Consider the following 144,179-nt stretch of genomic DNA (forward strand, 5'->3'; position numbering starts at 1 on the left):
AATCATGTAAGATTGGGCCCTTACAAGAAAATATGGCCCCGAAGGGCCTTGGTCTACCAAACGACTGCTGCTCAGTCCGAAGGCCTGCAGATTACGAGGTGTCGTGTAGTCAGCACGACGAGTCCTCTCGGCCGTTATTCTTGCTTTCTAGACCGGGGCCGCCACCTCACCGTCGGATAACTCCTCAATTCTAATCACGTAGGCTGAGTGGACCTCGAACCAGCCCTCAGGTCCAGGTAAAAATCCCTGACCTGGCCGGGAATCGAACTCGGGGCCTCCCGGTAGGAGGCAGGGACGCTACCCGTACACCATGGGGCCGGCATATTCCCAATCTAGTTTATATAAAATAAGAGTTTTGTTTGTACATTGCTCAGAATTGAACAAGCACGGTATTTCTGTATCGGCCGTGTCCACAGCAACAAGGGAATGCACTTTATAATTTTACGTCATTTCTGTCGGTCTGTATACCGTCATGGCAATGTTCTAAAACAAAAAATATAGAATAGCATTAATCTAGCTTAAAAAAACTGCGTCAATTTGAAGCGAAGGGGCTCTGACATTTAATAACATAAGTACTGAAAAAGAATGAGAACTCTGACATTTCATGCATTGCTCGTGGAATCGATTGTCATTAAATATTTATTAGAATAGTTGTTCAACCAGCTCGATCGCGTTGGAGGAGTTTCAATGAAGTTTAAAAATCTTTAGTTGGTCGTAGAGCGAGTGATCGTGAATTAATTCGCACCATTGAAGGATATATTCATTATTAAATTATTATTAAATATTATCAGTTTACAAGAAAGACAAGGTTAAGTTCGGAATTTTACTTAAATTATGATTTATGTAATAGTAAATGTTGAAATAAGCCTAAATAATCACGCAATGAATGGCAATTATCTGTACTTTAATAGTAAACTTTCCTTTCTTGTTGCTGTAACAAGTTATTGCAAACTTATGAAGACGTGATCTTACGTTGTATTTTAAAATTACACATTTTTAGACCTGAAACTGAAAGTGAAGAGAAAGTTTTCCTGTCCGCCTTTTAAGGACATCACGTGTAAACACTTGGCGGAATTTCATTAGCTTTTACCCAAAATAATGTCCGACTCGTTGGCTGAATGGCCAGCGTCCTGGCCTTCGGATCAGGGGGATGCGGGTTCGATTCCCGGCCGGGTCGGGGATTTTAACCTTCATTGGTTAATTCCAATGGCCCGGGGGCTGGGTGTTCGTGCTGTCCCCAACACCCCTGCACCTCACACACCACATATAACACTATCCTCCACTACAATAACACGCAGTTACCTCCACATGGCAGATGCCGCCCACCCTCACCGAAGGGTCTGCCTTACAAGGGCTGCACTCGGCTAGAAATAGCCACACGAAATTATATTATTACCCAAAATAATGTCAAAGAAAATTATTAAAAAGTATTTTAAGATATTGACCTGAAAGGATATCAGTGCACAAACTGAGGCGGTCGACGTAAGAAGGGCACGTGGTTGAAACCTCATTTTGGAGAAGAAGGAAATGAAGTATTTGTCTTTGTTTTTCTATGGTTTTTTTTCGGACCCGTGGTGTAGGGGTAGCGTGCCTGCCTCTCGCCCGAAGGCCCCCAGTTCGATTTCCGGCCAGGGCAGGGATTTTTCTCTCGACCTGAGGGCTGCTTCGAGGTCCACTCAGCCAACGTGATTAGAATTGAGAAGCTATCTGACGGTGAGATGACGACCCCGGTCTTGAAAACCCAGTATAACGGCCGAGAGGATGAGTCGTGCTGACCACACGGCCCCTCTTAATCTGCAGGCCTTCGGGCTGAGCAGCGGTCGCTGGGCAGGCCAAAGCCCTTTCAAGGGCGTTGAGTGCCGTGGGGTTTGGTTTAGTTTTTTGGTTTATTTATTTTCCATACTGTAGTGTTTGTTATTATTTAGAATAATTAATTCAGATATGAAAATTTGTGTATGTATGACTTAAAGCTCTCCTGAATTAAATAATTAAGAACTTTTGAATCAATAAATTGAGCCTTTTTTACGCAGACAGCATGATCGGTGATAAAATTCAATAAACGAGACTTAAATGCAGTGCTTTAAATTAAATGTAATTCAATTTTAATACCAAAGATTGAGTTTGTGGAAAACTTAAGTGACTACAATAGATCAGTATTGTCAAAGAATAGAATTTTCTGTTCATTCTTGGTGCCAGCCCCGCAGTGTAGGCGTAGCGTGCCTAACTCTTACCCAGTAGCCCCGGGTTCGATTCCCGCCCAGGTCAGGGATTTTTACCCGGATCTGAGGGCTGATTCGAGGTCCACTCAGCCTGCGTGATTACAATTGAGGAGCCATCTGACGGTGAGATGGCGGCCCCGGTCTAGGAAGCCAAGAATAACAGCCGAGAGGATTCATTGTGCTGACCACACGACACCTCATAATCTGCAGGCCTTCGGGCTGAGCAACGGTCGCTTGGTAGGCCAAGGCCCAGGGGGGCTGTTGCGCGCGTGTCGTCTCAAAACTCACGAGTCTCAAAACTCACGAATTCCAGGAAGAGGATTAGTAAGAACAGGTTTCTCTACCTGGGCCAGTCTCAAAACTCACGAGCAAGGCGAGTTCTTCTTTGAATGGATAAATGTCCACCCTATTAGTGATTGGATAATGGAATACTTTTAATAATCGAAAAACGTCCATCCAATTATTTAAATAATCGAGTGAATAATCTATTTAAATAATCGAATGAGTTTCAAATATCATTCAGTTATTCCGCGCGGAATAATCGGATGCGTCGTGAATAATATTTTTCGGTTTAAGTGTGTCGGGTAGATGATCTATTGAAATAAGCGAATAGATGAACTCTTACGAAAAATAGAAATACATTTCTTTTCCGAGTGAATCTCTAAGTATTGAAACTAAATGAGTGAATTAACTGTCTTGATCTTAAATATCACTAAATGAAATTCCTTGTTCAAGTAATTGTCGCCTTCTGGCCGCATAATGGAACTAAGTCGCAGTACTATCAACTGGTCGTTTCTTTTAACTTGCAGCGGGTAATACTGTATACCTACTTTAATTTTGTGCCGTCCGGCTGCATGCATAAATGGTTAGCGTGCTGGCCTTTGGTCCATGGGGTCAAGGGGGTCCTGGGTTCGGTTTCTGGTCGGGTCAGAAATTTTAACTTTCATTAGTCAATTCCTATGGCTCGGAACTGGGTGTTCGTGCCGCCTTCAGCATTAGACTTTATTTTGGGTAGGGCCTCATCCTCACAGACGTGCAGGTCGCCTGTACTGCGTCAACTCTAAAGATCTGCACCAGACCTCCCGGTGAAAGGTAAAAAAAATATCAGCTTTAAGACACCAGCAAAATATTTTAATAATAATAATAATAATAATAATAATAATAATAATAATAATAATAATAATAATAATACACATAGGTCTCTAATTCACCAGCCATTATTCTTCCCCTGTGGATCGGGATGGCATAATAACTTCCACAGTATACCCTGCCTGTTGTAGGGGAAGTGTGAGTCACCGCGCACCTCATCCCTCCTGCGATCATCGCAAGCACCTGCTGTCCGGAGTCGTGAATTTTGAGACTCATTAGAATGTTTACTTTAGCAACCAGTTTGTAGTCGTGAGTTTTGATACTATTTGTAACTAATTTTAGCCCGTGAGTTTTGAAACTCGTGAGGTTTTGAGATATAACCGTTGCGCCATGGGGTTTGGTTTGGTTTGGTTCATTCTTGGTTTTTTAACATTGTCAGAGAATAATACCAAAGCCCTTACTTCATTTACTGTAGTACTGGTTTATCGTCCCCTCAACAAACGCAACATCGTCTTCAGCCAAAAATTTGTACAGGCTTCTTATATCCTTCACTTTCTTTTGGCTGATGTTGCGGAGGATCGGTCTTTTCAATGGTAAAGTTTTCTTGTCTGTAAGAACATTTCCAAATGCGAAAAAGTTTGAAATTTGCAGTGAAGATGCGAGAACGAAACATGATCGCCTCTTATTGTGTTTATGATTGAATACAGCATTATTGCGAATGGGACATTATTCCTGGATACTGGCTTGCCAAAAACGATTGGAGGTAAAACTTATACCAGTCTTCAAAAATGGAGAAGGGTTTCTGTGTCACAATACCATTGCAGCAAGGCACATCTTTCTAGTTAATGTACTCTCTTATAAGTCCAAAGTACCTATCTCACTGTAAGAAGTTGTGACCAGGAACTGGGACAAGTTGCACAGCTAACTTTAAGCAGCTGTAACAACATTAGTTTTCAACATATTCCGCTGAATCTCTCACCATTTTTAAGTAGAGAAAATGGTGGACAATCCTAGGTATTCTTTGTGAAACGGGCTCATAGGTCTATGTGCCCTTATTACGTCGACCGCCTAAATTGTTTTCGAAATGGTTTAATAGCTTAAATTTTATTTATCTGCATGTACTATGCAATAATTTTACTATTTGCAATTCACTCAAGCCGTGGAAGTCATTTTTACCGATTTTTGTTCGTTTTTGCGATAACCTACTCATTTCAGTGCTCTCCATCATTTGACACCAACAAGATATGTAATTTCATCATGAACAAATAGCTAAACTTTACTTCCGGAGTAATGAAAAATACTATACAGTCCGCCGTAAGAACAAGGTAAGTTATCTTGTTTATATTCTGAACGATGTTAACAAAATTGGCTTCAGCCTGATAAGTCTTGTGAGTAGTACAATTTTTCTGTGGTTATTGTGGACGTGGGCATTATTATCTTGTAAATCCATTGTTGGTAGTTAATTTAAAAACTGCCTTTGTTAATGAAAACTGCTACTGGCCTTCGGTTCAGAGGGTCCCGGGTTCGATTCCCGGCCGGGTCGGGGATTTTAACCTTAATTGGTTAATTTCAGTGGCACGGGGGCTGGGTGTATGTGCTGCCTTCATCATCATTTCATCCTCATCATGACGCGCAGGTCACCTACGGGTGTCGAATAGAAAGACCTGCACCTGGCGAGCCGAACTTGTCTTCGGACACTCCCGGCACTAAAAGCCATACGCCATTTCATTTTTTACACACTGACAGGTTCACACAAGAAAAAAAAGGATTGGTCTTTATAGTACAAGTCATTTTCACTGACGATACAAAGCAGATAAGTCATTAATTTTTGGAACTACACAAAATCAAACCCAAACCCTCATTTTAAAAACTGTTTCATTAACGCAGCGTGTTCATACAACATTTGTGACAGTCAGTGATTTCTTATTGTTTGAAAAAAAAAGTTGCTTCCCCTAAAACTTCATTTTCCTTACTTATCTTGTTATTACCGGGGATGAGCGAATTCAGATCACAAATTAACTGAACTGGCTCTGGGATGGCCGCAAGGAAATTTTCAGTGTCTCTTTGATAAAAATGTCGAGGACATTCTGTGAATATAAGACGGTCTGCCAAAAGTCTTCACTCTCGCACTCTGGAGATAATATATTGCCCCTTTAAACAAAAAATTAAGAAACATCTCACGTTAGAGTGTGACCCTGTTCATGATTTCTTCTGGCAAGTTTAAAACCAGGAGGTCTTTTGCTTATATCCAAGAAGCTACAAATGTGCAGCGTTTGTATGGATTATCCACTGTTCTTTCCGCTTTGATATAAAGTGGACTTTTTTCGTTTCTAATTGTTGAGCAGTTGTGATAGGTTATCTTCGAATTTTCAATCTTATTATACACGCAGCATCAGAAATATAGCAATGGGTATTGTTCTCATTCACGCCTGAGTCCCAGACTAGTACAGTATTTATCTCAGGGGTCTTCTGTTCATAAAAGTCTAAAATAAAAAGAATAAAAACATATTCTACTAAGGCGCTCAAGTATTACTACAGGGGTAAACAGGGCATGCAAAAATTATAAGGGTAAGGGCTCATCCATGTTAAATCAAAAGGGGCTGAGAACAAGAGATTCCACGATAGGACTGGGAAGATAGCATGATCGATCACCATGGGTAGGACCAACTATCTACAAGAAAATATGATGGAACTGTTGAATCCATTGATAGTTCAAGTTCAACTATCACTATAATTTGTCATTCGTTGAGATTTATTTATTTATTTATTTATTTATTTATTTATTTATTTATTTATTTATTTATTTACGGTTTGGTTTACGTCACGCCGGCACAGGTAGATATTATGGAGACGATAGGTGAAAATGAGAAACTACATATAAACATCTTCAGGCCTGCCTACAGTAGGGTTCGAACCCAATATCTCGTGGATGCAAGCTGATAGCGAAGTGACCCATACCGCGCAGCCACTACTTGGCTTTATTTATTTATTTATTTATTTATTTATTTATTTATTTATTTATTTATTTATTTAGCGTGTGGCTTTTAGTGCCGGGAATGTTCGAGGAGATTTTTAGCTCATCTGGGGCAGGTCATACTATTTGACACTACTACTCAACTTCAGCCAACGGCCGTAGCCGTGTTGAAACACCGGATCCCATGAGATCTCCGAACTTAAGCAACATTGGGCGTGGTCAAGATTTGGATGGGTTGCCACGCGCTGTTGGTGGGGATTAAGGGAATGGAGGAGCGGAAAGGAACTGGCCACCATACCGTACGTAAACTCCGGCTCAGGCATACCTCTGTGGTGGTTCGGACCTTCCTTCGGGCAGAATACACCCTTACCTTACCTTACTCAACTTCTTTGACATCATTTCAGAACAGACATGGTAATGAACTGAAGGAAATCTGCCTCCTGAGTGACAGCAATAAATTCAGATTAATGGTGATTGATTGATTGATTGATTGATTGTTTGATTTTATTCGACAGAAAATACGTGCGTTCGTTGACCACGAAACAATTCAGCTGAATATTCCCTCATTCAACATCCTGACGTTTCTGCATTGGAATCGTATTAAATAATTTTTTCAGGTCAGAAAGCTGTTTGTTCAACAGCTGTTAATGCCTCTGATTGACTACGGTGATGTCGTGTATGGCAGACTAAGTGGTGCCTTCTCTAACATAATTCAAAGAGCTCAGAATGTTTGCGTCTGCTTTATAATGAACATTCCAAAATATCATCATTTAACACCTGCATTCCATGAACCAAATTGGCTTAAACTAAGCTAGTGCCGTGGTTATCATTCGTTGCTTCTACTTTACAAAAGAATACACAAGCAGACAACCTCTTATCTAACAGAATGTTTCCAGTTGCTCTCAACCATTCGTAACGCTTTGCAGAGTTGCAGATAACGTAACCCTCAAAATACCAAATCACAGATCGACCCTCTTAAATAATTCTTTTGTTGTCAGTATAATTCGAATTTGGACACCCTATATGAACCGATATTTAAAAAGAAATATTGGCAGCGCTACTGGGACGGATCAAGTTGAGTGTAAATACATGAATTCTGTTTCCTGCTTTGATATTTCATTTCATGTGTCACTAATTGATAGTAAATTTGTTTTTTATTTATGCATTAGGACAATTTTATTTATTCTGAATTATTTTATGTACGTTTCTTTTCTTCTTTCCTTTAATGTGTTTTTATAACTATGTGTACAGTTTAGTATCACAGAGAGAGAGAGAGAGAAAGAGAGAGAGAGAGAGAGAGTGATACTGTTGAACTGTGTGTACATTATCAAATATAGTCTGGCAGAATAGCAGGCTTCATAGCCTGAATCACGCCATGTCAATAAAGGCGGAAGTAAATAAATAAATAAATAAATAAATAAATAAATAAATAAATAAATAAATAAAAAGCTTTAGTTGCTCTTAGATTTGAAAGTGGGTTGAGAACAATGAGCACTGGATTTGAGGAGTCACTAGTATTGTTATTTGGCTGATCAGAATCGCTTTAGTGCTTGTCATTTTTTACTGAATAATTATTCCACCAAGAATTATATATTTAGAACTCTATGAACGTTTGTCTCTTCAGAGAATAATTTCAGGCAATGGCTTTGTATTTTTGAGAGAAAGTACGCACCTAAGATTATCTCAACTGAAGCAGTTTTTTGACAGAAATTAGTACAGTCTCATTCAACATAACCCGCCAGTTACTGTCAGAAAATATTAAAGTAATTCGAATACTCTATTAATATTGAAACTCTTTAGGATTTTTTAATCTTGTTACCTGCTTTTCGTCCCAGTGTGACAGTGGGATGTCAGTATGATTTTCCACACCTCTCTAATACGCTGGCGGCTAGAAACTTCCATTTTGAAGGACAATGAGGTGACAGTCCATTATGTACCTCTAGTTGCAAAAAAAAAAATATATATTGCATTTGGCTTTCATATTCCTTTTGGAAAATTAATGTTGATGAGTTCTATTACCATGATTACAGTTGCAGAGATTAAGACTGTAATTGTCCAAACCATGTTTCCGAATTTTTCTCCATGCATCTCTTCTGTCTCTCATCGTCGGGTCTGCCAGGCTCTTTCTACATTCATTCCTTTCATCAACACGCTGTCTAGCTTGCTGTAGAGTCCTGTCTCCTAGGGTCGTATCATGTTTATTCGCTCATTTTTTCTAAATTTCATTATTTCACCCAACGTGATAATTATATTTGAAACATCCTCTATATGTCCGCCTCTGTGGTGTAGTGGTTAGCGTGATTAGCTGCCACCCCCGGAGGTCCGGGTTCGATTCCCGGCTCTGCCACGAAATTTGAAAAGTGGTACGAGTGCTGGAACGAGGTCCACTCAGCTTCGGAAGGTCAACTGAGTAGAGGTGGGTTCGATTCCCACCTCAGCCATCCTCGAAGTGGTTTTCCGTGTTTTCCCATTTCTCCTCCAGGCAAATGCCAGAATGGTACCTAGCTTAAGGCCACGGCCGCTTCCTTCCCTCTTCCTTGCCTGTCCCATCCAATCTTCCCATCCCTCCACAAGTCCCCTGTTCAGCATAGCAGGTGAGGCCGCCTGGGTGAGGTACTGGTCATTTTCCCCAGTTGTATCCCCGACCCAAAGTCTGAAGCTTCAGGACACTGCCCTTGAGGCGGTAGAGGTCGGATCCCTCGCTGAGTCCGAGGCAAAAACCGGCCCTGGAGGGAAAACAGATTAAGAAGAAGAAGAAGAAGAAGACATCCTCTATATAATAGGTATGAAAATATACCGTGCGAAATGGTACAGGTACAAGTCGTGTAGCTACAAGCTTGTGTTGGAGATGTGGTACTGTAGGATGGAAACCACGTCAGTGCACTCTTCCATGTCGCTACCTACAACACAACTGCATTCGCCTCCGCCAGCAGAAAGAAGAAGAAGAAAAAGAAGAAGAAATGACATCTTGGTCCCTATTACCAGAAAGAGACCTCACCAGCCCAGCACCCAGCCTCCCCCCCCCCCCCCTCCACCCTGGCAAAGCAGAGATTGCCACCAAAAGGACGCCGCCCTGGCACCAGGAATAGGAGAAGAAGAAGAAGAAGATGGGCGACGAGGAGAGGCTACGCAGGAGCAACATACGACACCAGCCAGGGAGGCAATCGAACGGGAGACCAACCAGGAGAGAACTCCAACAGCAAGTGGCAATCAGGTAAAATGTAAATGCCCTTTCAACGCTCATGTAGTGTCTCCGCTATATAAGGTTGGGCCACCATCAGTTTATGTGTGGGATCCCGGTAAGATGCAACCACTGTTCTGCTGACCACTCCCTCGCAGCCTGCTCAGCACCTAGAGAGGCGCCGGTGTCCGCCAATTGTGTAGGAGGCCACCCGGTCGGTCTCTCTTCGCAGTTACTGTGTTTACTAAACCATGGCTCAGGCAGAAAGCAAGAAGGCTCGAAGCAATGCGTTCGCCTCCACCAACAGGCCCCTCCTCGGTGGGTATGACAACATTCTTCGGGATCGAAGACTACGCATCAGAAATCCCATGGAGTAGAAGCTGTTTCGCAGGTCTTAGGATTCCTCACGACATGGCTTGGTAGCCGGCAAGGCTCGCACTAACACAGCAGTGCCTAGACGGTCGGATCCCCTGAATATTTGGACATACTAGGAAAATGTTTACGATTTTTGCACGATAGATATCCCTAACTAACACAACCTCTGTGGTCTGCAGCTCACATCCTTGCATGTGCTATGTAGAACTTGCCAGGTTTTAGCTGTAGGCATTTTTCTACCTCTACCTATGGGGTTTTCTCCTGTCCCATACCACCAACTTCCAGTGCCACACATCTTTAATCTTATACCATAGCTGTCTGGCAGCATGACTAGCTGGGGGACTCGTACGACACTTCCTTTAGTATTAATACTTCCCAACTTTCTCTGCCGTCTGTTTCTGTTCTTAGAAATAACATCATGTCGGAGGCAATTTAACTCGTGCTTATCACCTTGCGGGGGGAGTGAGCTTCAAGTATCCCATGAACTCATTTTTAAAGACTGTAGTACATAGAAAGCGAAATAAAGGAAAAGTCTTGGGATATATTTCACGTTTTATGAAACTCATTTGTGTATGTCTAAATAACTTGCAATACATTTGGTGAATATACTTGCTTTCTGAGGAAGACACAAAATTAAATTTCCAGAGTCACTGTTTAATATTTCCCTAAAATGTACTGACGAAGAGTTATCTAATTGCACCCGCTAGCTATCTACCTTAAAGGCTACACTTACAGTATATATCGATGCTATTTTATCGATATATGACTTGGTACTAATCATAACTCATGATCAAGTCTAGGGGTTTTTACAACGCGAATATTCAAGTGCACAACAACGGGAGTATAGACACCAAATCAAGAACACGCGCATTGGCCACAGACAGGACGTTACCTTTACAGGCAAGAAATGGAAACAGTGCATAGGGGAGGGAAGGGAGTGAGTGTAAGGAAATGTCAACACATTGATGACAGGCTAAGGATACTGTGTCATACGTCCCTCCTCCACCCCACGATAACAATTCCCTGAATGTCAGATAATCCACAGTTTTTGTTTTGGTGTATAAACCGCCAATCCTGCTCCTAATATTTGTTCTTCACTCAGTGAATGACGTGACCCCATCATTATTGTACACAACACATGATACTTATGATTATTCAAAGATACAACCACAGAGGTATGAAATATTGCTCAGTTTGTATCGATGAATATCATTAACTTGGGAGTCCGACTCGTTGGCTGAACGGTCAGCGTACTGGCCTTCGGTTCAGAGGGTCCCGGGTTCGATTCCCGCCCGGGTCGGGGATTTTAACCTTAATTGGTTAATTCCAATGGCACGGGGGCTGGGTGTATGTGTTGTATTCATCATCATTTCATCCTCATCAACGACGTGCAGGTCGCCTACGGGAGTCAAATAGAAAGACCTGCACCTGGCGAGCCGAACCCGTCCTGGGATATCCCGGCACTAAAAGCCATATGACATTTCATTTCATTATCTTGGGACATAATTCAAAAGCAGAAATGTCACCAGATGTCGTATTGCATAAGGGATCGTACGTGTATTCGCATAGTAACTGAGCAAAAATCTGCGAAATGTACCGGTATAGTATATTTATAGGTCATATGATACACGCACTAGCGAACGTAACGGTACATGCGTAGCAATTAAATCAACTGGAAGAAATAACATTTGTCTTCTGCTACAGAGTTTGCAACTTCCATGGAACAAAGATGCTGTACACCAAAGGTAAGGTATTCTGCCCGAAGGCAGGTTCAAACCTCCGCAGAGGTGTACCTGAGCCGGAGTTTACGTTCGGTGGGGTGGCCAGTTCCTTTCCGCTCCTCCATTCCCTTACCGCTACCAACAGCGCGTGGCAACCCATCCACTACTTGACCATGCCCAATATTGCTTAACTTCGGAGATCTCAAGGGATCCGGTGTGTCAACACGGCTACGGCCGTTGGCCTGTACAACAAAGAAAGGCTACTAACACGCAGTAAAGTGAAAAAAATACTTCTTTATAATGACTTATGGATCCGTAAGTAAACTCGTGTCCTCATCCCGAGGTGGTGCAGCTCTTTTTAGGCACACCCCCATTGGAGGTGAGCTGCATGTACCATTTCAGTCACATACCAGCCCTTCTGCCATTCTTAAATTTCTGGCAGTACCGGGAATCGAACCCGGGCCCCCGAGGACGGCAGCTAATCACACTAACCGTTACGCTACAGAGGCGGACTATGGATCCGTGATATGACCAGTTAGGAGAATGAGTGAATTCGGCTACAAGCACTATAAGTGAAATTTCTAAAAATTATGGTTCAGAAGACACAGATAGAAATAAGAATAGAAGAAAAATTGAAAAAGGGGATAAGCTGAAGTGGTTTGAAAACGTTACAATGTTTCGTTCTTTCTTTCTTAATCTATTTATCTCCAGGGTTGGCTTTTCCCTCGGACTTAGCGAGGGATCGATCCCACCTCTACCGCCTCAAGGGCAGTGTCCTGGAGCTTCAGACATCGGGTCGGGGGATAAAACTGGGGAGAATGACCAGTACCTTGGTGGGGGATGGGAAGATTGGAAGGGATAGACAAGGAAGAGGGAAGGAAGCGGCCGTGGTCTTAAGTTAGGTACCATCTCGGCATTTGCCTGGAGGAGAAGTGGGAAACCACGGAAAATCACGTCCAGGATGTCTGAGGTGGGAATCGAACCCACCTCTACTCAGTTGACCTCTCGAGGCTCAGTGGACCCCGTTCTAGCCCTCGTACCACTTTTCAAATTTCGTGGCAGAGGTGGGAATCGAACGCGGACCTCTTGGGGTGGCAGCTAATCCGACTAACCACTACACCACAGAGGCGTACAACGTTAAAATCATGAAGAGAAATTAGAGAAAAGAGGAGGAAAAAAAAGAAAGAAAGAAAGAAAGAAAGAAAGAAAGAAAGAAAGAAAGAAAGAAAGAAAGAAAGAAAGAAACAACAGTTACATTTAAGAAGCTCCCAATTAGCATGGATGGTCTTAGAACAATTTAAGACAGTGTTCCGTGCGAAGTGGCGGTTAAGGCGCTGTCTTTCTGAGTCCAATTTGGCGGGTGATATTTGAAGGTGCTCACTTATGTCAGCCCTGTGTCGGTAGATTTACCGGCATGTAAAAGAATTACCGAGGGAAAACGTTCTGACATATCAGCCTCTCCGAAAACCTTAAAATTTGTTAGTGGGCCTTAAAAACCAATATTATAATTGTTATTAAGATAGTGTGGCCTCGACTGAGATATTATGACAGAAGAGGAGTTGAGGAACATCAAGAGTATGTTTACAAGGGAAAGGAACCATGCTAGCTCTAACTTGGCTGTAAATGTACAAGAAGAAATGTTTGTGACATTGTTGGGGTGGTGATAGCGCCCTTTACGTTCAGGACGCCGGGATAATCTGCGTTAAATTTGTGACAAAATGCAGACTCTAACGAGGACCAAAAACTATCGAGCAAACCGCTATAACTTGTGAATGAAAGTCGTAATGATCCTACGGAGAATAATTACTGGAAGTTAAATTTCATTACTAACAATCTAAAATTCGCAGTAACACTTCAAGAATGTTATGTGTCTTGCAGCTGCATTTGTCCCAAACAAACGGAATAGCTTCGCCATTCAAACAATTGGCAGTGAGTTTGTACGATTCAGTGCTACTGTATAATGTTCTCTAATTATAACGGTAAAGCAGTTCTAGGAAACTCGTTCGCCGAGTTATAATGAAGCATATAACAGCATGGGAAAGTTACAGTGTAACAATTCTTCATTCATTGATACCATATAGACAGTTTTTAAAAGCGGAAGCACAGTCGTTAACTTCTTTAATCCTCACAGTTCTTATCAGCTCAGATGTTAAACATTCGGAACACAGATCATAATAATCACAATGGGATTCAGAGTGAGTGAAAGTTGAGATAATAAAGAGAACTGAGGAAGCGTGTGTGATAATGTGCTAATCATTGATTGACTGAGTAAATAAATAAATAAATAAATAAATAAATAAATAAATAAATAAATAAATAAATAAATAAATAAATAAATAAATAAATCGAAGAAATTTACGAATCAACTGAATAAACAAACGAATTAATTAATTAATTAATATGTGAATGCCCAAACAAGAACAAAGAATACCAAGTGAATAAACAAACTAATGAAGAGGCAATGAGCAGTCTTCCTGTAGGCAAGGGCGTTAGAATACATCCTACTACCGAGAGAGTTGGCCGTGCGGTTAAGGTTATGCAGCTATGAGCTGTCATTCGGGAAATAGTGGGTTCGAACCTCATTATCGGCAGCCCTGAAGATTGTTTCCCATTTTCACACCAGGCAAATGCTAGGGCTGTACCTTAATTAAGGCCACGGCCTCTTCCTTCCCATCCCTAGCCCTTACCTGCCCCATTGGGTTAGGCACTATGTCCCTGTTTCGGCATACTGTTCCGGTGCACAGTTGTGTTCCGCTGTTCCGGAACACCTAGTGTCAATTGTTCCGAAACATTCTCAAGCGAGACCGAGATAGTGACTCGCTATCCCATCGGCAGCGACACTATGCCCTGCCCTTCGTCTACTAGCAGATTGTTGATAACGGCTGTGTGCCGCCATTTGCTGAAGTGTTCCGTGTTTCATGTTTCGTGTTCCGTTTTCTGTCATATCATCTTTGTTCTGTGAGTTCCGTTGCACCGGTAACTGGCCTTCGGTATATGCTAATATCGTAATGTGCTTTGTTTTGTTTTCACTACTTTTGTAAGAGAGTTTTCATTGAAGCCTACTAATATAACCGTACGAAAGACGTTAAACTTTGCATAATGTCACACCGGAGGCCTGTTTAGGACTTTTTACTAGAATAAAACCGGACAGAGTGAAATGCATTTTATGTTATTCTATTTTGTCTGCAGAGGGATCTCAACCGGCACAATGAAAAGACATTTCGAACGTAAACAACCCACAATTTTTATTTCCGTGTTCTGTTTGTATAGTTTTATTTTTAATCTTCTGTTCCGCTTGTATATAGTGATTAATTTTTATCTTCGTGTTTTACTTGTATAGGTTAATTTTTGTTTTCGCGTTACGCATGAAAAATTTTGTACGTAAATAGAGTACTGACGAATGTTTCTTCAACTGTGTCAGTATATTTTAATTGGTGAAAATAACATTGTGACATTTCTAAACACATCTACTGCCAGTGTAATTGTGACAGGTGTATTTCAGAATGAATGAAGACATTCTTATCATAAAAACAACATTTAGACACAATTTTCTTGGGTACGTATTTCAGAGTTTCGATTCACGTGCCGCGAAGTTTTTATCCTGGCTCTAATTACTCACAATACAGAGCGATACATTGAACTGGTGAAAATATCCGTGAAATAAAAACTGAAATGTCGTTAGACTTTTAGTGCCGGGATATCCCAGGACGGGTTCGGCTCGCCAGGTGCAGGTCTTTCTATTTGACGCCCTCAGACGACCTGCGCGCCGTAATGAGGATGAAATATTGATAAAGACAACACATACACCCAGCCCCCTTGCCATTGTAATTAACCATTTTAGGTTAAAATCCCCGACCCGGCCGGGAATCGAACCCGGGACCCTCTGAACCGAAGGCCAGTACGCTGACCGTTCAGCCAACGAGTCGGACAGCTGGTCCGTGGATTAATTACTTTTAAACACGTGTACTGCCATTGTAACCGTGTTATATGTATTTCATATTGACCGAAAGATCTTAACCCGAAAGCAGCCTTTAAACGTGATTATTGGGCGCAAATCTCAGTGTTCCGACTGGTCCTTCACGTTTCGTGCAGCTTTATGCTGGCCGAAACTACACACAGCACGTCCGGTACAGCAGCAGTTTCCCACTGAGGCGGAGCATGTCATTTTGCCCCACGAAGTCCTCTCTACTGCGCAGTTACAGTTCCGTGTGCCGCGTGCCGGCACACTGTACCGAAACACTCCACCCTAAGTTCCTAATGTTCCGGAACATCAGACTGTTCCGATTTGCCCAACCCTACTATTATATCGTCGCCGGTGCGTCATAAAGCAAATTGTAAAACAGAACAAAAACCCTATTTGTATGGGGCGATTGAAAGAGGAACTCTGGAGCATGAGTTGGTACCATGGCTTCCCTAGCTGAGTCTGGCATTGTTTCCACCTAATTGTGTTAAGCTTTCAGCTTTCAGCTTTCATATCTGACCTTCTTCGTTTAAATCTTTTCCTATTTCCATTTCCGAGGCCTAGGCAGTATTCCATTTCCCGTCCTTGATGTTCTCATGCTTTTGCTGACTCTCATTCTTTCATCCCCCCTCTCCAATTACTGTTAAGTGACGATGGTTGCACAGTTGTCATTTCTCTTAATAATTACCCCTAAATGATGACCAAACAAAATTTGAATTTTTAAAAAGGATGGAATGGGACTGTGTTGGTGTCACGACCATACGTTTTGACGTAGAATAAGTTCCGCCTGATTGAGTGTGTCAAAATAAAGTATCTAGTTATTAGGAGTTTGAAATTCTTCCACCACGGAGGCAGTACAGTAGATTTGCTAGCCTGTTTTAACTTCGAGACCCTCCCAGTTCGTCTTTTGATGCTCAATATTGGTGATTTTGGACTCATTGGAGTTCTAACAAGCCACTCTCTACCCTGAAATGCATTTTCCATAATTTCGAACTCATTTACTGCCTATATATCGTGATATTTTGCGAAATCAAGAATTTATCACCTATTTACACACTACAATTTTTCTCTAATACTTCCTACTTGATTCTGTTTCCAACGTGTACTTGTAGTATATGCACTGTGACAAACTAATGACACCTCACACTTTGCGTTTCCACGCCGGAGTCCAGGGCTAAAATTGTTAACCACTCGGGACGGAGATTTTAGTACCTCAAGATGGAGCCACTATCACATCACTTGATGACGTAATACTGTTGCTAGACACATCGATCTTTCCTCTGTGAGATGCTGAACACTGTCGTCGCACGTGATGTCAAATTTAAATTTTCATGTTTTAAATAATAATGTTATTGTCTTTATGTCCCATTAACTACTTGTATGGTTTTGGAGACGCCGAGGTGCCGGAATTTAGTCCCTCAGGAGTTCTTTTACGTGATAGCAAATCTACCGACACGAGGCTGACGTATTTGACCACCTTCAAATACCACCGGACTGAGCCAGGATCGAACCTGCCAAGTTGGAGTCAGAGTGCCGTCTGAGCCACTCAGCCCGGTTTTCATGTTTTTGTACCACTACTACTCACTGGTCTCAGCACGATTTCGAAACTATAGATGTATTCTACGTCAAAAGGTAAGAAGCAGGGTTGTAGTTATTTGAAAAGCAATCCCACTTGTAATGGTACAGGTTTCGAACCGCCTTATTAGTGAGAAATTTCCAGCGTCCAGGTGTAAGGGAAGCGTGCTTGCCCCTTAACCTGATCCCGGAGGTTTGTTTACTGGCTCGTCTAAATTAGTTGTGGTGGTGGTGGTGGAGATGATTGTATTTTGGAAAAGTAAAACTTGGCAATTCTACTCTCTTAAGAGAGGACAGCTCCATGGCTAAATGGTTAGCACGCTGGTCCTTGAACGAAGAGATCCCGGGTTCGATTCCTGACGGGGTCGGGGATTTAAAATTAATTGTTTTATTAGTCTGGCTCGGGGGATGGGTATTTGTGATGTTCCCTGCAGGCCGACTTATAGAAGAAGACTTGCACCAAGCCATTAAAACTGAACAGGGGAAGAGATGGAAGAGTTTGAAGAGTGAAGTCATCAGCAAATAAATAAATAAAAAAAAAAATAAAAAAAAAATAATCGCACAAATCTAATACCGTCGGGGTCTGAAGTGTACAAAATTAAATTCAACAAGAAGGCTAGATATGAAAGAGAGGAGTCTAGTACAAGAAGTAGGAACAAGATCAGACTTATATAGGATCTCGTGATCGCCAGTCGATGCTACCAAGTTGTGAGACACTATGGGTCTCCCTTGCATTCGCCTCTTACTACAGGCAGAACATATCGAGGATGTATTCTGTGTTTCCACTCTCACGGGAAGTTCGTCTAATGGACTGAGAGCTGGAACGGGGTCACTCAGCCTCGTGCAAAATGATGAGAAGCTATCTGATGTGAGAAACGACAGAAACGTTCAGAAAAAGCATTCAATATGACTGAGGATAATGTTGCGCTGACCACGTCACTCTCCAATATCTGTAGGCCATCTGGCTGGGCAGTAGCATCCTGGTAAACTAAATGGGATGATGTGCAACAAGTTTGTGTGCATTCTTCCGTTATGATGAGTTGTCAATGACATAGCATTATCGAACTGCAAAGTGAAATTGTGTATGTGCTGGACATCTCAACTACAATGTACTTTCGACTTAAATATCCAATAAACCGAGCGAGTGGCTGAGCCTTACGGTCACGTATCTATCATCTTGAGTGGGAGTAGTGGGTCGGCAGCCCTGAAGATTGTTTTCCCGTGGTTTCCCATTTTCACACCAGGCATATGATAAGACTGTACCTTAATTATGGCCACGGCCGATTCCTTCACACTCCTGGCCCTTTCCCATTCCATCGTCGCCATGCCGGTGTGACGTAAAGCAAATTGTGAAAAATAAAAAATGTCCGTTAAGGACTTTTACAATGTGGGATTGACTGAAGAGAAAACAGATTTCGAAACATTTATGTTTTATATTTCACGTCTATTCTTTCTTTCTTTCCTTACTTTGTTATTTTATTGTATCATTGGTATTTAATAAACTTTGGTGGAAGTAAAGCAGTACACTGAATTAAGTGATTAAATTGCTAAGCTTTGAATTTTAAAATGCTATATACTACAACCTAAAACCAAAATCATCCGTTCAGACATGTTGGATTTCTAAAGTCGAAAACTAAAATAGTGTGATTCTGACTTCGCGTAAATCTGGAAGTCCTCTTCATTAATTCGTCTGTTGACTGAGCAAATGGGAGGTGCTTATTGTACCGACACAGATAAGTCTTATGACGACGATGGGACAGGAAAGGCTAGGAATGGGAAAGAAGCGGCCATGGCCTTAATTAAGGTACAGCCTTTAGCATGTGCCTGGTGTGAAAATGGGAAACCACGGAAAACCATCTTCAGGGCTGCCGACAGTGGGGTTCGAACACACTATCTCCCGAATACTGGCTACTGGCCGCACAAAAGCGACTGCAGCTATCGAGCTCGGTCACGCCACTTTCAATGCTCAATTGAAGAATATAGAATGGCACGAAATCAGAAGCTCAAAGATTAAAATGTTGGTGACTGTGCCGGGGACTCAGGTAGTAAATTAAGGGTGAGTATTCGTGCACAACCCTTGGCAGAATGGTCAGTATACTGTCCTTCAGTTCAGAGGGGCCTGAGTTCGATTCCTGGAGGGGCCTAGGATTTTAACTGCATATTGTTTATTGTCGTCGCTCGGGGACTAGGTACTTGTGTTCATATTAATAGAAATCCTCACATACATACAACACATCACACTACCAACCACCGCAGAAACACGCCATAGTGAATTCATCCCTTCACATTGGAATTATGTTAGGAAGGGCATCCGGCCGTGAAACTGGTGTCAAATAGACACAAGGTACCTACTCCAATAAACTGGAAAAAGTGCCAGAAATAGTAATATTGCTTCACCACCAATCAAATGCTACATAACACAGTGCACGACGCTGGTATCCTTCAACTTACCTACCAAGTTTCAAGAAATTATTATTTTTTAAGCCAACGTGCGATGCTGTCGGAGCAAACAAACAAACAAACAAACAAACAAACAACTAAACACAAAAATAAACAAACAGATAACCTGAACTGAACCTATCGGGAAACAAGCCTGCATGGCTCAGGCGGCTGCGGGCCTGCCTCTCACCACTGGATTCCGTAGTTCATAGCGGGCACTCCATGTAGATGTGTGCTGGACAAAGCGGAGGCGGGACAGGTTTTTCTCCGGGTATTCCGGATTTCCCTGGCATATTTCATGCCAGCAATACTCTCTAATATCATTTAATTTAATCTGTCAGTCATTAAGTATTGCTCCAGAGAAGTGCGATAGGCTGCGGAAGCCGACACGATTCCTATCATCGACGCTAAATGGGGGTTTCATTTATTCCATTCCTAACCCAGTTGAAACAGGCTTTGGATTTTCATATACATTATCGGATATATAATGGAGAATAAGGCAACTTTTGGAATGTAGGGAAGAATATATCATTTTATTTAAACAAACTAAACCCCATGGTGCAACAGCCCCGAAGGACCTTGGCCTACCAAGGGGTTGCTGCTCAGCCCGAAGGCCTGCAGATTACGAGGTGTCGTGTGGTCGACAGGACGAATCTCCTTTTTTATATTTTTTTTACAAGTTTCTTTACGTTGCACCAACACAGGCAGGATTTGGAAGGAAGCGGTCGTGGCCTTAATGAAGGTGCAGCCCCAGCATTTGCCTGGTATAAAAATTGTAAAAACATAATTTAAGAAAAGGCTAGGAAAGCAACAGATAGGTAATCTGCCACCTGGGCAACTGCCCTAAATGCAGATAAGTAGTGATTGGAAAATCATCTTCAGGGCTGCCGACAGTAGGGTTCGAACCCACTATCTTCCGAATAATGGATACTGGCCGCATTTAAAAGACTGCAGTTTGGAACAAATCCTCTCAGCCGTTATCCTTCGCTTGGCATATATTCTTAGAGCTTCATGTAAATTAGTATCAATCGCTTTCCCCAGAGTGGTCGACTGTCGGAGCCAAGGTCCTTGTACACTACTGAGCATCTCAATATTATAATGTATTGTAGCAATCGTCTTCCAGACGGAATGAGGTTTAAAACTGCCCGACATGGGTACGTCGGTTTTTTCTTGATATCTATGTTATTGTGTGCTGACTCAAAAACTCTTGCTTGGAATGTATGTGTGAGAGAATGCGGGGTTATTAGTTTCAGCATACCGGATGTAAGGTTCGGTATTCAAGAACCTGTCTCCTACAGCCGGTTAGAAATGAGACCTTGTGTTAGATGTCAGAGGTATTTTTGGCTGTGAAGAGGGGTAGTGGTATCAATATTCAGGAGCTGGTCCGTATGTAGAGCAGCGTGAGAGAGTGCTAGAGCCAAGTGTGGCTGTACCGCTGTGTCCCTGACCACCGTAACTACTTTCCTGGCACGCAGCCCTACTAACATGATGTCATCTTCAGCCATTCACTGGCAACAACACACTGCCACAAACCATTCAAAGCTTCACAAAGTAAGCTCAATTCCAAGTAGGAAGCTCTTTAAATGTGTCACTTCAAACAAATTCAGACGAGCACAAAGGAAAGAGGAATGTAATATCAAGTGCTGTGCTAATAGACATTACTTTAGAGGTCTTTGCCGTGTGAAAAAGGCAGATTCTTACGTTTCTCTAAGACTTTGCACCACGTCTCTGAAAAGAAAGACGACCACGACTGCACCTGTTTTAGCCAATGATCATGTAAGGAAGAGATATATTTGTTTAACTAAACTAACTGGAAAAGAAAGAATTATACCTGGAGAGAAACAAAAACCGAAACCAAACCACATGACGAAACAGCCCCGAAGGGCCAGGGCCTACGAAGCGAATGCTGCTCAGCCTGAAGGCCTGCAGCTTACAAAGCGTCGTGTGTTCGGCAAAACGAATCCTCTCGGCCGTTATTCTTGGCTTTCTATACAGGGGGCCGGTAAAGGTAGCGTGCCTGCCCCGGGTTCGATTCTCGGCCAGATCCGGGAATTTTATCCGGATCTGAGGGCTGGTTCAATGTTCACTCAACCTACGTGATTACAATTGAGGAGCTATCTGACGATAGGATGGCGGCCTCGGTCTAGAAAGGGAAGAATAACGGCCGAGAGGATTCTTCGTGCTGACCACACGACACCTCGTAATGCGCAGGCCTTCCGGCTGAGCAGCGGTCGCTTGGTAGGCCTTGGCCCTTCGGGGTCGTTGCGCCATGGTTTTTTCTAGACCGGGGCCGATATCTCACCGTTGGATAACTTCTCAGTTGTAATCACATAGGCTGAGTGGACCACGAACTAGCCCTCAGATCCAAGTAAAAATCCTTGACCTAGCCACGATTCGAGCCCACGGCATGCACGCAACTCTTACACCACTAGAATGACATTTTTCTTTCTTGAAAGAACATCATCATATTGTATAAAATCACACTCAAAAATATTAAGAAATGTATAAACATTTAAATTTAAATTCTAATTAAATCCTTAAAATATGGGACTGTAGCTTGAAGAGCATTTTTTTTTTCAGGTAGTTTATAAATGTATTTGCTCAAAGTTAGTTTCGACAGACTGAAGAATCTAACAGTTATGAATTAACTGAGTCAAAAAACGAATGCCTTCAGATATATAAAAAGGAAAGATACCCGTCACTCCTGTATTAAGAATGAGGATGTGTCGAACTCACGACCGCAAGTTTTATAGTAGGATATGTACCATACCGGTAGGATCTCGTTTAAATTTTCTTGCTGTCATTCTGATTCTGAAATCTAAACGAAATTGTATATATTCAAGACAAGGACAATCAGACCAACGTCCATGAGTTCCATACCATTTTCCACCCCTGGGTCAGTAGCTGTGCGCGGCTGAGGCTCCATAGCGTGGAATTCGCCTTCCAACACTCGGCCGTCTTACCTTCCAGACGCTCCCGGTAAACCTTCTGACACTCGAAAATGGTGACTTTGAACAATTTGGAATTATGACAATCCACTCTATCCTTTCGAATGCGTTTTAGAACATGTTTAAACCATATATTGTTCATAATAATAATAATAATAATAATGTTCTTTGCTTTACGCCCCACAATATAGAGTGGTCGGAAACAATGTGAACCTAGCATATGAATGTTCGAGTGTTGGTCACACTGATAAGGAATTTGAAAAAAATGACGTCGATATTTCGCGCCGTTCTCATTTTATCAGCAGCTGAAATTAGCCAATCAGATGGCTTCATAGGCGAATTAAAATGCGTTACACGAAGCGGTGTTGCTATATCTGCACGTGGCTTGGTCGGGCTTGAGAGCCTTGCCGAGAAATGAGCATCAAACACTAACACACCGTGGGTTTCAGCCAATGCCACCGTAGCGTGCTTGCTATGAGCATCAAACACTAACACACTGTGGGTGTCAGCCAATGCCACCGTAGCGTGCTTGCTATGAGCATCAAACACTAACACACCGTGGGTTTCAGCCAATGCCACCGTAGCGTGCTTGCTATGAGCATCAAACACTAACACACTGTGGGTGTCAGCCAAATGTTACCGTAGCGTGCTTGCTATGAGCATCAAACACTAACACACTGTGGGTTTCAGCCAATGCCACCGTAGCGTGCTTGCTATGAGCATCAAACACTAACACACTGTGGGTGTCAGCCAAATGTTACCGTAGCGTGCTTGCTATGAGCATCAAACACTAACACACCGTGGGTTTCAGCCAAATGTTACCGTAGCGTGCTTGCTATGAGCATCAAACACTAACACACCGTGGGTTTCAGCCAAATGTTACCGTAGCGTGCTTGCTATGAGCATCAAACACTAACACACCGTGGGTTTCAGCCAAATGTTACCGTAGCGTGCTTGCTATGAGCATCAAACACTAACACACCGTGGGTTTCAGCCAATGCCACCGTAGCGTGCTTGCTATGAGCATCAAACACTAACACACTGTGGGTGTCAGCCAATACCACCGTAGCGTGCTTTCTATTGGCCGAGCGTGTATATTGTCCATATGTCGTGACTGTTTTGCGAAAGTAGCAAATCTTCTTCGTTCTCTAACCACAATTCTCTCAAATGTTTACTCCTTGATTTATTTAGCTGTATACATGTAGAACTTACTAAGAAGAATCAAACATCACTATTGATATTTGGCCTTGTCCAACCATTTAATCTGAATTCACTGTGTGTGAACAACCTGATTGTGATGAATGAAAAATGAAATGGCGTATGGCTTTTAGTGCCGGGAGTGTCCGAGGACATGTTCGACTTGCCAAGTGCAGGTCTTTCTATTTGACTCCCGTAGGCGACCTGGGCGTCGTGATGAAGATGAAATGATGATGAAGACAACACATACACTCAGCCCCCGTGCCAGAGAAATTAACCAATGATGGTTCAAATTCGCGACCCTGCCAGGAATCGAACCCGGGACCCCTGTGACCAAAGGCCAGCACGCTAACCATGTAGCCATGGAGCCGGACACCGTGATGAATGCTTTCTATTGACACAGAGCTGCGGCCGCAATTACCAAATAAAATGGTAGATTCCTCCAAGCCTAATTTACAGCAGTTGCAAGTGACTATAACTTGATCTTATATGACACATGCAAAGTCTCCACTTTCTATCAAAAGGATTTATTATTATTATTATTATTATTATTATTATTATTATTATTATTATTATTATTATTAATTATTATTATTTCCGACTACGTGGCTAAAGGGTAAGCTTGCTGGACTTTAGTCCAGTGGGTTCTGGGTTCGATTCCGAACGGGTCGGGGATTTTAACCTTCATTGGTTAATTCCAATGGCTCGGGGTCCGGATGTGTGTGCCGTCTTCATCGTTAGAATTCATCATAGGAAGGGCTCCATTCTCACACACACGTAGGTCGCCTATACGGCGTCAACTCGAAAAAACCTGCACCAGGCCTCTTCGGAGGCCACACTCCATTTTTATTATTATTATTATTATTATTATTATTATTATTATTATTATTATTATTATTATTATTATTATTATTATTTCTGTAAAGATATGTATGTATGTATGCATGTATGTTGGGTTTTCAGCCCGAAGGCTGGTTTGATCCTCATAGCTCTGCCAACAGCTATAATGATAGCCTAGGCATCACTGAAGAGGCATATTAAGGAAATGTGAAGTGAGGTAGTTTCCCGTTGCTTTCCCAAAATGAAATGGTAGAATCCTCCAAGCGTAATTTACAGCAGTAGCGAATGAGTATAACCTGATCTTACATGGCACAAACAAAGTCTCCACTTTCTGTGGAAAGGATTTATTATTATTATTATTATTATTATTATTATTATTATTATTATTATCATTATTATGCTTTCTATTGACATGCTATGAAGACATTCTCATTCGGTTCTCTTCACATTTTTTATTTTAGGGAAAATGTTCAACAGTTCATTTTTGTCCTTAAAATCGGAGAACAGTCTCTTCTGAGATGCTGTATTTACCAAGGATATTAGACATGGAAGGTAGGTTTTCAATAATTATTGAGTAGTTACACCTGGTGGAATCTGTGAATGATAATTTGATAGATTTTGTGTGTTACACACACTTATGGACATGTTCCCTTGAAATTATAACGCTGTTCTCACTAACTATTCAGTTATTGGTGTTTAGTATTGAGCTCATAACATTGCACTGTATTACATTACTTTATGTCACGGGACTAGATCATTGTCGGCTCTTTCTGCATGATTAGTCATATGTATTCACTGGGTGTAGGTACTGTGGTAAAATGATTGCCTCATTTCGACTTTATGTGACCATAGTGATCATCCACTCCCAGTTGATGGAGTGCGATAATATGTGACGTGCCTACAGATATTCAGCCTACTTCTTGGTAAAGATACTTGTTGAACCGTGTAATCTGTGATCCCCCTCCCAGACTATCTTTCTCCAGTGTTTTTACAGTGTATGTGCTTGCAAGCTGTACTATGTATTGTGTAATTTGATGTATTTACATGTATTTTATTTCCTATCCTTGCCCCTCTTATGGAATAAATGTATTTTTGCCCGTTCCGCATGTCTTCAGGGAAATGTAGAAGTATTCTCGCCCTGAAGAGTCCTCCCTCCCTTCCGAGCTCTCTCTATCTCTCTTGCTTCGCGCCCCTCTGCAACTCCCTTCTCTTCTAGAGGGGAGTTTCGGTCCACGTGACCGCTGCTCGGCTCGCGGTCGTTCTCCTCGGCCGGCCGGGCGATTCGGCTGTTGGCACTCTGAGCAGTCTATTATCTCCTGGGCTTGCCTTCTAGCCCCTCGAACCCGGCACGCTAGCGCGGAGGTAAGAGAGAAAGAGGGATCTTGCTATTGTACTGTCCCCTTAAGATGTCGAAATTTAAGGTGCCTGAGGTAAAAACGAGGCTTGTCACTGTGTAATGATAGGAACTTTGTGCTTTGGATTCGATCTTTATTTAAGATTTCTAGTTGATGTGTTTGATTCAGTTTAAAGAAAGTATTTTCATGGCCGAAACATTCCATAGTGGGGTTAAGTAGGTGTTGTTTTTCTACGTTATTGTAATCCACTACAGATTTTCTATGTGCCTTCGGGCGTTGTTTGGGTTAAGATACTGGAAGGCCATGTTTCATTTATTCTCAATCTTATCGTAATATTTGAAGGTCTTTCATATTATGTTCGGGAAGTTGCAAAGCGAAACCCTCCACGTATGCATGTGGACTGGTACCTGATAGAGAGGGCTGGCTCCCTCGTTAGTATATTGTAATAATTTTGAATGTATATACGGGTATTATCTTCTTAATTGTAAATTATTGTTATTTGATGTTCTTAAAGGAGTTAAAGTTTTCGAACTTGTAATTAAAGAAGCTTGGCGAGATCTCGTTGTTAATTGAAGTTGGTATTTTTCGCTTAATGCGACCTTCATCCAGCCCCTACGGGCCGCCGCTTTTCCTAGCCCGTACCTGCCGTGCCAGCTGGTAGCAGAGCGTGGCACCGACAATTTAGGCAGGCTTGACTTGAGAGAGGTGGACTCTAAACACCCTCTCCGCCACGGGGTCCCTCAGGAGCAATGTGACAGGAGTCAAAAATTTAATGACAGTACAAGGCCCCCAAAAGCGGGGGGAGAGCTTACTCGAAGGTACAAAATTCTTCACAAAAACCTTATCACCGACGGCCAGGCTGACAGGTTTTCGCCCCTGATTGTAACGTTGCTGCTTCCTTAAATTAAAGACCTTAAGGTTAGCCATAGCACGTTTCCACGTAGCCCTAACATTAGGAGGATCGATATTCTCCGGCAACAGATCATTTATATTCCACAAATTTGACAAGGGTGAGTTAGGTATGAAACCAAACATGAGAGAAAACGGGGAGGACTTATGCGCCTCATGAACAGCAGTATTGAAAGCATAGGTTAACCAAGGAACAGTCGTATCCCACCTCCAAATATCTTCATGATGGAAGGCGATAAGCGCAGAGCGCAAATTACGGTTTACCCTCTCCGCGTACGACGGCTGAGGATAGTAAGCAGAGGTCGTAACGTGAGAGATAGAAAGGCCGAAACAGAATTTTTTAAAGCAATTGGACGTAAAAGCCCTCGCATTATCGGAAACTAAAACTTGACAAGGCCCAAACGAAGAAAAAATGTTTTTCAAACACCTTACCGTGGTGTCAGCAGTAGCAAGCTTGGTAGGAAACATCCAGGTAAAGCGAGTGAAAGCATCAACACAAACAAGAATGAACCTATTACCATCCCCTTTCGATTTGGGGAGGGGCCCAACGTAGTCTATAAACATACGCTGCATAGGGCGAGTAGCTTGAGAAGAAGATAGAAATCCGACCTTAGTATTCAGCGGTGGCTTGCTAATTTTACAAAGCTTGCAAGCTCTAACCAATTCGCGCACTTCACCATCCAATCCCTTCCAAATGAAATTCTCACGGATTTTCTCTCTTGTTTTAAAGACCCCGAGATGGCCCGCAAGGGGAGACTCATGAAAATATTTAAAAATCATGGGCACGAGAACGGCAGGTACCACCACCTTCATCCTTTTATCATGGCGAGCCGTACAACACAGAACTCCGTTCCGTAACTCGTAGGGAGCAACCGGTTTACCTAGCTCTAAATCTTGGATGATGGGTCCCAAGTAAGGGTCTTCTCTTTGAATTTTTCCAATGTCATGATACAATATGGGGGTATCTGACAGAAACGCCGCAGAAATCGGCAGGGCAAGGGACTCAACAGCAAAGGGTTGATCATCTTGAACCCCTTCGGGAGAGTACATACGGCTTAAAGAATCAGCCAAAATATTATCCGACCCCCGGATGTGGCGGACTTCGAACTGAAAGGCAGAGATCCTGATCGCCCACCGGGCCAAACGGCCAGTTCTACGAGGACGACCCAGAACCCAGCTCAACGCCTGGTTGTCCGTTTCAAGTTGGAATTTAACGTGCTCTAAATACATCCGGAACTTCTCGAGGGCAAACAACACGGCTAAACCTTCAAGCTCGTACACCGAGTATTTAGATTCCTGGGCGGACAAGGTCCTGGATGCATAGGCAATCGGGCGTCTGCCAAATTCTGACTCCTGCAACAACACCGCGGCGACAGCGGATGCAGAAGCATCGGTTTGGACTATAAACGGTTTAGAAAAATCGGGCATGGCAAGAATAGGCGCGTTGGAGATGGCCAACTTAAGATCTTCAAAGGCGGCCTGCTGAGAGGGTCCCCAATCAAATTTAACCCCTTTCCGACGCAAGGAGTTAAGCGGGCTGGCACGCTTAGCGAAGTCCGGAATGAACTTGCGAAAAAAATTTATCATGCCGATAAACCGTGCTACGCCTTTCACATCCTTAGGGGGGGGGGGGGAATTCACGAATGGACTGGGTACGAGAGAGGTCCACGGAAACACCGTCAGGCGAAACCACATGCCCAAGAAAAGACATCTGGGGCCTCGCAAAGGAGACCTTAGAAAGCTTGACGGTAAGGCCCGCCTCCCGAAGGCGCATCAACACTTCCTTAAGGTGCAACAGGTGCTCCTCGAAGGTTTCAGAATAGACCCCAGCTGGCACGGCAGGTACGGGCTAGGAAAAGCGGCGGCCCGTAGGGGCTGGATGAAGGTCGCATTAAGCGAAAAATACCAACTTCAATTAACAACGAGATCTCGCCAAGCTTCTTTAATTACAAGTTCGAAAACTTTAACTCCTTTAAGAACATCAAATAACAATAATTTACAATTAAGAAGATAATACCCGTATATACATTCAAAATTATTACAATATACTAACGAGGGAGCCAGCCCTCTCTATCAGGTACCAGTCCACATGCATACGTGGAGGGTTTCGCTTTGCAACTTCCCGAACATAATATGAAAGACCTTCAAATATTACGATAAGATTGAGAATAAATGAAACATGGCCTTCCAGTATCTTAACCCAAACAACGCCCGAAGGCACATAGAAAATCTGTAGTGGATTACAATAACGTAGAAAAACAACACCTACTTAACCCCACTATGGAATGTTTCGGCCATGAAAATACTTTCTTTAAACTGAATCAAACACATCAACTAGAAATCTTAAATAAAGATCGAATCCAAAGCACAAAGTTCCTATCATTACACAGTGACAAGCCTCGTTTTTACCTCAGGCACCTTAAATTTCGACATCTTAAGGGGACAGTACAATAGCAAGATCCCTCTTTCTCTCTTACCTCCGCGCTAGCGTGCCGGGTTCGAGGGGCTAGAAGGCAAGCCCAGGAGATAACAGACTGCTCAGAGTGCCAACAGCCGAATCGCCCGGCCGGCCGAGGAGAACGACCGCGAGCCGAGCAGCGGTCACGTGGACCGAAACTCCCCTCTAGAAGAGAAGGGAGTTGCAGAGGGGCGCGAAGCAAGAGAGATAGAGAGAGCTCGGAAGGGAGGGAGGACTCTTCAGGGCGAGAATACTTCTACATTTCCCTGAAGACATGCGGAACGGGCAAAAATACATTTATTCCATAAGAGGGGCAAGGATAGGAAATAAAATACATGTAAATACATCAAATTACACAATACATAGTACAGCTTGCAAGCACATACACTGTAAAAACACTGGAGAAAGATAGTCTGGGAGGGGGATCACAGATTACACGGTTCACTTGTTAAAAGGCCATGTCAATCAGAATAATATTCTCAAAAGGGAATGTATTGTTCCTAGAATCCAAAATCAAGCTCGAAACGAAGCTCGTCCGGGGTTTGCTCAGAAGACTTTCTCATTCGGTTCTCTCCACATTTTTTATTTATTGTAGCGAAAAGGTTCAACAGTTCATTTTTGTACTTAAAATCGGAGAACAGTCTGTTCTGAGATGCTGTACTCAGCACAGATATTAGACATAGAAGCACCGTTTTCAATTTTTTCTATTATTGCTAACTTTTCGTGATTAGAAAGACCCTTGCGTTTGTGGCTCTGTCCAGAAAAGGTTTACTAAATGACGTAATGGTAACATGTAAAATTCGGTAAAATGCAGAGCTGCACTGTACAAGAACCCCTAGGGGGACCCTGTCAAACACTAGAGGGCACGTCTCCAGGTGGCGGATAGGGGGCCGACAGAAATGTGGGCTGGTGAAGATGCCTCAGAAATGAACCCGTGGACCAACAGGCAGCCCTACTCCTGGGAGATTTATAATACTGGGATACCTTCTCTCCAGGGGTCTTAAATATGGAGGGTCCCATCTCCAGGTTATGAGTGAAGTACACAACGGTGGAGAAGCTGGAATTCGAAACAGTGCGGCTGGAGGAAGTGGCATCCTAGTACTCAAGATTAGTAAGAGTAATAGCATTTGCCCATAACTATGGGCATATATCAGACTTAGCATCTGCTCTCCATGTTAGGAGCGGCCTAAATTCCTGCTGGCAGTAGCTCTAAAATGCCCGACGCCAGGCTGTGGCGACAAGCCGAACGGTACTCCGTCGCAACACATGAATCAATCTACGTCAGTTTTGTCGGATAATGCTAGGACGTTCCCCAGAAGGGACGCACGTCGGCCTTGCCTGACCGCTGCGCAAATGGATAACGGCTACTGGTCCCAGGGCTGAACCAGATAAAGAAGCTATCTCAAAGCAAACAATATTTACGCATCGCCACACTCAACACTGGCACTCTGACTGGATGCAGTCGCGAACTAGCAGCGATGCTGAAAGAACGGAAAGTGGGCATTTCACGTGTGCAAGAAACACGTTGGAAGGGCCATAAATCTCGGGCCATCGGAGATGGCTATAAATTGATCTACAATAGTACATCCAACAGGAATGGTGTTGCCATCATCGTCTGCGCCAGCCTGTGAGATCGAGTTGCTGAGGTTCAGCGTTATTCGTACCGCCGTATGTCAATTACTATCGACACTCTGTCTTCTCGACTTCATCTGTTATCTGCATATGCGCCGCAATCTGGCTGTGGTGACCTAGAAAAGGAACAGTTTTGGCAGGAGCTCCAGGACAATGTTTCAGCGTGTCCTCAAGACGAGTTTCTACTTCTCTGTGGTGATTTTGATGGGCACGTTGATCACACCAAGGATGGTTATAGCTGCCATGGTGGTAATGGGTACGGTATCCGAAATGATGATGGTACTAAAATGTTGGATTTTGCCGAGGCAAATGACTTGTTTATTGGTAACACATTTTTCTAAAAGCGCATTATCTACACTAGTGGTGACTATAGCAGCCAAATTGACTTTATCCTTATTCGATGCTGTGATCTCAGACTAGTATTAGATGTGAGGGTCATGCCATCTGACTGTGTAGCCCCTCAACATAAGCTGATCACGGCAGACTTAAGGATCTGTAATCATCGTAGAAGTGGAGAGATAAATTCCCCCTAAAAGATAAATTGGTGGAAGCTTAAAGACTAAAAGGAAACCCTGTCACTGTCACTGCAACCACCACAGCAACTCTGGGTACAACAAAACCTAGTTCCCACCATATTGACAAGCAAACTTTGTTATGGACGGCCCATGTCCAAGAAATGGTGCATGAAAAGAAGAACGCACATAGAAACTGGGTTCCACAAAAGACGCCAGAGCACAGGGAAGGATGTGGCATAGCCAAATGTGAGGCTAAGAAATCTGTCGCTGAAGCTAGGTGCAGTCATTATAATGACCTGCATGCAACACTGGATTCAAAGGAAGGAGAGAATGCTATCTTCCGGCTGGCCAAAGCTAGAACAAAGTCTGTACAGGATATTGAGTACTATGTGTGCATAGAAGGCAAAGCTTGTCAGCGATTACAAGACAAACAGAACATCCTCAAACGTTGGCAGCAATACTCTGAAGATATTTTCAACATTGAGTTCCCATATCCTCCTATTCCAGAAAGTAATCCAACAGCAGGTCCTATCTCACACATCACACCAGAGTAAGTCACCAACGCCATCAGGAGTATGAAGAACCAAAAAGCGCCAGGACCCGATGACCTTCCGGCAGACTTCTGAAAATTGCAGGAATTGAAAGAACCCGTGATCACCTGGCTGACCAAACTTTTCAGTGCCATAGTTGATTCTGGCTCTGTTCCCAGTGATTGGGCTACAAGCATCATTATGCCTATCTTTAAGCAAAAAGGTGACCCGGTAGAATGTGTAAATTACCGTCCAATTAGCCTCCTGTCGCACACAATGAAGATTTTTGAGAGAATCTTCGATCGACCATTGGGTGATATTGTCAGCATTAGTACCAACCAGTGCGGGTGCGTCAAGGGTGCTGGAATACCCGACGCCATTTTTGCTGGCAGAATACTCATTGAAAAGCATCGAGAGAAACAACGGCCACTGGATATTGCCTTCCTTGATCTTGAAAGGCTTGCGACCGTGTTCCACATCGTGTGATCTGGTATGCATTTCGTGAGCATGGTGTACCAGAAATGCTTATTAATTGGATCAGGATACTTTACACGAACACCGCAAGTCGTCTACATTGCGCTGTCGGTATCTCGGAGAGCTCCCCAGTGAAAGTTCTAGGCTCCGCATTGTCCCCATTGCTCTTTGCTCTCATCACGGACACAACTACACGGGACCTGCAGAGGAGTGTCCCTTTGGACTTTCTTATAAGCAAATGATGTTGCACTTGCTGATACCACCAGAAGTGGATTGCAGAGTCAAGTTGAGGATTGGAACAGCCGTCTCTCACAATACAATCTTAAATTGATCAAAAATAAGACCGAATACCTGGAAACTTTTCCTACCAACGGCTCAATTCAAGTTGATAGAGAGACCTTAACGAAGGCCGTAAGCTTCAGGTATCTAGGATCTCGCCTGCTGACTATTGGTAGGATACGTGAAGAAGTGCGAAATAGGATAAAGACAGCATGGATGAGATTGAGGGAAGTCACAGGCGTACTATGCGACAGAAGAATGCCACTACATCTGAAGTCCAAAATATACCGCATGGTACCTACGTACTGTTTCTTTATACGGTGTTGAATGACGACCATCTAACAAAGGTGCAGAGCGCCAATTACACACCATGGAAATGCGCGTGCTCCGTCGGTCGATGGGCATCACACTCCTGCATCATGTCAAAAACGACGCAGTCCGCCAGGAAATGGTCATTGCACCCATCACTGAGAAAGCACGGGAAAAAACGTCTCTAATGGTGTGGTCACGTCCTGCGTGTTGCATCTGGAACAGTTGCCAATTTCACCCACTCCTTCGACATTAATGGGCAGCGACCACGCAGACGTCCAAAGCAGCGCTGGCATGACACAGTGAATGCTGATATGAGAATTCTGGACTTAAAGACCACATGATACCGAAGACCGTGCAAAATGGTGAGCCAAGATTAGAACAGCGGACCCTGCACCAGCGGGAAATGGCTACGAAGAAGAATAAGAAGACTGTACCAGAATGAGATGCGTTTAAGGGGAGTGCGAAAGCATTTTTTTTTTTAATGACTATTACCAAATGTTGTCTCATAAATTTATTTGGACACTTCTGAATGAAATGGAGTATAATTTATTATGATGCGCTACCCGTAAACATTTTAAGAGGTTATTTCAGAATATTAATACACAAGGGAGAAATTTTAAAACTTCGGGCATGTTTCTCTTTGAATTTACCTATTTCTGTAACCGTTTGATCGAAAAGGCTGAGGTCTTCACTAATCTGTTCCAGAATTATGAGTGAAGAAGTTGCAGGCAGTTTTATAACAAAAACTCAGATAATGCTGAGAATGAATCTGGCTGCTTTCAGGTGCCGACATGGGAAAATTAGTCTTACTTTGAACTCAGTTGAAAATTGACTTCTTTTATACATGTCTGACTCATTATCCCATGACATACACAAGCTAAGGAGATCATCTTTTTGCAGAGAGTTATTTCAAGTCTTAATGCAGCTACTGAACTAGAAGAAAGTATTTACCTTGACTGATTTCTAATTTAGAGCAATTTTAACGACTTTTTTCTTGTTAAATTATGGAACATTAAAAGAAATGTACAGCTGCTCACTCAGTCCACTTCATTCTAGTTCAGTACCTAGTGGAAGGTTGTAATTATCAGTGGTAAAAATGTCAAACTTTAACCTGTGATATTGGGGTATCTTTTGTGTCAAATTAACGTTTTCATTATAGGGCTTTGCCACTCTTAATAACTGATTGCCTTGTGTATCCACAACAACGGGCAAACAATTGGTACCACAGAACTGTGGGAGGAATGCGATTGTCGACTTCCAGATACTTTTAACATTCTTCTTCTTAAGCCGTCGTCTCCAAACGGAGGCAGACGATCCACACGGCCAGCTCCGATCTTGACGTTGCAGCCATGCCATGTGGATTTTTTGGAATATCTCTCAGGATATTTAATGCAGTGGTTTCTCGTTCCCTTCTGCATCCTAATGCCGTTGACCAAACTGGTTCCTCCGCCTTTGGGAACAATTTCTTGTCCCCAGGACAATAGAGTGCCCTTACCCATATCCGCTCATCCATTCTCAAAGAGACTGTTGGCACTCGGTATAGGGGATTTCCTTATACCGCGAGATAATCGGTCCCTTCATTCGTTAGCCGCCTGCATATAAAATATTTTTATATGCAGTCGTTGCCCCCTCTCTACCGCGGGGAGGTGAATGTCAGGATTTCACCGTCATTGAAACAAGGACAAAATGGCATTTCCTTGTTTCTCTGGTTCTATAGAGAGGACTTTTAACATTGCATTACGCATTTTATAAGTGAATTCATTTTTACCTGATTTTCCTTCCGCCCGGATTAAGCGAAGTCCGATTAAACAGGATACGTATTAACGAGGTTTTTACGTATTTCTTTACACGAAGGATGAGTTGATGAGCTGACTCGTATGAGTGGCATCGAATCTTAATCATGGGGAGAGACACAATATCAATTTATTTATTTATTTATTTATTTATTTATTTATTTATTTATTTATTTATTTATTTATTTATTATAAACCGGTCATGAACCCCAACTGCAATGTCCACGATAATTGCTACTTAGATGTCAAAAATACAAATAAAAACGCAATATACTGTTAGAATAATCTTCAAATTAATTTCAGTGACACACAAGTCTCATTACTAGAAAAACTCATTAAGGGTAACATAAATAATATGACATTACATTACTAATTAATTATAATTTAGTATACTACTTAAGACAATTCTTATAACAGGATATTCATTTAGAATCTATTCAATATAATAGTATGGTTCACAACATTGATACCAGTTTTCCTTTTTTAAATGTCTTCATAATCTATAAAATTATATTCAGAAGGACAGTGTTATATGACGAAGTGAATGTAGCTTCGATTATACTTAAATATCAACATAGGCATGAATATTATTGTAGGGTCTGATTGCACTGTTAATTGAGGAGTTCTTACGGATTTCAGTCTTAGCCTTTGACAGAAAGGCGGTATTCGTAGGACGACTTAGTTTCTGTTGCGCATAGAATGTTATTGACTGCAATATATATGAGTCATCAATTACATAATTAATTATTTTATACAGGAAAGTCAAATCTTTGCAACTTCGTCTGTGGCGCAAGCTATTCACAGTACGTTTCGTCAGTATACTTGAATAATTTATGAAGTTTGGGTAATTTGCTGTGATTTTATACGTCATGAAATTTAAGGACTTGTTTTGAGCACTCTTGATAAGATTGGTATTTGTTGTGGTCATTGGGTTGCAAATAATTGAGTCTTACTCAAGTCTGCACCTTACGCATGAGTTAAACAAAGTTAAGAGTGTTTTTGGACGAAATGATAATGAATTCCGTATAATAAAGCCTAACATTTTCAGGGAATTCGTGGTAATTTTTGTAAATATGTTCATTGAATTGTGTAGGACTCTGTAACTGCATGAAGATTTTGAGTGCCCTAATCCCTTAATTGAGTAGAGTACAGTATTTTAAATTTAAGAAATACAAAGGTTATATTGTATATCACAATACAGTATTAATCACTGCAATATATAGAATAAGTAGTGCAGTACAGAGTTATAACACGGCAGCCGCTGGGCTAAGTCTACGGCCGTTCAGGGACCCGGTATGGAGCTGAGAAGCTTAGTCCGTTTAGCATCTTCAGGGCAAATATTGTCACAGTTCTACCTAATCAGACAACAACACCAGCTTTACATTTTGCTACAACCACCAAGTTTAACAAGACGGCGTATTTTACTTTATAACATAAATAACAAAACACAACGAGTTTTATAGGCACAAGATTTTTAAAGTATTATACCTGTGGAATGAACACTTTAATACCATATATTTGAATTTAGATCTATACTGTTCAACTCTATTGTTGTATTTGACCTTGGAGTTCAACGCCAACGAACTAAATACAGAACGTAATAAGTATTAAGTATTACTAAACAGTGGAATCCAACTCATTATTTTGATATGAGTTTTTTCACTTATGTTTTAATGTTTTATCCACAAGTTGTTAACTTGTAGTAACCTGGGTTAATTTTTTACTTAAGATAAGATTTCTTTTTTGCTAGGGCTTTACGTCGCACCGACACAGATAGGTCTTATGGTGACGATGGGATAGGAAAGGCCTAGGAGTTGGAAGGAAGCGGCCGTGGCCTTAATTAAGGTACAGCCCCAGCATTTGCCTGGTGTGAAAATGGGAAACCACGGAAAACCATCTTCAAGGCTGCCGATAATGCGATTCGAACCTACTATCTCCCGGATGCAAGCTCACAGCCGCGCGTCTCTACGCGCACGGCCAACTCGCCCGGTAAGATAAGATATTAAGGAATAATTTGTATGAAAATGTTGTTGATAATTTTATGTGTATTGCCAAGTTTCTCTTTACTGTCACGCAGCTGAGAATGGCGAGGTAATTAGCGCCGAAACTAGTGCTGCAATTAAAGATATGTTGTGAAACATCTGACAACATTGTTTTTGGTATTGAAGAAAGGTGGAACCTGTAAGATTTTATAAGTATTGTGAGTGACTACAAAAAGGCCTCGGCAGCGTTGTGAAATGGCCGGGAAGAACAGTCAGAATTTATGTTTCTCCAAGAAGAAAAGTTCTTTCATTTTTATTGCTGTGTCGATGGGATGACAGTAGCTCTTGGGGATCACTGTACGCAGTTAGGCGTTAATACACTAGAAACTCATTTATCCAGACTAATTAGGGTTCTAGGTTGTCGAAGTTAATGAAAGTCCGGATTAAATAAAATAACTTATGAAATGAGCCATGGTCCATATTTACAGTAAACACTCTGTTCAGTAAAAAGAACGAGTGGAGTACAATATCTTACATTTAAGAAATACAAAGGTCATTTAGTATATTACATATAATGAAATACACTATTAGGCACTGCAAAATATATCATGAGTAGTGCAGTACAGAGTTATAACATGGCAATCAAGGCACACCTTCACTGACCACACTTGACAAACTTACTGGTTTGAAGAAACTGCTTATCTTTTGCTGTCTGCCCTTCACATTACTTTCTTTAATAATTAACTCCGTTTCAGAGCTTTCTGCAGCGATCACACTTCCAACGACCTCCTCCTCTGCGTAGTTTAAAATATTGCGTTCGTAACTCAGCTTTATTCTGTAATTGTATTTATGTATTGTCACTAAACGGCTGTCCGGATTAAGCGAAGTCCAGTCTAATGGTGTCCGGATTATTGAGGTCCAACTGTATAAAGAAATATCTTTATTGAGGTAATCACATCAGCGAGGTTGTAATTAAGGTTTTAGATTTCTTTATAAGGTTATGAGGTTACTTATTGGTGTAGTAAGGATGTATAGGAGAGGGTGTATACGTCTCTGGTAAGGTCCCAATTAGAGTATGGTTCCAGTGAACAGGACTCACACCAGGGTTACTCTTTACGAGAAAGGAAAAAGATCTAAAGGAAAGCAGTGCGATTTCTTGTTCTGGGTGATTTACGACAAAATAATTGTGTTACATAAATAATGCAAACTTTGGACTGGGAAGAGTTGGGAGTAAGGAGAAGAGCTGCTCGACTAAGTGGTGTGCTCTGAGCTGTCAGAGGATAGATGGGGTGGAATGACATTAGTAGACGAATACGATTGGGTGGAACTTTTAAAAGTAGGAAAGATCATAAAATAAAGTTGTAATACAAGTGGACAAATTGGGGGAAATATTAATTTATAGGAAGAGTAGTTAGAGATTGGAATAATTTATTACGGAAAATGTTCGATAAATGTCTACGTTCTTTACAATCATCTAAGAAAATACTAGGTAAACAACAGATAGGGTATCCGCCACCTGGGCCAAAAGCCTAAATGCAGACCAATGATGATTGATTGATTGATTGATTGATTGATTGATTGATTGATTGATTGATTGATTGATTGATTGATTGATTGATTGATTGATTGATTGATTGATTGAACGATCATGAATTTTCAGCGATCACCGACTGGCGTTTCAGTTTTATTTTGTCCTTTACCAGCACCGTATTAGAAGTTTAATTTATTCTCAGCATAAAACAATGATTTCCTTGGCTCCGCCACCTGGTGATAGTCTGCATATTTACACAGTAATAAGCCACATAAGTCACAGAGCTTGAAGCTCTGTTACACCGCAGTAACCTGAATATGTTAACATTGGAATCAAAAGAAGAGGACGTTCCAAGGAACCTGATCTGTCTCAGTTGCCCTTGAAATACAAGAACTCAGTTCTCTTTAACCAAAATTTGTTTCTGGTCATGTGACATCTGTAATGCAATTTATTTCCGCAGCCAATCAGCATTTCTTCCCCCACAAGCGAGTTAGCTAACCGGTTCGAGATATATAGCTGTTAGCTTGAATTCGGGAGTAGTGAGTTTGAATCCTACTGCCGGCAACGCAGAAGACAGTTTTCCTTGGTTTCGATTTTCCACACCAGGCAAATGTCAAGGCCATGGCTACTTAATTCCCAGTCATAGACTTATTCTACCTCATTATCGCCATAACACCCGTCTGGTTTGGTGCGAATAAAAACAAATAGCAAAACATTTCTTACACATGCTTACTGTGAACAAAGAAGACAATAGTGTGAAAGTCAGAGAACTTGGAAAAACTCAGAAAGGGTTATTTGTATTGTAAATCTGCTATTACTTGAAATGTTGTAAGTTGTACTGCACATGGATTAAAACAAACATTGTTAATTTGCTCACTGTAAAGAGGAAAATCATGGATGTTTTACAAGAAGAAAGTTGCGGGAATGAGCGATGCACTGGAGAAACTCGTCAAGTCACTCAACATCTCGGTTCAAAAGCTTGCTCTTTTTTTTTTTTTTTTTTTTTTGCTTTACGTCGCAACGACACAGATAGGTCTTATGGCGACGAACGGATAGGGGAGGCGTAGGAATGGGAAGGAAGCGGCCGTGGACTTAAGGTACAGCGAAAATGGGGAACCACGGAAAACCATCTTCAGGGCTGCCGACAGTGGGATTCGAACCCTTTATCTCCCGGATGTGAGCTCACAGTTGCGCGCTCCTAACCGCACAGTTAACTCGCCCGGTCGGCTGAAAAGCGACAAAGGAGAAGTCAAAGACTTAAGAGCATCTAGGAGGAGTGCAAAGAAAAGGGAATTAATTTGAAAGGCAGAATATCTGCTGGATTGTGTAAACGTTGTCTACAGATAACCGAAACGAATGAAATATAATAATAATAATAATAATAATAATAATAATAATAATAATAATAATAATAATAATAATTGTTACAATGTTTTGTGGATTTGCAGAGAAAGAAGGTGCTGGCTGGAATAGGTCTCAACTACAGAATTAAAGTTGATTTAAAACTTTGACAAAGGTTATATTTTCAGCAGACAACAAGGTTTAACAATTTTCATATAGACTTTCAAAACTCAACAAATAACAAGTCAGCAACAAGCCAAAATCAGGTACAAAGAAATTACAAGATTTCGGAGGTTATAATCAAAAACTGGGCTTCAAGCCCAATTATATTTCCTGAGCTCTCAGCTCACAACTAGCATTGCTGAAGGGCATAAAACCCCTAAGTACAAAGAGCACTTGCTCCTAATTACAATGTTAAGAAAAAGAGCAGACCCGCTCTCAATTTGACAAGCCTATCAAAGGCTACAACAAACTTCATTTCTATCTGCCCTTAAGGCGCACCAAGAAACAGGGGTATTTGATACCCAACCTACAGGGCTTTTACATGAGGAAAATAAAACATCAGGTTAAGTTACTGGCCCATAATACAAAATAGAATGGAGGCGAAGCTTGCACTCCTAATACACTTTTGAAACCTACTTGGCACTAGGCCGCTTACGCAAGGGCTAATCCCATACTAAGGAGGTGACACGATAAGAAAATGTTATTACATTGCGAAGAGAAGAAAAACGGTTATGAAAACGTAGTCACCTCAAAACAATATGAGTGGGAGCTCGAGAGGGTTAGGCACTCTCTATCCCAATTTATAGTTAAAGAGACGAAATTTTACCAAATGTCTATTACATTTTAAAGATAGGTTACATGAGAAACGTTTCGAACCTGCCCCGAGGGTTAAACTGCTGAGCTAGCAAGAAATAAAGTTATTAAACGGCCATTACCTTGTGGATGAACTGCTGCCCGAAGAAAGAGACGCTTCCCGCCCCCTGTTTCATAATCACACACTAAGCAAGATGTCGATGAAGTGGCCCCGAGACAAGAAAATCAGCAGTTTATATACCCTCGTGGAACATGCCAGACCTTTCAAGAATGAGTATTCACACCCCCTTCAACTTTATTGGATAGCTTAAAGCAACATGTCCATATCGGAGAAGACATACGTTATTGGTCAAAAATTAATTAGAGAAATTCGTGATTGGCTAAATTCAAAACAAGCGGGTAGAAATGATTAATGTTGCCAACCCACAAACCACAGAACAAAATTTAGTAAGGTCAAAAACTTATGAACACAAGACTTCTTCAATAAGGTTCATTCCTTTGCAACAGAGTGCGTAATCCTAGTTTTTTCTCTGTAGAGACATCTAGAAGAGAATGTCCACGTTTCTTGATACGGAATAAACAAACACAAATCAAAATAGACACAGTTCAGAACACTACAAGATTACCAAATTTACAGTAGTGACATATTTTAAGAAATAGTAGAATTAGTTCAGTTTTCAAGGTTCCAAACTTCTCCTGTAGAGGAGTTTAAATTGGCGCAATATTTAAATGAGCGGCATGGAGGTGTACCGCCCGGTACAATAATAATAATAATAATAATAATAATAATAATAATAATAATAATAATAATAATAATAATAATAATAATAATAACAATGTCCCACTAACTACTCTTTTACGGTTTTCGGAGAAGCCGACGTGCCAGAAATTAGTCCCGCATGAGTTCTTTTACGTGCCAGTAAATCTACCGACACGAGGTTGACGTATTAGAGCATCTTCAAATACCACCGGACTGAGTCAGAATCCAACCTACCAAGTTGGGGTCAGAAGGCCAGCGCCTGAACCGTTTGAGCCACTCAGCCCGGCTAAAATAGTATAAAGTTATGATGCTAATAATAATAATAATTATGAGTTGTCGTGTGGTCAGCACGACGAATTCTCTCGGCCGTTATTCATGACTCTAGGCCGGGGCCACCAGCTCACTGTCAGATAACTTCTCAACTGTAATCACGTAGGCTGAGTGGACCTCGAACCAGCCCTCAGATCCAGGTAAAAATCCCTGATCTGGCCGGGAATCGAACCCGAGGCCTCCAGGTAAGAGGCAGGCACGCTACCCTTATACTGCGGAGCCGGCAATAATAATAATAATAATAATAATAATAATAATAATAATAATAATAATAATAATAATAATAATAATAATAATAATAATAATAATAATAATAATAATAATGATGCAGTGTGGTTACCGGAGAGGCCTGGTGCAGATCTTTCGAGTCAGCACCGTACAGGCGACCTGCACGTCTGGAGGATAGGACCCTACCTAAGAGGAATTTTTATACCGAATATGGCACAACAACCATACCCCCGGGCTAGAAGAATTAACCAATGAAGATTATAATCCGCGACCCGGCTGATAATCGAAACCGGGACCAAAGGCCTGAACGCTGACTTTTCGTTCGGATATAGTCACAGGCTATTTTCATTACTTTCTCCAAAATATTTAATTTTAAATTACAGGAAGGTATGAAATTAATTTAAATTCAGTTAAGATACACTTAACGACACATTAAAAAGCAAATATATAAATCGACACATTTAAATAAAGCTGCTGATATATAAATGAATGCCAAACATTAATTTGACTGTATTTCAAAACTGGCTGAGTATGACTTGTCTCTGATCGACCCCTCCAAATATACAAAATATTCATACCTTTTACTAGAAGTACCTAACCTAAAAAAAATCATAATAGAAAGCTTGTAGAATACTACTGGGCCGACGACCTAGATATTAGACTCCTTTAAATAACAAGCATCATGAAAACAAACATCCGAATACTTCTTCGTCTTCTTAATCTGTTTACCCTCTAGGGTCGGTTTTTCCCTCGGACTCAGCGAGAAATCCCACCTCTACCGCCTCAAGGGCAGTGTCCTGGAGCTTCAGACTCTGGGTCGGGGGATACAACTGCGGAATGACAGTACCTCGCCCAGGCGGCCTCACCTTCTATGCTGAAACCCTCCAGGGTTGGCTTTTCTCTCAGGCCCACCTCTACCGCCTCAAGGGCAGTGTCCTGGAGCGTGAGACATTGGGTCGGGGGATTCAACTGGGGAGGATGACCAGTACCTCGCCCAGGTGTCCTCACCTGCTATGCTGAACAGGGGCCATGGTGGGGGATGGGATGATTGGAAGGGATAGACAAGGAAGAGGGAAGAAAGCGGCCGTGGCCTTAAGTTAGGTACCATCCCGGCATGTGCCTGGAGGAGAAGTGGGAAACCACGGAAACCACATCCAGAATGAGTGAGGTGGGAATCGAACCCACCTGTACTCAGTTGACCTCCCGAGGCTGAGTGGACCCCGTTCCAGCCCTCGTACCACTTTTCAAATTTCGTGGCAGAGCGGGAATCGAACCCGGGCCTCTGGGGGTGGCAGCTAATCACAACAGACTAATATTACCTCGAGAAACCTTCAAGGGAGAGGTTGTGTGGACTAAGCCCTAATTAGCGGTCCCCCTGCTGCATGGATGATGGAAACCCCTGCTAGGCTGCTGATAATTTTACAGTGGTCGCAAATGAGACACGAACCGGTCTTTCTTCACATTCTTGTTTTCCACTCTGATGGAAATGATCGCAAATGGGACAACTTTTGCTGTGATCGCAAATGGGACACAACCATTTCATCTCTTGTGATCTCTTAAAGACATTGCTTAACTCCTCTTTCTATTTTGATACTTCTCCTGGCAGCTCCTTTCTTATGGGATCTCTTTTGAGATCCAGACAAATATTTTCTCTCCATTTATTGTAATACACAGTCAAGTAACGAATGTGATACGGGCCCGGATGCTAAAATATAATTTCGGGCCCCCATCATATAAAATGTAAAAATCTATGCATAATTTTAATTACAGAACGTAGAAATAATGCAACATATTGTCAAAGTTATATGAACGAAGCCTGGGGCCTTGTGGAAGGATGCGAAGATTGGAAAGGACAGGCAAGGAAGAGGAAGGAAGCGACCGTGGCCTTAAGTTGGGTACCATCCCGGTATTTGCCTGGAGGAGAAGTGGGAAACTACGGAAAACCACTTCTAAGATGGCTGAGGTGGGAATCGAACGCGCCTCTACTCAGTTGACTTCCTGAGGGTCCTCGTACGACTTTTCAAATTTCGTGGCAAAGCCGGGAATCGAATCCAGAACTCCGGAGGTGGCAGCGAATCACACTAACCACTACACCACAGAGACGGATACATCGGAATAATACTGTCAGTTTTCACGAGAAAGACTTGGGTGGATTAAACTTTTGCAACAGTTTATCACTACTTACAAAAGATTTTCTCTCACAGCAAACGGTAGTGGTTCATATATTTACAATCCTATTTCTACGGTAGAAAGCTCCAATCATACTCATGTTTGTTTTATCTGCTCTTTGAAAATAGATCACAGGAAAAATATAACTTGTGCCCTATTACGGCTTAATATGAGAACTGTCAGATATCAGGTTTGAATATTCTGACTTTAACCTTGCAAAGCGTTGAAAAATTACGAGTACACATTAATTGGTCTGTAATCTGCTGCACGTTACGCAACGAAATAAAGTGATCCGGTTGGTTGTTTTCATTACCGTATGCATTACACCGTACGGCTCTAATTATGCTACGACCTACCGCAACCAATGAGCTGTCAACCATAGCGACGTTTCCAAGGTTGCACTGCCATCAAAAGTTACCGACTAGTTTGTTCCGACAATAAATATAGTACAGATTTGTTGTTCATCCAAGTTGACGATAATGATACAGTCATTATGAACTATAGGGAATACAGGCATTCTTTAAAATATGGTGACTTCCATATTGATGTTGCTGGTGTAGCTGATTCGTGTAAGGATTTCTTTGTGTTAGAGGCTTTTAACTGAGCATCGAAGGTTTTTCGGCGACGCTAAGGCAGGAAAGGGCTAGGTTTAAGAAGGTAGAGGCCACGGTCTTAATTAATATTCAGCCACAGTATTTGGCTGTTGTGAAAACAGGAAACTACGGAAAACTATTTTCAGACTGTAGACGGCGGCATTCGAATCTGTCATCTCCGGGATGCAACCTTCGTGAACATAACCGCGTAGCCAAACCGATTGGTGTGTAAGCACGGACTTTGGACATTAAAGTGAGCACCTCCGTTGAGATATTGTGTGCGAAATGTAATTGACAAGTTGAGTATCATCGATGGTAAATCTTAGATGGTGAATGGTTGGTGATTATTGTTTTACGAAGAAGTAAAATTGGACAACCATCCTATATTAACACTAATAAAAGGCTGCTGTGCTCTTGCTGCTTGGTGTGTAAGGGGCCTAACATCTAGACCATCGGCCCAGAGGGAAAAACGGAAGTGGTACGTCACTTCAGAATATGAAGATTTCGGTGAATGAAAGACAAAGGCCATGAAGAGCGTGAAAACGAAAACGAAAACACTCCCTAGGCCTCACAAAGCTAATACCTTCGGGATCAGAAAATAACAAGAGTTGACCAAGGGAGGTCAGATAGGATGTATGAAGGTGAACAGCCAGACACAAGTACAATAAGCGGAAGGAGTGCTGGACACTACCAGGGGACCTTGATTGCAGATCCGCACTCCCGAGATGAAAGTTTCTGGGTCCCATTTTAGTCGCCTTTTACGTCAGGCAGGGGATAGTCCCCACCTACAGGGGTTCGCCAGGAAGGGCATCAGGCAATAAAACATGATCAAGTCTACACCACGTGCTGACCCCATTAAGGTTGGAAAAAGCGAGGAGTAAGAAGGGACCTCCATTTCTACGTTGAATCTGAATTGATGAATCGAGCATGTAGAGCCTATTAGCCAGAGTTTTGAACCACAGCTGCCTTGGTGAAAACTCAGTGACTGTGCCACCCGGCTATCACGCTCCTAGGAGCGAGATAAAGTATACTAAATGCCAGATACTATAATGCCTACTTTCACTACGCAAAACAGGTTGTGTGGTTGTGAACTTGCAGTTTGGTAGACCTAAATCTGGGCCTCTGTTGTTGCTCACAATTACACCAGTCCGCTTTACTTAAATAAAGACCACAGCTTTTTGACTCCTAGCCATTTTTATCGTACCGTCACCGAAACCCTATCGGTGTCAGTGTGACATTAAAGTCCCGAAAAACTACAAAAACTCTTAATGAATGATGTTACTTTTACGGTTTTCGATGACGGCGACATGCCGGAATTTTGTCCAACAGATGTTATTTTATGTTACAGTAAATCCACGGATAAGAATCTAGCGTATTGGAGCACTTTCAAATACCACCGGACCGAGCTGCGGCCGAACCCGTGAACTTGAACTCAAAAAGTCAGTGCTCTACCATCCGAACTACACGGAGAGCAAATTCAACTAGGATGATGAAGAGTGAGATTATAACACATTTCACTACTTGTGGGAATGGATTTACGTTGCCTCTTCAGTGTTATCGGAAGTCCAGTGCACTATAGCCATTTCATCGGTGTCGTCCCATTTGCGATCAGTCTCATTTGCGATCAGTCCCATTTGCGATCACTCTTATCAGTGATATACCAACAGTCAGGTTGCTGTCAGGGAATTCCCTACTGAGGGACTGGTAAAGGAAGTAACTGTCGAAACTATATACTAGAATTCTTGCTAATCGTATGTTGAAACTCATTAAATTACTTATATCACACCAGGCAAATGCCGGGGCTGTACCTTAATTAAGGCCACGGCCGCTTCCTTCCACTGCCTAGGCCTTTCCTATCCCATCGTCGCCATAAGACCTGTCTGTGTCGGTGCGACGTAAAGCAAATAGCAAAAAGAAATTACTTATATTTACCGTTTGAGACTGGATTATACATACACTTTCCAATTTCAAAACAAAAGTTCTTGCTGTAGCACTTTGCTTCTTCGATTGTGCTACCCTTTTTGAAGCAATTTTAGATCATCTCAGACTTAACAGACTTAACACTTTATCATACAATAGGGGACACTATTAAATTACTATGCTCAAACTGTTCAAACATTCATAGTGACACTTAAGTAAACAGCTGCTCAAAATATAATTAGCCTACTTTCATCTATCTGTATGTCTGTCTGGCCCCAAGTCTCATTTCTTGATACTGGTTCGGGATGAGGTGAGATTAATTTATACGGGATGTTTCTACGCCCAGATGCCCTTCCCGGCACCTACCTCAGTGAAGGAGCTAATGAAGATGAAATGTGTTATGGTGAATGAAAATGGGTAACGGGTGGGAGGACTCACCTCTAGCCTATGAATAGGAACTGTACCGGCATTTGCCTGGAAGTGAAAATATTAAACCGCAGAAAACCCTTGTGAGAACTTCCGACGGTGGGGTTCGAATCCACGCGTTCCTCGAATGCTTCGCGCCATAACCAAAGCGCGTTAAAACGCGCGGCCACTCAGCCTACTTTCACCTATATAAATAAAATGATAATTTGTGTCTGTACGTTCGGATTACATGTACAAGATTCCAGAACTTTATGTTAGGAAAATGTTTGGATGAAAATAAGTTGAAGAAATGATAATTCTATAATGATAGCGCGAAAAGATGAGATTGCATTAGGGAAATAGTGGGTTAGAATCCCATTGTCGGAAGCCCTGAAAATGATTTTCCGTGGTTTCCTATTTTCACAACAAGCAAAGGCTGGGGCTTATCTTAAGGCCACGGCCGCTTCCTTCCCACTCCTAGCCCTTTGTTATCCTATTGTCGCCATAAGACCTATCTGTATCGGTGCGACGTAAAGCCAGCGATAAAAAAACTCATGTCACAAAACATCCCTGACTTTTCCGTAAATGTATGTAAGCGTATTCATCATATAAAGTACAAGGCTTGCCTTTCTTCGTCTCAATGACCTGCATGTCGTAAGTAAATACGCAGATAACAATATAACAATAAAAGCTACATCAACGATGGATGTTTACAGCTGGAATAATTTCAGTATATTAAAAACTATAGACTAATATTCTTTCTTTCTTAATCTGTTTACCCTCCAGGGTTGGCTTTTCCCTCGGACTAAGCGAGGGATCCCACCTCTACCGCCTCAAAGGCAGTATCCTGAAGCATGAGACATTGGGTCCGGGGATACAACTGGGGAGGATGACCAGTACCTCGCCCAGGTGGCCTCACCTGCTATGCTGAACAGGGCATTGTGGGGGATGGGAAGATTGGAAGGGATAGACAAGGAAGAGGGAAGGAAGCGCCCGTGGCCTTAAGTTAGGTACCATCCCGGCATGTGCCTGGAGGAGAAGTGGAAAACCACGGAAACCACTTCCAGGTTGGGTGAGGTGGGAATCGAACCCACCTGTACTCAGTTGACCTCCCGAGGCTGAGTAGACCCCGTTCCAGCCCTCGTACCACTTTTCAAATTTCGTGCAGAGCCGGGAATCGAACCCGGGCCTCTGGGGTGGCAGCTAATCACAACAGACTAATATTACTTGGAGAAACCTTCAAGGGAGAGGTTGTGTGGACTAATCCCTAATTAGCGGGTCCCCTGCTGCATGGATGTTGGAAAACCCTGATAGGCTGCTGATAATTTTACAGTGGTCGCAAATGGGACACGAACCGGTCTCTCTTCACATTCTTGTTTTCCACTCTAATGGAAATGATCGCAAATGGGACAACTTTTGCTGTGATCGCAAATGAGACTGATCGAAAATGGGACACAACCATTTCATCTCTTGTGATCTCTTAAAGACATTGCTTAACTCCTCTTTCTATTTTGATACTTCTCCTGGCAGCTCCTTTCTTATGGGATCTCTTTTGAGATCCAGACAAATATTTTATCTCCATTTATTGTAAGACACAGTCAAGTAACGAATGTGATATGGGCCCGGGTGCTAAAATACAATTTAGGGCCCTCATCATATAAAATGTAAAAATCTATGCATAATTTAATTTTAATTACAGAACGTAGAAATAATGCAACATATTGTCAAAGTTATATGAAGGAAGGGATTAGTCGTCATTGTACAATCATTTAAAAATAATGAAACTCCACAGCCTGTTTTCCAGTCATTCGACCGGGTCAGGAATGAAATGAATGAAGCCCCATCTAGCGGCGAGTGTAGGAAATGTCCCGGCTGCCGAAGCCTGTTGCAGTCCTCTGGGGCACTGATAAATAACTGATAGCTGAAATGAAATGTTAATGGAGAGTGTTGCTGGAATGAAATATTACAGGGAAAACCGGAGTACCCGGAGTTGTCCAGCACAAATCTCACACGGAGTGGCCAGGATTTCAACCACGGTATCCAGCGGTGAGAGGCCGGCGCGCTGCCGCATGAGCCACGGAGGCTTCTATTTAAAAATAATATTTAATAGATTTTACTTGACTGTCTCCGATGTTTTAACGGCTAAGATCGTGAACTGCCAACCATGAACCACTTACATGGTCGTACTTAACTTTAATTGGTTTCATTTTTCAGTAACTACAGAATTATACTCTATAACCGATGCTGAAGTCTTAGTTATAATACTTTTTTCGATTGAAATACGGTACAGAAAACAAAACAAAAATAAAAACTGTTGAAATAAAGTTTGAAAAATATCAAACCGCACAACTGATAAGCCTATTATTAATTTCGCGTAAAGAAAGCTCATTCGAAACTGAGTTGACTGATTGTTACTACAACTTCTTATTGGCATTGTACACAGTTGTAGAATAAATGTGTGACTAAAGTTAAATGTTCTGAAAAATTCTTAATACTATCACAGGTGCACTGAACATCAAGAAAGTATCATTTACTAACTAAAATATATTCTGCTATCAATTTTCACAGCTGTAATTATTTGTAAATAATTTGGTGCAGGTCTTTTCTGATGTCGCGAGAGTCTTCAAGGGCAACTCAACACAATGAAATGCTGCTTGATGAAACCAAATGGTAATTCCTCTACGAACAATACGAACAAATTATAATATATATATATATTATATTTCAAGTGATTCTACAAAACCGACCAGACCATTTCCGTACAGGCTGACATCAGGGTATATATTATTATTTTGCGAGGAGTCTGTGGAGCCCTTTAAAGACCCAGGCCCGCTTGCATTGCAGGCCCTGTAGGCCCTAAAGTTTCCTGGTTCTGCTGCAAGGTATGGAGAGAGCAACAGGAACAACAGCACATAGATCGGAATTCGTGATCGATTGACATCGACAGTTTCGATATTTTAGTGATCGAAAACATCTGTTGTAGAAATGAAGTACAGTGGACTCCCTCCTAACCGGCGATCGTACTGCTTCTCTTCCACCCCTCCCCACCCAGCCCCTCACCTCCCTGCTGGCGGACATGATGTCATTTGTTTCATAATGCTTGTTGCTTATAATAATAGATGCCCTCTTAGTTTGTTGCCGTCCTCATTCCTTCTTCATTTTGCGATAATTTCTAGTACTGTTTATTTATTTATTTATTTATTTATTTATTTATTTATTTATTTATTTATTTATTTATTTATTTATTTGCGCCTTTTTCAGTGGCGAAGTTAGAGCTCGAGGCCCTCTCTTACACTTAATCACATACTAATTTAAAATCTTAAATAAAATTCTAAGATACTTCAAATAGTTAAAACTACTTAAATTAATATATTTAAAAATAAATGTATTTAAATTAAATAAATTACTAACGAAATTAATATTAAAGCTAATTAATATTAAAAACTCGAATCCTCAGGCACGCACGCATTCATACTTCAATCATTCAGTCAGCTGTCCTCATAAGGCAATCTCGGCAGGAGACCTTAAATCTTGATAAGGAGCTAGTTTCTCTGATCTGAGTTGGCAGGGAATTCCATAATCTGGCATCGGTCACCACAAATGATCTATTAATTTTATTTGTGCGGTGCACTAGAATAGAAAGAAAGGGTCTCAAACGTGTATTTAAGTTGTGCAATGATGATGAAAATGTGAATTTAGAAGAAATATTCAGTGGCTGATTTTCAGCTAACACTCTAAACACCATCGTTAAAATGTGTAGCTGCCGACGTTTATCAGGCATCAGCCATGAGAGAACATAATATTATGGGGTGATATGAACATCAGACCCGATATTGTAAATACATCGCAGGAAGGAATTCAGTACTCGTTGAAGTTAAAGTGTTTCTTCTCTTGTCATGTCAACTAAAAGAACGTCACAGTAATCAAGAATAGGGAGAACCAGTGTCTGTATTAGTTTGGCCTTTAGCTCATATGGAAATACATCTCTCTGCCGTTATGACTTCATAAGCCAAATAATTACATTACGAAGAATTGTTAATGTTTAAACAAATATCTCAAATATCTCAGGTTAAAGTATGGTATTATAAGCTCCTGGATCAGTTATTTACTGTATTTTAATACTGTCTGTTTAACTGGCCACTTAGATATGCGACATTGCATTCTGGAGATAATGGGTTGTAATTTCACTGTCCAGAGCTCTGAAGAATGGTTTTACGTGGTTTCCCATTTTCACATCAGGCAAATGCTGACGCTGTACCGTAAGTAAGGCTATGGTCGCTTCCTTCCCACTCCGAGCCCTTTCCTATCCCATCATTATCGTAATATCTATCAGTGTCGGTGCGACGTACAGCATATTGTGTACAATAATAATGTTATTAGCTTTACGTCCGACCAACTACTTTTAAGGTTTTCGGAAACGCCAAGGTGCCGGAATTTTGTTCCGTAGGAGTTCTTTTACGTGTCAGTAAATCTATCGACTCAAGGCTGAGGTATTTGAGCACCTTCAAATACCACCGGACTGAGCCAGGATCGAACTTGCCAAGTTGGGGTCACAAAGTCAGCGCTTCAGCCGTCCGAGCCACCACGCTTACTGCACCTACGAGTGCCGAGGGAACCTTTAACTATCCTTTCTCTGACTTGATTACAAACTTCCTACTGTTCTAATCTGTACGTACAATTCTTCGTCGTAACCTTGCGACACTCTTGTCGTATAATCTCCCATGAACAGGGCCCTAACTGCCATCAGAGAGTGTAAGTACGGAGACATTCTTCTTAGAAATCAAGGAACAGTCCCCATTGTTAGGTTGATGAATAGGGTAGAATGCGATAATGTTAACAACGCACGCAATTCAAGCTTAAGATCCGCTTTCCTTATCACATCCGCATCTCAAGCGATGAAAAGAAGCAAGGCTTGAACTAGTGAATATGGTCGTGCACACATTCCCTCTTGACAGCGATAAGCACACGTAATGGGTCTCTAAATACGAGCACTGTTTATTATAATAAGCTTCATATAAACTAAAAGGACTTGGATAAAGTGACCGCAAGTTGTAATATTTGGAAGTCTCGACTGCAGACCACACATGGGCTTGAATCCGGCTGTATTGTGTTTACCAGAATGTGAAGATGTTATTGATTAAGAACTTCCCAAAGTCGTTAGGAGTCCCTCACACGAAGAGTTCTTTCTGAAAACACTTCAAATAAAATATGTCGCAAGTCAGAGTCTTCGTCCTTCTATATTTTTATTTTTTATTTTTACAATTGGCTTTACGTCGCATCGACACTTAAGGTACAGCCCCAACATTTACCTGGTGTGAAAACGGGAAACCACGGAAAACCAACTTTAGGGCTGCCGAGAGTGGGGTTCGAACCCACTATATCCCAGATACAAGCTCACAGTTGCGCGTCCCTAACCGTACGGCCAAATCGCCCGGTCGTCCTTCCATTCAGAGGTACACTACTTTCAAAGAGTCTTAAAGGTAAGTGTGTAGTTTTACGTGACCGATTATGACCTAGCCACGCGACCTCTAGTTTTTACGTGGTTTCCTGCTTTCCCACTAGCCTTTCAACATCCCAGAGATCCGAGAATAATTGAAGTAACGATGAAAAGTTCACTGTCAATTTCTAGTTGTTACAGATAATGCTACCGAGCTCGATAGTTGCAGTCACTTAAGTGCGACCAGCATCTAGTAACCGGGAGATAGTGGGTTCGAACCCTACTGTCGGCAAACCTGAAAATGGTTTTCCGTGGTTTCCCATTTTCACAAGAGGCTAATGCTGGTGCTGTATATAAATTAAGGCTACGGCCGCTTCCTTCCCATTCCTAGTTCTTTCCTGTCCCATCTTCGCCATAAGACCTATCTGTAACGGTGCGACGTATAGCAACTTGTAAAAAAGAATCAGCTAATGCTAAGTTTAAAACTGTTTCGGAAAGGTAGTATTGTACCGTAATTTTGTGGGTTCAACTTAGCTAACCAGACATGTCTTTTGAAATCAAAATTAAGAACTTCACGAAACTTTCTATATTATGAGTCAATTCAAGAAAAGATAGTTTCTAAAAGAGCATTCCATACTTTCTACAATTCTTTTAGCCATCAAAATAAAGAAACCTCATTTTGCTGACTATATTCAGATTGGTGTAACTCTGTAAGAATTGATAATATACAGCCGATCAACAAAAAGGAAAACAATTCTTCCAGATACCTAGGACGCAAGATAACAGCGTAGAGGATATAAAGTGTGCAATAGCTCAGTCAAAAGCAATCTTCAATAATAGAAAGTGTTACCCATTGTCGTTGAGTCTCTCTCTGATTAGTAGGATCTAGGGAGGACTTTATGCCGTAAGACAGTATGAAAATGGTTCCAAGTCCCTTATCAGTGCTATAGTGCATGCGCGTGACTTGATTATTACTCGCACACTTTTTAGTGACAGATAAACACAATTGTGCTGAATCGGTCGACATCGGCGAGATTCGTATTGGTAACCTTTGAAACATAAAGTATGAATCGCTTGTACATCGCTGTGCGACATCCGGCGTACACTTTACGTACTAGTACTGTTGTTTTTTAACTATAGAATTCATGCTAGGAACAAGATTCGCATCGAGAAATGTTATATAATGTGGGTGGGACACAGTTGTTGGCTTAAGATAATAAAAAGCAAAGCAAAGTCACCTCCGTACAGGCCATGAAGGCCCTAGGAGGAGTGGAAGGTAAAGGCTTCCACCATTGTTAACCTCGGCATGTGATGGGGTAGAGTGGTTAGCTTTACGCCCGGCCGCCTTTGCCCCCAGGAATTAACCTGGTACTCATTTTTGGTGTAGGCTGAATGAACCTCAGGGCAATATGCACCTCCGGAAGCTTAAGATAATAAAGGTTTAGAAAATTCATATCGATCGATCATATTATCGATTCAATTCAGATTTCATTTCCATTCAGTTGGCAATATTACCGGAACAGGGAGAGCTCCCTCCTTGCTCCTCATCCCGTACACAAATCTATTACTAAAAAGTGTGCGAGTCTACTGATGCAAAATTCGTCACAGAGATAGGTCTTTCTTAAGGTTATTCCAGAGTCCTACATTGCGTTAATCACTCCCACACTCAGTCTAATAATAATAATAATAATAATAATAATAATAATAATAATAATAATAATAATAATAATAATAATAATAATGTCATGTGTCTCCCCAAAATTCAAAGACGAGTTGGCCGTGCGTGTAGAGGCGCGCGGCTGTGAGCTTGCATCCGGGAGATAGTAGGTTCGAATCCCACTATCGGCAGCCCTGAAAATGGTTTTCCGTGGTTTCCCATTTTCACACCAGGCAAATGCTGGGGCTGTACCTTAATTAAGGCCACGGCCGCTTCCTTCCAACTCCTAGGCCTTTCCTATCCCATCGTCGCCATAAGACCTATCTGTGTCGGTGCGACGTAAAGCCCCTAGCAAAAAAAAAAAAAAAAAAAAATTCAAAGACATGTTTCTGGAAATGGATCCAGTGTACATTTGGATAGTACAAACACACCTCCACGAGCTCAGCTAGGCAGTCCCTTATTATTATTATTATTATTATTAGCATTGATACCCGTTCTTCGCACGGAAATTTGCAGTAGATTACGTGTTTCCTTCAGGAATTTGTGCGAAGTTACATGGTTCTATTCACACGTTTAATGCGACACATTAAAATGATATTTTTGTACGAAAGTGCATCGCAGAAACTTGAAATATGATGAAGCTGAACAAAGCCGAGAGAGAATGATGATTTCCGAATTTATTGTACGGTACAATTCCTGGTCCGAAGTTGTGCGAAATTCTCCATGGTTCTCGGGTTGCCTCAAATGGTCAACTGAGCAATTTTAATATATGAGAAGCTGCTATTCTGGCCAAGAAATCCCGTAAATGTCACTGAGGGATCGTTACAATGACCACGTGATGTCATTTAAATACAGCACCTGCAAATATGGCCTGGGGTTTTTAATATACTCCAATGGGTCTTCCATACTTACATATTGCGAGTGCTAATAAATGCTCTTCCTGCTGTTTCTACGACTAAAGTATTGTTGAAACCTGATGTAAAACACCAAGGCGTACTTAAAGATATTAAGATGTATTTAGGGCCAGTTGAAAGGCGGAGATTTGGAGAAGATACAGCTTTGAAGTTTATGAATCGTTTGATGAACCAAAAATTGTTACAGCCAGCCATGAAAGTCGAAACGATGGAATGGTTGGGACATTTCTATGAACAACGGATTATAGTCAAGAAGATCTTATATACACAGTATTACAAAGGGTGGTAGGAAAGTCGGAAGACCTAAGCTGATAAATGGAGCCGGTACAGCAAGTGACAAAGTACAAATATTTAGGAACAAATGTGAACTACAACATTGACTGTACCGAAGAAGTAAGGTCCAGCATAGGCCAAGTCAGGAATGGATTCGATAAAATGAGAAGAGTATTCTGTAGCAGAGACCTTAGATTGCATCTAAAAATGAGACTTCTAAGATGTTACGTCTTCTTCACATTGTACTATGGAGTTGAGGTAAAGAAAGAAGAAATAGACTGATTAGAGACATTTGAGCTACGGACGTAGAGAAGGAGACTGCGGTTGAGTTGGACAGATAAGGTGAGAAGCGGTGAGGTAATGAGGCGAATGGAAAAGAGAAGGGAAATATTAAATACGCTGTTGAAATCAGAAAGCTGCTGTATCTTGTCAGTAGCGTAGCTAGGATCGACCGATGAGGAGTAGGGCGGAGGTGGGAGTTATAAAATGATAGAACATAATGAAGGTGCTTAAGTGTGTGTGTGGTGCGCGCATGCATGAGTGCAGCGGCGTGCACTGAACCCCATCTACCCCAGCGTTGCTGGGGTAAATAATATTCTATTAACATTTTCTAATTATTCCTTAGAACGCTTTTTATAATGTTTAAAAATTTACGAACATCTAAGCCAAGCCAAGTACAGCTGCCTCGGCAATCCGCTCGCACTACCGCAGTTCAGCTTCTCCAGCGAGCTGGGTTCCTTGCCGGTGCGATATAGAGCTACCCCAGCGAAATTTAAGGTCGCTTGGGTGACACATGCACTTGAAGCTCCCTCGAGGCGGAGCTGTGACTCCTCCCCCTACAGCAATTTACGGTGACAGGCCAGCTAGCTTAGGTAAGAGATGTTAGTTTTAATACTTGACACTCGAAGTCTTCAGCGCCACACACTAGAGACTGGAAGAAAAATAACAACATCTTAACTGTATAGCCACTTGCACATCGTCTTACTAATAAAAATAGAGCCAGTATATGAAATCAATTGTAATATAGAAGAATAGATTTTTAGTCTTGGGTTTCGGCATGTATACGGTTTCTTCGAGCAATTCATTGACGGCACGTGTAGAATATGTGTTCCGATAGCCGCAGAAAAATATTTGGGTTGCCCAGCATGAACACAGAGTTAAGCGCGAATGGTTATCAGTGATGGTGGTATATAGTGAATATTTTTAGTGTTCCTCTTGGATTATAGGTGAAGGTTTCACGAGTTCTGTGGCATTTTTCATGAATATAACGTGTGCCATACGTCGTGACAAATATTTTCCCTCGCTTGTCGTTGATGCACGTACACTCAGTATGCGAGTGAAACTACAAAACTTCAACGACGGTAAAATACCAGTTAAATTTTGCTGATTAGTTTAGATTAGGCTTTTTAAGTAAAAAAACAACAACAATTATTCCCAGTGTATTTTTTGTGAAAACCATGACTGTGCTATCACGAAGCGTCACCGGATGAAACTGTAAGTACACTGTTTAAAATCTGCTGTAGATTAAGTAATGATGGTGTCGTCACTGCCATGAATATCGATTTGGAAGTATATGCGAGTGTGTGGTTGAAAACATTTCAAGAATATTTTGACTTTAGAGAGTGTAGTGGGGCTACGATTGTTTATATTTAAAAAACTTTTTTGCAGCTAAGGTAATGAATACGTACACCGCGTAACTTAAGTGTCATTATAAGGACAGGGATACAAGTAAATGATGTTGATATTCATATTGCAGTAGCGGAACGTCACAAAATCTTGCATTAAAATACAGAACAAGAACAATGTGATCAAAGTGAATAGTTTTATGGCGAATGGTCTGTTCAAATTACAGTCTAAAGTCTACTTTTCGAAGCTTCTTAGAAAATAGATTCAAGAAATCTGTTGGTTTTAAAATTATGTCCCTGTGAATGTTTGTTGTCAGTTTCTATTTATTTTCCTTTGTAAAAATTCCATGGGGGAGGTGGGGGTGTCAGGCCCAAAGTAACCCCCACTTGGCTACGTCCTATATCTCGGTCAAGTGATGCCAGGAGAGAAATCATCTACTGGAGCTGGTCATTCGAGGGAAGATACAAGACAGAAGAAGACCTGCAAGAAGACGCAATTCTTGTATTGATAATCTGAAAACTTGGTTCCACTGTTCCACTTTTGAGCCTTTTCGTGCTGCATTATCTAAAGCAAGAGTCTTTATTATGGTAGCCGATTTTCTGAGAATCACTTGAAGAAGAAGAAGAAGTTTTAAATAGGGAGAAATGGTCAGGGCTCACAAAGGGTTTTCGAGCTAGAGATAATGATGATGAGGATTATGAAGTATTAATAAAGTGCAAAGGATTGCGATCTCGTCATCTTGTTCAGGGAAGGCGATCATCTAACCAACAGAGCTGTGCACATTGGAAGGCTGAAGTGAACTTCAAGGATCAGTGTGTTAGTGAGCAGAAGCTTTCAAGGACCCGAGAAAACACACGCCACTTGATAGGATCTGAAGTGAGAGTGGTAAAATGATAATTTTTCGTGTTAACTTTATGGGACACTAAGGTGGAGGTCGGTAAATTAATGAGGTGTTACCGTCCCATGACCATGTACGACTCATGCGTGACACTAAGAACAAGAGCTAGAAAATCTCGTCCGCCTTGAAGAATTACAAACAATCTAGCATAGGGAAACCAGAACTAACTCTGCTCTCATAGACTAGGACCGCTGTCGTAGAGCCAAGGTTATGTATGAGCTACTCAATAGCAAGGTTGCCACATTAATTGTAGTGTAACCATGTGACCACTTGTATTCATTACCTGCAACTACTTTTTAGAGAGAGAAATATTAGTTTTACTTGCCCATTTAAATACTCAGGCCAACAGCTTAGCCGTATTGTAACACCGGATACCTGAGATCAGTGGCGTTAAGCATCATTGGCTGAGGTCACCGCTTGGCTGGGTAGCTCACGTGAGGAACGGATAGTGACTGGCCACCCAATTGCAAGTAAACTACAGCTCAAGATACCTAATCCGTTATCGCTAGCTTCGCTGGAGTCCGGCTCTTTGGCTGAATGGTCAGCGTACTGGCCTTCGGTTCAGAGAGTCCCGGGTTCGATTCCTGGCTGGGTCGGAGATTTTAACCTTGACTGGTTAATTCCAATGGCTCGGGGCTGTGTGTGTGTGTGTGTGTGTGTGTGTGTGTATTCAGCATTAGAAATCATCCTAGGTAGGGCCTTCATCTTTACAGATATGCAGGTCGCCTGATAGGCCATCTACGAGACCCACACCAGGCCCCTCCGGAGGCCATACGCCATTATGTATAGCTTCACTGGAGAGCAATCACTTATTTGTCAACGTCCAGGCGTGTCTAAGGCACTTGGTCATTGCCAACTTAGAATTTTATGGTTACAAATTTTTAAAAAATTCACATCAATAAGGACATTAGGGCAGAAAATCTAAGTGAAGTTTAGGTGAAAAATATCACAATTCACTGTATACCACGGATTCAAACTAAGGCTAATTTTCACATTAATAATACAGTTATGCCGGAAAACCATAACAAATATGACATTTTTGTTAACATTCTGCAAAGATCCTTCAATAGCTCTTTCCACAACTTCCATTTTCATAAGAATGAGGTACTTGATCTCAAAAACCACCACATCAATCAACTTGAAATTGTTAGATTATGATTGTTTGTTTTTAATTGATCTAATGAACAATCATAATTTTAGAATTGTTCTTGATTATGATGCTCGTATTTTAGAAAAACAAATTGAAGTGAAACTTGAAAATACTAGACCAAGAAAATTTCACTGCTTTGTAATGTGTGCATTCTTCTCATCGTGTGTCTAATTTTAAATCTCTTACTTGAATCCTGAAATATATTTGTCAGCAAAAAGAAAATAGGACCTCTAATTAAGAAACCACCACACATATTCAAATTCTGAAATCTGGGTCAGTGGAGTCTCAGAATTGGTGGTTTCAAGGTGAATACACTATGCAGGTCACGCTAAAACTGACACTCAGTTATGGTTACCCCTCGTGATGATACTCGAAGGGTTAATAGTTGGTGACAATGAGAGATGTTCTCTTTTGATGATTTTTAAGCACTGTACTGTAACTCATAAAGTGACGTGAATGATGTGTGTAAATCGGGGCCTCTCAGAGTGCATGCGCCGGTGCACTGCACGGCGCAAGGTGCTGGAGACGACTTCAGTAGGTTGACCAGAGTGCGAACCCCCACTCCTCTTTCCCTACATCTGTCTCACCCATTCGCCTGTCTCCGCCTTCTTCACCTCCCCTGCTGATTCTCCCCTCACTGCGAAATTATGTGCGGTGAACGGAATAATATGATATGTTATGTTACCGATGTTATAAACTCTTCTCTTAGTTTAGTTTGAGCAGACAATTTATCTTCTCTAGCTCTTCTTTTCCTTTTTCTTTGCAATGATACCAGTAATGTCTGGAACAAGGGATCGGCTAACAGCAATTCTTAGAGCGTTCTTTAAATTATAATCAGGATTACTCCTACGCAATCTAGTTTTCTTACTAGTCAAAATATAAAGAAAACTTTCACATATGCATGTGGAACCGAACATAGAAATAATCCTAGCTGCCTCTCGATGCAGCTTAGGAAAATCTTCCTTCGACAAATTCTCGTAGAACTGGAGCAAAACCTACGTATTGAAAAATATATCTTTTTGATGATCACGTAATTACTGCCCCACAGATTAAGCATTTGCCTTTATCTTCACGACAGACAAAAAATTAGAAAGTTCCCAGTTTTATTCAAATAGACTTTCGGAAGTCTTTGCTTTTTTCGAAACAGATTGCTCCATTAATATGTTGTTGTCTTGCGCTTATCTATTTCACTGATAAACAAGCCGTCTATCACCAAACGCTTTGTCACTCACAGCATACTAGACCATCCGAGTCGAGCCGAGTCAAGCCGAGTCGGACCGATGCACAGTGCACGGAGCCTCTGCGCCTCGGTGTGCAGGCATGAGGTTTTGGGCGTTTGAGAGACCCTGGTGTAAATCTTCACTCCGCTTTAAAACAGCAGCCTCGTAGTGTTTTTGACTGTCCATAACGTAACCATAGCCAAGGGACCTCCAGTTTTACGTACAATTCGAATCTCAAGGACGTGACCTTTCATTTCAAAGATTCCACTAACGTTGGCCGGGAATCGAACTGTAGCCATATTTATTTAGAAATGAGTGAAAATGTCATTCAATTATTACGTTTCTTTATTCCCACTATTCAGTCACCACATCAAGAGTGACAGAATAAATGTGAATGTTAGAAACAAGTTATCATCGCATATTATCGGCTGAACATCTCTCCCTGTAGGAGTCATTACTCAGATAATGGAAAAATATAGTAAAATAGTGTTAATGTTTCGTGACTGAATCGCAGACATATTTCAACTACGAGATGCGTGTGTAAGAGGGACAGTGCAAGATAACCGGCTAATGGCAATACACGCACTTATTCATTGATCTTACAAAGCAACCTAGTCATATGATCACGTTGAATACAGTACGATAGCCTTCCCCGTCTGTTTGGTATTTTAATGAACGAAGGCGGAGTCTACATTGTTGTCACTAAAAAGGCATATATCTTCCCATGCATGAGCTAAGTTACGAATTGATGAAGAAAATTATGATATAATCAGGCAGTCAACAATTGTGTACGTCACGTGAATAGAGCACTTTTAAAAGAGCCCGTAGATAGAAAAGTTGAAAACGAGTTAATTTAATAAGGGCGCCGTGATCGCTTTACTACAGAGTTTAATAAACTGAATGGATAATTTATTTTTTATCTCTTGGTCTTGGGAAAAGGAAATATATTGTAGTTAATAAATCGAAAGCCGGCCTCGTGGTGTAGGGGTAGCGTGCTTGCCTCTTACCCGGAGGCCCAGGGTTCGATTCTCGGCCAGGTCAGGGATTTGTACCTGGACTTGAGGGCTGGTTCGAGGTCCACTCAGCCTACGTGATTAGAATTGAGGAGCTATCTGACGATGAGATAGCGGCCCCGGTCTAGAAAGCCAAGAATAACGGCCGAGAGGATTCATCGTGCTGACCACACGACATCTCGTAATCTGCAGGCCTTCGGGATGAGCAGCGGTCGCTTGGTAGGCCAAGACCCTTCAAGGGCCGTAGTGCCATGGGGTTTGGTTTGGTTTTGGTTTTAATAAATCGAAAGAAAAGGCATATAATGATGATAGTGACTGCTATTATTAGGAAGGATATGACAGAATTTGAGAACCTACGTATCACACTCACATATAAGGGGCAATAAAAAGTTTCCATTCGACGGACGTACAGCCTGAATCGGGATGCCAATCAGGCAAAATCACCGCGAACACTGAGGCACTCATCCCATTGACGCACCAGATTGAAGATCCCCGTGTGGTAAAACACCGTGACCTACTGCGTGAAGAAGTCCGTAATTGCCTGCTGCACATCCTAGTCCGACAGGAAGCGTCGATCCTTCGAGGTCTTTTTGATGGGACCGAGGCGTGATAATTACATGGGGAGAGATCAGTACTATAGGCCTCATCCGCTCGCTTGTTGACCGTAACGGATGAGGCTGGCCTCCTAGATCGACCGGCATCTTATGTCGAAACGCGATCCGCACGGAACTTGGTGCACCATTCCACAACGCTGGTTTTCGACAGACATGCATTTTTGTGCTGTTTGGACGCATTTGGTAATAACGTCGTCATAGATCGCGTGGCCGCATTTAACGCACGCACCTCGGCACGACACTACTACCACACTAATTCTTTTGCCTACATGTCCGTGCTGGAGTCGCGCTACGTTGCGGTCTACAACCAGTAAACTAACATTAAATATGTGCCGGGCCACTCGTCCCATCGCTTTTCATGTTCCACGTGCAGCCCCACGCCAGCGAACGTTATTTCAAGTACCTTGTACACGCATGCATAGAAATGGTGTTCCGATGTAAACAAAACATGGTGTCTCCCCACCTCCTCGTGTAACGCATTGCTGCAGGTAGACAACCCGGTACAAGGCTGTTGTGATTGAAATGGGCACAGTGGCGATGTATGGCAGAGGTGCTCAGCTGGGCGCCTAAACGGGCGGCCGGGCTGGCAAGCATACGTCACAGTGAAGGTATAGAGCGAACACACTTTTCAGGGAAAGGAGTAGTGACGTTCGATTGTGATTACGAAGCCCTCCTCCACTACTTAGCGAAATGTTGACTGGGGTACAGTATTTAAAATATAACGCTATAATCGCAAGAAAACCGACCTTTTCCCAAGATATTCCGGTTTGATTTAGTATACACTCAACTCCACATAAACAATCAGTTCTATTTTCTTATATTTATTCATTCAAAGAAAACTGACACTTTGTCGTTTTTGTGTTACAAACTATAAAGTAAAAAAGTAAAAGTATAAAAGTAAAATTCCTGTAATTCGTTAAGCAAATGCAATATAATAACATAATTCAACAAGTTTACTGTCTGACTTTGCACAGTGTTGTAATGTTGTGTGACTTTCCCTGTTCACTGAATTTCTGAAAATAATGTTTAAAAATTAACAGGCGTCCGATGATAATAGCTATACTGTAAATGGCGAGGGAATTCCATCACGAGTGAGGACATAGATATTTACTATCCAAGGTTAAAGAACAACAGCAAGTATCTACCAGTGAGATGTACAGCATGACATCAAATAAATAACCTAACTGATTTTATTCCCGGTAAGCATGATTGGATTGTTGGTGAGTTTATTAGATAATTTAAACCCGAACAATCACAAGCCACAGCTTACCCACCTTAATTCCGTAGAAGTATATTAGAAATGATTCTAAACCACTTCTTAAAATGTAATTGTGAAAATTGTAATTCAGTACGTACAATAAAAACATATTTTAGATTGTAGACATAACTCTTTATTGCACCTGGTCAAAATACATGAACTGCAATGAATATATAAATAACTTATTTCGTATAACGTAAATTGAAAAGAACGTGAATTTCTGTCCTCTTTCTTTCGGTATCGCTGCAGTGATCGAGAATGACCTCCATGGCCAGTGACGTAACCACAACGTCACTGTGGCTCAATAGCATGTCATCACCGCTTGCCCGCCCACCCGCTTACAGTGCTGGGCGCCCGCGGGACGGAATGCCCAGCGTAAGCACCTCTAATGTATAACGATACACACACACTGTGCCTTCAAAACTACCCGTTCACTCCCTTCCCCTATTTTTCGGTGTTGGAGTGGTATTCATCACTACTCCTTCACTCCTTCCCCTCCTTTTCAGCACCGGAGTGGGGCAGTGTTGATTGTTTATGCCGGGACACCATTTCTGCGGATGCGTGTACAAGATGCGTAAGGTATTTGAGGAAGCATGAGCGACAGTATATCTGACGAATAGCTCAATGTTGCAATCTTGGTGCAGGGATGCAGTAATGATCGAAGTACAAGCTTTTAGACGAAATAAAGCATTTGTGTGGAAGCGCTGGTATTCGCGAATCATAGGGTCGTTACTGATTACGGACATTGGTCGGGTAATGGCGGATTTTAGCAAACCACTCGTATTGAGCATTGTTCCGCGTCCAGTCGTGTGTAGTCACACAAGTGTTTTCTTCAAACACAGGGGGCCTTACAGTGTGTACGCTGTCCATCTCCAGCATATCAAGGTAGTTAGCGATTTGTTACTACCCTTGTAATTCCCTTTATCAGGTCAGCTGCCCATAATCGTTCATTTATTGCGACGGGAACTAGATTATGAAACTCAGTTCCAAATAACATCCGCAGCAATAACTCTGTCTGTCTGTCTGTTTTCATTACTCACCCTAAAGGGTTGGGGTGGGCCACCTAGAAGGTTACGCCTTCTCTCTGACCAGGAGATTGGGTGGGGTGGAGGAGGTGTGTAGGATGAAGGGAGATGGTTGGGGAAGTTGTGAAGAAATAGAGAGGAGGAGGGAGGGAGGTACATGGCTAAGTGTGCTGTGCAATCTATACGGTCAAAATAGGAAAGATGTTAACAAACAAAGAAATGCCTGTTGCTGGCTTGAAGTGTTTTAAAAACGTAAATTATTGGCTGCCAGCTGTTCGCGGAGTATAAGAAGTCAGGGGTATATGAAGCAGACATTGTGGAGGAACGGATTATGATTACATTGAACATCATGTGGGTGACGGTAGAGTGTTATGTTCTCTTGTTAATTAGTGTAAAACTTATTCCAAATTTTTATAAAAGTAGGTAAATCTGTTATGCATTTGCTGCTGTATTGTTGTATCCTATTTCCTGACACCCATTCGAAAGGAGTTATTTCCAATGTGTCTAAGCATTTGTGTGGTACCCGATCAAAAAGAGCTATCTCCATTTCGTGAATATTTATATTGACGTTAATGTTAACGATAGAACACTCATCGTGTACATTTGGGAACACAGCATATTTCTAAACAGTTGTACCATACCCGATTATGGGTACGTCCACTGTGCCTTTGATTATACGTTTTTTGCCTTTTCCCACAACTTTACTGTGGTGGAAATAGTAACTGTTGAACAGACACTTCTCAGTTCCTGTATTTACACCCACCTTAATCCGTCCAAATGTCTCTCCCAAAATTTCTTTTCAAATACCTATACACATATGGTGTCTCTTAGGTCATTTGGCGAGGAATTTCACGTTCGAATTGTACTAACAACAAAATCATTATTGCAGAAAGTGGATCTGTGATTTGAGGAGTAGGTTAGCTGCAGCTCTAGTCGGGTTGTATCATTGTTGAGAGCAACTGGAAAGAATACGTTAAATACGAGGTTGTCTGCTTGAAAATTATTTTGTGGAGTAGAAGCAAAGAGTGATAGTGATAGCCAGATTGCTGCTTTAGTTGTAAGCCAGTTTAGTTCATGGAATGTTCATTATAAAGCGGACACAAGCAGTTTTAGCTACCTAAAGTCTATTACGTTCAATGCTAATGTTTAAGGACTTATAATAATTGTTTGTACCCCATTGTGTTTGTTTCAGCGGCCACATGATCCTCATTATTGTTCGTAATATAGCTTTCCTGTCACTAGGGATACTTCATACAATCCCTGAGATCAAATGGAGTACACGGAGGATAAGATGTGGGGACAAGTTCTCTAGACAAAAACTTCCAACGAGAAGATTCAATCACTACTCACAGTGTCTGTCTGTTAGGTCATCAGCCCATAGGCTGGTTGGATCCTCAAATAGCACCACCAAAGGCAGAGCCCAAATGAGGCGTACTAGGCAAGATGACGAGTGAGGTAGTTTGCCATTGCTTTCCTCACTGGACCAGAAGGTGCCACTGCAGCACGACTGATGCTATGAGCAACACCTTTCATAACACTCAGACACTAGCTGTGCTCCAAATGTCATTACTCAGCACCACCCATACCCCGGCAGCTTCCATATTGTCACAGCCATGGATGAGACTGGGACTTCGGTGGAAGCTACACTTTGCTCTGGCCTGTGCCAAGAGACGGATACAAAAATACTGCATCCATCAAGAAATGGCAACAGGCGGAGTACTCACAGTAAGTACTGTCAATTCGTAACTTTGTAAAAAGAAGTGATCTGTTAACTTAAAATGTGACATGAATGCTATAAACACTATGATTCGTTGTTTAATAATGTGTTTTTTGCAGGCATGTTATAGTGTAATATTTATATTAAGCTTGCGTGTTCGACTGACTGGTAAGCTTTTAAATTATGTTTAAATGAGTCGACATTGGAAATTATGGCTTCTTTTTTAACAGTTAACAATATTTATGATGTACAACTATGGGTGAATTCAATAATTTTATTAATGAAACGTCACATAAATTACATAAATTCCAAATTGTTACACTGCTCTTTTCAAATAAAGCTACCGCAAAGTGTTCTCTCTGTATAGTACGCCACACTTACCTTGTTGTGCTTCTTCACTCATTCTTGTTATTGACTGTGGCACTGATTCTTATTTATTACTGATACGTAATTTACCTTGTACAGCGTAATAAGAAGACAGCGTGTAACAAGAGCTTCTGTGCAGCTTGAAATGACTCGTTATCAAGTCAATAGGAAGTAAGACGTACGTGAAACTAAAGTTAATAATGATAATACTAATACTAATAATAATAGGCCTAATCATAATAGTTAAAAGAGCGAGTTGGCAGTGCAGTAAGGGGCGCGCAGATGCAAGTTTGCATTCGGGAGATTGTGGGTTCATGGGTTGGTATATGATGATTCATATTGGTTGCATAGTCTGTGGTAAAAAGCATTCATCGTCCATTATATCCTCCAGTTAATTCCCATACCATTGACAGTGAGATCAATGACAGAATCAAATGCAGACTGGTCAGAGTCATCGTTTTCCCTAGACCAACATACGACAGTGAAACATTGATAACGAAGAAAGCTAACAGGAGATGGAATGATGCATTTGGACTTTGGTGTTGGCGACGTCCGCTGAGAATACCACGGGCAGTCGGAATCAGTATTAAGAAAACACTGGACCAGATCGAGCAAAATATATCCATGGAAAGGACTATAGTGGAACTTCCCATAGGTCCTATGTCGACGATGGCATAGGGTAGAGTTAGGAGTGGGAAGGAATCGGCGCCAACATTTGCCTTGTCTGAAAATGGGAAACCACGGAAAACCCTCTTCAGGGCTGCCGACAGTGGCATTCGAACCCACAATCTCCCGAATGCAAACTTGCATCTGCGCTCCCCTTACTGCACGGCCAACTCGCTCTTTTAACTATTATGATTAGTATTAATATTATTATTATTATTATTAGTATTAGTATTATTTTTATTAACTTCAGTTTCACATACGTTTTACTTCCTATTAGTTTGATAACGAGTCATTTCAAGTTGCACAGTAGCTCTTGTTACACGCTGTCTTATTACGAGCTGCGACTGGATGGATAATATACTCCATCGCTTTGAATATCCGTTACATTCCTGAATGAGATACCAAGTGCGGTTCCTGCCGACATGACAAAGCATTTCCGAGCGCCAGTTGGCTCTTTGCGAATGGAAACCAGACTACTAGGTCCACATACAATAACTTGAGTAGTTTCAGTCCGATACCGAGTCTGTATTCACCACACGTGTTACCTGCCACTGTTCTGTATGTATAAGCTTATACTTGACCGTACAAGCAGACTCATGTACCGAAGAAGTGTAGTATATGTAATATGTTCAAAATGTAGCGAATAATTGAATCCTTAAGATGTGTTCAGTGCCAAAATGAATGAATGAACCTATGCATAGATAAATAAGAACATGGTTTATAAAATTCTGCTGAAGAAGAAAGGTTGCACAAGATGGAAAGAGCGTATGACATCACGAAGAAATGCTCATCTACAATTCATAAAATACAGTGATGAAATCACAATGTATTTATGCAAGTAAATGTGTAGTTTTGAACTATAATTTAGATTGGGTACTAGAAAGAATGATCATGAGAAAAATCTCAGGAACAATTAATCCGTCATTTTCCACATTCTAAAAAATGACTCTGGGTACGAAAAATATATAATGTTTCATTACTTATGCCAACGGCCGTAGCCGTGTTGAAACACCGGATCCCGTGTGATCTCCGAAGTTAAGCAACATTGGGCGTGGTCAGGAGTTGGATGGGTTGCCACGCGCTGTTGGTGGGGGTAAAGGAATGGAGGAGCGGAAAGGTACTGGCCACACTACCGTACGTAAACTCCGGCTCAGGAACACCTCTGCGGAGGTTCGGACCTGCCTCCGGGCAGGCCTCCGGGCAGAATAACCCTTACCTTACCTTCATCACTTATCGTTGAACTGTTTCCATTTACACCAAGTATCTTAACTAACCAAGAAATTAAAATTAAAGGAATATACGGAGCTAAGGCAAGAATGTCAGCCATCGCAACATTAAAGAAAACATTTATAAGACAATTACTTTTGTGCGGTCATAATTACGTAATCTCCTTTGTTATTTTACACATTCTCAAAAATGACACTGGGTACGAAAAATATATAAGGTTTCATTACAGTATTTATCTTTGAGCCATTTCCATAATGAAGTAATTTAGTAGCAAATCCACTGGTCATTTGGTGCGCGATTTCTTCTCCATTACAAGTTCGCTTAGTAACAATTCAAGAAAAGATAAAACAATTTTTTAAACCAGTCTAGTGTTTTTTTAGTCCAGTATGTAGGCCTATCATTAAAGTTAATACAGTATGTAATTAAAATTAGTGTTCTGTCGTCCATGACCTATGCTGAATGAATCGATACGCCGATTAGTTGCAATTATCGACAATGCACTGTAGTACAATTACATGAAAACAGACGTTTAGCCAAAACAGAGCAATAACCTCTACGGAAAACAGTCTTCGGGGCTGCCGATAGTGGAGTTTGAACCCATATCTCCCGAATGCAAGCTCACAGCTGTGTGCCCCTAACCGCACGACCAACTAGCTCGGTATTTCCCATTTTCACATCAAGCAATTGCTGGTGATATATTTTAGTTAAGGCCACGGTCACTTCCTTCCCATTCCTAGCCTTTTCCTATCCCATCGTCGCCATAAGACATGTCTGTGTCGATGCGACGTAAAGCGAATTGTAATTTTTTTAAATCCGATTTCATGCAAAATGGCGGATCCGTGCGCCGTTCAGAACTGCACCATCTGACCATGAAATGTATTTAAGTAGACTCTTTGCAACCTTCCTACGTTCAAGTCATTCTTTATACGTTTACTAGGTTTTTATACTTTTGAAATTGTGGAAGGAAGTCTGGTATACTCTTTTTAGGGACACATGAATTTTTACAGAAAGTTCCAGTACAGGAGCTAAACAAAAGACTCCTTCTACGTCAAAGGAAGTCCACAGTAACAGAATTAAAGGAATATGAGCAAGGGTTACCAGACGTAGTCTTTTGAAGAGTACTTGTAAAATACTCTTTTATTGAGGTGTCCACTTACATTAAGTATCTTAACTAGCCAGGAAATTAAAATTAAAGGAATATACGGTGCTAAGGCTAATGTTAGCCATCACAACATTACTAGCAAAGTTAGCATAGTTACCAACTGCAAATACTGTAACTGACATTCAGCTCATCCCATTGGTATATTCTGCTATTCATTTGCTGCTATATATCGAGGAGCATGTAGTATTAGGGCATGATAAAGGACGCTCTTCTATTTGATCAATTTCCAATTCGGTTTTTTTTTTTCTGAGAGGAAAGGAAGGTATTAAAGAGAGCGGTGAATTACTGTCTCATGGATTGTCACTAGTCCTGAATATCTGAAGACATTAGAGGTTTTTTTAAATGCTATAGGACCTGCCTGCTCCCAGTGTCAATATGAAAACAATTTTTAGTGTAGTGAAAGGACATTGGACACCTGAAAGTACTATAAGTGAATTCAGTGAAAAACGTGTTGTTCACACAGTTCATTTCCAACATCTGAATTGTGTCTGGTTTTAAGAACATTATTTGAGGGACAAAGAGCCATTACTTGACATTAGATGTTCATCAAAACACAACTAAAGGTAATATTAATGATAAGAAGTACCTGGTGTGGGCAAAAGTCCTTTCTTATCACAATCGAGAACGTCTGGAATGTATGTAATGCCACTTAACGGCGTGGACAGACGAGTTGCCGACTATTCCCAGCCATTCCAGTGGAATGACACTGAGTTATCGCTGCTGTAGAGCGGGTTGTAGCCTCCCCAGGCTGAATATTCCTAATCTACTAGCAGTTTCCCGCTGGCTCCGCCCGCAATGTACAATGTATGGTGTTGTTCGTTACCCTCCTCACGGATGTATTTGCAAAGTTCCGACTTAATGAAATAAAGCACATGATCTGCTGCGGTAATAGAATGTAATATTATGTCAACAAAACACTTGAAAATACATCACACAAAGAAATTGAATTAAACGTTCCTTGGAACAACACTACGCGCTGAATTGTTGAAAAGTCCTTGAAAGATCTTCGTCATGGAGACAAATGTACTCATAACTTTTCTCAGAATCTAGTAATTTAAGTAGTTATTACCTCAAAAGAAAGCGCTTGGTCCACTGAGTGTTTTAGACCAAAACGAACTGCGTACCTCAATTAGAACGAAAGATTTAATTGCTTCAATGAGAAGAAAAATGTTGAAGAAATGGGACGTCAAATTGAATGTGCACTCATAACTTTCCTCTGAATCAACCAATTTGAATAGTTAAGAGCTCAAATGAAAGCCCTTGATCCACAGAGTGTTCTTAGGTCAAAACGAACTCCGTGCCTCATTTAGAGCCAAAGATATGATAGCTTCAAAGAGACAAAAAATTGAAAAAATCAAATAATTTGAGGAAGGCGAAAGTTAAGTGATGCATAGTGCCTGATGACAAATCTGTGCATGAATACCTTTCAGCTTAAAAAATGAAGGAAATCGACCGGATAGAATGGCCGTACTGAATGACTTTAGTTTTCATCAATTTTTTAAATATATAGATAGACTAGCGAATGTACCCGTGCTTCGCTACGGTATTCTACATTGTATTCGAATATCGAAGTAAATAGTGTACATGCAGTAAATAAGATTGTTTTAAAATTGCATGTCTCTTAGCGTTATCCGAGGAAGAGCATGGGGAGGTCCCCGTGCGTTGTTTCCAATGTAAAGTGTTTGTTATGGATTTGTGATATAACGACAGGCTCACTTGCCTACTGCCATTCACAATCGAGTTGGGAAGTTTACATTATAATTGCAAGCCCCATTGCCTACTATGCGGACAGAATCGATTTGGGGAGTTTTCGTTAAAATGGCAGCCCCCCCTTTCCTACTTCCAGACAGATCACAGTTTTAATTATAATGACAGGCAATTACCCTACTCTCACTCGAAATTGAGTTGTGCAGTTATCATTATAATGCCAGGCTCATTTTCCTACTTCCAGCCAGCTTACTGCCAGTCACACCAAGTTGGTGAGTTTCCATCAAAATAGCAGGCATCTATGCCTAATGCCAGTCACATTTTAGATGAGGACATTTCTTTACAATGGCGGGCACCCTTGCCTACTGCCAAACACAATCGGGTAGGGGAGTTTTAAACAAAACTGCATGCTCACTTGCCTTCTGCAAGTCAAATCGAGAAGTGAACTATTCATTACAATTGTAGACCTTCCTTACTAATGACAGTTACACAGGAGTTGGAGAAGGAACCCTTTCATACTGCCAGTCAAAGTCGGTGTGGGGAGTAATGATTACAATAGCAGACCCACCCTTTCTCGATCGCTACAAATCGACATCAGTGAATATATATAGATCGAGATACGAAAGTATATGCGTTTTTACGATATTGAAGACCTTCATTTACAGATTAACTGCTACTAAACGTACGTCATATCGACAAAGGTTTATACCATAAGACACGCCGGATTTAGTGGCCTAAATGGCTGGTCCTATGATATGTCATCTATTCTTGGGTCAGATTGAGTTAGAAACGTGGAATAGGGTAACGTTCTTGTAAGATTATCTCACATTACATTAATTTTCGGATAATTATGTGACAGCTATATACATAGCATTTGGCTCATATATGGCTACTGGGTGGGCCAATTTTCGTGAAGAGTTTGATGATTCTGTATTTCATATAAGTAATCGAAGGTATGAATTATGCATGTGAAAATTCCAAATTGACTTAACATCCATTAATAGAGAAAACTCAAACGTAAAAGGGATACAGATACGGCAAAGAGTAATAAGACCAAGGTTGTAGATCATTCCAAATTGGACGGAGATTGTGAAATCTGTTATGTGATAGGAATTTCCGAAGGTCTGCACCATCATTAAAATTGCCTGCATATTTCGATATTCTTCGGGGATAAAAAGTGAAAAATTTAATGCTCTTGGATGTTTTCCGTTCGTTACAGGCTAAAACGTATAATTTTGTCAAATTTCAATTATCTTCTTTTTCTTCTGGCAGATTATGCCGCAATCTGGATTTTGGGCGAGGCGGGTAAAAATTAGGACTTTCAGGAAACTAAACCAAAAATTATGCAGATGGTCATTATTACCCCTTAAACGGAAAGCTGTATGAAAATTTCGCCAAAATAGTCAGTGTAGAGGCACACAGTCGTTACGATTTGATTTATATAGATAAGGAATCTGCTCCATGTAAAACACCTTTTTGGCTATGTCCCCTGGACTTAACCTGCGAAACTGACCATTCATGATATCTCCCTTATTAATCCTCCTGACGAAAAAATGCACATGAAAAAAAGGTTTAGAGGTGGAATTCCATCACGTTTGGTCGATTTCCAGTCAGGTTGGTCTTGTTCTGTATATATTGTGGAAGAGTAAAATCACCATTTCGGTTCCCTATAAACCGCCAGTCCATTCCGGAACATGAAATGATATTTACGTTTAAAACCTACCTTTGGACAGGTGGATGCTAAATATGAATTTTGGTTCGAATGTCTTCAGTAGTTTTCAAGTTGTAAGGAATACGCTTTACACGCACCCGCTCGTGAGTTAAGTCCGATAGGACTTGTACAAAAGAACGGTCCGTTAATGATATTTCCCTTATTAATCCACGTATCGAAGTGATGCACATGAGAAAAAAGGTTTAGAAATTAATTTCTACCAAGGCAGGTAGATTTAAATTAACGTTGGTTGTGTATATTTTGTGGAAGTGCAAAATCACTGTTTCGGTTTCGTATAAACCCCCAGTCAGTTCAGGGATTTTGAAACAATATTTGCCCTAAAACCTATCAAGGACAGGTGTATTCTAAATATGAGTATTGGTGGAAATACATCCAGTAGTTTGTACCACTCGCGTACATACGGCGTAATTAAGGAAGAAAATAATACAGTTAAGAAAGTTGAAAGTAATAGAAAATGGATTATAACTGAGGACAGCCGGATAACGACAAATATGTAAATGCCAAGTTAATGTATTGGAAAATCAAATGCCCCTCAATAAATTATGCTAGTGTGAGTTATGGATATAATAAAGCGGTAACAGAGGAGATATTTAGGTCCATTGATTCCTAGGTAAACAAATAATAAGAAGATGACTAATGGTGTTATTACTTAATCTATTCGAAGGCGGTTATAACATCCAACGATATTCCGCCAATATCCCGCAGATAGGCCGATTGACGCCTCTCTTGCCTTCTACCTAAGGAACAACCACGAATTTAAAAGCATGATGAGGAAAATGGCAATACGTTACTTCCCTGCTGGCATGCAGTCAGAGACGTTGCCATGGTAACCTGTAGGTTCGTTGTCGGTCTGTCGGTCACTCAATGCAGAGCATGGTACCAGCAGAAAATTGTAAATTTCTCCGTCATGTAAAGAGTAAGGTAAATTATGAACATAACGAAAGTTGTTTATAATGAAGAGACGTTTCACGTACGGTAAACGAAGCTTACAGAAAATCAATAGTATAAGAGAAAATGGAGGAAAACCATTCTGGTTTTCCTATAAACCCCCCGTCTATTCAAAGATTTTAAAATGATATGCATATTGAAACCTTCCCCGGGATGAGTATACTCCAAATATGAAGTTCAGTTGAGATCTATCGAGCCGTTTCGACGTGATGGTGGAAAAACCATTCTGGTTTTCCTCTAAACCCCCCGTGTATTCAAAGACTTTAAAATGATACGCATATCGAAACCTTCCCCGGGAGGAGTATACTCTAAATATGAAGTTTGGTTGAGATCTATCCAGCCGTTTCGACGTGATGGTGGAAAAACCATTCTGGTTTTCCTATAAACCCCCGTGTATTCAAAGATTTTAAAATGATATGCATATCGAAACCTTCCCCGGGATGAGTATCCTCTAAATATGAAATTTGGTTGAGATCTATCTAGCCGTTTCGACGTGATGGTGGAAAAATCATTCTGGTTTTCCTATAAACCCCCCGTGTATTCAAAGATTTTAAAATGATATGCATATCGAAACCTTCTCCGGGAGGAGTATACTCTAAATATGAAGTTTGGTTGAGATCTATCCAGCCGTTTCGACGTGATGGTGGAAAAACCATTCTGGTTTTCCTATAAACACCCCGTGTATTCAAAGATTTTAAAATGATATGCATATCGAAACCTTCCCCGGGAGGAGTATACTCTAAATATGAAGTTTGGTTGAGATCTGTCGAGCCGTTTCGATGTGATGGTGGAAAAACCATTCTGGTTTTCCTATAAACCCCCCGTGTATTCAAAGATTTTAAAATGATATATATATTGAAACCTTCCCCGGGATGAGTATACTCTAAATATGAAATTTGGTTGAGATCTACCGAGCCGTTTCGACGTGATGGTGGAATAACATTCTGGTTTTCATATAAACCCCCGTCTATTCAAAGATTTTAAAATGATATGCATATCAAAACCTTCCCCGGGATGAGTATACTCCAAATATGAAATTTGGTTGAGATCTATCCAGCCGTTTCGACGTGATGGTGGAAAAACCATTCTGGTTTTCCTATAAACCCCCCGTGTATTCAACGATTTTAAAATGATATGCATATCGAAACCTTCCCCGGGAGGAGTATGCTCTAAATATGAAGTTTGGTTGAGATCTATCCAGCCGTTTCGACGTGATGGTGGAAAAACCTTTCTGGTTTTCCTATAAACCCCCGTGTATTCAAAGATTTTAAAATGATATGCACATCGAAACCTTCCCCGGGAGGGGTATACTCTAAATATGAAGTTTGGTTGAGATCTACCCAGCCGTTTCGACGTGATGGTGGAAAAACCATTCTGGTTTTCCTATAAACCCGCGATGTATTCAAAGATTTTAAAATGATATGCATATCGAAACCTTCTCCGGGAGGAGTATACTCTAAATATGAAGTTTGGTTGAGGTCTATCCAGCCGTTTCGACGTGATGGTGGAACAAACAGACAAACAAACAGACACGAACAATTTTATTTATATAGATTACAATGCGAACGGACTTACGTCCCCTCCAGACATAGAGTATTGTTTAATATGATGAGGAAAGGATTGTTCTTCATCTTTTCTTAATCATTACATGCTAAGCAGTAGACCTATGCGGCTCCTTGGATGAATGACCAGCGTTGTGGCCTTCGGTTGAGAGGGCCCGAGGTTGTATTCTCGGCCGGAGCCAGGATGCTATCTGTGTTTCGTTAAATTCCCTAGCTCGCGGACTGGGTGTTTATGATTGTCTTAAATCACATCCTCACCCGTATACGACATATATACTACCAACCACCACAGAGCAAGCAATAGTGAATACATCCCTCTACGTAGAGTAGGAATCAGGAAGTGCATCCAGCCGTGAAACAAGGCTTAATCGAATTACAGTCAACGTCACATAATTGAGGAATACCAGGAAAGGAAAATATAAGGGTTAGGCCTCTACTGCTTCCCATTAGTACTATATCTAGTAATATTCCAGTGAGCCAATGAAATATGTACTCTTTTTGTCACTTCGCTGGCCCCGCGGTGTAGGGATAACGTGCCTACCTTTTACCTGGAGGCCCCGGGTTCGATTATCGGCCAGGCCAGGTATTTGTACCTGGATCTGAGGGCTGGTTCGAGGTCCACTCCGCCTACGTAATTACAACTGAGGAGGTATCTTACGGTGAGACGGCGGCCCCGGTCTAGATAGCCAACAATAACGGTTGAGAGGATTCGTCGTGCTGACCACACGACACCTCTTAATCTGCAGGCCCTCGGGGTGAGCAGCGGTCGCTTGGTATGCCATGGCCCTTCAGGGTTGTTGCGCCATGGTGTTTGACTTTGTTTGGTCTTTTTTCACATCACCGATCTTGTACCGTAACAAGGAAAGGCAAACAAACGTCTCCAAATACTTTGTGTATTCGTAAGTTATCTTATTCGCAACGATATATAAGTTCAGTCCTCAGCCCTAAGGCTGGTTGGATCCTCAACAACATCGCCATCAGCTGTCATAGATGGTCTAGTCACCACTGAAGAGGACCACTATGGAAATGAGGAGTGAGGTAGTTTTCCGTTGGGGCCGATAACATTCGATGTTAGACCCCTTTAAATAACAAGCAAACAAGTTTTTACCGTTGCTTTCCTCACTGAGCCAGAAGTTGCCAGGCCAACTGAAATGCATGCATCATCCGACCCTATGAGCAATATTTTCACACCATTCATAGCAGGGACTGGCTGCATAAGGCATTACTAGCATCGCTCATACCGCAGTCACTTCCATATTGTCAACGCCAAGGGTAAGACATAGACAGATCAATGAAAGTAAAAAAAATACTCTAGCCTATACCAGAAGACATAGTGCACTGTAAACACTAGGTCCCGCCAGCAAAGGCCTATTCGCAACTAATAATTATTATAATAATATAGAGAGGATAAATACACTCTCTGAAGTTGTTCACGCCCGAATCAAATTGAAATAGCAGAACAACATAGCGCTGTTGCCTGGTGGTATCGCTTAACGTTGCGAATAAAGAACTACCTTGTTGAGTCACAAATTACTTTACTTACCTTTCCGGCATTACTCAGTTTAGCACGTGGCGAATGACCTCCACATGGACAGGACAAGTTGTGTTGCAATCCTAAATCCCTTCTAGGGATCTTTCTAATCGCTCAGTCCGGAAATGTGGAGGTAGTGGAACATGCCACACCTTCCATTAAGCAGCGACCTCTAACATTTTGCGCCAATCTCGTGGATTAGCTTTGACACTACATAACTTGCGTCACCTCCCAATATTTACCAACAAAATAATTTTGGAGCGGAGAGTATTCCGTTATTTGTGAAAGACTAGTGTCGGTCCCTTGGTGTAGGGGTAGCTTACCTGCGTCTTAACCGGAGGACCCGGGTTCGATTGCCATTCAAATCACGGATTGTTACCTGGATCTGAGGGCTGTTTCGAAGTCCACTCAGCCTACGTGATTAAAATTGAGGAACTATCTGACGGCGAGACAGCGGCTCCGATCTATAAAGCCACGAATAACGGCTGAGGGGATTGGTCATGCTGGCCACACGATATCTCGCAATCTGCAAGCCTTCAGGCTGAGCAGGGGTCGCCTGATGGGCCAAGGCCCTTCAAGGCCGTTACGCCAGTGCGATTGGTTTGGTTTGGTAAAAAAACTAGCTGCATTACCCGTCACTGACAGGTTATTGACTATTTCCAAATTACCCATGCTCACCGTTGATGGAGGTGGCAATATTAATTTTCACTCGTAAACACCTCCGTTACAATAACCCATTCGGTAAAAATGTAGGGACATAGAATATTTGAAACTAAATTTTTTGCAAATTTCGTAATGTGCAGGTGTTAGATAGAACTGGTATTTGCGGAGAAAATTTAATAATCACTTTTATCTTCGTTGTTATTATTTTGTGTAGTTTTCGGTTAAGTTAATATTAACCGAGATTATTTCTACAAGTGCTTCATATCGCACGGACAGATATGTCTTATGGCGACGACGGGAGAGGAAACGGCTAGGAGTCGGAAGGAAGTGGCCGCGGTTTTAATTAAGGTCCAGCTCCAGCATTTGCCTGGTGTGAAAATGGGAAACCACGGAGAACCATCTTTAGAGCTGTCGTCAGTGGGGTTCTAACCCACTATCTCTCTAATGCAAGCTCACAGCCGTGCACCTCTAACTGCACGTTCTACTCGCTCGGTATTGATGGAGAAATTATACAATTTCTGTTTTGGCCGTTTTAATATTACTACGCCACTGTGTTCTTATCACAAAATACATAGGTTGGTTTTTTTTTGTAACTTAGTGGCAACTTTTTATTTTCGCGTGCCTAGTGCGGTGTCTGAAAAACTTTAGGTAAAATACATGGACCCACATAACTTAGAAAAGAAAACTCTAGTACTGTTGGGAGATCACAAGAATGCACATGCCCGGTGAGGCACGGGGCGGAGGGCTTTTCACCAGGAGAGCCAGTGACGCAATGGTTACCATAGCAACTCCGCTACTACCCCGGCGACTTTATTTTATCTTCTACTGGCAACTCTCCGCTCTTGTCAGTTGTAATCCAGCAAAGTGCAAATTGTGAGTCAATGTTTTCGTGTAGCAGATACGAGCAGATAAGTGCCGATCTGTCCGGGCAGAACAGGAAGTTCTTGCTTGCAGGCCACATTCCTCATTCTTGCATTCTTCTCATCTCTACACAGTAGTTAGTGTGACGTAAAACCAGTGAGGTTATAAAATTTTTATTATTAAAAGATTTCAATGAATTGAGAGCTACTGGAAACAGAATATGAATATTAATTAACCTCTTATAACTTAAACCTTTCCTTCGCTTAATTCTTTTCTGTTGCTCTACTCAGTACGCGTCCACTACTCGGTAACAATTACAGTATTGTAACAATAGAAAGCAAGTAGGCGGGATTGTGGTTATACATGGAATTCGAACCACAGGTGCAGATAGAACTCTGATGTTTTCTCGACCGTGCGTTAGGAAGTACAAAGTGCGTACTAAATTGTTTTACACTTTATTTTTTCCACCCAAATGAAGTACATTACACATCACTTGTTACGTCCACCTCCTCAACATAATTTCCTTGTAACTTCATTTATGCACTTTTGCCATCGCAGTGTCAGTCCCTCCAGACTTTCCTGAAACCATTCTTTCGGAGTGCTGCGTACCCATGCCTTGACAGCTGTGTCCAGTTATGCAAAATCCGTAAAACGGGGACCACGCAGAGGTTTCTTCATGTTCACGAACAGGTGAGAATCACTTGGTGCCAAGTCGGGAGATTATGGTGGGTGTGCCAGCACCGTGAATCCCATTTGAACAATGGTGGCGGTGGTCTGTCGGTCTCATAACCAGTCACAAACCTAGCCATGAAGTCGTATGAACCTTGATCATGGCGTTGCAAAAGTTCTCTGCACACGTCCACACGCCTCTGCTTTTCGTCTGCAGACAGAAGTCTAGGCACCCACGTGGATGACACCTTCCCCAACTGTAAGTGGCCGTGCACGATCCGCTACAGGGTGCTTCGGCTAATTTCCTGTGGCTGCCTCCATTTCCGCAAATGTGATGCTTTTATTTCCTTGGATGTCCTGTTCGACCTGGTCAATGTTGCCTGTTGCTAAAACTGTCGCATTCCTTCCAGAACTGGTTCCCTTGTCCACCGATGTGCGCCCTGTTTTCCAACCTTCCTCCCAGTTGTAAACTGTTTTCCATGACGGCGCATGTTCTCCACAGACTGCCACCAAGCGCCGATGAATTTCTGCAGTGGTCACGCCTTCTTTCCATAGGAACCAAGTCGAATAGCGCTGTCCCTGACGGTTGCTTTCCATGTTGTCAACACCTACACTGACAGTGTTGTTATGAAATTGTTATGGCGAGTGCATCCGTTGTGCTGCTACCAAACGGTGGAGCAAGACACGTCACCACCTTCAAAAGTGAAATGTGAACCAAACCTCAACGTACGGAAAATAAAGGGTAAAACAATATAGTACGCCCCTCGTAGAATGGGAGAGGTTATCCGAATATGAAAGAAGGGAGGGTATTCTATCAAAATAGAAATCGACAGACACCAGTAAAAGGCTCGTTGAGAAAGATAAACAGATTCGGTACGGGGAACAAGAATAAACTGATAGCACACTGGAGTTGTATGCAAAAATGACAAGATGAACTCGTCCAATTTCCAAATGTAATGGGACGCATGAGCCACCAGGTGAGCACTGAATGTATCATTACTTCAGCAGAGCATCAGTATACGAAATTCAACACTTTTGGCATTATTAGACTGGTCGAGGTCAGTCGTGGTTCACTTCTGATTAATCGAAGAAAATACTCGCGGATAGTTGACTTTCCGTGCATGTCGTCTCTTTTCAATGCACAAACCCAAAAGGATATCATGATTATCTACAGTAGATCAGTGGTGTTCAATGTGTGGTGTGCGAACCACTAGCGGTACGCGGGGTCGTCTCAAGGGGTGTGGTGTTTCTCAGCGAGATGTTCAGAAAAGGGTACCGGGCGAGATGGCCGTGCGGTTAGAGCCGCCCGGCTGCGAGCTTGCATCCGGGAAATAGAGCATTCGAATGCCAATGTCGGCAGCCCTGAAGATGGTTTTCGGTGTTTTCCCATTGTCACACCAGGCAAATGCTGGGACTGTACCTTAATTAAGGCCATGGCCTCTTCCTTCCAACTCCTAGGCCTTTCCTATCCCACCGCCACCATAAGACCTGCCTGTGACTGTGCGACGTAAAGCCACTAGCAAAAAGAAAAAAAAAAGGAGAAAAGAGTCGAGCCTGCTCATTTTCAATGAAATCTATTTTGATTAAATGTTTTGTCTACCACTGCACAGAGCCACCTTTTCGAACTGAAATGAAAACTTACAACCTGTTTTTCAGTCAATGACCGGGTCACCTATGGAATGAATGAAGACCCCATCTTGCGGCGAGGATACGAACCGTGCCGGTTGATTAGGCATGTCACACTCCTCTGGGGCAATGACTAAAGATGAAATGTAAGTGGAGAGTGTTGCTGAGATGAAAGATAACAGGGAAAACTGGAGTACCCGGAGAAAAACTTGTCCCGCCTCCGCTTTGTCCAGCGCAAATCTCACGTGGAGTGACCGGGATTTCAACCAGCGAACCCAGTAGTGAGAGGCCGGCGCGCTGCCTCCTGAGAGGCTCCTCCAGCGACAATTACATACCTTATTGTTATTATTGAGGAACACGGTTGTGTAGCGGCTTAGCAGCTTGCCTGTCATCCCGACAACCGTGTTGCTGGGGTGGTATTTTCAGTTGAAAATCCCGTGATCAATCAATCAATCAATACTGATCTGCATTTAAGGCAGTCGCCCAGGTGGCAGATTCCCTATCTTTTGTTTTCCTAGCTTTTTCTTAAATGATTGAAATATGTGGAGATGAAAGTCAGGAAGGGCAGGTGACCTTAAATCTCCGGCCACAACTCGTTCATGCCTAAGTACGTACAGGGACCCTGAGCGATCGGGATAAGCTACGGAAGATGATGATGGTGGTGGTGGTGGTGGTGATTGTTTCCTTAAGAGGAAGTACAACTGGGCGACCGTCCTCTGTATAACACTAATCCGAGAGAAAAAATTAAAGGGATCCGATACTTCGAAAAATGAAGATATCGGCCCAAGAAAGACAAGGACCACGAAGGGCGTGATAATGAAAGACTCTCTAGGCCTTGAGTGCTCTATTACCGTCGGGGTCGAAAAAAAACAAGAGTTGCCCAAGGGAGGCCAGATAGGATAGATAAAAGTGTGGAGTCTGAGATAAGTAAGTGGAAGTAATGCCAGGGCTCAGCTAAGGGCCCGGTGGTCGCCAACCCACGCTCCAAAGTTCTAAGGCTATGGAGGCCATTCAGTCGCCTATTACTACAGGCAGGGAATACCGTGGGTGTTATTCTACCGCCCTCCCACAGGGGTAGATAATTGTTATAATTAATATCATTTGGCATCCAGCAATAATAATCGGTTATCTCTGGTATATTCGCAATTAGGCCTAATTTTACTTTGGGGGTACGAAGGAAAAACAGTTGGATTTTGGGGGTACGCCAACAAGAAAGTTTGAATATCACTGCTCTAGTTTAACCTCGGTCAGTATGCTATATTCACGCATGGAGACAAAGTAATTATGTATGATTTAACCGCAATGCACCGTATTACGGCCTGAGAAAATAGCTTTTAAAGCAGTTATGTAACAACGTATACAACTGCAATGAAGCTGCAACAATAGGAGAGTAGGTGAGCCACCGTCACGTCTAAAGGGCGTGCTATGCATATTCATCAACACACACATGCATGTGTATCCGAACATTCCTCGCAACAATTCATGCTGCATAGAAATAAAAAAGCAACACCAGCAGCAGATCTGATATGCATACGAATATGTTGTATTATTCATCAGGTTGATCTCACGCCATTAATTGAAAATGACAACATTGTCGTAATATGTGAAAATGAAACACAGCACAATCAAGTGGCCGATCCCACGATCTATTTCCTTAATAATTATGCAGGATTAAACACTAGTTTTGGAATGACTAGGATAGTAGATGGGTACAACCGATGGTCAACAGAGGGACCCGGACACAATTGTCATTCAAGTACGATTCGTACAGCGGAGAGGATATTACAAAACATGCATACCATATCATGTATGGACAACAGACACGGGAGCTTCCAGCTGCCAAGTATGGTTTTTACTATTTTTTACGTCACACCGACACAGACGGTCTTATAGCGACAATGGAATAGGTGTGGGTAGGAAGCGACAAATACCCGAATTAAGATACAGACTCAAAATTTTCGAGGTGTGAAAATGGGAAACCACGGAAAAATCATCTTCATGGCTGCCTACAGCGGGTTCGAGCCTACTATCTCCAGAATGTAAGCTCATAGCTACGTGACGCTAACCGCATGGCGAACTCGCTCCGTACTAGTATGTTAGTCAAATGCAATGACAACAAGTGAATATCTCACACATTTACTCCATCTGTCAAAAACATATTGAACACCCATGATTGTGGGTGATTTATTTGAAAATTTAACTCGTAGTGAGAGTAATAAAAAATTAACTTTTCCTAACTGTTTACCAATCTTCGAAGAAAAAGAGTACATCCCATGCGTTCACAAATATTTACACATGAGGTCTTGTAAGAACGTGTAATGGTGGTGGTGGGGATTATTCTTTTAAGGGAAATTACAAAGATATAACCATCCCTCGCCACCCTCCCCCACTCACTATTCGTGTTAATTTTGATAGACCACACCAACAACGATATCTTAGTAGCCTATTTCTCTGAGTTCGCCGTACTGAAGGATTACTTCTCCATGTCTGATTGACGGACTTGGTGAGGTATTGTCCAAGTGCACAGTATTTTGACCAATGGTTACGAAAGAATTAATCTACTACACGCATATTCATAAAAAAGAGAACACCTTCTAAGACCAGAGATAGGAAGCTCATTTTCACAGGACATGTTCACTAGTATATTCTGCAGAAACTATTAGCATTTTAGTTACCTAGGTTCAGCATGTATCCTGTTGCCTAGTAGGCACAGGGCCCTCCATGGGCACTGATACCTTGTTCCATGCTTGATGGTATCGACGCGTATAAGAAGCGAATGGCGTCCTGGGGTATAGCCTTTCATGCTGCAATCACCTGGTTCCACAGTTCATCTCTGGTGGTTAGTATTGGGTCACAGCATCGCACCCATCGTTTCACCATATCACACACATTTTCCATTGGCGACAAGTCTGATGATCAGGAGGGCCAGGACAACAGTCTGACATCCTGTGACAACAAGAAGGCACATGTTCGTCTAGCAACATATGGTAGCGCATTATCCTACTGAAATACGGAGTTTGGGATGTCGTGCAGAACGGGTATGGCTACGGGTAGCAGGATGTAATTCGCCTAAGACAATCTGGACACAGTGTCCTGGACACGCACCAGCTGTGATTTGTGGTTGTACCCAATAGTAGCCCCCACCATAAGGCCTTCAGTTGGCGCTGTATGTCTTGTGCGAATGCAGCCAATGTGATGACTCTCCCCCTGTCTGCAGCGAACCGAAATACGGCCATCGTTTTCAAACAAACAGAACTGGATTCGTCCGAAAACACTATTTGCTGCCATTCCTGTCCCCAGTGACGTCGTTTCATACACCATTGCAGTCCAGCATATTTATACACATTAGTCAAAGGTAGGAGGAAAAGTAGATAACGCGCCGGTAACCCAGACCGTAATAAACGGCGACAGACTGTCACTCCTCATAGTGTAGAATGTATTACACTGTTCCACTGTTGCGCCAGAGCCGAAGAGGACGCAGATCAGTCCTGCAATGCCATTCGGATGAGGTGCCGATCTTCTCACGGGGTGGTCTGGGGGCTGTGACCAAACCCATTTCGTCGTGTTCTACGGCCTTCTGTGAACCATTCTGTACACACCCGTTTCACTGCCGACACACTTCGTCCCACACGAGCAGCAATTTCCCGGATGAATGCATCACGTTCTCTCATGCCAATAATGCTCCCTCTTTCAAACTCAGTCATTTGACGGTATGGTTATCGCATACGTCTGCGAGGCATCCTGCACGTCTGCTCAACTCACACTGATTTATTACCTTTGGTTTATAGCGACAACGAGAGCCGCAGGCACATTTAACATGTCGGTGGTGGTGAGCCGAAATATCGATGTGGACCTTGAACCTCAGGACAGACGTGGTTCAAATGCTAATAATTTCTTCACAACATAATAATGCACATGTCCTGTGAATATTAACTTCCTATTTCTAGTCCTTCAAGGTATTTTGGTTTTTATGAATACGAGTGTAATCAATAAGTTAAAAGGAAAGAGCGACGAAAACCATACATTAAATGACCACCAAACTTTACAACAAGAAGCTTTGGTAGACATGATGTGCCTGCTTTGTACCTGAACTAGTATTGCCTTCATGAGTCTTACAAGGGAACCCTTTGAGTTGCTATAGACATATTTCAATTAAACCTGGACGAAAGATAAACTGACTTATTCTCAATTAAATGGTAATAACCGTTTTTCCGTGAAGTAAACGGCAGTGCTATAATTAGTTGCTTAAAAATAACTGGGACATCAGAACAGTAAGGTGATAGGGCCCGGATGTTTGTGCAGTAATAGGTTAGAATCAAACTTAGGGAAGCGAGTAACAAGTAGAGTGTACCCGCACGACGGTTATGCTGTTACGGTTTCGCCCCATTAGAACCCCCTGGAATTTATGTTACTCCCACTACATTGCGTTAGAGCGGGCTAGTCGACATTACCTACTAAATAATTTTGTTACTAAATAACTTAGTATTTACCTTTCACTCCTGGAAGATCTTCTTTGGGGAAATCGCATTAATATGATTGTAAATAAAGGGCACAGATCTCTGCACATGGTTATGAGGGTATTTAGGGGTTGTAGTAACGATGTAAGGGAGAGGGCATACAAGTCTCTGGTAAAACCCCATTATTGATTGCTTGAGTATGGTTCTAGTGTATGGGACCCTCGCCAGGATTACTTAATTCAACAACAGGAAAAATCCAAAGAAAACCAGCTCGATATGTTCTGGGTGATTTCCGACAAAAGAGTAGCGTTACAAAAATGTTGCAAAGTTTGAACTGGGAAGATTTGGAAGAAAGAAGACGAACTGCTCGACTAAGTGGTGTGTTCCGAGTTGTCAGTGTAGTGATGGCGTGGAATGCCATCAGTAGACGAATACATTTTAGTGATGTCTTTTAAAGTAGGAAAAATCACAATATGAAGATAAAACTGCAATTCAAGAGGACAAATTGGGGCAAATATTTGTTCATAGGAAGGGGAGTTAGGCATTGGAATAACTTACCAAGGGAGATGTTTAATAAATTTCCAATTTCTTTGGAATCATTTAAGAAAAGGCTAGGAAAACAACGAATAGGGAATCTGCCACCTGGGCGACTGCCCTAAATGCAGATCAGTAGTGATTGATTGATTGATTGATTGATTGATTGATTGATTGATTGATTGATTGATTGATTGATTGATTGATTGATTGATTGATTGATTGATTGATTGATTGATTGATTGATTGATTGATTGATTGATTGATTGATTGATTGATTGATTGATTGATTGAATACATATACGTCAACAAACAGAATTACCATAGCCCTGAGATCGGTCTTTTGTGACCTACCTCCTGGAGTAACCTGGGAAGGAACCTTCGATTAATTATGATTCGTAGCGAACGGTGCAGGCTACAATACACCTTTACATAAAAAATAAAGAGCTTTGTCTGTACATTGCTCAGAATTTGAAAAGAATGATATTTCTGTATTGGACGAGTCCACAGTAACAACGAAATGCACTTTTTAATTTTCCGTCATTTCTGTCTGTTTGTCTGTCTATCTGTCTACCTGCCTGTATGTACATACCCGCATCACGAGAAAATGGCTGAAGGGAATTTAATAAAAATGAGTACCGTATGTAAAGTCGGCGAACGACCCACTACAATCTAGGATATAAATAATTTTATTTACGCTGGGTGAAATGGTAGTTTAGGGAAAGGCCTAAAATGTAATTCTCAAATATTTATGTTATTAGTGGTCCTATCGATAAATACTACATAACTAAAGTCATATAAAACTACATTTCCGAACATTTATGTCTTACACATTTTTACTGTACCAGCTATGATAACAGAGATATTAAGAATGTTTACTTTTTTCAATGTACATATCAACGCTAAGCCACGAAAAAATGGGTAAACAGAATTTAATTAAACTCGATATGTAGCGTCGGGAATAGGAAACTACAGTCTACGCTATAAATAACTGCATTCACCCTAGATCAAATGGTGCAGTAGTTTGGGGGAAGGCGTCTAAAATATAATACTTATGTTATTGGTCGTATCGAAAAGTATTACATAACAAACGTTATAGAGAATACAATTGATCATTTATGGTTTATTCAGTTTTACCGTACCGTCTATGATAAGAGTTGTATTTCAGAGTCGGAATAACTAAATGTGTAGGCGTACAATATCAAAAGCGCATAAAATTGTTGAAAAATAACATTACATTGACAATTGTTTGTTGTGATGTCCTTTGTCTCTTCTGCTGACACCTATCTCCAATAGATGGATTACTGTTGCGTACCGAGTATAAATAGCCTGAATATTAGCGGAAAATAGCTGCGGAGTTAGACAACTTTCTTCTTTAGCGTACGATTCCTCTGGTTCATACATTTTCTGATACTAGTGGTACGTAACACATTGGTTCATCATAGTATTCCAGCTATACGATCTCTACTCTGAGGTGCTGATTGGAATGAGAAGTGTGCTCACTTACCGGAATAATGGCAGAGGAGTACTCATGGCTGTCTGCGGTCTGGTCATTCCAGCTCTGGAACTTTGGACTGTTAGTTCGGCAGCGTAGTACTGTTTGTTAAAAATGAGAAAATGTGTGGTATTTCATTTGATCGAGTATCTTAATCGTTGTAATGACCTATGTTGATTTCAAATGGGAAAACCACTAAGACAGTCTTTCTGAGGATGTAAAAAGGCAGGTGGAGAGTGAGCGTCTGCCATTATACTTTACAATTACATTACAATTAAAATTCCCTGACCCTGTCTTCACATGAGAAAAGACGTATAGTGACTTCCCCGTCGCGTTTCTGGAGTAAAGTTGAGAGCTCTTCAATTTAATACAATCTTACTCACAACGTGTACGCTACCTAATCTTGAATTCTGTACACAATGTAGAATTCCGTAAGGATGCACGGTTACATCAGCTCGTCCATAATAATGTAGAAGTTTCAAAGTACAGGAACAGGTGCTTCAACGGTCTGGTATTGTTCAATTTTCTTTTGTTATGAAACAAGAAGGTAAAGTCCAACACTAAAACACTATTCGAGCTTTTCCAATCGTGAATTTACCAGCGTTTCACCCCAGTTTGGCAGTGGGCACTTTAGTTAGATTACCACACCTCTCCAAGAAGCTGGCGGCGAGAGCGCCATTAAGATATGAAAACCTAAGGCAGGCATTATAGTAGGAGGAGGTACACTTCTCATCTAGCCCATTGCCATACTTTGACGGAACTTTCCGTCCTGCGATCGTAAGGCGGTAACATACTTTGACGGACACTTCCGTCCTGGTGCATGGAACATTTATAAGTTCATTATCGCGGTTAGCTGGTCAGAGAGATTTATTGTGTTTGTTTCTCAGCCTAGCCCAGGGCCTCTCAAACGCCCAAAATCTCACGCGTGCAGAGCGAGGCGCAAGAGCTCCGTGCACTGTGCATCGGTGCCGCTCGGTGCCGCTCGGATCAACGCTTCGTCTCTGGGCTACTCGGCTATGCTCGGCTCTACTCGGCTATACTCGGCTCAACTCAGCCCGGATTTGGAGCGCTACGGCGCAAGTGGGGCAGAGGGAGACAGGCGGAGCGAGCGAGACAGGCGTGAGGAAAGAGAGAGACAGCGCTATTGCTCCAAATCGTGGAGTGGGGGGTCTGCACTCTGGTCAACCAAGCCAAGTCGTCTTTTGCACCGTGCACAGTGCATGCACCACGCGCATGCACCCTGAGAGGCCCTGGCCTACCCTATTGATGTCAGATGATACCTGAAACTATTTTCTCTGTGTAAATAGTAACTCTGAGTTGAAATATGGAAAATAAGAAGCAACTCAGTTTGCCGTTCGTTGTAAACAATCATGGCGGCATCCAAGCGCGGCATCTATGAGGTTATTCGTAACTGGCTTGAAAATAGTGATGTTGAAAGTGGAAATGATTCTCTGGAGAGTGAAAATACTTCTTCTTCAACTGACAGTGATGAAAGCGATTCTGATTTCAGTTCCGAGGCGATAGTGCCAATTGAAACTACGTGACAAAATCAGAATCAACATGCAAGAAGAGTGGGTGAGAAGTCTAGTAAAATGAGACTTGCACTTGTGACCTTGTTGACAATTAGCCTGTTTCTGTAACATCCAAACCAGTTTCTAAAATTCACTATATAGCGAAAGGGGGGTTGGGAAATAATCCTAAGGAAATGGACGTAGAGAATGAATTTCTAACCCCACAGTTCTGAGATCACGTTACTGAGGAAGCCAATGTCTATGCCTCTACATTTCTTGATAATTTATCTGCTTCCCTTGAAACCAGTAATACTTACGAACAAAAGCATTGTTAGTATAAACAAGCTAAAAGCTCACTTTGCTCTGTGCATTCTTATGCATGTGATTAGTCAAATTTGTGTTAAACTGAATAAATAATAAATGGTATGTAAGGGAATATTTCCTTTCACAAGTAATGGTAGGCCAAAGGCAGTATGGCATCCGTTATATAAAATTCGCTCCAGATGGCGCTCCTTTCCTCGAGTAAAATTTGATAGGTTTATTCAAAAGTCTTGGTATTTGATAGATTCAATTGCAACCTCATACCTTCTATGAAGAAACTTTCTTTAATCATAATATAGTTCAGCCTTGGTGGTGCTGATATTTCTACTCCAAGCATTCTTTTCATAAAGCGGGCCTTATTTTTTCTAGTGTTAGGAGGTATTTTACTGTAAGAGGATCCCATATTATGTTGAGTCCGTAGGCAGCTATTGACATTATTGTAGTTTGGAAGAGGTTCATTCCTGTTTGTGTTGCGAGCTGTTGGAGATTTTTGATGTTATACGTTCCTTTTATTGCAGCTGCTGCCCTTTCTTGTAAGTTATATGTACTCTGAAAGATGTCAGCATAGTTTGAAGGGTGATACCGAAGTATTTAAATTTTGAAACAACTACTAGTGGTTCATCGTGAAGAGTCAAAGTGTCTTTCGCAGTTTTCCTCCCTCCTTTACTGAATGCCATTTGTTTGGTTTTCTATTGATTCATTTGTATACTGTTTGAATCTGACCATCTTTCGAGTTTTAATAGCACTTCTTGTAATTCTTTTTATACTGTATCAGCTGATCATAGGACCATGTCATCTGCGTACATTATTAGTCTAGTTGAAGTGTTTTCGGTGAATGAGGTGATATCTGTTGTCATAATATTGAAGAGTGTAGGACTCATAGGAACACCTTGAAGAACACAACTTGTCTATAGTACTTTGTTTGATAATGTGACATCGTCGTCAATTTGCATGTAGCTGTGACTCAACATACCTGTAGTTATTTTTGTAAGCTGGTTACTCTCCCCGACCATCTGTCTATGTTTATGGACGTGTGTCTGTCTATGTCATCAAACGTATTTTGTAGTCTCTGAAGAATATATAATATTTTTCCAGGGTTTCGTAGGGTTTCTTTTATCTGCTATATCAGGTAAGTGATTGTGTGTTGGGTGCTTCTCCCCTTCCGAAAGCCGAACTGATTTTCTGGGAGACCTCGGTCTATAATTTCCGTAAGTCTGTTGTTAAGATATTAGAGAATATTTTATGTGGCACATTTTCAATTGCAATTCTTTGGTATGAATCTGGCTAATTGGCGCCACCTTTCCCGTTGAAAAACTTTTATAGTTTAGTTTCTCCAACACTGGATCACAAACATAGCAGCTTCCCAGTCTCGGTTGGGTACAGAATAGATCCTTCTCTAGTTTGAACGAGTCTTGTGACCGAAATCACGAACATAATACCCTATGCTAAAAGCAAATCTTTCCCACTTCCTCTCTGCGCGTTTTCATTCTTAGTCCTGCCCATGTTGTCCATAGTTTACGCCACATACAGTATGTCGCGCTAAACGCTGCCCATTTCGTGAGCAGGTTGAAGCGTGATCGCATTACGGTGACGATCACTTTTGTTTTTCCTTCCACGTTTTGTACTTTCGTTCCACCACTGATGATTATCTCTTGTTCAGCATAGCACATGAGGCCACCTGGGCGAGGTACACCCCAGTGTCATCCACCGACCCAACGTTTCACGCTCCAGGACACTGTCCTTGAGTCGAGAGAGGTGGGATCCTTCACTGTGTCCGAGGGAAAAACCAACGCTGGAGGGTGAACAGATTAAGAAAGAATGAAAGAAAGAATTTACAATTATGTTATATAAAATTAAAAACTAGTATAATTGTTCTACCTAATCAATACATTCAAATATATTCGAAATTCACGGCTGCAAAAACATTAGATTAAAAGTAACAGTATATGTTTCGGCCTCATCAGGCCATCTTCAGCTGCATAGAAATAGCATAGGCTTAACATTTAATGTATTAAAAATCACAAAATATGAATAGAATATACACTCATAATGTATACTTTAAGATATCAATCAATCAATCAATCAATCAATCAATCAATCAATCAATCAATCAATCAATCAATCAATCAATCAATCAATCAATCAATCAATCAATCAATCAATCAATCAATCAATCAATCAATCAATCAATCAATCAATACTGATCTGAATTTAGGGCAGTCGCCCAGGTGGCAGATTCCCTATCTCTTGTTTTCCTAGCTTTTTCTTAAATGATTTCAAAGAAATTGGAAATTTATTGAACGTCTCCCTTGGTAAGTTATACCAATCCCTAAGTCGCCTTCCTATAAATGATTATTTGCTCCAGTTTGTCCTCTTGAATTCCAACTTTATCTTCATATTGTGATCTTTCCTACTGTTAAAGACGCCACTCAAACTTATTCGTCTACTAATGTCATTCCACGCCGTCTCTCCGCTGACAGCTCGGAACATACCACTTAGACGAGCAGCTCTTTCTCCCAGTTCTTCCCACCCCAAACTTTGCAACATTTTTGTAACGCTACTCTTTTGTTGGAAGTCACCCAGAACAAACCGAGCTGCTTTTCTTTGGATTTTTTTTTTCAGTTCTTGAATTAGGTTATCCTGGTGAGGGTCCCATACACTGGAACCAAACTTTAGTCAGGGTCTTACCAGAGACTTATATGCCCTCTCCTTTACATCCTTACTACAACCCCTAAACACCCTCATAACCACGTGCAGAGAACTGTACCCTTTATTTACAATCCCATTTATGTGATTACCCCAATGAAGATATTTCCTTATATTAACAGCTAGATACTTACAATGATCGCCAAAAAGGAACTTTCACCCCATCATCGCAGTAATTAAAACTGAGAGGACATTTCCTATTTGTGAAACTCACAACCTGACTTTTAACCCCGTTTATCAACATACCATTGCCTGCTGTCCATCTCACAACATTATCGAGGTCACGTTGCAGTTGCTCACAAACGTGTAACTTATTTATTACTCTATACAGAATAACATCATCCGCAAAAAGCCTTACCACTGATTCCACTTCTTTACTCATATCATGTATATATATAAGAAAACATGAAGGTCCAATAATACTGCCTTGAGGAATTCCCCTCTTAATTCGCCTACTCTAATTCTCTGAGATCTATTTTCTAGAAATATAGCAACCCATTCAGTCACTTTGTCTAGTCCAATTGCACTCTTTTTTTCCAGTAGTCTCTCATGATCCACCCCATCAAATGCTTTAGACAGGTCAATCGCGATGCAGTCCATTTGACCTCCTAAATCCAAGATATCTGCTATATCTTGCTGGAATCCTACAAGTTGAGCTTCAGTGGAATAACCTTTCCTAAAACCGAATTGCCTTCTATCGAACCAGTTATTAATTTCGCAAACATGTCTTATATAATCAGAAAGAATGCCTTTCCGAAGCTTACATACAACTCATGTCAAACTTACTGGCCTGTAAAATACATGCGTGCTTAAACATCATTAGATGAGAGAGTCGCCCAATGTGGTATGATGAAGTCAGAATAGGTTTGAAAATGAACAATTTTTGGTGAAGTATGACAATGATATTATAATACATATTCCTTCCTCCTTAAATTTCTTTTTCAAGCAAAATGTTGACAGCTCGAAAATTACGCTTACAGTAGTTAATTTTTGAAGTGTATAACTATTTGAGTTTGAAATTTCCGACCCAGCCGGGAATCGTATTCAAGGCCCTCTGAACCGAAGGTACGCTGACCATTCAGCCAATGATCTGGATTGTTTTCTGCTGGGAACTTGTTATTTGAGTGTAACCCAGATCCATTTTGATGCAACTTCGTGTGCACAATGCACTTTGCCTTTTCGTGTGAATTAAAACAAATTTATACGTTCATTGACCTAACTCATTATCATGTTTGGCGTCGACAGTATGCAAGTAAGTGAGGTATTAGTGACATTAGTGACACCATTCTTTACGCAACCAGCTCCTGTGAACGGTATGAATGTGTTACTTATAGGGTTGATTGGTGTATGCATTTCAGTGGTCTTGGCAGACTTATATGTAATAACACCTTATGGCTAAGTGAGGAAAGCAACCGGAAGCTAACTCACTCCTCATTTCCCTTGTACGCCTTACTGACACCTAGGCTATTTGCGACACTTAATGAAGAAGTTGAAAATCTAACCAGCGTTCAGACTGAAGACTCAGAATACATCGACTGTTAATAAATTGACGTCCACACTGCAAGAAATGGAGAGGGATGGTTACATGGTTGTACTACCCTTTAAAACAACCACCACAATATAAGAAACATTAAATAGTAATGATAAAGGGATAGATTCTGGCATCAAGTTGCAATCTAATAGAGCGAGCTAGATAATTATTAACACATCTGAATCACTTCTCTTCGAAGTACACATTTCTCCGAATTCTTATGTTGATCGAGCCCATGATCTAGAAACGAACGTGTTTTATTAAATACAGTACTTAGAACATGAAGTTGTAGATCATAATATTCTTCTTCTGTTTTCGTAGCGTTTAGTCCAGCACTGGTGCAGGGTCCGCTTTTAAATATGCCATCCTCCACTTCCTGCTGTTAAGGGCAGTGATGCCTAGAAGACGCATGTCTTCCGTGATGCAGTCGAACGTAGATAATAATCTACTTGAACGAAATTAATGGGTTAGAAATTTGGGCAATCTCTAACCCAAAACCAATCCGGTTTTACGGGAGAGCAAGTCACTTAGTCAACATGACCTCACACGAAAGTTACCTTCCCAACTGATGATATCAGGAACACAATTGGAAATGGCATAAAATTCCACTGGCAGCCATCTAAGAAGTGGTACTCTGTATTTTCCCTGCCGATAACCTCTGAGCAAGACCATTGCCGTGATGGTACCTGCAGTTTCCTTCCCAGTCTAAGCCAGTATTAATCGGATTCGTGCCACAATACTAGAGACATCTTCCCATTGAACCCCAACCTAGCAACGCAGAAACTACATTTACGATAAACTATGTCCTGAGAAGAACGGCAACGAAATTTCATAAGGAAACGTTGGAAGTTCAATCCTTGTTCGTTCCTTTAGGTATTTCCACACCTGTCTGAACTCCAATACGTGTCCACATTAAAACGTATTGGCTGGAATAACTTTTTAAAAGACTTCATTCTTTCTAAATTCATCTACCGTCCAGGGTTACCAACACTCGGACTCAGCGAGGGATTCCACCTCTACTTCCTCAAGGGCAGTGTCCTGGATCGTTAGATTTCTGGTTGGAATACAACTGGGGAGGAAGACCAGTACCTGGTCAAGGGAGGGGCCTCATCTGCTATGCTGAACAGGGACCTTGCGGAGGATGAGAAGATTGGAAGGGATAGACAAGGAATGGGAAGGAAGCGGCCGTGGTCTTAAGTTAGGTACCATCCCAACATTTGCCTGGAGGAGAAGTTGGAAACCACGGAAAACTACTTCGAGGATGGCTGAGGAGTGAATCGAACCCCCTCTACTCAGTTGACCTCCCGAGGCCGAGTGGACCCCGTTCCAGCCCTCGTACACTTTTCAAATTTCTTGGTAGAGCCGGGAATCGAACCCGGTCCTCCGGGGATGGCAGCTAATTACACTAACCACTACACCACAGAGGCAGACTTTTTTATTTATTTATCAGCTATTAAAAATGTAGCAAAATAAAATTAAAAACTAACGTGATAAATGTAGGGAAACAATTATTAACAATAACAATAATGGCAAGTGAGAAGAATGGGGAATTGGGAAGGTACCAACCGCGACCTTAATGAAAGTATGAAAATGGGAAACCACGCAAAACCATCTTCAGGGCTGACAATGATGGGATTCTAACCACTATCTCCCGAATGCAAGCTCACAGCTACGCGACCCTAACAGTATAGCCAACTCGCTCGGTGACTACTTGAAGCGAAAAATCCTGTGCATGTACTTGGAACACAAAGATAGCAAATAATGTTAGTGTAATAATAAAAATAACAAAAATAGTAAAAAAAATGGCAAGAAAATAGCTCAAAATATAGATATGATTTCATTTATGGTCTTTATTTAAATGAGGCGTCTAGTATCAAAACCGGCCAAGTCACAAAATTTACGAAAATGAGTTAAGGTTATAAATTTGAAGTAGAAGTATAGCACTATCAGGTGAAACAAGAATATGCTTTAAAATTGTCCATGTCTTCATGTCATAGAGCACTGAATTCTCGGTCGTGCAACAGAATCGGCCAAGTCATGCAGCCAGTGAATTTAAAACCGGCCAAGTCAAGGAACGAGCGACAATCTTTATGATGCAGCATTATTGTCTGGAATCTTGTGTTGTTACATTAAGCAACAATGTGATAATATCAGTAGGCAAAATCGTTCCTTGTAATATATATTCTTTGAAGTCATAATATTTTGTTTTTTGTTCGTTTGCAACACTGACTTACGTATTTTCGGGCTTCTTACCGTCATTGGCGCGAAAGCAATCCTATTTCCGGTGTGCTCGTATTTTGTCATTATTGTGTGCTGTAACGTGGATATTGTTCCGAGTGGTGAACTGAAAGATTTACTTTCATACCTAGTGAAATTGTACAAAATTGCAACAAAAACGGCCAAGTCAAAATTTAAATTAACAAAAAAGATGGGTTAATTATGAGTTAGATTTCTCAAAACAGCGGAACTTAAATATTAAACCATCAAGGATATAACTGTGAAAAAAAATCTTTTCTGACCATCATTGCTTTGTCTCTACAGGTTTTTCGTCCATATTGAAAAATATGCCTTGAGTGACTTGGCCGGTTTTGATACTAGACGCCTCAAATGATCTATTACACCAGGTGATAAACCAACAATGGCACTGTCCACCACCATGACTGATGTTCAATCCTCACATCATGGACGATTAAGTTATGCTGACTGTAAAGCAGCTTGCAGTTCAAGTGTAAGACAAAAGATGACACCACAGTGCAGAGGTGTGATATACACACTATTTCCACTGAAATCTCACTTTTCAAAAGTTCATTGGTTACATCCTCATTCTAGGGAGGTCTTCAGTTAGAGGAACACTTTAATTTTTCCATTGACCAAGGGTCGCTTCCCATTTTCACACCAGGCAAACGCTGGGGCTGTACATTAATTAATGCTACGGTCGCTTCCTTCACCTCGTACCCCATCGTCGCCATAACACATATCTATGTCGGTGCAACATAAAAGCAATTGCGAACAAATCTTCTAAAAGAAATAGGCCTTATTTTTTGTAACTCTTACCTTCCGCACACGGAACTTCACGCAAGCGGTATGCTGGCGACACGTTGTAGCTCAGTCGACACTTCCTGTGTTGGGGAACGGGGATCCGTCAACGGAGCTTCATGAAGGCGTTAGGAGAGGACGAGGGTGCGAAACGGAGGATGCGAGTCACAAGCTAAGTGCGAGCTGGAAGCGACGAATGCAAGACGTACTTTTTGACAGTTACTTTACATCGCACCGACGCAGATAAGTCTTATGGCGATGATGGGATAGGAAAGGGCTAGGAATGGGAAGGAAGCGGCCGTGACCTTAATTAATGTACAGCCCCAGCATTTGCCTGGTGTTGAAATGGGAAACCACGGAAAACCATCTTCACGGCTACCGACAGTGGGGTTCGAACCCACTATCTCCCAAATACTGGCAAGACGTACTTGTTGATTATTTTCCATTGCACCACTTTCAGTTCATGCATTATTTTTAAGTTATAACAATAAAATATTGTTTTTAATCGATTGTACTCTTGCATTATGAAATTAGTTCAAGTAGTGTATTCAATGAAATAAATTCCAAAAATAATTTTCTTCTCTCCTGAAAAATTACTCATTTGTTGGTTACATCCTTATTCTGGGGAAGTCTTCAATTGTTTGAACAGTTTAATCATTTTAAAAATGTCTGAGAATAAGCGGTGCACAGAACCTGATTCCGGATTTTGAAATATTCAACGAAAAGGATGCCGGACGTTTCCAAGCAACACCAAATGTATTACAAATATGTCAGTATTTAAATTACGTGCCGTTTTCCTTGTTATTTATTATTGTGGGTTATATAACAGACCAATAAACTTTTCAAAATAAAACATGGCTTATCTTCTTTTAATAATATCCAATGTATTGTTGAAGTGTTCATTACCTTTCTTAGTTAAATGAGTTTTTCCATGGAGCTCGACCTGAATAAATTGTCGCAATCTTGCAAATCAGTATTCTAATTCACAATCATTTCTTCTTTTCCACAGTTCATGTTGTAGACGTACGTCTTGGAAACATTCTCACGGCATTCATAGCAAGAAGACAGTTGTTTCACTGGACTGGATCTACTGCGGGGAAGGCTGTGTGTGTCCTATTATTTCCTCTGTGCACATGGCATGCGCTAATTCAGGCAGTGGGGCCTTCACTGCTGCCTGGAGCTGTTGCTCTAGGGCAGTCTAGCTGTGCAGGTCTGTCTTAGCAACATCTGTGCTTCGTTTCGAGAAACGATTGGTAGTGTCATTTTACATTTCGGAAATTATTTTTGTGCCTCCTGATATACAAAATTCGTAGTGGTATTTTAAGAAGTGAAAGGGAAAAAAGCTTTTTACTACTGCTCTCCCTCGATAAGGCAACATTTAACTGGCCGTGACAAAAGCGAAGAGTGTGGAAATCAATGCCTACAAGTTTCGACGTTTGTCCTTGCATCTCATTTACTGTCATTACGAAGCAGATTGAAGACATCAAATTTAGAGAGGTGAACTTAAATGGATAGTAGCTCCAAACGGAAAGAACAAAAGGAAGAACCGCTTTATATTCGGGATATAATATGAATTACTCTACGAAGCAAGACGTAATGCATGGGAAACATGACTATCATACCTAGAACGATTTCCTGAACGCAGTATTCAGGAGATAGTAGGTTCGAACCCCCCTGTCGGCAGCCCTGAAAATGGTTTCCCGTGGTTTCCCATTTTTACACCAGGCAAATGCTGGCGCTGTGCCTTAATTAAGACCACGGCCGCTTCCTTCCCACTCCAAGCCCTTCTCTGTCCCATCGTCGCCGTAAGACCTATCTGTGTCGGTGCGACGTAAAACAACGAGCAAAAAAAGAAAAAAATATATCCTGAACGAAGACTACAGGTTGCGAATACGTTTCGAAGGGTTAAAAGACGCCTGTGGGGAATAGTTCTCGTGCGGGACGCTCCAGTGATGTTTTGTAATCACTAAAAAGCTGTCCACATCGTAGTTTAGAACAACCCTCATACGATCCATTTGGAGCACTTGTTTCATAAATCAGCTCACTATGGGTTACGAAGTCGGATGTTGATCTACAACTCCTTCGCGCCACCTGCTTTAAGAGCTGCTTCCACTGTTAACAGCTGTCTTAAGGGCTACCTAACATGCAAGCGTAGTAGAGAACGTAGAATGCGATCATAATTATTATTAGTCCTCATTATTGCCTCTCATATGAGATTGAAATAAATGCATAAAAGTATTTTGCCAAGGCCAGTTTTCAGATATCCGTAATGGATATTAATCTCGAAAATTCCAAGAAAAGAAAGAAATATTGCATTTAAAGAAGCAAAACCGAGAGAGTTGGCAGTGTGGTTAGGGGCGCGCAGCTGTGAGGCCTTGAGGCCTTTCCTATCCCATCGTCATCGTAAGACCTATCATTGTCGGTGCGACGTAAAGCCAATTTTTAAAAAGTGTGTGAGGAACTTGAAGACATCGAAATGTTTGCGAAAACTATCTCTTACGTAATCAAAATGGCCCGAAACCTGTGGCAAAGGAATATGTGAATACACTAATAATAAAATTAATAATATATAATAACAATAATAATTATATTGTCCAATTCGTTGGCTGAAAGGTCAGCGTCCTTGCCTTCGGTTCAGAGAGTCTCGGATTCGATTCCCGGCCGGGTCAGGAATGTAATCGCCTCTGATTAATTCTACTGGCTCGGGGACTGGGTGGGTGTGTCCGTCCTAACACTCACCTCATCATATTAAGACAACATACCACTCTACCAACCACCACAGAAACACGCAATAATGGTTAGGTACATTCCTCCATACAGGGTTGGCGTCAGGAAGGGCATCCGGCCGTAAAACAGGACCAAATCCATATGTGGGACGTAGTTCGCATCCGCAACCACATAGATGTGCGAAAGCGGTAGCAATAGAAGAAGAGGAATTATTATATTATATTATATTATATTATATTATATTATATTATATTATATTATATTATATTATATTATATTATATTATATTATATTATATTATATTATATTATATTATATAGCTGCCTCTGTGGATCAGCGGTAGAGTGTCGGCCTCCGGATCCCAAGATAGCGGGTTCAAATCCGGCAGAGGTAGTCGGATTTTTGAAGGGCGGAAAAAAGTCTATTCGACACTCCATGTCGTACGATGTCGGCATGTAAAAGATCTCTGGTGACACATTTGGTGTGTACGCGACAAAATTCATTAAATCTCAGCCATAGACGCCCAAAGAGAGTTTCGGTTTACTCGGTCTGCCATCTAGTGGGGGGGCCTAGAGTAAAACGGAACGTCGAAATTGACCAGCAGACAGCCAGATGGCGTCAAACTGAAATGTCTGCACACGGTAGCTGAGGCCATACGATTATTATTATTATTATTATTATTATATTATATTATATTATATTATATTATATTATATTATATTATATTATATTATATTATATTATATTATATTATATTATTATTTTCATCGTAAAATTTTTAATAATCAAGACTGTACATATACAACAGCATTTTAAAAAATGGTATTAAGCCTAACTTTATGAGGGTTCTTGGCGTCCGTGTATTTACTGACTCCACTATCGTACATGCGTGTGCGGGGCTATACGGGAGGCCTACCCCAAGAGTAAGGTATGAATTTGAGAAGAGGGCACGAAGTCCCGGCTGGTGCTAATGATGAACCTTTCCGCATCTTTTTGTATTTCTTTATATTTGTTATAATATTATTGCACGCATTCAGTGTGATTTGAAACAGTTCCACCATTGGAAATTAGGATATTTTGAGACTGAAGTGTTTCATACTCGTATATTTTGAGACGACACAAGGGGCAAGTCGAGCTCCTAAAGCATGCTCTTTCGCCAATGGGGCACCGTTTGACATGTCTGGTTTAACACTTACCACAAATGTTTTAGTAGTTTAATAAAAACACTGGTCTTGTAAACCAATATTAAGATATCTCTTCTAAAACTCAGAGGAAAGAAAATTCTTCTTGCCTTGACACCAGCAAGCTGTCTATCTTCATATTGTAACGGATACAGTTCTTAGCTGCCATTCTTGGAGGTCTGCGTTCTAACTCCAGTAGTGTCAGAAATTTAAGATTGGTAGGAAGTCTGGTATATCGTTAAAATGGTAAACGCAGCATTTGAAGTTATCTAACGCAGCTAAATAATGTTATTGGCTTTACGTCCCACTAACTACTTTTACGGTTTTCGGAGACGCCAAGGTGCCGGAATTTAGTCCCGCAGGAGTTCTTTTACGTGCCAGTAAAACTACCGACACGGAGCTGAAGTATTTGAGCACCTTCAAGTACCACCGGACTGAGGAAGGATCAAACCTGCCAAGCTGGGTTCAGATAGCCAGCGCATCAATAGTCTGAGCTACTCAGCCCGGCACCTGAAAGAGTTTCACAATCGCTGGGCGAAGAGACGAATTTGTATTGTGCTATCAAGACACCCAGTGTGGATATAAGAGTTAAGGGTTAAGTCTCAGAACAGTGCGATTCATACTGTATATTCAATGTGAAGGACATAAATATATAACATTTTATTATTATCATTTGTCCGGCTCCATGGCTAAATGGTTAGCGTGCTGGCCTTTGGTCCAATGGTTCCCGGGTTGATTCTCGGCCGGAATGGGGATTTTTAACTTCATTGGTTTATTCCGATGGTTTCAGGTTTGTGTGTTTGTGCAGTTGAAGGTTGGTTGTTTGTGCCGATTGCACCATTAGAATTCATCATAGTTAGGGTCCCACTCTCACGGACGCGCAGGTCGCCTATGAGGCGTCAACTCGAAAGACTTGCACCAGGCGTCTCTGGAGGCCACACGTCATTATACATGGTCATTCAGGTAAGTTGTCCATCTCAAATATCTTCTGGTCCGTTTGAAATCTAGACATTATGTTTTAAAATTATTTACTTGTATTAAGGGGCTCATGAAACACTGTCTAATTCCTCTCCATCACCTACGGAGAAATTGGTAGAAACTTTGTTTTTTTAAATAGGACTATACTCATTTTACCCAACAGAACAAGTAAGAATCGAGCGACAAGTTCAGTGATGGGCTTATTTTGCCAATCCGACGAGTAGTTTTGGAGATATTAAAAGGTTTCGTATGTGTAGGCATAGACAGCTAGGCGCTGCTCGCTGCGATGATTCACGCCTCGTTAATAAACAAGTACAACTCGACATTATCTCGAGCAGGGCTCGAGAAACAACAGTATGATGTGCAGTTTTCCGAAGTTACCTCCAAGTTACATTGTTTCAATGACCTTGAATTGGAAAGAGACAGCACAGTGAAGATGTAATACTTCAAGAGCGTTTTTGTCCTTCTCACGAGTACACCGTGCATGAAATGAAAAAAACAACGTCAAAATTCAGTGAATGGCATGGCCATTGGAAAAATAAGAATGCAAAATTAACGGAGAACGTTGTTGTTGGGCTCTTTTGTCCTCGTTTTAGCCAACTGATGTACTTACAAGTATCGAGTTGAGAATAAATTACCGCTGGTATGCTAGCATACACAACTGTTTAGACAGTATTTCTAATTTTAGGAGCATTGTTTCATTCTTCCCCATTTTCAACCACTTCCATCGCGCAGGGAAATGTACAGTTGCTCATAATAATATAATTTCGTGTGGCTATTTCTAGCCGAGTGCAGCCCTTGTAAGGCAGACCCTCCGATGAGGGTGGGCGGCATCTGCCATGTGTAAGTAAGTGCGTGTTATTGTGGTGGAGGATAGTGTTATGTGTGGTGTGTAAGTTGCAGGGATGTTGGGGACAGCACAAACACCCAGCCCCCGGGCCATTGGAATTAACCAATGAAGGTTAAAATCCCCGAACCGGCCTGGAATCGAACCCGGGACCCTCTGAACCGAAGGACAGTACGCTGACCATTCGGACCAGTCGGACACAGTTGCTGAGAAAGTTGAGGTATGTGTGTTTATCAACAAGGCGTGAGTCACGTAGCATGCATCTACATAAGAGCGAGTGGCGTATCACTTTCTGTTGAATCCCTGCACATATGAAACCCTTAAATATCTCCAAAAGTACTCATCACATTTGCAGAATAAGCACATCATTACACTTTTTCTCGAATATTAGTTGTTAACTTGGGTGAAATTGCTATAGTCCCATTTAAGAAAAGAAAGTTGCTGTAGATTTCTCGGTAATTACTTACGTGATGGGAGCTAGTTGGGCAGTGTTTCTTAAGCCCCTTAGCACAATTTAAGAATTTAAAAACAGAATGTCTATATCTTCGATGAATGAGAAAATATTTGATGTGTACAACTTAGCTGAATAACCCTGTATATATTATCATCTGATAGGTCAGCAGGTCACCATATCCTCTTCCTAATTATCACACGTGCTGAAGAAATTGGCCGATAACCCTTCAGGACCCGGCCACTGCGATAACAGCTCATTTTACTGTTGACAGTCAACAATAACAGACTATGTACAATCGTCGGTAAGCTTTCATGTACGTTATCGTAATGTCAACGAGACTGCAGAGTGGGATACAGTTAGTGTAAAAAGTATTCGGACAACCGCTGCTATCGCAAGAAGGCGCCCTAAGATGCGTGAAGACGGGCATATAGCGGTTTAAGAATTGCATTTTATGTCCATTGATATCAGCATTTTTTCATATATAGCAAAAAATACAAACATACCAGTATCAATGTCAGGTCAATCACAATAAGAAAGAAAAAGTCTCTTCTTGCGGCGATAACTTTCACACCAGGCAAATAATGGGGCTGTACCTTAATTTAGGCAACGGCCACTCCCTGCCCATTCCTAGGCCCTTCCTATCCCATCGAAGCCATAAGAGCTATCTTGTCGGTGTGACGTAAAACAAATAGCAAAAGAAACACTATCAAAAAAGTTAAACATCGTTTCGTTTTCATCACTGTTGCTTTTATAAAACTGATAACCTTCCAGATGGTCCAGTCAATTTATTGACACTTTATTAAACACGTCCATAATCAGAGGCGTAGCCATGGCAGAGGGGGGTTACTGCGGATTAGAATCCCTCCCATGGAATTTATACAAAAGATAAACATGTAAAAGTCGGCTCAAAATTTGGCTCTTTTGAAAATTCACAGAGTCATAATCCTTTTCCTACCAACAGATCTCTTGAATCTATTTTCTAAGAAGCCTCTAAAGTTGGATTTTAGATTGTGATCTGAACATACCATTCGCTTTAAAAGTGTTGACCTAGATCATATTGTTCTTGTATTTTAATGTAAGATTTTGTAGTGTACCGGTATTGCAATCTGAGTCCGGCTCCATGGCTAAATGGTTAGCGTGCTGGCCTTTGGTCACAGGGGCCTGGGTTCATTTTCCGGCAGGGTAGGGAATATTAACCATAATTGGTTAATGCCGCTGACACGGGGGCTGGGTGTATGTGTCGTCTTCATCATCATTTCATCCTCATCACGACGCGCAGGTCGCCTACGGGTATCAAATCAAAGGACTTGCATCTGGCGAGCCGAACATATCCTCGGACGCTCCCGGCACTAAAAGCCATACGCCATTTCAATTTTACTGTAATCTGAATATCAACATAATTATTATATCAGTATCCTTATAATGACACTCATACATGCGCGAACCACGCACACACTAGCACATTCATTATGTTCTACCATCATTTTGTACGTATAACCCCCACCCCCACCCCACTATCGGTCGTTCTTGGCTACGCTACTGTTCACAACAGAGTTCAATACTAATTTTGTTCCTCCCTACCTAGGATTACCATAACACTCCTTTATAACGGCGACCATCCGTTTTTGAGACCCTTCCACCAGCTACTGTTCATTTTTTCTTAGATACCCCAGTATTTTCCTCTCAAATTATTTAATATATTGTTGTTGTTGTTGTTGTTGTTGTTTGAGTCATCAGTATAGAGACTGGTTTGATGCAGTTCTTCTTGCCGCCCTATCATGTGCTAACCTTTTCTTTTCTACGTAACTACATCCTCCACCGGCTCAAATCTGCTTGTCATATTCATACCTTGGTGTACCCCTTCCGTTCTTACCACCTACACTTCCCTCGAAAACCAACTGAATAAGTCCTGGGTGTCTTAAGATGAGTCCTATCATTCTATCTCTTCTTCTGTCAAATTTATCCAAATCGATCTCCTCTCACAAATTCGATTCAGTACTTCTCTCTTCATTTGTGATTCGATGTACCCGTCTCACCATCAGCATTCTTCTGTAACACCATATTTTAAAACTTCCATTCTCCTCCTTTCTGAGTTAGTTATCGCCCACGTTTCACTTACATACAATCCCAGGAAAAAATCACGTCAGCAGGGTCTGAAAAAGCAATTGTAATAGATACATTTATCACTATGGAGAGTATTTATTTACTTATTTATTTATTTATTTATTTATTTATTTATTTATTTATTTATTTATTTATTTATTTATTTATTTATTTATTTATTGGATCAGCAACCGCATAACGCCGAAATACAAAGATCCGTGCTACGTACAATAGATATTAATCTAAAATGGAAGATATATATGAATATTTACAAAGTACACAAATATAGAGAATAAAACTGTAAAATCCTGTATAATACATATTTACATAAGCAACGACATAAACAAATGAACATACATTTAAACACAAGAGAGGAAACAAGAAAGAAGAAGAAGTAAAATTAAGTTATATCAGAAATGTCGTGACAGAAGCAAGGAAACTATACGAAGATGTCTGGGTTCTTGTTGATAAGGTATTAAACATTGCTGGAATACGTACAGAAAAGGACCTTTGGGTGAGATAAAGTAATATGGAATAGGGTCTTCATTCTGGTACTGCGGGAAGGGAAGTGGAGGCGGAATAAGGAAACTAATTCTAGAGACATAAATAAACCATTAGCTGTTTTGTATAGCAGCTATAGGTCGGCTAGTTTCCTCCTAACAGAAAAAGTTTTGAGTTTTAGTTTTTGATTGGTGCGTAAGTTGCGACAGGCACGGACATTGGCTCTGACGACAGCAGAGGAAAAAGATTGCATCGTTGTTAAATCGAGAGGAATTTTATATTGAGTTAATGGAATGGAATGTAATATAATGGAACAAAAAGGAGTGTAATAGAATGGAATGGAATAGAATGGAATGGAATAGACTAGAATGGAATGGAATGGAATGGAATGATGGAATGGAATTAATGCGGAATCCAGAATGGTTAATCGTTATACGGGTGATTATCATTGTATCGGTAATCGTTGTACGGAGATTTCACTGTATTTTATTTTATTTTATTTTATTTTATTTTATGTTATTTTATTTCATCTTATTTCGTACAGCGCTGAAAGTTCATTTTCCTGTTCGATGTAGATAATGCCGGAGGACAAAGGTACGTAACAAATTGCTTGATTCTCATCCAGCGTTAATTTTAGTGCTGATGTTCATCAGCTTACGCAAAAAAACTAGCTCTAAAAGGAAGTAAAAATAGCAGATAGATTTGACCCCCAAGCATGGCCATGGAGGTGAAAGGCAAGCTCCACAGCGACTACAAAATAGCTAGCCTAGTAGCAGCACTAGGCCAGCAGTTTCCTAGACTCGCGCCCTTGACCGACATTGCTCAGTGCCAGACGCAACTGGTGTGAAACGTAATGTATGACGGCTCGCTTCATACTGTACGCAAATGAAGGCGCAGTTCAAGAGGCCTGAGGGGAAACTGCTATGAGCATTAATTTTTCTATGTATTATACTTAGATCTGAAAATATTTTCACGCTTTCACGTACAGTTTAATACAACTATGATAATTTATTTACTCTATGGATACTGATTATTTTAGTTGGGCTGAGTGGCTCAGACTGTTGAGACACTGGCCTTCTGACCCTAACTTGGCAGGTTCGATCCTGGCTCAGTCCGGTGATATTTGAAGGTGCTCAAGTACGTAAGCCTTATGTCGGTAGATTTACTGGCACGCAAAAGCAGTCTTACAGGACGAATTTCCGACACTTCGGCGTCCCCGAAAACCGTAAAAGTAGTTCGCGGGAAGAAAAGCCATTATTATTATTATTATTATTATTATTATTATTATTATTATTATTATTATTATTATTCAGTCGGTTTACTCATTGCTGAGCGTCGTGACCTCATTTCTTCACTTCATTAGTAACTGCGTCCTTAACGAGATGTTTCCATCCTGAACGGTCTTCAGCTCTTCTGAAGATATTGTGAAGAAGTAGACCGGTGATTTTCTTTGCTTGGTCTAACCATCTACTTGTTGTTCTGCCTCTTGGTCTGGTGCCTTCAATTTTGCCTTGCAGAATGGTCTTTTCTAAATTGTCTCCTTCTCTCCTCAAAAATGTGTCCCAGGAAATGGAGGTAACTTTCATTAACGCGGGAAGATAAAGGTTTTGTGATGCTCAGTTCTTCTATAATGGAGGCATTTGTTCTTCTTTCTGTCCATGGTATACGGAGCATTCTCCGCCTACACCACATCTCAGAGACATCTATTCGGTTCTTGTCACTAGCCTTCACAGTCGAGGTCTCACAACCGTACAGGAAAACTGTGTCCCTGTTTTGGATGATGCCCGGTTCTGCGAAATCTTTGTACCTAGGACAATTCGTCGTTTTCTATCTTTATCACAATTTCCCGTGTTACTGATTATGGAGCCCAGATAGACACAATCATTCACCAACTCCATATCTTTCAGGAATCCTGTTATTTGGATTGGGATTTGACTTTGTCGGTTGATAACCATTAGTTTGGTCTTTTTCATGTTAATTTCTAGACCAAAATCCGAACTAATGATTGTCACTCTAGAGAGCAATTCATCAAGTTCTTGTCCACTTAATGCAATAAGTGTAGCATCATCAGCGAAGCGTAAATTGTTTATTTTCCTCCCACCGATTGAAATTCTACTATCCCAGCCATTCAGTGCTCTTCTCATTACATACTCTGCGTAGATGTAGAGTTGGGGTGACAATATGCAACCTTGCCTGACTTCATTTGTCACATTGAAAAATTCTGAGCATTTACCATCCACACTTACGGTTGCATTGCGACTATTATAAAGACCTGTCAATAATGACGTTAAGTGCTTTGGGACACCACGTTCATTGAGCACTTCCCACAACTTGTCCCACTTGATACACAGTCGAAGGCCTTTTTATAAGAGAGGAAACAAATGTAGGCAGGGACACAGAACTCGCTGCATTTTTCAATTATCTGCCTCATGTTTGTTATTGAATCTCGTGTACCTTTACCTGCCACAAAATCTGCTTGTTCAGCAGAAATCTGAGATTGCAAGAAAGTTTTTAGTCGTGGATTCATTATGTACAGCAGGACTTTGCTAGCATGTGATATTAATTCTATGGTGCAGTAATTAGAACAGTCCCTAACTGACCCTCTTTTGTGAAGGGGGATAAGAACAGATGTAGTCCAGTCTTTAGGCCAATCTCCAGTTTTCTACACTTTATTATATATTGAATGTAAAGCATAGAGGCCTTCGTCTCCCATTACTTTCAGCATTTCTCCAGTAACACCATCACCGGGCGAGTTGGTTTTGCGTGTAGGGGCGCGCGGCTGTGAGCTTGCATCCGGGAGATAGTAGGTTCGAATCCCACTGTCAGCAGCCCTGAAGATGGTTTCCCGTGGTTTCCCATTTTCACACCAGGCAAATGCTGGGGCTGTACCTTAATTAAGGCCACGGCCGCTTCCTTCCAACTCCTAGGCCTTTCCTATCCCATCGTCGCCATAAGACCTATCTGTGTCGGTGCGACGTAAAGCCCATAGCAAAAAAAAAAAAAAAGACCTATCTGTGTCGGTGCGACGTAAAGCCCCTAGCAAAAAAAAAAAAAGAAAAAAAGTAACACCATCTATGCCTGGGGCTTTGTTGTTTTCCAAATGTTTGAAGGCGTTCTCAATTTCACTAAATAGGAGAGCAGGCTCTATCGTCATTCCATGCAATTGTTCTCTTCTCTTATGCTATTACCTTTGCAGTATAAGGTTTCGCAGTGTTGTTTCCACCTGGATATTGCTTCTTTCTTGTTACCTATTACATTTCCCTGTGGGTCTTCAATCACCCATACACGTGGTTTGAACTCTCGGGTGTTGCTATTTATCTTCCTGTAAAGGTCACGCGTTTTATTCAGCTTGTGATGGTGGTCTATTTCATCACAGATATTTGTAAGATACTGTGTCCTGTCAATTCTACAATTTCGCTGTACTTTTCGGCAAAGTTCTTTATGTTTCCTCATCTACCGCAGTTTGTATACTACGTTTCTTCAATGTGCTCCTTTCTTCAATTATTATTATTATTATTATTATTATTATTATTATTATTATTATTATTATTATTATTATTATTAGCTGATGTACCCGTGCTTCGCTACGGAATTCTACATTGTATACAGTATACAGAATGGGAAGTCACCAAACGTCTTTTCTCATATGAAGACTGGGTTAGGGAATTTTCATTGTAATGGTAGGCCCGCTTGCCTACCATCAGTAAAATCATCAGGTTGGGGAGTTTTAATTATAATGGCAGACACTCACTCTCCACCTGCCGTTTTACATCCTCTTAGTGGTTTTCCGACCTAAAATGAACATAGGTCATTACAATGACGTCAGTAGGAATGGCGCGATTAAATGCAATGCTTTCATATGAAATACTCGATCAAATAAAGAAAAACACATTTTCTTACTTTTAACGAGAGGTACTATGCTGCTGATCTAACAGTCCAAAATTCCACAGCTGGAATGACCAAGACGCAGACAGCCGTGATCCGTGAACACTCTTCGTCTTTCATTGGCGGGGAGGGGGTTGAAAGTGGAGAGTCCCAGGGCAAAAACTATGCGCTTTTACTAATCTGTTTGCTAGGAGTACCCGATGAGTCGAAAAATCTAAATTCACTACACCGGCGGCGGAAAAATCTATCTGACTAGGACGCATAGATTTCTTTCAAGCCAGGGGAGAGGCGCCCTCTTCACTGCCAATTCGGAATAACATTAAGGAATGTAGGATTTAATAAAAGTGAAGAAGAAGACGTTTTCCTTAAGAAACGGCTCTTTTCAGGGTTGAATTTTGAGTTATTTGGTGAATTATGGTGCTTTCATTTGGAATAGGCCTAAATTGTAATTCCAGACCAGGTCATACTACTACTACTACGACTACTACTAAGTGAGCCTTTGCTTGCTCATTCAAAACAGTCCGTCAGAGTAGGGATCGAATAGCTGGAATACTATGATGAATCAGTATGTTACGTACCAGCAGTGTCAGAAAATGTATGAACCAGAGGAATGGCATGCTAAGGAAGAAAATTTTCTAACTCCCCAGCTATTTCCCGCCAAAATTCAGTCAGGCTGTTATACTCGGTACGCAGCAGTACTCCCATCTATCGGAGTTGAGTGGCAGCGTAAGAGACAAAGAACATCACAACAAACAATGGTCAGTGTAATGTTATTGTTGATCAATGTTATGCGCATTCGAACTTATAGGCCTTCACATTTAGTTTTCTTCCGACTCTGAAACACCACTCTTATCATAGTTGGTGCGGAAAAACTGAATAAAACATAAATGATCGAAAATTGTATTCTCTATAAATTTTGTTATGTAGTACTTTTCTATAGGACCAATAAAATACGTATTTAAAAATTAAATTTTAAGCGCCTTCCCATAAACTACAGTTTCATCCAGGGTGAATAAAATTGTTTATAATTTTGACTGCAGTTTCCTTCTCCCCGACTCTATATTGAACTCTTAGTTCTACCTTCCTAAAAAGTATTACAACTCCAAGATGGAGTGCGACCATATTTTTTACTGCAAGCTCATCTCGCGCTCCGTGGCATGGCAACCAACAGCGGGGAGTGGCCCACCAATTCGAACGAGGTCACAACATTTCTGCAGGCTTCGGATAATTAATAATGGAATTCTAGGTAATAACCCTCATTGCGAGAGATTTCAGAACTGTCATTAACAAAGAATTAGATAATTCAGAATTTTAGGAAATTACAGGGCGGAAATGTGTTTAATTAGGCCTGGAGATAAGTTGGCATCTAGGTTGGCCGTGAGAGAAACACATGTCAAGGACATACAGTATAAATGCGCGGCAACCCTAATGCACGAAATTAATTAATTAATTATGCCCATTAAAGTAACGGGGAAAATCAGCAAACAACACCATCATGACTGGAAAATTAAGTGGAATCTCTGGAGTGAGTCTCGAAGAAATCGGTATAGTGGTCTTCAATTGGAATGATTGCACAACAGTACATAACGCCACGCGCAGAGCGTCTCTAGAAAACGCATAAATGCTCCCTTCTCAGGCAGGAGTGTCAGTAAAAATTCTATGCTGCAAGAGTTTTAACCTACGTCAGGCAACATTAAGGAAGAAGACTTAAGGTGGGGAAATAGACTTGCAGAATCTCTAAAGCCAGTCGGTGTGAGGGACGAATATTTTACCAAGTGCTAAATGGTGAACGAAGACAAAACTAGCTTTTGAAACATTGTAGTTACGACATCTATCAAGGTCGGGGAAGAGAATCCAAAGTTTAATAATTATAGGATTTCTGAACTTCTCGAAGTGAGACCGCAGATTCATACATAATTTTTTCGAATTACTGCGGACAATGTTATTTGTTAATAATCGGCAAGGGAAGAGGATATTCTGGCGGAGATAATCTTTGTGTCTCACGGTCAATCACACCAGTGAATATCTGGTTAGAAAGGAGTTGGGAAGATTCCACAAATTGCATTAGTTGAGTTCTCGATATGAAACGGGACGGTTTACTGTTATATGTGTATGTATAAGATAATATTTAAGAGAAGAATGTACGTTGAAATTATGAAGGACTAAATTAGCGGTTGCTGGCACAAGATGAAGTCGAGATAATGCCATGTCAAAACGACAAAAATTTACAGGTCTGTCTAATTTAAATATTATGTTTTGTAGTTAGAGATGTAAATGCTTGTCCCTTTAAATTAATTAATTAGTAAATCAGAATATCGCGTTGTATAAGTGGCGTGTGTAATCAAGTATTTGCGATGACGGGGAAGAGTTTTGTCGTTATTCAAGTGTGGAGGCGAATTGTCTATTAATTATGTCAGCGCGCGAGACTTTAAAATGTGTTTATATTTCCTTAAAATTTCTTTAGATGTGTGTGAGTTTCGAAGAAATCGGTCCAGTGGTCTTCAGTTGGAATGATTGCACCACAGTACATAACGCCACGCAGAGCGTCCCTAGAAAATGCATAAATACTCTCTCCTCATGAAAAAATGTTCGGACCGGTAAAAGTTACAATAATGAACGATAAAATAACCGCTATGAGTACGTTAGAGTCAATTGACGATACCCATAAATAAATCATAATACTAAAATTAATAATAATAAAAATAAAGTAAATCCGAAGGCTACCGATTTTTCAAGAGCAAAGCGCAAAGACGAATCCTCAATGGAGCTGTGATGCTTGGAACCGCGTTTGCTGTTAGAACCAAGATCCTTAAATCGGTTGCAAATTTCGAACCTGTGAATGACAGATTGTCTATACTCACAATTAAATGCGCGAACAAAACCTACGCCCTAGTTAACGCACATGCTCCTACAAACGATGAGAATAAGCCTGATCCAGACGAAGTTGATAATTTCTGGGACCTACTGGATGAAAAATTAAACAAAATCCCCAAACACCATGTCAGGCTTCTTTTGGGTGACTTCAATGCCCAACTACGTCGTGAACAGAAGTACAAGAAAGTTATAGGAATTACCCTGCTCACAAAAGAACCAATCCCAACGGCAAAAGACTGGTGTCCATTTGCGAAAATCACAACGTGCAGGTCATGTCGACCCACTTTCGCCATCTACCCAGAAAGCAAATGACTTGGCGTTCTCCCGTCCAAGCTCTCGGAGAGTTCCAAATTGATCACGTTGCAATCTCCAGGAGAAACAGCCCTGAGATTATGAATGTGAAGGTAAAGAAAGGCCTCAATGTGGCCTCAGATCATTATATGTCTCTTATCAAATTCAAACCAATTCCCGCAAACACAAGGAAGACAACCAAACAGATCACACGCTTCGACAACGATAAACTTCGGCAAAGGGTCGAGGAGTTCCAGGAGAAGGCTAGACCAAATGACTGTGACTTTAACAACGCCAAACGTCTCCTTGTTGAGGCTGCCAAAGACGTTGCAGAAATCAAGAGAAGCAAAAAGCATGCCTGGTGGAATGGTACCTGCGAATTAGTCCTCCAAGAAAGACTCAATGCATGGAAACAGTACTACCCTACGAAATCAGAAAATGATTGGGAAACCTACAAAACCCAACGTGCCCAAGCAGCTAGGGTGTTCAGAACTGAGAAACGTAAATAAGAAAAATCTCTCATTGCAAAGATAGAACAAAACTTTAAGAAGAATGAAAGCAGAGAGTACTACAGAGCCTTCAAACGCAAACTCACTGGCTATAAAGCACCATCTCTATGCTTTGAGCGAAAGGATGGCACACTGGCGACGTCAAATGAAGAAAATTGCAGCATTCTGGCAGATTACTTCAAGAATTTACTTAATTGCTCTAAACCGCAAAGCGCCATTCAGACAAATGAACCCTTACTCAGGTACCCAGATTCCAGACCAACCGACAGAGATGAAATCAAGCGCCACATTGCCCGTCTCAAAAATAACAAAGCGCCGGGTGAAGACTCAGTAGTAGCAGAACTATGGAAATATGCCCCAGAGGAATCACTTGATATCTTGCAAAAGCAAAGAGAAGAAATTTGGAACAAGGAGACCCTACCCGAAGATTGAAAATAGCTTTGATCCATCCACTACACAAAAAAGGCAGCATGCAGAACATCAACAACTACAGAGGAATATCTTTGCTACCCGTGACTTACAAAATTCTATCACTTGCAATCGTGGAGCGTTTGGAAGCACAAGTCGAACATCAAATAGGTGAATACCAAGGAGGGTTCAGAAAAGGTCGCTCAACAGCTGAACAGATCCAAAATCTCAAAACGATCATCAGATATTGTACACTAAGGTCCAAGCAGTATGTGTCTGTCTTTGTGGACTTTAAGAAAGCGTACGACTCCATTGACCGGGAAGTCCTGCTAAACATCTTAAATTAATTTGGAGTTGATTTGAAACTGCTGGCATTAATTAGAGCCACCCTGACCGATACAAAATCCAAGGTGAAGTTCCACGGATCTCTCTCGCATTCCTTTGACATCAAAACAGGAGTACGACAAGGTGATGGGCTATCCCCGATACTCTTCAACTGTGTTCTTGAAAAGATCATCAGAACCTGGCGGGTGAGATTACAGGAAACCAACTACAGTCCATTGAGAATAGGAACCAAATCCAAGGGGATCGCAACAGACTGCTTAGCATTTGCCGATGATATTGCTGTTCTCTCAAACGACATAGAAACCGCTAGAGCTCAACTTGAAATTTTAAAGGAAATTGCTGAACAAACTGGTTTGCAGATATCGTTTGAGAAAGCAGAAGTAATGACTAACATCAAAGAGGCTCCACCAAAACTCCATACAAAATACGGGGACATCACCCGAGTAGACAAATTCAAAAACCTGGGTGAGATGATCATGAAAAATGGACTGGACAATGAAGCACTTCAGGAGCGAGTACGCAAACTGGAAATAGCCTACCAAACATCCCGCACAATCTACAACAAAAATTCCCTTGCCCAAAACACCAAGATACGTCACTATGAAACAGTTCTGAAGCCAGTAGTTCTATATGCAGCCGAAACCCTGTCTCCAAATGCCAACAAAGGACTCCTTGAAGAACTGGAGAAAAGAGAACGCAAGATTGAGAGAGGAATCTTGGGATCAAAGTACCAAAATGGAATCCATCAAAAGAGATCCAACAAGGAAGTCTACAGCAAAATAGAGAAAATTACCGACACAATCAGAAAAAGACGGGCACGATTTTACGTTCATCTGAAAAGAATGGACAGAAGAAAGTTAACTAAAGAAATCTTTCACTTTTTGATTCAAACCCCAAAACCACAATTCCCTGGTTTAGAAATACCAAAGAAGACCTGCAAATGCTACATATCTCAGCTGAAGTCGCCCTTAACAGAGAGGAGCGTAAGCAGGCCCACTCACAAAGAATGAGGGAAATTTGGGCTCTAAAGAAGGCCAAGTTCAGTGTCAAATGCAACAAGACTTAACGTGGTCCTTGATGGCCCCAGCGAATTATATATATATATATATATATATATATATATATATAATATTCAAGTCAGGATAAAATTTGAGATGATAAATTGTGCGTTCAGCAGTTATTAGCGAGATCTGTGGTTTATATCGAAATCCAGTGAAGGAAATGATAAAGTCATAATGACATTTTCAGAAACTTAAATTTTGTGACACCATGAACTTGTGATACAGAAAATACAGAAGCAAATTCTGAGATCATTATAAAGTTGGTTGGTGATGGGATCGCTTATATTTTAAAGTTTCAAACAAGGAGAAAATTGATTGTAATGGAAATGAAATATTGTGAGAATAGTAGCATGAGCAGGATGCCGAGGATAAGGAGTCCTGTATTTCGACGGAGAGGAATTGTTGTGCCATGGTGTATAAGCTGAGGTGTAATATTTCTGAGACAGGCTGTATAAGATGAACGATGTCCTGTAGAAATCCAGAACGGTTGATGAATTTAAAAGTTGTCAGATCCAAGTGAGCGCGTTATAACGTCTATGTTAGGTACAAGATGATGTTTCTCCCGTGATTACTATTTTATGTGAGACCGTAGGTAACGGCAATTAAGTCTAAGTGACGGTTCTATTTGATACCAGCGAAGTTCATTTTGTGATAGCCGACCTCACGAACGAAATACATTCTGACACACGGTCAAGTTAATACTTGATTATTGTAAATTGAATTCTATTTTGTACCTTTACGAGACGAAATTATCGCTGACGAGAAACATTGCGGGTGTGAAAAATGAATTTTATTAGAATGATAGTTTAGCTTGAGTAGACTGATGAAAAGTTACTTCAGTGGACAGTTCACGGCGATACACGTTTGGAATTTTGAGATATAAGGCCAGTTGGATCTTCACACTCGAGTTATGCGGTGATGTCGTGATGATAGTGATTACTGATTTCAGTGATATTACGTAAAATCAAAAGAGAGTTGAGCTTATTTTTATTTAGTGAACTTCAGTGCATACGTTGAGATTGTATTGAGGAATAGATTAAACTATTCGGAAATGTTGTTTAATTTCGATGCCACGCTTTATTGAAGCAAATAGACACAGTAATATTCCCAGATTCGAGTTCATTTCTGTAGCGAATTTCAATTCATGTGTTAGTGTTTCAACGAGGATCAGATTTAATTATCCGGGCATTGTGTTAAAAGTTTCGATTTCGCCTGGCAGTATGAATGATGTGTGGATACCATAACGTTGGCTCAACGATAGATTTAGGATTCCGCGTGCATTATTTAACTTAAGGATGAGTAGACAAAGTAACGTTGACTCAACGACAGGATTACGGCGTCGTCTGTACATAGTCAAATCAATCATAGTTTAGGCATTTTTGCGAATCGATTTGAACGATGTTAGTGTTTGCAGTAGTGGATACGAATGTGAGATATATTAGCAGTTACTATTCAGGCCATGCTTCGACATGATTCTCACCAGGCTGAAGGTGCTCCCATAATAGCTTTGCATCAGTTATTTTTTTAGTGGCTTTACGTCACACCGACATAGATAGGTCTTATGGCGACAATTAGATAGGAAAGGCCTATGAGTTGGAAGGAAGCGGCCGTGGCCTTAATTAAGGTACATCCCCAGCATTTGCCTGGTGTGAAAATTGGAAATAACGGAAAACCATCTTCAAGGCTGCCGACAGTGGGATCCAAACCCACTGTCTCCAGAATGCAAGCTCACAGCCGCGCGCCTCTAACCGCATGGCCAACTCACCTGGTGTTGCATCAGTAGTGGCATGAATGTAAAGGTTGTTCCAAGTGGAAACCTAGTTAATGGAGACCGATCGTTACTGCTTAGCCGCGCGTGTTCAAGTTCTATGAACTTTTGTTTATATGTATTTCCTTTCCTTTACTTCAAGATTTATGGTTCGGGTGTCCGATATATTACGATAGTGCCGTGTGTTGACACTCAGATGATTTATGTACGATTTACACTACGAATGCAGTTTCGATTCCTCAGCTGTTAATATTTTTCATTTTCATTTTTCGTTATTCACATTATTTATGTGAGACGTTGATCTACCGATCACTTGTAGTTTAATGGGACAAGTGTGGGTAGACAGATTTGTAAGGGTAGTCGTAGTTATGGAAAATTGGAAAAATTTCCTTTAGCTTGTTTTATTGTGGACTTGTATTTTAACAAACTTTACGACGTAATTGTTTTATTATCACCTGAAAGTTGGTTTAGAAAGAATATTTTCAAGTGACTTATCACTTTTCTTTAACTTCAGTGTTTGGCATTTCTTCAAAATCCATAATGAATTACTGTTTTCCTGCATTTCACAGTTTTGTTCCTTCAGATCGAAGTAACATAAGATACAGTAACGTGGATACAGAGTCTTGCAGACTGAACGCTGAAAGGCATAACGGCCTATAATGATGATGTATGTTCATCTTGCTCCGATGAAAAGTCCTACAAACCTTATACAGGAGATGTGTGATTCTTTGGAGTAGCTGATGTTTGGTTCATAGATGGTTCGCGTTTCCGTGTCAACCTCTGTTGGCTGACTGGAGTCGACGTCACATTTAGCGGTGGGGTCCAGTATTTATAAAAATCCTTTTCTTGGTCAATTGCTGTTATATCTAGTCTCCGGTTGTTTCCACTGTCAGCAACATATGGCACCTCTTCGTGTACCTCGTAACGTTTGAATTCTAGATCTTATTCTGTTGTGCCTAACATTCCTAATCAAATCTCCCCGTGGACATGAACCAAGAACGTGAGATTGGGTTTCAGGCTCGCTACAGTGTCTACAGTCCCGGCTACGTCCAGGGAGGGCCTGTACAGGAACCACGCAGCTGATCCGGAGAGTCCATTTAGGACGTCAATCCATTTTAATTTTTTTCAAAATTCTTCAAATCTTTTTGAAAGTTGAAATAATGACTGATTATCCCAAATCGGCAAAAATGAAAAAGAATGCAAATGTTATTATCGTTTATTATATTGCCGAATGAATGTCTATACTACTGAGCAACGTCCGAATGCAAAGTGAAAAAAGATGAAATTTCAACAATGTCCACCTCTTATCATGACCATCAGTAGCTCTACAGTCCAATGTGGGACTCGCCTTCCCTCAGGGCCTTCCTCCATGTTTCGCTGTCCTTTTATCTGTGCACCAGCTCTTCACATCCTCCAAAACTCTATCAGTACACCTTCCATAAACTCATCTTCCGTTCAGGGGTGTATTTCATCACTTTCTTTTCGTCAGCATTTCCTCATCGTTCATCCTCTGTACATGCCTTGCCTATCTTTGTTTTCTAATTGATGCCATAGATTCCGCACACATGTGGGTTGTTGCATGAAGGAGTGGTGAGGAATAACAATGACAACTTAAGGGGTCTGTGAAGTTTCGGTTTCCGAGGCTCATGAGACATGTCTGGTCGTTACTTCCCAGGGAAGGGTGGTAGCAGTTCCTCACCAGGGGGATGTCGCGGCCAGACAGATTTAGGATAGAATTGGTATAGATTTAATGTAGTTAAGTAGTTAGTTATAGGGTTAATTCAGATGTAGGGGTGCCCTAACATGTGGACTGGTCTTCCGCTCATGTTGGAGGCAGCTTAGTAGATTTAGTTAGGGGTGGTGCCTTGCATGGTGTCTGGTATCCCGCCCGTGTGGGCGGCCACCAAGTTAGTTGTAAGATAAGAGGGTGGTAGGGTTGGCCCTTACATGTGGACTGGTCATTCACCCGTGTAAGGGGCTGTTTAGTAATATTTAATTGGTGTGTTTTTAGTTCTGTCTATAATTGTTCAGTTTCACGGGGTTTAATGGTTCTTTGTTTTATGTAATAGCATTGAGAACATGTATCTGGGCTAAATGCCTGCAATGTTCAATAAATTACTTACTTATTACTTGCTAATTGATGCCATAGAGTTGTTAGCTAAAATAACAATAATAATTCATTGTTTTTACGTCCCACTGAAAAAATGAAATGGTGTATTGATTTTAGTGCCGGGAGTGTCCGAGGACAAGTTCGGCTTGATAGAGGCAGGTCTTTTGATTTGATGTCCGTGGGCGAACTGTGCGTCGTGATGAGGATGAAATGATTATGATGACGACGCGTACACCCAGCCCGGTGCCAGCGGAAATAACCAATTATAGTTAAAATTCCCGACCCTGCCTGGAATAGAACCTGGGACCCCTGTCACCAAAAACCAGCATACTAACCATTTAGCCATGGAGCTGGACTACGTCGCATCAGCCACTTTTTATCTCGTTTTCGAAGACGCTGAGGTACAGGAATTTTGTTCCTCAGGAGTTCTTTTACATGCCGATAAAATCTACCGATACGAGGCTGGCATATTTGAGCACCTTCAAATACCCCAGGCTGAGCCAGGTTGGGGTCAGTAGGCCAGCGCCTACTCAACCGTCTGAGCCACTTAGGCGTGTTAGCTAAACTTACAATTTGCTTTACTTCGCACCGACAGAGGTAGGTCTTATGGCGACGATGGGATAGGCCTAGGAGTGGGAAGGAAACGGCCGTGGCCTTAATTAAGGCACAGCCCCAACATTTGCCTGGTGTGAAAATGGAAAACCACGGAAAACCATCTTCAGGGCTGTCAACAGTAGGGTTTGAATCCGCTATCTCCAGGATGCAAGCTTACAGCTTGGCCAACTCGCCCGATGTTAGTTAAACTGATTTCGTTTCTCGTAACATAGAAATAACTTGCTCGTCAAAGATGGGTACAAACTGAAGTCAGTGACGGGTAGGTTCTTCTAGTACAGTAATATGTAAATTACGATAATTTATTACATGACACCTCATATTGCTTCTTTTCCAATCTAATACCCCAGTTTAAATTGCAATATCTCTCTCTTTAGAACGACCACCATCTGCTTTATTGAAGTTCATGATGAAGGCAAATTATCCTCTATCCTATCGCAAGACTTATCTTGAAGAAGATTTAGATTGTAATCACCATTAGTCATTCTAACAGCTGGTGCTTACTGTTGGCTATTACCATGTTATTAATTAGGTCTATTCGTTTTGTTCTTGCACTTTATGAAGACTGACTTCTCTTATTTCATCATACTTACTCGTTGCCCGACTTCTAGTTATTTCCTGGTCTTCTAAGCTCTAGTTAGTGAGTTCGATTGTATTTCAGTCCAAAGTTGTTTTGAAGGTGCTCAAATACGCCAGCCACGTGTTGGTAGATGTATAGGCTGATAAAAGAACTCAAAAGCAAAAGGAAAGCCATCTTCGTACGGGCCGTGAAGACCTTGGAGGGCAGGAAGGTGAAGGCTTCCACTGTTCTTAACCTCAGCACTAAGTGCGATAGATTGTTCAAGTGTATTTTCCCCAGGAGGAATCCTGGGACTCGTTTTTGGTGTACAGTGAGTAAACTTCAGGGATAAATGCCTCTCCAAAAATAGAAACCTCGTTTCTTTATATTTCGACTCACAGATAGAGAATCGAATCCATGTCCATCGAGGTGAACCTTGCATGCCTTTACTGCCTTGACTAAGCAGTTCTAAAATAATAAAGGACAAAATTTCCGCACTTCGGCGCTTAGGAAAACCATAAAAGTAGTTAGAATTAAAACCATTATTATTATTATTATTATTATTATTATTATTATTATTATTATTATTATTATGTCCAACTCGTTGGCTGAATGGTCAGCGTACTGGCCTTCGGTTCAGAGGGTCCCGGGTTCGATTCCCGGCCGGGTCGGAGATTTTAACATCCGTTGGTTAATTCCAATGGCCCGGGGGCTGGGTGTTTGTGCTGTCCCCAACGTCCCTGCAACTCACACACAACACATAACACTATCCTCCACCACAATAACACGCAGTTATCTACAAATGGAAGATGCTGCCCACCCCCATCGGAGGGTCTGTCTTACAAGGGCTGCACTCGGCTAGAAATAGCCACACGAAAAAAAAATTATTATTAGAAAAGTAAAGTCATCTCCGTACAGGCCATGATGGCCCTTGGAGGAGTGGAAGGTAAAGGCATCCACTATCCGTAACTGCGGCACTTCATGGGGTAGAGTGGTTAGCTCTACGCTCAGACGCCTTTGCCACCAGGAATTAACTTGGTACACATTTTTGAAGGTGCCCGGAAGCAGAAATCTCCGTTCTTCAATATGTCGAATTTTCTTTTCTGTCTTTGCTAGTGGTTTAAGCGTCGAGCTATCACATCGAAGGTTTTCCGTGACCCAAGGATGGGAAAGTGCTAAGATTGAAAACGTAGCAGTCGCAGTCCCAGCATTTACTTTGTTTGAAAATGGAAAAGCATCTTCAGGACTGCCGACGGTGAGATTCGAATCCACCATCTTCCGAAAGCAAGCTCACAGCTACGCGACCTTAACCACACGGCCGGCTCACTCGTTTCTTTTACTTCATGACGAGGAATTAAACCCACATCATTCCAGGTGAACCAAGCATTCCTTTATCACTTCGTCCAGGCAGCCCGCATTATTATTATTATTATTATTATTATTATTATTATTATTATTATTATTATTATTATTATTATTATTATTATTATTATTATTATTATTATTATTATTATTATTATCGTGTACCGTTCTTCATCAATGGAGTCGAGTTGGGATAGCAGTAATACCATATAAGACGAAACCCTTCGTGCGTTATTTAAAAAAATTAATCAAGGAAATGATCTGTTTTACAATCATGACTGAAGTACGAGAAAGGTGTTACGGAGATCGTAAATACTTAAATATTTCATTTAGTTATTTTCTCATTAACAGTTTTATTATCCATAACAAACTGTTGAAGAATTTTGGGACGGAATTAATTACTTATAAAGAATTAGTAAGGACATAAAATCGTTTTGATATGATATACTGTACCATATAGGAAATTAAGCTTTCTTGCTCTAATTTTGATTTGTTTAATGTACAGAAGTAATCCATCTTACCACTTGCATATATATAGATAATTTGGTCCTTTACTGGCAAGATGTGTTTACAGTGCACTATGTCTTCTGGTATGGGCTAGAATAAATTTGTTACTTTCATTGACCTGTCTCAGTCTCATCCTTGGCTTTGACAATATGAAAGTAACTGAGGTATGAGCGTTGCTAGTAATACCATTTCTTATGCAGCCAGTCCCTGCTATGAATGGAGTGAACATATCATTCATAGGGTCGGTCGGTGCATGCATTTCAGTGTGCTTGGCAGACTGATATGTAATAGCAACCTCTGGCTCGGTGAGGAAAGCAACAGGAAACTAATCAATCCTCTATTCCCTTGTATGACTCTTCAGTGACATCTAGGCTGTCTATGACAGCAGTTGGCATAGCTGTAGAGGATCAAACCAGCCTTCGGGCTGAATACCCAACATGCATACATAGATAATTACCGTATTTTTCTTACAACAGGAAACTATTTAGGCAGTTTAAGGGAGAAAATTACAGTAAAAGTTTGAAAACCAGTGGTTTATGTATTTAATGACCTGAATGAATGGGAAGTAGGAGATCAGAAAGTGAATGTAACGTACAGTCGTATGCAGACAACAATTTATTTCAACACCGCATCAGGCCTTGAGAGCTTAAAATAGATTCTATGCCATAATAATACGATTTATTGCTCAATATCTGTCTCTTGAGTACTGTATAAAGACTGAAGTTCAAGTTGAACGTAAATCCGTAAAGGTTTTTATATCATATAGGTCATGTTCTTACTTAAGAATTCTAGTAGATATATATTCTGGAGTTTATTTGCGTCGTGTTAAATTCTGATATAGAACCCTGAAAGGGAATATACCAGGTGGCTCACGGACGCCGTACTTTCTACTTATAAATATCCCGCATGCACAAGTGATGTGTGGGCTGCCTACCAACAGTATTTAACAGGGGAACTACTGCCAACGGGCAGCTTACGTCAGAATATGAAGAGATAAGAAACAGAGTCACACTCGCAGCATGTTACTCAGCGCTGCCAGTCGATTGCATCCCTTGCATTCGTAAACATCGTTTTCGACCGCATAGTTCTAGGCTGGTGTATGGTACAGCCGCACTATAGTTGCTGTCTGCATATCGGCAATGGCTAGTGTGATCAGCAGTATTTGAATACTCACTAAGAAACTAACAGACACTAAAGAGACTGCCAGACAGATGAATGCGCGCGACAAGTGGGTGAATTATAACTCAGTGGCCACGACCTCGGCAAACAATATATACCCCTACTACCCTTCCTCACAGCACAGGCAAATTCTCCATTACTTGCCGTAGTGCTATACAAATTGGTTAGCGGCGAAGAACAGAATGTTGTGCGTATTTCCGTCAATAATTATGTTAATAATTAAATAAAATAAACGAAGGAATTAGCAGATATCTCTGCTATTTTAAACTTAATATGTGGGTAAACGGAAACTTAACCCTATATTTTACATATAAGATTACTTTCGATTTACTCGAATTCGATATGCGTGGCAATTCCGCGAAATGTAGCTATCGCGTATAACGAGTTCCACCTGTACTTAACTAAGATTTATACTCAGTGTTGGATATTTGAACGGAGCTAAGTAGTGTTGGGAGGACGGGTTGTTAGTGACATTTGTTCCAGGCGGGACAAGATTTTTTTAGCAAAGGGGTAAGTTTTATCTAATTAAACCCACCCGGTCATAGACAGCAGACAGTAGAGATATACGGTCGCCTCAGAGAAAGACGTGCAGTCGGTAGATGCAGAGTGGGTCTCGGCCCATAAGTGGCCACGTGTGGTTCATGGTCCAACAGCTGTGCACTCTGACCGGCCAACCGAGCAGAGGAGGGGTGGCCACGGCTCTACCGTGGCTCTACGCCTCTGCATTCGGGAGACGGGACAGGGCTGGATGTCTAGCCTCCACCGTCGGCTGTCCTGATAATGGTTTTCCATGGTTATCCATTCTCCTGCACTAAGGCGAATGCCTAGTATAGGCCATGGCCGCCAACCCCCTCAACTTCACCGAGGATCTCCTTCACCACAACAAATCTCCCGCCCTAAGAGACGACGTTACCGTCTAAGAGGCCCGCCTACCTCTTTAGGGGAGGAATGAAAACAGTAGTAGTAGTAGTAGTAGTAGTAGAAGTAGCAGCAATAAGACGTGTATTTACAAATATCGCGGAGTTTTCGTCCCGTGATTCGGATTATGCCTACAGTTGTAGATCAATGAGGTTGAAGGGTAGATTTTCGTCCCACGATTCTAAGTGAAGTTAAACAACGGTACATTATTCTGAAGGCTTAATGATTTGAATTTCGAGATTAGATGGGAAGAAAATTTGTTTATGTCAAGTTTATTCATGCTAACAACGTCATGTTCTGTCCAGTATTTCAATTGAGAACATTGTGGATTAGGCCGAGCGTTTGTTCGATTGTGGTTTCATAATTTGCATTTCTCACAAGTAACCACCAGAGCTGTAGGCAGGGTTGACCTCCACAATTGACCAGTTGTAATAAAGTTTGATTATGGTTTGATTAGTGATTATGTTGTAATGCCAGAGGGGGTAATATTTTATTTATTCTTTCAGGTTTCATTCATATTAGTTGAACATATAACTTATGCGATAGGACTGCGCCGGTCATTTTTTGTTTATGAATATTATACATCATTATTGCGGTTTATTTATGCAGTAGATCGTTTGTGTAGTAAGTGTGATCTACATTGTTATTGTTATGAGTTAGGTCATGGAAGGATGCTTAATGAGATAGACGATAGATCATGGTAGGTGTGAGGAGCCAATTTAGCTGGGCTACGCGTTCCGATCTAGTATTGCGCAAACTGGTTCGTACTCGCACCACATGAAATCCCAGCTAATAGTGATTGGCTCCATCTACTAATCTATGGCTATTTAATTGATTGATTGATTGATTGAATTTTGCATTTTCAGGTTATAATTTGTCGACGATTTTGTGCCTAACTTATTATTGGTTAGGGTTGTAAATATCTGTTCTATAGCATGTCGTGTTATTTTTGAGTGCGGTTGGTCTCATCGGCAGTGAACCTGAGTACTTAGTAGACGTCCATTAGTGAGAAATTATTTTAAATTGCATATTCTTTTAATTTGACTAAACGTTAAAAACGATAAATTTATCAATATGCACCGCTTATTGTCAGATCTAGGGGCTGCCTGGCCGAGGCGGTAAAGGCGTGCTCGGTTCCCGCGGAAGGACGTGGGTTCGATTCCCCGTGAGGAAGTCGTAAAATTCAAGAAACGAGATTTCCACTTCCGGAAGTGCATATGGTCCTGAGGTTCACTCAGCCTACATCAGAAACTAGTACCAGGTTAAATCCTGGGGGCAAAGGCGGCCGGGCCTAGAGTAAACCACTCTACCCCATCATGAGCCGAGGTTATGAATAATGGAAGCTTTTACCTTCAACACCTCCACGAGCCTTCATGGCCTGTACGCAGATGACTTTGCTTTGCTTTGCTTTTATTTTCAGACCTAGGAGCCGACAAATTTAATATCTGTGAAACACGAGTGAACCACTTACTATAGTCACTGTTCAGCTAAATTCGAATTCTTATTTTAAGTATATATTTTCAGTTTAATTATTCGTTTCATGAACCTGGAGATTAATTACTAATATTAATTAATTCAAACCTAAAATCTAAGAACAGTTTACAGTTTCGACGCCGATTGCTTGTTAATTTGGAACGTGGTTTCTCTTGTGCTTGCCTTAAGCAATTTTTAAAATTATGACGTGTCATGATGGCAGTTTCACTTAAGTAATGCAATCATTTCTTTTGTTTTCTTCTTCAGTTATTTAAAACTGAATTTCAGAGAATTATGCTACAATGAGGAGCATTTTGACTTGATAAAACTTTGGCCAATAGTAAACAACCGAGTGAGTTGTCGGTGCGATTGCGGGTGCGCAGCTGTGAGCTTGCATTCGGGAGATAGTAGGTTCGAAACCCACTGTCGGCAGCCCTGAAAATGATTTTCCGTTGTTTCTCATTTTTACATCAGTTAGATGCTGGGGATGTACATTAATTAAGGCCTCGGCCGCTTCCTTTCCACTCCTAGCCCTTTCCTCTTCCATCGTAGCCATAAGACCTACCTGAGTCGGTGTGACGTACAGCCAATTGTAAAAAAAAAATACGATTGCTCCAAGTTAAATTTGAGGGCATATTCAGTGATTGCCTGGCCCCATATTTGGGTATTTAATCGGTGGAAAGCCTTACACTGGATGAAAATTTGGAAATCGATGTCCGAGAAAGTAAACTTTCACATGCAAACAACTTAACCTACACTCTAACTTGAAATTAATATTTAGATATCTGATTTATTTCTTTGAATCATCAGTGCTATTAATGTAATGCTACCTCAGAAGGCCATTGGGGTAATTAGTAAGGAAATTATATATTACTTATATTTTTCCAGAGAATTTACTCTGCTTTTTTTGTGTGTGTGTGTGTGTGTGTGTGTGTGTGTGTGTGTTCACGTAATTTAAATTCATTTAATTTGTCAGTTCTTCTTTTTTTGGAATTTTAATAAATAATTAATCAGTAAAATTCTATTTCGTATTTCAGGTAATAATGGCATGCGGCCTCCGAAGAGGCCCGGTGCAGATTGACGCCGTTAGAGAACCTGCACGTCTGAGAGGGTGGGGTCCTATCTCTGATGAAGTCCAATGATGAAGACGTCACACACACCCTGCCCCCGAGCCATCACATTTAAGCAATGAAGGTTAAATCCCCGAGTCACCCGGAGATTGAAACCTGGACCCACTGGACTAAAGACCATGGAGCCGGACTTACTTCAAGTAGTTAATATATTCCTTCATACCCTATCGATCATTCGACGAAGCGAGTGAAAGGGATAAATCCACACCTTAAATAAGAGTCGGTAAGTATTCGCTTACCATGCCTAGTTACTCAGAGAAGATCGACAATTACGGGTACAGTACGTACAAGATTGAAAATTCGAGATCTCCCTCATATTCCCTATAATCAGCTTCGGAACAAAATATGACAATCCTTTATGAGAAGGAATGTAAAACAGAATAAACACAATTATCACTAGGAAAGTGATTTCATGACAATCTACAGATAGTGACACTCAATTGGCGTAGATGACATGTGTTCATCTCTCATTGATATATTCGATGTACGGTTAGTTATGCAATGATCTGTATTGGTATTTGGAGATCTTCCTGAAAAATTATTTTTATGTCCCCTATCAACGGCCTTCTTCACCTCATTGGGAAATCTGATGTTGGAAGAAGCACTGGAAGGTATGGAAATGGGTGTAGAAGCGATGATCAGGCTATTTTGGCAGGAATTCCATCATCCTTTCAGTCTATGATCTTCAGAATTGCGTCTACAATGGAGAAATTCGGAATGAAGCTTAACGTCCCAGTGACAAAATGCATGGTCATCTCACAGTCTCCAAAAAGGAATAAAAGGAGGAAAACGAGGAGTAGGAAATCAAGTCACAGGAAGTGATGAAAGGAAAGTTTTCATGAATCCTGTTGTTTGGGGACCTGCCTGTTTTAGAAGATTCCCTCTTGTAGTTCAGGGGGGGGGGGGGTGAGGGTGCCTATCTTAAGAGGTGACTAAATGGAGTAACCCCAGGGACTATGAATATGGAAATATGGGTTGGTGACCACGGGTCCTCTAGATTAGCCTGGCATTGTTTCCACTTACTAATGTTAGGCTCCTCCTACCCGACGTCGCTCGATCGAATCCTGTTATCTTCCGAATCTTTCAATATTAGGTTTCAGAGGTCTAGAAAGTCTATTTATTTATTTATTTATTTATTTATTTATTTATTTATTTATTTATTTATTTATTTATTTTCTTAATACGAAAGAACACCGGAATAACTGCCCATTGAAGTATTTTCTTGGCATAACATAAATGTTAAATTTGACGAAAAGTAAAAAGACATGTAAAAAAAGCACAACATACATAAGTGAAATGTATGTCTTTCATCTTATTGCATGTCCGGCTTCTTAGCTGAGTGGTGCGTTTTCACATTCGATTTGAGGATCAAGGTTCGATTGCTGGCCGAGTTGTAAACTTTAGCCAGGTCTGGTTAATTTCTCTAGCTCGGGGACTAGGTGTTTGTCTTCATCTTAATTCATATCCTCCTTTACGTACAGCGCATAAGATTCGATGACAATTTTAAATCATCACTTATACTATTCCTAAATGGTATATAGTTTAGTGTTTCCTTTCTGTACAATAATTTTAATATTTTCGGTTATCATTGTCTAAATCGTAAAAAAAAATTCAGGATCCTTGCGGTCATTCACGGTGTGTGAACCGATGTCTTTTGAATAAATATATAGTGAATACATAACTCCTCCCAGGACTGACGTCAGTAAAGGCACCTGGTTGTAATCTATACAAAATACTGACCAGGGATAATTATAAAACGGCTAATATTAACTGAAAAATGCGACAATAGAATAAGAAATACCGGGCGAGTTAGCTATGCGGTTAAGGCCGCGCGGCTGTGAGTTTTCATCCGGGAGATAGTGGGTTTGAACCCCACTATCGGCAGCCCTGAAGATGGTTTTCCGTGGTTTCCCATTTCCACACCAGGCAAATGCTGGAGCTGTACCTTAAGTAAGGGCACGGCCGCTGCCTTCCCAGTCCTAGGACTTTTCCTACCCTTCGTCACCATAAGACTTATATGTGTCGGTGCGACGTAAAGCCAATTGTAAAAAAAAAAGGAATAAGAAAGGGTTAGAAGTGGGAAGGCAGCGGCCGTGGCCTTAATTAAGGTTTCAGCACCAGCATTTGCCTTGTGTGAAAATGGGAAACCACGGAAAACAATCTCCAGGGCTGCCAACAGTGGGAATCGAATCCACTATTTCCCGCATGCAAGCTCACAGTTGGGCGCCACTTACTGCACGGCTAAGTCGCTCGAAAAAATCAAAGGAATAAAGGGAGAAGTAATCATTTCAAAATGGTGCCGAATGATAGGTAACATTGTCTGGCCATCATTCATACTTTACATCACGGCCTGTACGGTTGCTAGGTTACACTTCTGTAACACATTTTGTTACGTAACACTATTTCGTTACAGACTTTTTCGGATGACTCCCAGCTCTGAGACATATGTCAAAATTTATATATATATAATTATTTATTTTACTTTTTTAAATCACGTTCTCTGTGTTCTTTCTTTGGTTGATGCCTCGATTCTTCGAAGGGTACTAATATTCACTTTTCCCTTTTGATGAATAAAACAATAATCACCACCACCTGTACCAGAAATGCTCGTCTCTACTCCAAAATGCCTGCCTGGACGTTCTTCCCTCTTAAGGCGCTCACGTTCCTGTCCACTGTTCACAACATTGAGCAAGTGGCCGACCAGCTCTTGGATCGAATGACCAAGCACTCATTAGTATTTATAACCAGCCTGTAAGCCACACGTGCTCTATGCCCGCAATTATTCACATTCCAAGGTCAGTTTTTGTTCTCCTGGATCACAGGGCACACTTTTGCCACGTCATTTCGATTGAGGATAAGGAGGGAGAGGAGTGAGGTGGGAACAAAACTCACTGAACTATGCTATCGGGAGTGGCACAGCTCCGAAATAACTATTGCATGACTAGGAGCTGTCACAAGTGTTCCCAGTTGAGGTGCAAGAGGCCGTATTTGGCGAACTTATCACCAAGAGCACTAGCGTCATATCGTCACTCACGGATCGCTCATATGCTACGAAGTCTTAGAAAATAAAGCTGAAATGGGGAAAAACACTTTTTCAGATAAATTACGTGTATAGAATACATTATCCTAGTTTTGTATGTAGAAGCATATTGAACGAGTGAATAAATAACTAAAGAAATGACCGGGCGAGTTGGCTGTGCGGTTAGAGCGCGTAGCTGTGGGCTTGCATCCGGGAGATAGTGGGTTCGAACCCTACTGTCGGCAGCCCTGGTGGCTTCCTATTTTCACACCAGGCAAATGCTGGGGCTGTACCTTATTAAGGCCATGGTCGCTTCCTCCCCCTTCTAGCCCTTTCTTATTCCATCGTCGCCATAATACCTATCTGTGCCGGTGCGACGTAAACAATTGTAAAAAATAAATAAAGAAAGAAAGAAAGAAGAAAGAAATGGGTCTTGGTATAGGTTCCTTTAGTAAAGTCCGAGTTCGTGAACCGTCATTAACGGCTGGGTGGCCTGATAAGTGGTCCTAAGAGTCGGGGTATCAGTTCTTATGGAACAGGAGAGATCATCTGGGATATATTCTGAGTCGTAGCCCTCCTTTTGCTTAGGCGACTAAGTCTATCCAATCCAGCGGTGGTCCTTAAGCCGTTATCCCCCTGCGGGGAAATATATCACATTATATCCTGCCTATCGTAAAAGGCGACTTCGAACAAATATTAAAACAATTTGCTGGCATCATCTATAATGTTAATTTTCTTTACTTGCCTTAATAAAATCATGCTTGATGGTGCTGTGGTTTGCCTTGCATGTTTCTGGAATTATTTTCCCCAATACTTGAGGCGATATGGCATCACTGAAGAGGCGTACTAGGGAAATGAGGAGTGAGGTAGTTTCCCGTTGCTTTCCTCGCCGAGCCAGAAGTTGCTATTACATATCAGACTGCCAAGCCCACTGAAATGCATGCACTAACTGACCCTATGAGCAATATTTTCACACCATTCATAGCAGGGACTGGCTGCAAAAGGAATGGCATTACTAGCATCACTCATTCCTCAGTCACTTTCATTTTGTCCAAGCCAAGGATAAAGCCGAGACAGATCAACGAAAGTAACAAAATTGCTCTAGCCTATACCAGAAGACATAGTGCACTGTAAACACTAGGTTCTGCCAGCAAAGGCACGTATTTTCAATAGTCCTTCATAATTTTTTACTCTGAGGTGATTTAAAAGATTAATTTGATACCACTTTACTGTACCACGCAGCCACTGCATGGTCTGCTCGGATATCTTCTGTTTTCTTTTAAAAACGCTCAACTCATCTAAAACAATAACAGCAACTGAAAACTTCTAACAACTCATCTCGACCGCATTCAAAGGGAAATGACTTTTTGGACGAACCGTTTTTCGCATTTCCCTCTACCGTGTGTAGAGAGCGACGCTCACGAACTTGGTTCGCCAAACCAGGTTCCCATGTGTGTAGGGCGCTTATTATTCTAACTACACTCCATCTACACGTTCAGTACACTGAACTACTAAGCACTGCAGAAACAGGCAATAGTGGCTATATCCCTCCACACAGAGTTGGCGTCAGGAAGTACACCCGGCCGTAAAACTGAGAGAAATCCACATTGGATGGGAAAAATGGTAAAACTAGGAAGGATGCAGTTTCAAGTGCCGACTACAAGGTAATTGGAAAACAGGTAGGAAGAAGAACAACGTGGAATTTTGTGGTAGGCAATCAACCAGCGCCTCGTATTATCATATATTATTATATTATACAGGTTAAAGCGAAATTCGCGCACTCCGGCGTCGCAACGCGAATCCTCACATGCCAGCAATAAAAAAATGTCTCTCACAAAAGTTCGTCCTGCGAGTATATCCGGCAGAAAAAACGTTGAAGAGTGACAATCTGGCAACACTGTAACCACATGTAGGGTAACTACCTCTGTCAGCACGTATTGGTCGTGTTGTACAGTAGGTACAGTGAATAGAGTTTTGGGTTAGCATGCAGGAGGTCGAGGGTTCGATCCTGGGTTGAGGCGCATTTTTTTGCTAATTTCCATCGGACATTACATACTGTAATACAGTAAGACACCGTTTCTTAGGGCACATGTATCCTACATTTACAAAATTTAGTAACGCTGAACACGTAACGCATCTAGTAGATGAAGTGATGCGAATAAATTCACGTCCACGACGTGGAAAGGGCGTCTTTCAAAGCTGACCAATGAAAATGAATGTTCGTCCACTTTTAGGATCGTAGTATGTAAGTGCAAATGGTTTCTAGAGGACTCGCTGCAATCGCTGTTGACGATTAAGATGCCAGATAACATGCCGCCTGTACTATATTTACGAAATAAAAAACATACGCCTCAACACCGGATCGACCCCTCGACCTCCTGCATGCTAACCCAAAACCCTCTCTACTGCACCAACTGTATAGCACAGCTAATATGTGCTGACAGAGGTAGTTACCGTACATGTGGTTACAGTGTTGCCAGATTGCCACTCTTCAACGTCCTTTTTCTCCCGGATATATTCGTAGGACGAACTTTTGTGAGATACTTTTTTTAAATTATTATTATTGCTGGCATGTGAGCAGTCGCGCTGCGACGCCCGAGTGCGCGAATTTCGCTTCACTCTGTATATTATTTCCGTAATCAACATCGCTTAAAAATCCCTTTTCCTCAACTAATACAAAGGCTACACCGATGAATAAAGTACTAGTGAGCAGGATTTCTTACCGACTTCTAACGTAGAAAACTCAGTTTAAATTAAATCACATTGTTGATTTAAAATTGACGTCACTGTAAAAGAAAAATGCCAACATTTCTACGCAACGTTCAGCACTGCCATAGTGTGAATAAAGGAGTTCTCTATCTTGCTGGGGACATCTTTCTTAATTGGTTGATGTGACATATACTAACAAATGAGTGTGCAGGTGTACACAGGAGTGAATGTAAGTCACTGACATTTACAGACTTCGAAGACGCAGTCAGGAAACATCACCAATAGATCATTAGTGTAAATCATGTAATATTCCTCGTAATTGTATTCATAGAGTGATTGTTACATGCAAGTCATATAAAATTATAGGAGTTACGATGATCTATAAATTGTGTTAATGTACAATTTCTAGTAAGTTACAGTCATTACTAACTCTTTATTTAATCGAAATATCACACATTACCCTGCATCATCATCATCATCATCATCATCATCATCATCATCTGTTTACCCTCCAGAGTCGGCTTTTCCCTCGGACACAGCGAGGGATCCCACCTCTACCGCCTCAAGGGCAGTGTCCTGGAGCTTCAGACTCTTAGTCGGGGATACAACTGGGGAGAATAACCAGTACCTCGCCCAGGCGGCCTCACCTGCTATGCTGAACAGGGGCCTTGTGGAGGGATGGGAAGATTGGAAGGGATAGGCAAGGAAGAGGGAAGGAAGCGGCCGTGGCCTTATGTTAGGTACCATCCCGGCATTCGCCTGGAGGAGAAGTGGGAAACCACGGAAAACCACTTCCAGGATGGCTGAGGTGGGAACCGAACCCACCTCTACTCAGTTGACCTCCCGAGGCTGAGTGGACCCCGTTCCAGCCCTCATACCACTTTTCAAATTTCGTGGCAGAGCTGGGAATTGAACCCGGGCCTCCGGGGGTGGCAGCTAATCACGCTAACCACTACACCACAGAGGCGGACACCCTGCATCATTCCATACTTAAAAGTGATTTTGAAGCATTCTGAACATTTTTTTAGTCATTTTCTGAGTGTGAGCTTAAATAATATGCGTTTCTTTGTCACCTGGCTGAGTGAAGACGGTTGAGGCGCTGGTCTTGTAACCCCAACTTGGGAGGTTCGATTCTGGCTCAGTCCGGTGGTATTTGAAAGTGCTCTAATGCGTTAGTCTCGCGTCGGTAGATTTACTGGCATGTAAAAGTACTCTTATGGGACAATATTCCAGTACCTAGGCGTCTCCGAAAATCGTCGAAAGTAGTTAGTGGGAAGTAAAACAATGATATTATTACTATTATTATTTCCTTGTCACTAACATCTTTAGAAAACAGTGGCATTCCTTAACCACAGTTCAGTAGAGCTTAAGCCAAGTCATAGATAAGGTCAGCTTTTTCACTTACACTGACCTTTATGAAACCCGTCTGTAGCCTAAGCTTCCGCTTAAGCCCTACTCGAAGCTACTGTGGAACTAGGCCTCTGGGTGGGAGCAGTAGATTAACACCCACGGTATCCCCTGCCAGTCATAGGGCCCAAGGGTTCTTAACTTGGGAGAGTAGATTAGTGACCACGGGGCCCTTAGCTAAGTCCTGGCATTGCTTCCACTTACTTGTACCAGTCTACTCACTTTCATCTACCCTATCCGACCTCCCTTGCTTAACTCTTGTTTTTTTTTTCCGACCCCGACGGTATTGGAGCGCTCGAGGCCTTCATGGCCCTTGTCCTCCTTTGGCCGATACCTCTATTTTCGAAGTGTCGGATCCCTTCCATTTTCTCTCTGATTAGTGTTATATAGAGGACGGTTGCCTAGCTGTATTCTTTTAAAACAATAATCACCACCACTACCTGATATCGATAAATATCCGATATATTAACAGTTTTGTTCTAGTTAATGCTTACAGTATGAATAGCTTTAATAAAACAATATTACATTTGCGATGATACCACTAATGCTGAAACAAATTACAAAGTAATTTCTTTTGGCGACGTTGAAGGAATGCGTGAATGTTAAGATCTAGGGTACCACTTCATGTGGTCATGTAATGGGAGTCGAGTCCCCGACCTCCTGATACCGGTTTGAAGGTCGCGCAGGTTTGGCCTGGACCGCGCCTAGTTGTTCCTACTCGTCTATTTTTCTGCAAAATCTTCCCGCGATAATAAGATGTTGCCTGGTCGAGCGAGCAGCTTCCGTCAAGGTCTCTACATCTTGATGAGCTCGCATCTACCTGCCACTTCCTCCTCTGTGGAGGCCATCGCGCGTCAACAGATGGAGCAAACTAGAAAAATAGCCAAATAGTAAAAGGTCGATACGATCGTCCTTGAATGCACAAGCTAGTTGCATTGGACTTCTGGGGCAGCGTTCAAACGTGCGCACTAACTATTCAAAGAAGATCGTAAAGGCTCTGGTTGAAAAGCTTGCTTAAATCCTTTATGCCTTTCTTGGCCATAGCCTCGTTTTTCAGTCAGAAATACTTGTTGCTGTTGATTGTGTTTCAAACAACGGGTTTGGGACATTGTGGTCAATAGCTTCGTGTGTTCGTCAAGTAGGTATCTGTTATCCTGCGTCAGTTTGGTTTAACCCCTCTGGGTGGGGGTGGTAGAATGTGGTGGTGCTGGTGGTGATTACTGTTTTAAGAGGAAGTCCAGCTAGGCAACCATCCTCTATGGATCATTAATCAGAGAGAAAAATTGAAGGGATCCGACACTTTGAAAAATGAAGTTATGCCAAATAAAGGCAAGGGCCACGAAGGGTGTGAAAAAGAGTTTTTTGCTATTTTGCTTTACGTCGCTCCGACACATATAGGTCTTATGGCGACGATGGGACGAGAAAGGCCTAGGAATGGAAAGGAAGCGGCCGTGGCCTTAATTAAGGTACAGCCCCAGCATTTGCCTGGTGTGAAAATGGGAAACCACGGAAAACCATCTTCAGGGCTGGCGACAGTGGGGTTCGAACCCATTATCTCCCGGATGCGAGCTCACAGCTGCGCGCTCCTAACCGCACGGCCAACTCGCCCGGTTAAAAAGAAAGACTCCCTAGGCCTCGAGTACTCTAATATCGTTAGGATCGAAAATAACAAGAGTTGACCAAGGGAGGATGGATAGGAAAGATGAAACTGAGAAGCCTGACGCAAGTAATTAGGAGCAATGCCAGTACTCAGCTGGGGCCCCGTGGTCGCCAACCCACGCTTCCAAGTCAAGAGCCACTAGGGGCCCATTTAGTCGCCTTTTGCGAGAGGCAGGAGATACCGTGTGTGGTATTCTAGCGCCCCAGGTATTAGAGCATTCGAGGCCTAGGGAGTCTTTCATTTTCACGCCCTTCGTGGCCCTTATCTTTCTTTGGCCGTTACCTTCATATTTCGAAGTGTCCTATCCCTTCCATATTTTCTCTCTGATCAGTGTTGTATAAATGATGATATCCTCTGCCTGTCGTATGAGGCGACTAAAAGGGGCCCTAAGAACTCTGACCTTTTGAGAATGGGTTTGCGATCAAGGGGCCCTTAGCTGATTCCTGGCATTGCTTCCACTTACTTGTGCCAGGCTCCTCACTTTCATCTATCCTAACCGACCTCCCTTGATCAACTCTTGTTTTTTTCCTACCCCGACGGTATTACAGCATTCGAGGGCTAGGGAGTCTTTCATTTTCACACCCTTTTTGGCCCTTGTCTTCCATTGGCCGATACGTTAATTTTTCGAAGTGTCGGATCCTTCTCTCTGATTAGTATTATATAGAGGATGGTTGCCTAGTTGTACTTCCTCTTAAAACAATAATCACCACCACCATTGTCAGTTTGGTGTCTTTACACCAATATTGTACATTCAACACCACACAACGTGGCTGGCAAAGTTAAATTTAATTTCACACGTTTTCGAAAAGAGAGGATGTTGTTAAACTGTGAATAGCCGGGGGCCGAAGAGATGATACTTGGAATCCTACCACCTGCACAATATGTTCATCCTATTTCAAATAATTTTATTTTGAAAGAAAGTCATATTTTGCGACGGCTAATTTTTGTGCAGTTAGGTGTAAATTATTTTCTTCTTCTTCTTCTTCTTATTCTTCTCCTCCTTCTTCTTCTTCTGCTTCTTCTTCTTCTCCCTGACGTTAGTCCTATGTGGGGGGATGTATTCACCACTGCGTGGACCAAGCGACTTGGTTGGTTGCGCGGTATGAGACGAGTAGCTCTAAGCTTGCATTCTGTTTCCCAACCCACCATCGACACTCCTGAAGATGGTGTTTTTTAGTTCCGCATTTTTCACACCGGTTGAATGCTGGAGCTGTACCTCAATTAAGGCCACGGCCGCTCCCCACCACCTCTCAATCCAATCTATCCCATCGTCACCGAAAATCTGAGTTAGCGGGACAACAACAACAAATACAAATAAAATACGTGTTTCTGTTGTGGCTGTTAGTGTGGCGAGTTGTATGTAGATAAAGAGAAATGTATTAAGAACAATACGAACCCCAATCCCTGAGCCCTAGAATTGAACTATACACTGTTAAAATCCACAACCCAACGAGGAATCGAACCTAGCGCCCTCTGAATCGAAGGCCAGTACGCTGGCCACTCAACGGGGGCGTTGTCTACAGAAGTACGTATCTATACAATTTAAATTATAATTTTGCACCATACTTCACTTTCTATCCCAATTTAGGAATACAAAAGTCGAAACGAAGTGCAGTTCTATGTTTATTTGTCTTTCTGTCCATCTGTTTGTTTGGTTTTTTGTTTGTGTGTTTGTTTCTTTGTTACAACACCTCGGGATAATGGCCTAACAAAAGATTTAGACACTGGGTATTTAAGTTAAATACAATTTCCTACACCTACCATAACGAGCTGTTGTAAAGGAGATATTGAAGAATTGCGAAGTCCACCAAAGCTGACCATTGCTGACACGGATATGTTATTCAGTCATCGTTTTAACCTATTAAAGTGCCAGGCGGCCGATCAATCGGCCATGCAAGCTGCTGCTAAAAATGCCGGGGGCCGATCTATCGACCACGTCTTTCTTTCGCCTGTATCTTCAATTCCTGCTTCACGGTGGCAACATAAGTAATACCACCGGAAAGAAAGAAGCTTTTACTTTCTGAAAATATCGATAACATGCGATATCAATATCAGTGAAGTTTTATAAAAGCTTTCTTTGGTGCCCTCTAAGTTTTGCGCGTTGTAGCCTTGCACTGTGTGCTTCGCGTCACTTTCTACTTACCTCTAGAGCCCTGCACGGATGCTGATATCCGCGTATTTAACCGCGGAAATCCGCAAAGTTAGTGTCTTGGCAGATACAAACTGTTTGGCAGTGCGGATAATTTTGCTGATAATTTCAAAATAATGACGTTTATTTATTTTCACGTAGGTATACTCTTGTTTTCGCTTGTGATTAGGCGACCCTTGACATCGGTATGGGAGAATAGTGATATATAAAGAGCCTTAAGACCAAAAAGTCGTGCATTTGACCTAAGCCTAACTGACTCCTGCCCACAATTAATGGAAGGAAGAACAAAGGTCAAAACGTCGGTAGTTATCGCAAGAGAAAATCTCTCAAAAATCTGTTACTGCAGGGGTTCAGGTGCCAGCTGTTAGCCCTATTGTATTATGTTAACAGATCTATCCCTTCCAATACCTTGGGTGTAATATACTGTAGTTAAATATTTAAATTATGCGCGGATAACCATTTTGCGGATGCGGATGCGTGTGCGGATGTGGAGCGGATGCGGATATTATTTTCTATATCCTCTCAGGGCTCTAGTTATCTCGTTTGTTTATTTACCTCCGATAGTGTTAACATGATTAAAATACGTGTTTTAATATTAAGAGATTCATTAGAGAATAATTTATCCACTGATAAGCGTTTAGGTTCGAACCCCACTGTCGGCAGCCCTGAAAATGGTTTTCCATGGTTTCCCATTTTCACACCAGGCCTTAATTAAGGCCACGGCCGCTTCCTTCCCACTCCTAGCCCTTTCCTGTCCCATCGTCGCCGTAAGACCTATCTGTGTCGGTGCGACGTAAAACAACTAGCAAAAAGAAAAAAAAAGATAAGCGTTCAAGGTAAAGAAGAGGTTGTTGTGTATTTAACCCGCGTGTGCATACTTTTGTACAAATTCGTAATTCACAAAATGTACTATCAGGAATTGCGTAAAACATTACTTTCTTATTCATAATTAACTGAATATTCTCACAAAGGTATATTACCAATGATAAAATGTACACTCTAAATGTAAAAATTAGGTCAGAATTTGAAATTTTTGTTTTTCAAAATATAATACAATTTCATACACTTTTAAATGAATAAAGTGAAACTCTATTGCAATTATAGTCACGATTCTGAGAACATGCCATTCCTTTTCAGAACACGACGAGGAGGAGCAGGGAGAATCACACTTTCATTTGTCTGTCACCAGATCTACTGTGGCCTTTGGGAATAGTAAAAGAAAGATAAATTGGCAGAAATATTTGGAGCACACACAAACTACCACCTCATCCTTAACGAATGAAAGAAGTGGATCCCACTGATCTAATAATCTGTCTAAACACCAAGCTAGGAATAACTATCTCGTACACACATGCTCAACAACTTCTTCGTTTCTTTTCCATGCATGCTTTTAAATTTCTAGAGACGTTCTTTTCTTTTGACACTCGTCTCCAAGTAATAGAAAATATCAACAAGAATCTCATCAGTTCTAACGGGTAAAGTTGCAGCTGCTTCTTCAGCAGCTAATTAGATGGCAGCTGCAACCAATACTAAAAATAACCTGACGAGTTTCTTTCAAAATTGCTAGAACTCAATTTTTCTTTCCAATAATAACTGTAGCATTGTCAGAACAGAATTCTCCCTTCAGCCATCCCCGGAGTAGTTCTCCGTGGTTTTCCCACTTCATCTCCAGGAAATTGCTGGGAAGGTACCTAACTTAAGGCTACGACCGCTTCCTTCCCTCTTCCTTGTGTATCCCTTCCAATCTTCCCATCCCCCATAAGGCCCCTCCGCAGCATAGCAGGCGATGCCACCTGGGCGAGGTCCTGGCCCTCCTCACACGTTGTATCCACCGACCCAAAGTATCACGCTCCAGAACACTGCCATTGAGGTGGTAGACTTGGGACCTGTCGCTGAGTGCGAGGGAAAAGACAACCCTGGACGGTAAATGGATTAAGAAAATAATATAATTACAATAAATGACCATCCCAATATACTGAAAAACACAATTTTATATACAAGCATTGAAGGCAGCCCTCTTGTGTTCCGGGCCCTTCTGACACCTGAGAAAAATTTCGGGGGATAATTAAATTCGACGAGTGTAGGGATGGTTCTATTTTAGCAGCTTACTTCCATTTCCTCTCTTTACTTCTAATTGGCATCCCTCAAAACGAAGCTGCAGGAAAAGATTTCAATCAAGATAAGGTCAGTAAAAAATAGTTTGATAGACAATATCTTAATTGTTTTTAAAATAGGATAAACATGGTGATTATTACTTCATTTTCCTCTAGCAGAATTTATACTAACCTCAAAAAACAACTGTTAATGTTCTGTAGGCTGCCATTTATGACATCGACAATTCTGCACCCATTTTTCCCACCTATTCTTAACTTTCAGAAGTCTAGTCTCTTTAGATGAGTGACTTTTACAATCCGGAACAACGCAATAACCCAATATAACTTCAATCTCTTCGCATTGGAAAACACACAGACGACAGCAAGTAGAAAGCTTTGGTCCCAAAACGGCCGCTGCCGCAAAATAATTCTGGGAGCGTGACCAGACCTGTGACCTTGCATTTAGGCAGTAGATTAAGGGAATTGATAAAAACAAAGAAGGGGAAAAATCTAGAAGATGAAACGGTGACGGGTGGGAAAGGTCAAGGAAATAGACACTCTGCAAGTTTACTATGGAAAAGCAATCACAGAAAATATAGGAAGTGTAGATTCTATAAAAAGAGCAGTCTGGGCAACATATTTCCATAATCTATCTACCAATGAGGGTCCACAACATAAGTTGTGCCCTAAAAGCAGTGACATTTGTCGCAGATATTGAAAATGTAAGGAGGCTGTTGAAACATACGACTACAAAAATAGCTTACCTTTCGCAGTTTTAAATGAAATAAAGCCATTGTGCAGAGATTCTGTACATCCAAGGCTTCTAGGAAAAACATGGATGTACACGGAATTGCAATTAAAGTTTGAACAATCAAATTTGAATACGACGTCCAAAAACTACATTTTGTGGTGCTAAAACTGTTCGGATAACAACATATGATGTTGTTGAATATTACAATGATGGCAATTAAGGTAATGCCCTAAAACTGACAAAAATGTACCATTACACACACAGACTGTTGTCGTTGAAGTGTGTTCTGTCCCTTCTGCTGACACTCAACTCCCTTAGATGACAGTACTGCAGCAATTGTACAAATGAAGGGGAAGAACAGCTAGTTTCTAAATCATTTGGATAGGAATTGCAATGATCGAGCCTAAATGTTAGCTACCATCCTGGCACTGACCTGCAAGTGGAAAAACCATTGAAATCCATTTCTAGGATGGTTGGTATTATTAGTTATCCCTTTTCCTTTCAGATCAATTACTATATGCTAATTCAGATTGACTGCTGTGTCTTCGGTCATGAGAAAACAGCCTTTTTATGTCAGAGCCAAGAAATGAACCCAGTATATCCCAGCAGGAAACTCTCCAGTAATGGAACATAAAAAGTATATGCGTCCCCTTTTATTCAACCATAGTCTCGACAAACCGAGCGTGTTGGCTGTGCAGTTAGGTTCCCGTTGCTGTGAGCTTGCATTCGCGACATGGTGAGTTGGAATCCTACCGTCGGCAGCCTTGAAGATGGCGTTCCGTGGTTTCCCATTTTCATATCAGGCAAATGCTGGGGGATGTATCTTAATTAAGGCTACGGCCGCTTCCTTCCAACTTCTAGCCCTTTCCCATCCTTCCGTTGCCGAAAACGTTCGATGGGTTAGTGCGATGTTAACCCACCAGAAGAAAAACCTCAACAATAAAATCATCTAATCTGAAAAATCTGCTAGTCTATCTAAGGTAAAATGTCTTCTTTTTCTCTTTCGATGCTTTCCTTCTTTCCCCTCTCTTTTACCCAGAGGCTTCTAGATTAGATTCTTGGCCCGTCTAAGAAATTTAATATTGGTTAAAGAGTACGAAATAACCCTTCGGATCACAGGGCTGATTAAGAGCATTGGCCTACCAAAAGCATCTCTGTTCTGTCATATAATCTGCAAAAATTGCTAGTTGCTTTACGTCGCACCGACACAGATAGGTCTTATGGCGACGATAGGACAGGGAAGGGCTAGGAGTGGGAAGGAAGCGGCCGTGGCCTTAATTAAGGTACAGCCCCAGCATTTGCCTGGTGTGAAAATGGAAAACCACACAAAACCATTTTCAGGGCTGCCGACAGTGGGGTTCGAACCTACTATCTCCCGAATACTGCATACTGGCCGCACTTAAGCGACTGCAGCTATCGAGCTCGGTTGCAAATATTGGGGTATCACATGAACTGTATGATGATAACCAAAATACGGAACGTTTATGGCACTATAAGGAGGAGGAGGAGGAGAAGAATAAAAAGAAGAAGGAGAAGAAGAAATTCATTGTATATACCTACCTTTGTAGGTAGCTACATATTGACTTTCAGTCTGTGTGTTAAGTTATCAGCTCGCAGTCTGGTTAGATTCTGAGAAAGAAGAAAACACCACAGTTTTTGCGGTTATAGGGAAATGGAGCAGAAATGTAGTAGATATTGGCATTCATTCGTGATATATGTTCTCTCACCTTTACAATAATATTTCTGCTTTAGAAGACCATATGTATCCCAACTCCTATCTGTTATTCTATGCCACAAATTCCCGGTATTTCCCGGTACTCACGGCGTTGCCCGGAGAGAACACACTCTGAGTAGACGGTATCTCCAGGTACGTCATTGGCTGTAGGCAGTAGGCGGTGCGCGGTAGCCTCCGAACGGGGACTGCCCAAGAATAATAACGACATGACTTTATTTTCCATACGTTCATAGCTAAGGACGCTAGGACTAGCTCCAAGATAGCACTCGGAGGTCATTGCTCAACACTATGCCGATCACGAAAGACATCAGCTTTCTTTAGCTATTCGGATAATTGTTACTCCGTATTCTCCCTTGACACCTGCTGGAATGCAGATTACTGAATTTCGAACTCCACGGTTCGTACTCCAAGACTAGGACAAAAGAAGTTCATTTATATTGTTATCATACAGATAATTTCCTATCCATAACTGACTGGTCAGCCTATTGAACTTCGGTCCTCGGGGCACCGGGTTGGATTTCCGACCGGGTCGTGGAATTTAACCTAAAACGGTGAATTCCCTTTGCTCGGGGATTGGGTGTTTGTGCTGTTCTTAACATCCTTGCCACTCACGCACAACAAACAACGCTATCTTCCATCATATTATCACGCAGTTTCCCCATACCGACAGATGCCGCCCACCTCAATCGGAGGGTCTGTTTTACAAGGTCTGCACGAGACTACAAATGAACAAAAGAAAAAACATTATTTCATATTTAATAATAATAATAATAATAATAATAATAATAATATTATGAATTTGTATGAAAATCAGAGGGGTTTGAGATCATAAAGGGTCTATCAGCGTATAATTACTGTACACGTCAAGTATTTGAAAAGTCGCTTTCGTACATTTTTTTTCCTCTGCACGAAAAAGCATAGAATCAGGGATATTTTTGGGGGCTTGGAAGACGAGAGAGAGAATACAGATTATTTGCTTGTGCCCCTCTTAGTATCCTCTTACAAACTGCAGGGGACACAGGTAATGCGTCCTTTGATTCCACCCACAGGGGCGAAAAAAGTGTTCCGATAAATTGTAGGAAGAATGAATATATCCACAAAAGAATGGTAAAGCTCATGAATTGTGAAAAAATGCAAAACACTCTAGTCCTCGTAAATATAACACGATTATTATTATTATTATTATTATTATTATTATTATTATTATTATTATTATTATTATTATTAACCTTATTGGCCACATTGGACCACTTGAGTCTTCCATGTACAGTTTTTCTTTGAAGGTTGTACTGTTTGATTCTTCTTATCTGCCCAGTACTTCTTCATTCGTTCTGATCGCAGTTTTCATAATTCGTTTGAATTCTCTACAGGCTTTCTGTGCATCATTTCAGTTGAAAATTTTTGATTCTTCAGAAGGGTTGTAATTTCATTCTTGTTCTCTGTACCTGTAATTTCGAGTCCAACTGTTATGAGATCCTCTTGAATTTCTTTGATCCAATGCCCTCCTGTCTTCTTTCCCAGATTTCTCATCGTAAAATCCTGTTTTCTGGTAATCGTAAGATGTGAAAGAAATAAGAGATTCTTTTCTTCTTCATCGTGCTGGTAACTGAGTCAGTCTCTCGATATACAGATTCATTGGGGAGAATTCTCCAGACTCCTTCAACCTGGTACTTTTTATTAATGCAATTCCTGATAATTCTTCTTTCGGTTTTGTAGAGCTGATCAGTTCTTTGTTCATTTTTAGTTTGGAACAAGGTTTCGCATCGTAAGTGGCTTCGTGCTAAGTTACAGTTTTGTAGTGTTAGATTTTAGTGTCTACTGACAAGCATTTTTTTGTTATAGTAGACCACGTTAGAAATTGTGCTTTTTTTCATTTTGTTGGTTCTCTTTATCCATGTTGCTTTCTCGCTTAAGTTGTGCATAATTATTTCTGCAAGGTATTTAAATTGTAGTACTATGTTCATTTTTTGATCATTTATGATGACTTCATTTATGGCATGGGGTTTCATTGGCATGACCTCAGTTTTCTTAAAGGATATTTGTAATCCATTTTAGTGCAATTTTCTGTAGATTGGTTATCTGAGCACTGACTTATTCCATGTCAAGGGCTAAGAGAACTAAATCATCTGCAAACCCCAGGCAGTTTGTCCTTTTTTTTTTTCCAATTTTGATTTTAGGTGGGTTTTCTTTTTGCTAAATTTTCATGAAGTAATCTAGAGCCACACTGACAATCAGTGGCGATAACCCGTCACCTTAGGCCTGTAATCATTGTAGAAGCATTTGGCATTTCTCCCCTGAACTTTACGTTTCAAATTGTTGGTTAATGTTAGTTCAATAATTTTTACTTAATGTAGGATGAAGGCCATATGATCTCAGGATTTTTTAAAGACTGGGTCTGTGTATATTATCATAAGCCTTTTTGACATCCATGAATGAAATAAACAGTTGTTTATTTCTGTATTTGTAATATTCCATTATTAGTTTCAGGCTGAGAATTTAGTCTGAGCAAATTCTGTATGGGCAAAATCCTCCTTGGTATTTTCAATGTTGTGGTTCCAGAACGTTTTTTATCCTATTGTAAATTATACAATTACGTCACACCGACACAGATATGTTTTACGGTGACGATGGGATAGGCAAGGGCTAGGAGTGGGATGGAAATAGCCGCAGCTTTAATTAAGGTACAGCCCCTGCATTTGCCTGGTCTGAAAATGGAAAAACCATGGAAAACCGTCCTCAGGGCTACCGACAGTGGGGTTAGAACCCACTATTTCTGGAATGCAAGCTCACAAGTGCGCGCCTCTAACCACACGGGCAACTATCCCGGTATTATTATTATTATTATTATTATTATTATTATTATTATTATTATTATTATCTAACCCTCTGCTTAAGAGGTGGCGTGCCTAT

This window comes from Anabrus simplex, chromosome 7, assembly GCF_040414725.1.
Source record: "Anabrus simplex isolate iqAnaSimp1 chromosome 7, ASM4041472v1, whole genome shotgun sequence".
Lineage (NCBI taxonomy): Eukaryota > Metazoa > Arthropoda > Insecta > Orthoptera > Tettigoniidae > Anabrus > Anabrus simplex.